This window comes from Anguilla anguilla, chromosome 5 (assembly GCF_013347855.1).
Source record: "Anguilla anguilla isolate fAngAng1 chromosome 5, fAngAng1.pri, whole genome shotgun sequence".
NCBI classification, from domain to species: domain Eukaryota; kingdom Metazoa; phylum Chordata; class Actinopteri; order Anguilliformes; family Anguillidae; genus Anguilla; species Anguilla anguilla.
Window position 1 is genome coordinate 46225360 of NC_049205.1, and position 144179 is coordinate 46369538.

The window sequence follows — 144179 nt, forward strand, 5'->3', positions numbered from 1 at the left end:
CGATTTGCAGGAAACCTGAATTATAGAATGTACTCTGAAATATTGTTTTTTAAAGTTGCTATGCTTAAAAATGCTCGTTGAAATCCAATGAATTTGAATGTGTGTGTGACTTTTTAACAAGAGGATAATAAATCCGAGACAGTTAGGCTCACATGACAAAACTTCTTAAATCTATTTACAGCTCCGTCCTGAAGACAGCCCTAAAGAATTAGCCAGATTAAACTACCAGGTGGTGCTATGCTGCTCAACAAATTTAAAAAATGGAAAAAGTTTGCCTTGCTTGGCTGACTAAGAACCTCATTAGGACTATGACTTTGCATGTTTTTTTCATTTACATACAGTATGGGCCAAAAGTATTGGGCCGCCTGTCCTTTTTAAAAACTCATATTTTGTGTTATTGTAAATAGAAATTGAAATAAAATGTTTGTACTTAGTTTTCCTATTCAATAAATGCACATAAATTAACTATATTATTATCTAAAGTTTAAAAAAAATAAAATAAAAAACACAGGTAGCTTAATAATTTTGGCCTGTACTGTATGTATTTGTGACTTGCCTCCCTTAATTGCTGCACACAGCAATATTTCATGGTTGCTTCCATTCATTTTTGATAGTGAATGGAAAAAGCACCACCTGTTCCTTTGCTGACCAATGGTCAAAATTCTAGTGGAGAGTTGGGGAAAATACCTTCACACTACACGTTTGACTAACTGGTGTTGCACACCTGCAGAGTTTTTAGAACCAACTATCTAGTCACCTGAAAGATGTATAAAGGTAGTTCAGATCTGTTGCCAATAATTGCACATTTATTGTTATTCTGAAGCAATCAACTTGATGTGTATAGGGTAAAGATTCTCTTGGGAAAAATTGATCATTAAAAGGAGGTGTTTCAATAGTCTCAGAATTATGATTGTGTCAGAGACAATGGAAAGATTGCCCATAAACTCAATGTAAACATTACTGATTCATAGAACAGAGATGTTTTGAAATCATCCTTCACAAACGCATCCTTTCATTATATACATATATATATATATATATATATATATATATATATATAGATTCTCTTAATGGTTTCTCTCAAAATATTTTAATGTACATTTGGCATTGTCATGGTTGTGTTGACCAGCTCAGTGTAGATAAAGTGCTTTTAATTCACTTTTTGAAGTTAACTTTTTTGTTGAAAAGAGGAATTGCAATAAAAAATAAAAAGCTTCAAGGGTAAATGGTGAGTTTAGTCATCAAGGTCACTTATAGAAGGGACCACTTATCATTTTTGGTTAGCATACTGTACTTATGCGCTGCATCGCATTACCTGCTTTCTGATAAGCCTGGGCAAGGTTACCATGACCAAGAGGATCCTATTTCCTACCCATCTGCTCCCAGGCATTAGGTATATGATGACAGGAGTGGACAGAGGGCACAAAAGGACTGATGCATGCTTCACAACAGCATCGTCATAGCAACCACACCAAATTATAAGCCCACTTTATTACCAGGCCAGGCCAGATGTCCAAGGAACATGCTGTTCAGTCAGATGAAATCTCCATTGTTATTTAATATTAGCATTATGCTAGAGCAACTGGATCCTAAAAGGTCTGTGATTCTGAGCAATTAATTAAAACACATGAGAAAAAAACAATCCCAACACACAACACTGCAAAATAAAGACTAAATGCTAAATAACACTTTGGCACCAATGAACAGATTGACAACAAAGAACACAGTGTCTGGAACTGGCCCTGTCTGCCTTCACTGTAGGCCTTGGATTCTTGGAAATAGGACACCCAAACTGATTTTAAATGAATTGCAGGCTTAGCAAATACATTTATTAAAGTACTTTGAAACAGTTAGGCACCCAATAAAAGATGGTGAGAAATGAAAACGGCCAGTGTGGGTCTAGGTTTTTTGCTTTTCACCCAACACTAAGTCACCTGATTCTACTTATCATTGTCTTGATTGAAGACCATCATCAGTTAATTAGTTGAATCAGATATTGTAGGGCTGCGCTGAATCAAAAACCTGCATCCACACCGGCCCTTTCTGGATAAGATTGGACACCCCTGCTCTAATATATATTTGGGGTGTTATATGTTTCATTGACAGTAGATATAGATATTTTGCTTTTATGTAGCCATAGTTGATCTACAACATGCAAAAAGTGTATTTACAAATTTGGTCTGAGACTGTGACCTACTGCTTGTTATTGTAAGATTTGGAAAAACTTAATCTGTTCATCTATTTTTTGTGTTGTGCAGCTGAACACATTGCACTCATTTTTATTACGTGAGCTTATAATAAATCATTTATATGGTGAAGACACATTTTTTTCAGTGTGTGGTTAGCATTTTTTGGCTTTATGCACCTACAGCACAAGTTCTTTAAACTTGGGCCAGCATTGACCAAAAATATGGTGCCCAAAACCATGCGTTTTTAAAATTTATTTAAAAGAAAAACAAAAACAAAACAGTCCCATTCTGCACCATACCAGTGTCCAGATCCAGGTACATCTTTGAAACAAAGAAACCAAAGGCATTTTAAGGCATCACCCATGTGGTTCAGGTGATTTCAGATCGTGAGTTGAAAGGAGCTATACTGAATAAACCCAATCCATCCAATTTTCATTTATGGTGGGCTCTGATTTTAAAAGTGTCATTGGTAACATGGCTGACAGTGGGTTTTATAATTTGGAAATATGGCTACCCCTGTTGCATCACCCCACTTTTATATAAAACAAATTCAGTTCACGTCACAGTGAATCTTATCACCACATCAACCCCAATGGCTTTTCTGTTTGCTGCTCCATGATAACCTCCTTTAACAGAGAAGTTACACAGCATACAGCCTTTTTTGTGGTGTCCCTAGTGTTGTTGTGTCCTACTTTAATTGAAGTGACAGCTAGCAGTCTGAATTCACAGGCTATCAGCTCCTGTAATAGGCCTGCACTTAAATAAGGCATAACAGGAAGACCTGAATCACACTGGAAAAAAACTGTTTCTGTTTTCAAAATCTGTTTTTAATGACAGAGGTATATGACTACCTGAGTGGTTCAATTTTCATTCTTCACTTACGCCTGAACTCCAAAGCTATAACCACAGTTTTATAGGTACAGCATATCTGAAAGGGCCAATTAATCGTTTTTTTTTCATTTGCTGAATACATCATCAAGGTTGATCCTTTGGACTTACTGTAAGAGAAAATGTGTGTATTCTTCTGGGAAGTGATATCAAAAAAATATGAAAAACTTTTTTTTTTTTTTGCTAGTTACAGGTATCTGTCCAGTATGTACACTAATTAATCTGACATGAAAGCCTGTCCTTGAAGTATATCCTCTGGCAGATGAGTGGCATTATTGTAGCCAATTCATCTGCACCACTGCGGATCAGAGGACACACTGTGTCACAGTGTTTGTCATAAATTTCCCATAATAGCTTGGTGGCTACAGTCTTAATGAATTATTCCTCTATGACTGTAATATTGATTATGTTTATTGTAAGAAAAAAGGCCTTATTACTGAATTTGAATAGCTGTGTGACCCTGAACATAAAATCACATGCTTGCACCGTATATTTGACCTATTGTAGAAGTAAATGGCATAATATAATGCTGACCATTCAAGTACACTTTGATTATTCAAACTGAACCCATTAAAATGATTTCAATATTTATTTCTGAAAAGTGAAATAGAACCTATAGTTATAAATTAAGTTTATCTACTTCACAGATTTTGATATTTTAAATGAACAAAATGTAATTCATGAAGCAGTATGTGTAGCTGAGACAAAATAATCTCACAAATAATTTGTAATAATAATAATAATAATAATAATAATAATAATAATAGTGATGATGATGATGATAAACAAGTATTTATCAGAACCTTTTCCTGGCTTATAACAAAAACGTTTACCATAAAATAGTTGAGTTGAACCAAAACACTAAAAATACAATTAAGCCAACCCACTTTTTTCTTTTTTATAATTACTGCATTTCCCAGAATTACTTTGGATAACAATTTAAAGATTTTTTTGACACAAATGAATTGGAGCCATTTGCTTCAGTAGATAATGGACATGTCACATGAGCCTGGTTACCAAATAATTGGCTCACTAATCATAGTTCCATTTGTATAACCAGAGAGGCCACATGCTCAAATGAAGGTACAGATGAACAGAAAAGTGTGTTATTTGTTGATTCCAAGATATCATAAAGGTTACCATTTTTTAGCATTATAATGATATGGTTTCTCTACAGGTTTGTGTGTTTGCTATAATTAAGTTCTTTTTTTCCATTTGAAAGAGTAATGAATACTGGGGACCCAGTAACAGTTGATAGAAACATTTGTCCTCATTGAACTGAGAAGAAAAACATGACTCATGAATTCATTCACTTCCATTCTCTCTTTACTGGAAACTGAATATTTGTTTTTGTGCAGACATCGTTTTACCATGGCAATACACACTGGTATACCAATGGCAACAGCTGCCACTGCACCTGCAGATTTTTATCCTGGTTTTTTCCACTTTCACAATATCATGATGGCATTGTGTGACCATTGTAGGGGTAATCTGGTTTGTTTTCCCTCAAACAGTACGGCTTTGTAAAGCAGAGTCAATGTTTCACCACCACAGATACGTAAATCAGGATGCAAGAAACAAAAGGTAGCACCTGCTTAAATTAGTAATGTAATGACAGACTAATTTAATGTGTTTTCTTTATCTTTAATTCAATTGAAAGATTCCTTCCGGTCCCTTCACTTATACATTGTATTATTTCTGCTATGAATACTACAGATTTAACTCACCATTCAGGGCTTCATAAAGTAATGATTTAAAGCAGAAAGGCAGAAAATATAAATTAGGTTTGCTACCAAAACATTTCAGTATTGCTGTGCATTTCAGAGTGGCATGAATTAGTGGTGAAACTGCTACCTTCATATGATGCTTGGACATAGAGATCCATAAGATTGCTCCATGATTCTATGGCAAACAGTTCAACAGAAAACAGCCCATAATGACCACAGTGGGGGAGAAATCGATTACTGAACCAAGTCTTGGTGACTGCATATTCAAGTGTGGGGCAGTGATGTATAATGCAGACTGCTTAATGCTCCACTGAGGCATATATCCTGCCACACAGAGGCCAGTTGAACTGATTGACATGCTTCTGTTCCACAGTGAGCTTGGAAGGTCTTTCCAAAACTGGAAAGTGTGCAGTCCACGAGTTGCCTGTGTTGGCGACAGCCATTGATTTGGTGCACACTATAGCTGTATTTATGACATGCAGTAGTATTTACCAAACAACTAGCCTGGAGCTCATTACAGGTAACCCTGGAAATCATTTTAAAACCACACGAATGAATACAATAGAATAAAATCAATTGACCTGTGGATACAATATATGTCCAACAAAACTGCATGCGCTATTGCATATAATATTTAGGGCACAATATGTTTTGTAAATTACCTAATTAGTTACATATGAGGGGTTATTTGTAAAGAGCAGCTTACAAATCATTCATTCATACGAAGCATTTCCATTCTGTGTTCACAACTTAAATATCCACTACAGAACAATAGGACCGTCCATACAATAGCATCTACTGTAGGTCCCTGTTTGATGTCTTTCCAGTGAAATTAGCAGTGTGTGCTTCTGATAAGGGAGCGCAATCGTACTGTGGAGTAGTGGTTACTATGGAAAGCAAAGTGCTTCAGGCCCGTGATGACATATCTGCTCGAAACCAGCATGCTACATTTTATTTGCAAAAGCAAGCAATTTTCCAGGCAATTTGTTGAGTGAATGTCTAACAACTTGTTTGTACTGTTGTACCCTGTTCTCTGAGGGAAAACACACACTCTTAGTTTTAAATTCTGAATGAGTTTTTCCCAAGGTATAGCAGGAACAGCAATACACTTCACTGAAATTCTTTTAAATACAGCCAACATTTACTCATGTAAATTTTGACCTAATCTCTAATTTACAATATCAACATATAGTAATTGTTTTAGAGAAATAAAATGGGAAAACCTCCTTAGGGCTGTGAAATGCACAATACGATTTTCATGTTTTATCATGTGTACCATGTTAGCCTCAAACTTTTACCACCAATTCAGTTTAAATGTTAATGTTTCTTCTCTTCTCTAAACATATCTTTTGACACATGCCCTCAGATTTAAATAACAAATCTTGGAATACATACCGTACCAAATGTTTTAATGTGATGCATGATCTCCGTATAAAATAAATGAATACTGGCAATAGTTACATGAAGCACAACCAATAGCTCATTGTACTAAGTAATATAAATAGATTATTCATCTTTTAAGTGGCTAATTTACTGGTTAATTAACAGAACCTTTCAAAAGCAAACACCACAAACCCAGAGTATCCTTCATTTTCACTGGACTTTAGGGGGCAATGTCACATGTTGTATACACTCCTTGGGTACCCCTACAGCACAGTAATAACACCATGCAATCATTGCAATCTAGGAATATAACAACATTTCATGCCTTTATTCTGGTTCCCTGTAAAGAAACCCACTGTCAATGATGATTAAATGGTAATTCTGTGCATCAAAATAAGCCTTCAGCAGAACCCATAAATTATGAGGGTGTCTATTTCTTTTATCTGTCAAAACATATGCCTGCTTAGTATTTATTTTGAAAGGAAATCATTTATGTGGGCTAAATGAATCACTTTACCACTAACACCAATTAAAACAGCCCCTGTAGCAAATGTTTTGGTGGTTAATTCCAGGCTAGACTGTCAGAGTAATTCGGGGATCTTCCCGACTGTAAACTCCAAAGGTGGTTGTTGCAGGCTGAAAGGGAAAACACACTAAATTTCAGGCTCACAGCCAGGAGGAGAGGTGAAATTAAAGATTTCAGTCACTTTTTAAGTAAGAGATTCCCTATTGGCCAGGTTGTGTAAAAAACTGCATAAAAAAGATAAATACAAGAAATAAATGTGTTAAATAAATGTGTTGCAGTGAATAATACATATTTTAAATGTTTTATCACTACGGAAATGTTTGCGCTCTTCTGGTTTAGCTTATTTATTAAATGTTATACTGTGTAAACTGTTTCAGTCGAATAATCTAATAAGTCTACACATGTTGTAATATATATGTGGCCATAAATGAGCTGCATGCGAAGTGTTCCAGTGTATTCCATGATTACACTACCAAATCATTTCTCACTGAGATGTATTAGATATTTAAAAGGCAGAAGTCATAGTTTCCTCACTGGAATACCTGCCACCAGTGCTCCCTGGCTCAAAGCTTGCCAGTTCTAATTATGCTGGTGTTTTTACTCGTTATAACACTAATGTAGCAATAACAAAATTTTATTATTGAATTAGCTTTTATACATAATCTATAAATGAAATGGAACTATCAATTACTCTGTTGACACAACATGGCAAATTTGTTCGGGCAATGGATTCAAAGAGTGTACTGTACACAAATGGAATGGCTTGGGTGTATGTATTTTGGGAAAGTGATTTTTCACACATGGTGAAAGTTGGCTGTCTCTAGAATATCACACAGCAGCTAATGACTTTTCAAAATGGATGCCTGGAAAGGAAAACATCCTTCTGCTATTGATTGAAGCACACTTAGCAATTTACTGCAAAAACAATACTAGTTATTAGGCCTGTAGCAGCTGTCAGAAGAATAACAGTAGAGTTCTTCCACATTAAGAATATATACCTAAATTAATGTGTCTGCCATATTTTGGTTTAATGTTTTTATTTTTTTTTCTTCAAATTTTTAATTTTGTAAAAAGGATCTTTGAATGTTTTGGCCACTTATTTAAGACACAATGTGGCTTTTGATTCTTGTCAAAAAATTAGCCTAGCCTAAAGGTAAATATATTAGACCTATGAAAACTGCAATGTTCCCATATTATTTACGCAAACCAAAAGCAGGAAAGATATGCATGTTGTTGAACTATTCGAGTTCTGATTTTCGATAACGCTATAGGCGATAAGCAAATTGTTTATGCAGATGGGCTTCTGAAAAACAAAAGCACTGCTTGATTGATTAGAGGTACTATGTAAATATAAGACTATTTCTTCTGTTCACGTATCAAATTATAGGGTGAATACAGCAACATGCTCACCGGTCGAATTGCAATTACGAATTATGCGTATAGGTACAAAGGAATTCTTCAACAGTTTGAATTAAGACGCGCTGCTTTTGAGGGCGTCGACTCGGCTGGCGTATCATAAGAGAGTAACCTCATTATTTATTGAAAAGAAGATGGCGGAGTTTTCCCCAGTCTTGTCACTGCGGGATGGAGGCCGGTTCGGGCAACCAATCTTTCCCAGATCACGGTCCGGATCAGAGTCTGAAAGTGAACTGTCACAGAGCTTGGCCCGAACCAAGACTCGGTCATATGGAAGTACAGCCAGCGTTACAGCACCTTTGGGAGAAAAATATATCGTCCATCGGGTTGCGGACAGTGACACGCTGCAAGGGATAGCTCTCAAATACGGCGTTACGGTAAGGATAAGATCAACTGTGGAATGTTGGAATGACTGATGAGCAGCGGTGTACTTACGAAAACAATGCATGCGCAAATCAGAAGTAAATGCAAAGCTCTACAGTACCATATTGTGAAGTAAACATTCGAGGCATGCACATCATCTAGATGACCAGGCTGTGATAGCATGGATGTGGTGGGCTAGCCAGTCCGCTATCTACGCATTGTATCAAAATGGGGTTGCTAAATGATAAAATAAACCATCAACTTAGGAGTTAGCCTTAATGAAATCACGTAATTTAAAATTATGGTCAGTACAGTATGACATGACAAGGATGCACAAAAGTACGCTACACAAGATCAAGCGGTTCTAGAATGGGCTGCTTCCACCGGGATAGGTTTACAACCAGGAAGTACGTAGTTGAGCGCATTTTTTGCCCGGCTGTTGTGATTCGGGATCTTCCTCTGTGATGGGAACAAAAAACTACCTAGACTCGCTGATATGCGTTCAATTGCAACAAAAAATTATTACGACACCCTTCTCTGGTATGTGTTCTCTACACTGTTTCTTATATATATATATAAACTCCACTCAAACCAAATATAACAATAGACTAGCTGCAATAATACCAGTAATCACTGAAATGTAACTGGTGCAATAAAAGATACTTAAGTCCCCAAATGCTTCACTAGCCCACAGTGTAAAATATCTTCCCTGTTTTTAAAAGCATGCATGATATTGCTGTAATGTACACATTTACTGTTAGCTACAACTGTCATTTCAAATTTAAAAGTATAAGAGATTAGCATACTAAATATGGTTTATTAAATTTATTTATTAAATATTTATTTGCCTGACTCATTTAATTGAATACACTGTCTCGTAATTGAGAGTGTTTGCCAATGACATCATGTAGCCAAATCTTTATAAGCTGAATCTTTGTGAAAATGGTACTTTAAAAAAAAAGAAAAAAAAAAAGTTCACTGTTTGTTTGCCTGGTCAGATTTAGTAGTAGCTCTTTAGTCTTTTTCTCTACCATATTTCCCCTTCATTTTCTTTTTTTTTTCCATTTTGTCAAATGTAGATGGAACAAATAAAAAGGGCAAACAAGCTTTTTGGGAACGATTGTATATTTTTACGGAACAGTCTGAACATTCCAGTGCGCTCGGTGAAATCTGAGCTCTTCAACGGACTCACAACTTTAGAGTCTCCTGAGAGCGAGGCTGGGGATGGCTGTACAGTACCGGAAGGGTCCAGTATGATTCTGGACACAGAGGGAGATTCTTCATCCTCCACTTCACCCACCCTCAGTACCCAGGAGCTCGATAGCCGACCCTCCCAGCCAGAGGAGCTGTCAGCCAAGGACTACTTGCACAGACTGGACTTGCAGATTAAAATATCAAAACAAGCTGCTAGGAAACTGAAAGAGGAGGATGTCAGGTAAGGCATAATCAAGATGACAAATGCACATGTACATTGTAGTTTTTATAAAATGAAATGAAACTCTGCCCCTAATTATTTGCATGTTAAATACATTTTTTGTATGTGTTCTTTTGGGAAGGTCTTTTTTATCTAGTGGGAATTTTAGTGTAGCTGGTCTGAAACTCTCTCCAGTATGGAACTGTGAAAAACCCAGTCCATGACCCAGCTGGCATGTAGATGACCGTGGTTCTGCTGTTATGCAGTGGAAGGCTCCAGCGCACCACAAGGGCTGACTGAGTTGTGTTGTACAGTATGCCATTTAACACTCTGCAATAACGAAAAGCATCTGTCTTGTTGTCAGTGCACATCAGCTGTTTTTTTGTGCGGTAAAAACAGTCATGCGAAGTTGGCGTGTGACATACATGCTACGGCATTGCAGGTGATGAATGGGCCTGAATCCATGTCAGACTCTGCGTTTTTGACTGGCTCCCCTTTCCAGCAGTGAGACTGGATCCTTGTTGAGGTCAGAAATAAGTCAGTGTAAATACCAGGCCATTAATATTGAGACTGGAGAGATGGTGTTTTTGTAAGAGCAGTGCGTGCGTGCGTGCGTGCATACATGCGCATACTTAACCCCACGTTTCATTGGCCATCCTTTCACAGAACAAAGCTAAAAGAAGGCAAATGACACTTGATAACAGTTCTCTTTATTGGAAACCCTGTGTGTGCTGTGCAGCAAAAGTTTGCAGATCTATGACTGAACTGTGCATTTGAGAGGAAGAAGCTTTTTTCATTGCTGGAAGGTTGAAACGAAACATCTAGCCAGTGGTGTCTTTTCCCTGTTACTGGTTGCCGTGCACAGTAGGGGCTCTGTACAGGACTTTTTTTTAAACCAGTGCCCACTCCACCAACACACAGCATATCAGACCACTCCTGCACTCCACTCAAACCAATTTCCTGTACAACATTCCTCCTCAATTTAATTTTGCTGTCTGCTGCTTTGTATGCAGTAGATTTTTTGGGTCCTGCCCTCATTCAGAAATCCAATTGTAAACATAGTCGCATGCTTTTGCAATGTAAACATCAAAGAAATAGAACATCAAACAAGCAAATTGAATTTGGCTGTCAGCCTATACAATCATACAAACCCCTTTTGGCTTGTAAACAGATGACTGCTGTAACACCATAACAAATATCTGCTCATCTATTTTGTTTGGGACGTAATCATGTTGCCATATTTTTTGTACGTAAGCCTGCATTTCTATTGTAATTTCAGTCTCTATATAAAGGAGTAGCTATTTCAATAGTGGAACTCTATCTTGCAATCTTCTGATAGCCCAGCCTCAACTATAGTAGGGCGAAGGTGTCCCATTTCTGCAAATAATTCTAATCTATTTCAGAGATTAACCATTTGATGGAGCAATACATCTCTAATCACATCAAAAAGATGCTGTGGTGATGTTCATGTCCAAAGGAATTAACAAAGTTAATGAACAACATCAATTTTTTGGGTGAACTACGCCTTCAAGTACGGAGGTGAATATAGAAAATCCTAACCTAGGATGTTACAGTACATAGCGTGAATTGATTTTATCACCTGCAACATATTTAAGCAAAATGAAAAGCAGGTATCTATGTATTTAGAAATTCATACCTCATCAATGATTCTAATCATAAGAGGAAGAGGTGGCGCGCTCACAGCCTTTCAGTGTAAAATGGAACATATAGGCTATGTTGCAATTGAATCTTTTCTGTTTTCGGTATTTATTTTAAATGGATAGCCAGACTGCTATATTTGTTTCTATACCAGCCTGATCAGGTTCTGGTTAATGAATGATGAACTGAATGGAGCATGTGAATGTGTGGCTTGGCTGGTATCTGCTTATAGGCCATTCGGGAGATATCTCAGCTCTCAGTGTCCTGAGCATCAGGCTAATTATAAACCAGGGAAGAGAGCGGGGACCTCAGAAGATTTTTCTTTGCATGTTTCAATATAGGCATGAAAAACCATAGAAGAAATAGAATATGGTCTGTTTGAGTTTCAGGATTTACGGTGCTGTTGTAAAGCAAATCTGAGCGATAATGTAAATGTTTGTTTTGCTCGCTGTGCTAGCAGTAAAGTGTGCAGCACTTGGCCAGAGGCGGTCCTCTGCAAACACACATCAGCTTCTGGCCATGTGCCAGCTGCTCTGCCACGTGCGTTTCTGAGGTCCGGCTCCTCTGTCAGCTGCACACAACGGCAGGATGGATAGAACTGAGTAGGAGGAAAGTCAGATCACCAAATGCAGAGAAATCCTCATCCAGCAGGTCATTGTAGGAAGTCATGGGTAGTTAAGACTGCAAGAACCTTTGACAATGGGTCCAGGTCTTTCTGCCCAGCTAGACTACCTATCTAGCTCTGTGTCTAGCATGGTCTCAAACACCTTTAGGGTCTATGCTTGTGTTGCCGTACATGACCCGACATGTTCTGTATATCTTATGGACTATAGTCCAAAAAGGACAGGATCGGTCTTGGCTGGGGCTCGACCAGGCACTGCCCAGTAGGTAGGGTCTGGCTGAGCTCTGTAAACTAGTCACGGTGCAGCTAAACTTCTTTACAGGTTAATCTGCGACTAACCGGGGTTGTTTCTCACACCAGATCCTGTTTTTCATGTGTAGGATGTCAGATACTTCAATTTCCAATCCACAAAAATGATGTACATAAACTAAAATGTTAGACTTGGATATTTTACACATTATTACAAGAGAGTTGATTAAATTTTGTTTGTATTGTAATCTTTTAATTGTGTCTATGTGTGTTTCCAGGGATGTTGAAGATGATGCCTCAGTCACAAAGTCATCGTACCAGGAAATATGATAAAAGGAACTAGGAAGCAGACTTTTATTTCATTGAGGCATTTTTTGAGGAGTGACAGTTATGCTGTGTTTGACAACATCCATTTTTCATCCCTTTAAGATTATTTTTTAATGCTTTACCAGACCATGAAATGGGATTTTGTCTGTGCATTTCTACTGAGGTGTTTTGCCTTTTTACTATTGTTTTTTTTTTTTTTTTTTTACTATTGCTTATTTCATCAGTGTGTCATTTTAGTTTTTGGGAGAAAATGTTTGGAGCAATGGGTAATCATAGCTTTACACCCATATTGCCTGTTTCACATACTGTGGTACCAATGATGTCTGAATTCTTGTTATTTCTTTGGGAAATGCTGAACTCAGTGTCAGCAGGAGGATATGCAATAGAATGTCTGTGAACATGTAGGCCTATACTATTTAAACTCCTTACTGAAACGCTGTAGCAGTAATGCATATATAATTATATGTATCTATATTCCAATATTTTTTACTGAAAACAATTCATTTGGAAATGTTGCCATTTGGATTCTGAGATTGTGTTTTGTTTGCAGATAACGAGCTGTTTTAAGAAAGGGAGAAATATATTTGAAGTGTGAATGTGTTGTTTCGGGTGGGTGTGATGTGTATAGTTTGTGCTGAATACAATTTAAGCAGTGGCTTTGATTGTTTTATTGTGCTTTTCTGTTTGTCCATTTTGAGGGAAAATAAAAGTAACTATAAATCAAACTCCTCTGTATCTGATTTCAATGCTAATCCAAGTTTTGGATCAGTGTTATCCTCCGAAAGAGCAGTTGCGTCATTTCTGTTACTGCCTTTGGCCACATTCAGTATGGCCTTGCGCTGTCTACAGTCATCTTTTCATTTCAGTGTGCTCATTTACACACAACCTCATTTATGTGCAGAAAAAAAACAACTGCCCTCTCCCACCTCATCTCCACAGGGATGTGAGCCTGCACTGCCTCTAATTGGTGTCATTATGCCTTTAATTGACTGGATGGTCTGATGTCTGTACTCTACAGGCACCGCTGAGATTGGTCATTATGAACTCTGAAAAGTATTGCATTGACTCTGTCCATTTAGGAAAAGTGTCAATACGAGCCTATTCAGTAGTATTTTATGCTGGTATTTCATTTAACCGATATATTCACTTAGATTCTCATTGGTGATACGAAGTCATTTGTTGGGAATGAAAGCAGAAGCCTTCAAACATAATCTTGTCAACCACATTTTTTTTATTATGATGTAGATAATTATGCTATTATCTTTTTTTGAATATTTAATGGAAAGAAAAAAGTGTGTGACTATTGTGTTCCTTGTGTTTTGTAGATCTCTACACCGTGCTATAGCCTATATAATGGGCACAATTTTGGTTGTATTTCATATCGTTCAAGATCATGGTACGCTGATCTCCTAAAGGGTCTGTCTACTGGTTTGGAAGCATCAAGGTGTTTTTGTTTAGCAATTCTGTGCCAAATCTGGTTGTGCCAGTATAAAAGTACCTGAATGAAATCAGAGGTGGTGTTAAAGAAAGGAAATGCTTTTAATTGCTTTTACATTCTGAAAAAGTTGGCATTTACATTTAAAAATACTTCATTGGACTCCCAACATTCAGGTGCACAGTTTAAAATTTGTAACACATGCAGACAGAGTGAAAAGCAAAAGTAAGAAGCAGAAAGTAAGGAACAAGCCAGACGGCCCATTGTAATTCTGACATTCCCTGGATTTGTGAATCAAATGTAGGGATGGGCAATTTACTGTCTTAGCTGGCTAGACTCCTATGGTGTCACTATTTATAATCATTTATAAACTCATTTATACCCGATACCCTAGGCCAGGTGATTTCTAATCTGACCATTGCAGGTTATCAGAACATGGGTTATCAGCTGGGTGAAAAATAAAATAAAATAAATAAATACTGTAAATTTATAGACAATTGTAGACTGAGTGAGAAGGAAGTTGTCCATCCCTGGTTAAATGGAACTAAAACAGTAATGTTGACTGACAATGTTTTTTTGGTAGAATCAAAAGCTTTAAAACAGGTCTTGCACACAGAAAACAATTGATGTAATGATTCACAAAACAGGTTATCGTGACTACATTTCAATGTGGTTTTTAAGTAAAAGTCTATTGCGCAGTAAGAGATGCAAAAGCTAAAGCCTGTCATCTAATCAAGCAATTTACAATTCTTCTGGGTTCATCCTTTAGGTCATTGTGATGCAGTTGTTTACTTTTCCAGAGCTACACTGGAAAACCAATGGTCAGGATTTTCATTCCTTGTATATATGTAAGTAGCATAAAACTACAACATGTTTCTGGTCTTATCTAGTGTCACCTATTGCTGCCATTTACAGGCTATTGCTTTTTTAGAGGTGTCTTGCAGACTTGTATTGCAGACCTCTCTCTGAATTTTAGCCAACAGTGTGTCTTTGTTGGGGGCATTCATTGTGAATGTGAGACACGTTTTATTTATTTCGATCATTTAATTTTTTTCTCTACATACACAATTATATCTGGTTTGCTGCTTTTGGGTTAGCTGAGTCTACATGCTGCCGTAGATCCTCTTTATGATCTCGCCTTCATCTTTCTCCAGGATGCCCTTTTCAATGTAGGAGTCCACCTGCTGGTCCATGAAGTCCCTCAGTTTGGAAATGTCATAATCTGGGGGGATGAATCAAGAAAGGTCATTGTTAGTGTACTATAAGCATGTAATCGGTTTGCGCATGTTTACCTTGTAGTGAGGAACCAGAGTCAGTCAAACCATGAAACACTTTGTTCTCAACCTTGAGTTAGAATTTAATTGAGTGTAACCTTATATCCACATTCGCACAACGTCATAGATTTGAGGATTAACTGAATTTACTGAAATGGAGTAGGGACTTAGAAACAGCTTAAATTCAAGAAAGACTCAATGCTTTGTAATTTGAACAGAAAGTTCATTCAGTTCACCTTGTTTGTGCACAAAAAATTAATGTTACATATGATAAAATGTTATACAAATCTCTATGTTACCACATTCTCATAATTCTCATCTAGGACTTGCAGCATTATTCAGTTCAAACTACAGGTTAAAATGTATTTGTTAATCCATTAAGTCTTACTGATAAGAACTCCACCAATAGCTAACTGGATACCCACACCCCAGCCTCTTTCCATAGTAATGGAAGAAATGGGCAGATTAAATAAACACTCCGATTGGTCCCTTTCTCCCCATTGGAGCCAAGTTCCCTTTGTTATTAAATATCAAATTTGCTGCATATAGTGATTTTACTAAAAACAGTTCAATGAACCTAAAAGTAACACAACCATGTCACAGCCAATATTAATTTGTGTACAGAAAAATGCAAATAACAGCTAACCTTTTTGGTTTCATATTTGGTTTGCCTATGAAAGGCAACTACCATTTCTGGATTTCCTCCCAGTTGTCTGTTTTAATCAATAAGAGAATGAATGTCATCTTTTCTCAGGCACCCAGATCTCCATGATAACGTGCCTAAGGTCCCAAGAATGGATCGATGGGCAGCAAACTAGAGACCAGATTTTCAAAATGGAAGGGAGGCCTATGGTATGAGACACACACTTTTTTTCATGCAGAGAGCAGTCAATGAGTGGAATAGCCTGCCAGGTCATATAGTAGATGCAGGAACTCTGGGGATTTTCAAGACCAGGATTGATACAGTATTAGATACAGCCTAGTCTGTAGGCACTCAGAGCTCTAGGTACCATTTAGTCAGTAAAATGGCAAGCATTGTTGGTCTGAATGGCCTGTTCTTGTCATTATGTTATGTTATTCTTTGTTAAGATTTACCACCTTATCTTACAACTTTTCAGGCAGCGGAATATGTTACATGAACTGTAACAATATAATAAATTTGTGGAGTTTATTTTTCTTTTTTTTTCTTGGAACCTTACATCTTTTAAGAAAAGCACCCAACAAAACTGATGGTTGGTTACTGATTATAAAGAGTTACATGTATTTCTACTGAATTCAAATTGATAAATTTCATGAAAATATATTTCATCATGCCAACTGAATGACATCCCTTGACAACTCTTTCATTTGATAATTTATAGTTGCAGCTTACCTCTTATTAAATTAAAAGAGCACACCAATTTCACTTTATTACCACTAAATTAATTAAATGTAATGTTGTTGTAGATTCTGACTGAATGAGTCATTAATTACAGTGTGCTTTATTTATTTGAATAGCTTGAAATTAAATTAATTTCTGTTTTGCTTCATTGTCAGTCATAAGTAATCAAGGCTTTCCCACACAAGAGCAGGGACAAAGTTGGATGCAGAAATGCATAGGTAAGATTAGCACAAATTGCAGGTACAGTGTAATGAGTGAATGCGCTTTTGTTTCAAAAACAGCAGGAGGCTCGCATCTCAGTAATTAGGGCAAGCTCATCCCGTCACATAAATATTCATGAAGCTTTCTGGGTAAATGGACTTTGCTTATTTACATTGCAAATTTAAGGCTAACAAAGGGGTCTTTAATTTAGCTCTTCCTCACTGTGTGACTACGCATTGCTGTCTATGGCTCTATACTGGATATAGCTGAGTTGGAAAGCAAAGCATTTAATTCCCATCAGACTGGGACAGTAGGGCAGTTCAGAAGTGAGCAGCACCTATTCAATGCTGACTTTGTGAAGACGAGAATGAATGATACTAAGAGTTGAAAAGAAGTAGTCTAGCCAGCTGATGGAATGGATGGGGGCGGGGGGGGGGGGGGGGGGGGGGGGGGGGGAGGGGGGGGGGGGGGGGAGGGGGGGGCTGCTAAGATGTGATGGCTGTCGTACTGATCACATTGTTGATTTTGTCTGGACTGTTACGCATGTCATGCAGTGTTTGTGGTTATGGTCCATCCTCAAGGCTGTTGAATACTTACCCCCCTTGTTGCCATCCTTGTTATGGGTTTTGAGCCACTCAATATTCTTTCTGATTGCCTCCAAGTAGGTCTCGGACTTCCCAGTGTGGGCTATGAAAGTGAGAGAATAGGAGAAGATTTGTGCCTTTCAATTCTATGGTTTTACAGTAACAACATCCCGTTCTCTAATCCTTGTGTAGTCCCACAAAAGTGCTGTGGCTGCAACACAACAGAGGTGTCCAAAAAAAAAAAAAAGTAACAAAATTAGTTTCAGTCATATTCTTCTCTGGTGCAGTCAGCCTCGCTGTTCGACAGTTTAGTGGGAGGCCAACAGAATTTATATAACAGATTTTTTCGATCCTGGATGCTGAATGGCTGAGACCTTGTTCTACAGTGATTATAAATCTGATGCAGTAACAATTATTCAAACAGCCATTTTGTAAAGAGTATCGCTCTGTGCATGAACAGTTACTTACAAAATAAAATTACAAAGGAAACAATATTGTGTCATCTCACGTTTGAAAAACAAATGAGAGATGGGATGGAAAGCTGACAAAACACAGGACTACAGTAAGTTACTTGAACAAATGCAGGAAAACATGAGCAGCACTGCTTCGGAATGTGGCTTGTTTAGTTTCTCTGAAACATATTGATTTAAGTTTAGCATTTTGATACCATTTCAGTTTGGTAAACAGATCTTCAGGAATTTTAACAGTATTGAAGACTTCTCTCTGAATCTTAGCCAACAGTGTGCCTTGCCTGTGTTGGAAACACCCACTGGGAACTGTGAGATTGTGTATTTTATTTATGTAGAACATTTTCATTTTTTTCTGTTCTACCTACGCAATTTATTATTCAATATCTGGTTTGGTAAGGAAGGCAGCTCTCAAAGTAGTGTTTTTACTACTGATGTATTGAGAGTGTATGCTTTGTGTTTGGTTTTAGAGTACCTTGAAGGTTTTTGTTGAAAATGTTTTTACTGAAATATGTATGTACAACATGCACTTATGCATATATTACATGCCTTTACAGTCCCTATAGCTTAGTTACAAATCTTGAAATGACTGATTATAAATTGATGTTCTCTGCTAGTTGTGACCTTTATTTTATATGGAAATGCAACAGTGCACATATAGCTTGTTCTCTTCTGATAGAAATGCATGGATTATTTTCTTTAATGGAGGGCGCTAAGGTCAGTGATGGAGTAGTGGCCCTCATCATTGGCTTTCCTCTGAGTGTTATTGAAATGCCCTAGGCCTAGATTTGTGATGATGAGGCTGCAGATAGATTTAGTTTGCTGATTTCCTCCCTTTGGGATAGAATCCACACCGCAGAGGCGGTGTGTTAGAATGAGTTTCCTCCAGCTGTGTCAGAATTAGCAATCCTCTGTGCATTTGGGCTCTTCAAGTAAGATGACGACATACGAATGAGAATAATCTAGGCAAAGAGCCAATCTGCAGGTGAAAAGAAACAGCAAAGTGAAGCTGAATTTTCAGGGGAAACATACTGACCAGGCTCAACGACGGTCTGGTCATCCTTGGTGGAGTCCTTCTGCGATTCGTACTCCCTCTGCATCTTGGCTGCCTCCTCCTTTGTGTTGTCCTCCTCATCGGTCACCTTCTCTATAGTGGAAACACAGTGATGCTGTGGCTAACAACCTCTACTCTAGCCTGAGACACTTCCCGGACATTATACATTAACACAGTTTGCAACTCATGACCTCATCGTCAATTTACATTGGGTTTTTGGATTGTTGGGGTTGAGGTAGTAGCTCCATTCTTACCTGTGGGCGGCTTGCTGTCTGGCGTCAGTGTCTTTCCCAGTTTGTTCTTTGTCTGAAGGGCAATCATGGCATCCAGGTTTTCTGTAAGTACATTGTAAAATTCTGCCATTTTAGGAATTAGGTGCCTTGTACATATGCCATGGTCTGAAAGGGTTTGCTTTAGGCTTGACCACACTCTTAAGGAAATTGATAATATATGCTTTTCTTACTCTGATCAGCAAATATATGAAATAATTACAACAATGGCAAGACCCAGAATGACAATATATTAGATGATATATAGCCAGTCTGATTTATTTTCCAGAAAAAGGAGCAGGTAAGCAAATAGGCTCTTACGTGTTTTGCTTGAAAGTGATTTGTCTATGTCACATATCACAGATATCTAATTATGCTTCACTGCTGTTGTCTCCCAGTTTCTTGAAGGTGACCATTATCTCCATGAAGCAGATTAAGGCTAAGTGACAGGTGAGTCATCACAGTACAAACTGTCATTGTAAACAAAAGGGTGCAGGCAATCAGCTGTTACCAGGAAACAATGGATACCATTCATTCTTTCCACAGGCCCTGAATTTTATGTCGTCAGAGTTATTGTAGAAACCTGCATTTACCACATTTTGCCATTTTTTAATCTATGACCTTTATTTAATCTGTGCACCAAAACAAAAGCTTAGTGAATTTAAAAATCAATATGGAAAGTTTACTTTTGTAATTTATTTTAGTAATTAGCCCACATTTTGATCGGTTTGTAGGTAACTAAAAATAATCAGATGTATAAGTCGTGGGCTTTTCTGTGAAGCTGTGTCCATTATGCTTCACTGCTGAATGACAAACAATGGCATGCTTCCCTGTGGGTGGGGGATACATCCGGAAACATCTAATGGGTTTATTTTTTCTTTATAATGGCTGCATTCACTATTTGTCTGATTCTTAGATTGGCCTTAGCTCTCTAGAAATATGAAAAAGCAGCTATGACTACTGGCCCGCTTACAGGAGATGAAGGTTTCCTGGTATTTATGCTAAGTGAGAATACAATTTGTATTCTAAGCTAAGAGTTTTTCTCTCTTTTAAGTACTATACAGTGATAATTAATGCAGGCACTTGAAGGCCAGGTCAAGAATAGCCTAAATAGGCCATTATTGCAGAACGTATGGTGAATGATTCATTAATTACTTCCTAACTGAAATTCATTGTAGTGTCTGTTGCCTTTTGACAGTAAATAACTACAAGTAAAAGTGCTGCAATCAAAAATATTTCCTATGCGAAAGGAGAAAAAGAAAGGAAGGGCAATGCACTTACATGAAATAGCATAATTATTATGGCTGAGTGATAAAAAAAAACATTCCTTTAACATAAATTTAGCTTGAACTATTAAACTCATATGTGCCCTGCTTATTACATGTATTAATTTCTAAATATTTCTGTATAATTATAAGACAGCAAATCTGACCTCAGAAATAATATTTCTGCAGATTTATATAAATTGAATGAAAGGCTATCCCACCCACTCATTGAGTCGTTTAATCCCAAAATGCCAAAGGTCACAGATGTCATTTCTGAAATGTCACCTAAAGGTCACCTGGAGCAAAGCGGCATTCCCTGAGCTCAAGAGCTGTTTTCACCAAAGAACTGTAAACATCAGTTCTACTTTCACAGTTTTCAATCACTTGGCTAGCATGCCTATGAGAGAGCAGGTGGCTTCATCAGATCTTTCACAGTGAAAGTTGGCTGCACTCTGATTCTGCTTATTCTGTACAACATACTGCATACTTCTGTGTGAGATGTGATGTATCTGATGTTCACAGAATAATTCAGTTTGGGTGCCTATAGCTCTACAGCTAGTACAGATACATTTGAAATTGAAATTTGAAATCCCTGAATGCCAGCATAACTTTTCTAATTTCATTTAACTTAACCATCAGTCTAAGATACAGTATGATGCATGATTTGGCTCTCAGTGCTTGCAATAAGAAGTGAGGTGTGGGCTTACCCAGGTAGGACACTCCTTCCTCTGGTGTGATGGTGCCATATTTGACCATCATCTTCACAAAGTCGATAAGGGTCTTCATGATAGTGATTAGAGTTTCTCTTTCTTCAGCATCTTGCTCTGCTCAACACACAGTTATTTGACATATTGACACATTATGTAAATACACATCCTGAATGGCATAATGAAATATAAACAACAGTATCTATGGTGTGTAGTGTGTAGTCTGTTGTGTGTGTGTGTGTGTATGTGTGTGTGTACCATACTGATGAGCGTAGTGATTGGTATACCCCTCACCTGAATCAAGGCTCTTGAGGAGGTTGTAGAAGTTGGGGAAGTACTCCAGGTCCTCCATATCCTCATCGGGTCTCAGGTCATTTCTATGGTCCACCTCATTAGGGGTATCCCATGCATTGTTCACAGTGTCATCATTATCCTCATCAACCTCCTCTTCCTCATACCTCTTCCTTGGCTTTTCTGACACTTCCTGAAGTCATAAAGGGGCAAAAGACCAGGAATGTAGGTGTCATCTCCACCTAATCATATCAACCCTTGGTGGATACATCACAGCATAAGGGCACTACCACAAAATTCTGTATCTTGATTTATTACAAGCAAGGAAATGACACAGAATACAGACAGACATACTGTACCAAGTTCATGTCTGGGTTCTGCTCGACGTCATCGGCTCTGGAGATGGGGTAGTCCATGCTGAGGTCCTCGATCTCGTTATTCCTGGCATTCTTGCTAATTAAGTCCTGCAGGGCTTCAGCTACCTCATACTCAAGAGTGTCAGCCTGGCTATCTGTAATCTGAGGAGGAAAGAGGAGAGAGCGTATTTGTGGCAGATGACAAGTCATTCCAGCAATATGTTTGTGTTGCATATTAAGTTCTACCACTGAATTCCTGCGTGGTTTACTATTGTACTTCATGATTTTTCTTTTTTACACTAAACGCCCAAAACATTGTTTAGACATTTCATTATTCAAGACGATTTGTAATATTTCCACTCTGGGATTGTTCTATTATTTTACATCCTGTTATTTAAGCTATTCAAGCCTTTGACATAAAAGTCCTCCATTCATACCAGCCCGAGCTTAAGCAGTTTTGACACAATCCTGTCAAACACCCGTCTGTCATCCTCTTCGTATATTTTGGTGGCGATCTTCTGGACAATGTCCTCTGCTGTCAGAGGAGTACCATCCAGCTGGTGGAAACTATCTGGTTCATCTGAAACACACACATACACACATTTTCAAATGAGAGGCTCTACCAGTCAGCCTTAATAGCTAGAACCTCACTTTCAAAGTCATGTATCTGTTTCCATTTTCGATTGCTGTTTGCTCTAGAAACAGCTTCTCTAAGTGGTGTGAAAATGTAGATTTTTTACTGAAATGTATACAATGCTTTTTAAACTGAATTCCTAATGGGATAAGTGCTTGCCCTGTACAGGTGTTTGAAGGCAAATGTAGCTTGCTGCTTTAGATGTGATCCAATCTACAGAGATCTTTGGACTGAGCTAGCGGAGATAAGACACTGATAATCAGTGGAGACTTAGCTAGCCTAGAACAACTTAACAGCAGAAGGTCAGTGCTCTTTGAATTATGGGGGAAAAAAGATCCAGCAGGATAGTCACAATAGCTCGAGAAAAAAAATCAGAAATCAGCTTGCAGTGCTTATTACGATATAACAGCAGTGACTTCGTCCATGAAAACATATAAACTCTAAATACTGGAAATATTTACTGTCCAGTATATTTTAGGCTTGCCTGAACCAATCAAAACATTTTGTGCTGGATTCCACTGTAACACTGTAGTTTTTAATGTGACACTGTTGCAAATTGTGAGATATCAAAAGTGTGATGTTTAAAAACTGTGATTAAACTATGATTAAAATGAATTAAACAGCTTTTGGCTATATCATACTCTTCCTTAATAAGAAATAAGAAAACAATAGAAGAAAAATGAGAAAATTTACTAAATGTCTGTTAAACAATTACTTGTGCTTGGGAATAGTTTTAATGCAATCACAATCTCCACCATCCACCCCAATCTTCCCAATCTTCCCAGTCATTGTGATCCACAACACCCCCCTCCCCAATCTTTTCATCTCAATCTTCCCATCTCAACCTACTCATCTCAATCTTCCAATCTGCCAGTTACCTCATTTTTCGATCCGTCCCCATCTATATTACAGCTGTTGGTCACTTACAGTAAAATGTTGTGAAACGTGTGAACCCTGCCAGAACTTACAAATCTCAGTAATAAGTCAAACTGGTTCACACATTCTGCACTGTAAACATGTATGCCCCAAAAATATTACAGAGATTTAATCTTGGATTGAAATGTGCTCTCAGTCTTTATCAACCAGAGGAAAACAGACTCGAAGCAGAGCAGGAAATAAAGCCAAATTTTTCAAGTGACAGACGGTGGGCAGATAATCCCCTCTCCTCTCTGCAAACAAAATGACTTCCTGCTGACCTGTCAGCAGAGGGATATCCGCTTCTGTATGAAAGATCAAACAGGCAACCTGACTCAGAATCAACAGGTTTTGCAAGCACCACATTGGCTGATGAACTGCCAGGTGTTATTGTTCTTGATGATACACCAAAATAAGTGACTACACATTAAATCACAGCAATTGTGACAACACAATTATTGAGTGATTTTCCTTTTTTTAAATTTCAGTTACCTTGGTACCTGTAGTCCATGCCATTCTTTGTGGAGTCATAGTCCTCTGCCAGCCGTCTGTTCTTGGTTGAATCGGCGTCGTCAGGGAAATACTGAACATCAAGTGCTTCTGCATTGGGCGTCTCATTGTCTGAGTCCTTTGATCTCTCTGCTAAGGACTTGAGCATGCTGAAATCGTCATTGTCCCGGTCTATTTCTGCCTCTGTTGGTTTATTTTCTTGCTTTTCTTCTGTAAAAATAATACACAATTAAAAAAAAAAAAATGCCACTGTATGTATGTTTTCTTTGAGACCTTGGAGACATAAAATGTACATGAATACAAGCGATTAAACTTACTTGTGGATCCAGCTTTGTTGATTCTGTCTGCTACTGCAATCTGTTGTAATGATAACAAAAGTTGCACACATTACACTTGATGACAGCTAAGCATATTTTTACTATTCAGATAAATCATACTGGAAGACTTGCGTAGCAATAGGTGTTAGTATTTTATGTATCATGTGCATCTTCAATCTCTTCGATAAATTTTAATTACAATAATGTATTCATAAAAAAATGATTTGATCCAAATAAACGGGGATGCATCACTAATGCAGAAGCCACTGGCATGACTACACTCCATTTCTAGTTTTTGGAACATGGCCAGAATTTAGAAGCAAATGTGATAATCCAGAAAAGACCATGCAACCTGAGCTGAAGCTTTTATTTTCAACCTCTGTTCTGGAAATGAGCAGCAATTAATTATTCATAGAATCTAAGAACACATGTATGCTTGGATTTACTTTACATGGATTGACAGAGTTTACATATTTTGTAGCCCCTGTTTCATTAATTACCTACAACAGGTAACGCTGTTATTTAGTTAACATATGGGTTGTGTTTAATATCCATCCATCATAAACAAGCATCAGTCTTCACATTTTCTCCTTATTTACCCCTGGAAAGGCACAATGTTATTATAAATTCAAATGATCTATGTATAAATAGATTACCTGCTCTTGCAGTGGTCTTTCCTCGCTCAGTTGTCTATTGTAGATTGTTTCATCTAGACAAAAAATCACTTTGTGTCGTTTAATGTATCACCATAACATAACAAGTTTAGCATACGTCATTACAGTCCTTCTGTAAAAAGAAACAGTCTTGTTCAAAAGCTCTATCTATAGTTGGGCTATAGCAAATTACAACCTAAACGGAATAATTGAATGCAGTTGGACACGAACACACATTTATTGATGCACTGTCACTTTGTAAACTCTGGGAACAACAGTTGTGTAATCGGATTCACAATAAAAAGATTAAACTGGCATGGGAATAGAACACAGCTGAGACACACACTGGAAGTTTATGTTTATACATTATTGTTGGTTATCACTATACTGTACTTCATTCCCACTCTAAATTCTGCGGGACGTTTCCTCAACTATTGTCATTTTAAGAAGGACTAGGAAGCCGAATGTAGGTCTATTTCGAGAATATCATTTCAGTTTTATTATTCAGTTAAAACAGTAGCTGCTGGAGTTTTATTATTAGGACTGCCTATGTGTAGATATAAGGAATTGGCTACATCAAGGAATATGTCACTTACCGTCGGTCACGGAAGGTTTGGGGAAAGCAATACTGTGGTTTATAGTTAGAGCGAAAATCTGGATGAAGAAGAAAATTCCCAAGCACTTTGACGCCATCCTTAAATAAACTGTAGTTTCTGTTTTTTCTTATTCCCAGGAGATAAACTCCTGTTTTTTTTCTTCAAGATAAATTGAAACTACGCTGTTTAAGAGCGACGTATATATTTTTTGTGGACAGCTCCGTTTTGATAGCTTGTGTTTGGTCTGCTACTCTAACGTCGTCCTGTTCGAGGCAGCGCCTGTTACTCTAGTGGCGCTAAAGGAGGTTTAAAATGTACTGTGCTGGAACTGTTAAGTCGCTGCGGTGCTGAAATCAGGTCGCTTTCTATAATTAAAACGCCATAAGCTGGTAGGCTCGCAGGTTCAAGCCTCATGTGAGCTTCTACCTGCCCTATGCTATCCAAGTGAAGACTCGACTCTGAGACAACCCAGTGGAGATGGACGAACCAGAAAATCCGCCCATGTGCGTCAGCTCCCTCTCAACCTGCGTCAGTCTTTCTGTTTAAATGCATTTTCTATTGGTAGGACAGGAACCGCTGTTTGGACATCGATTAATTGAATAACCTCTTGACTAATGTTTTTAATTAGACAAGCAGAAGCTATTTTGTTTGTCATGTATGAGTTTGTATTTTGCATTTAGTTTTAATCCATGCACATATTTTTACATTTTGCTAAACAATTTTACATGGACCCTGTTATCATGCCAACGCTGATTTTCCAATTTCTTTTGAATATTTATAGTAAAAGCTTTTTTTTATAGCTTTCATTTAAAAAAATTAAGTTATAGAACATTTGAACCGAAGCCCGCTTTCTTTAGCACTATGGCATGAGTTTATACAATATAAAGAACTAACTCAAGTTGAAGCTTTAAAATATTAAATGTAATCTAAATTAAAGTATCATATAAGTCTAGTGGAAGAGAAAGAAGGAATCTGACAATATCAATGGAAATCCCAGTTAACAACCAAGTATGTTCCAGTTAGCAACACAGAATGCAGTATGAACAATGTTATATGGAGAAACCAGGTGACAGATCAAGTATTCCTACAGGTACAAACTTGATATAACATATTCCACTGAGCACACATTCCACTGAGTAGGATCTTGGCAGTTCCCCAAGTAGGACTGCAAATATTTCATGCAGTTTATACATTTTTGTGAGGACACAGGAATGGCAGAGATAATTATTTTTGCAAAATTGAGAATGAGAAGTGCATACCTGTTCTTGGATAAACATTTTTGGCAAGGAGTCGATTTAATGATCAGAGCAGGGTTGAGTCCCCATTTCACTTCTGTAATTTTGGTAAATTAATTGGAATTTGACTAAAAAAGACCTTAGTGTTCCATGGGAATTGTTCAGTTAATAAACTGAAATTCAATTCATTTCCCTTAATTATTTTCAAAGGACAGCACATCCATTGCAACCTTTTATGGTAATACATGATATAATATCAGGAGTTTTACTGTCCCTTTGAACGTACAGCAAATGTGCTAGATTTGTAAAGTTGTGTGATCCAAGTTTCTTCATTACATACAGTATTCATTATTCAATATCATGTTACCCATTAGACTAGAACTAGATGAACAAGAATGCATTTCAAACCTGGAATGACAAACAGTTTCTACAACTGAAGTCTGCAACTGGCAGTACTTCACTAATAAAATCTTTGACATTACAGTTAAAGTTTCTCTAGAGGATATTATCTGACTTCTGTGCTGAACATGAGGGAGTATATTTGTAGTATTCTGATAACTATAGCTGGAGTCTGGCCGCCATATGATAGAAGAATAAAGAGAGCTGGATATTTCAATAATTATGATAGATGTACCATGTTAGGGTCATATTTGTCAGTATTTCATTTAGTTATATTCAATACATTTTCAGTCTTTATAAATGAGGTTCTGATAATAGGTGTTCTGGTGACATCTCTGCTTCTGCATTTTAAAACTCTGCATGATGGTTGGAATTGACTGCTTTGACAGCAGGCTTTCAGGCAAAAAAAGACATACATACCACCATGCTGGACAAGGTTTCCTGCTGGGTTTTTTGTTTTATTATGGTGCATTGGCACTGCGCCTCGTTCTTCCTAGTTGTCCTGTTCTCCTGATTGCTGTTTTATTTTTGGTTTATCGCTAAACGTGTCATTTATCATTGCCTGGCACCTGGTCCTGCATGGACATCTGTCTGCTATTGTCCCACATGCTTTGTGAGTGTGGAGGATGGGCATTGCTGTTGCTGTAGACTGCTGCGTGATGCTAATATTCTCTGTGTCTTCTGCTGATCTGTTATGAAATCAAGACTTGTATAATTAACCTCTGTTGTTAAGGGCAGTTGCTCTGAAAATCATCATTTGAGGTGCTGTTTCTACCCTTTCAATATAGCTTCAATATGTTTGAATGCACGACTTTGTAAATTTGATGTCATGTCGCTAACTTCCAAATTCTTAACCAAAAATGTGAGAAGATACCAAGTTACTCAGAGACATATAAATTAAAATAAATGGGGATTTACCTTGTTGGATTTGTATCATTATATCATGGGATTTTGGTAGGGTCCCATGGGTAAAAAACTCAAGAATTCCATTAGAATTGCTGCATGAATGTGCAGTTTGTCCATGAACATGTTTTACTTTGGTTTGACATGCAGTAAAACATGTTTCATCGGTTTGAGTTGTTCCATGTTTTGGTATTAAGCATTTTAACCATTACACAGTTTTAATCCACTGCTGCAGCATTTTTTTCAAACATTCGCTCATTGTTTGTCTCTTAAATTAAATTTTTCTCTTCAATTAGCCAGATGCAAATGGGGTGTAATGCTATTACTGACCTCAGGCATAAATTGTCCACATTATATAGCATTCAAATTGCCTGTTTGTGAAATTCTTCTGTTTTTAATCAGCATTGACTGGCTTTTTGTTTTTCAATCAGCTCAATCTCCAACAGCTGTTTTGATCTAAGTAAGCCAATTACATGCCTTCATTCTTTTGAAATAACAGCATTTAAAAAAATTGAATAACTGCAATTTACATTGCCTGATTTGTCGAGTGAAGGTGCTGTGTATGTCTTTAAGCCTAAACTCTATCACACAAAATTAATTTGCTATTTTGGTTTAGTTTGTGACATTATTGAGTTAGCTGCCAATTTGTGATTTTGGCTTCTTGTCTGTCTTTGGCAGTATGATTTCTGCCGGGTTTTTGTCCAATGCTTATTTATAGTGTTGCCACAAAAAAAAAAGAAAAAAAAAAACCCAGAGAAGAAATATATAATGTGGACAGCTGGCTTTCACTAGTGGAACATTGATGCAAAACCACTGCCATATGGTTCTCACTGCTCTCTGCCATGCCAACAGAACCAGTTAGAGCAGGCCTCTAATCTTTTTGCTGTTTGTCATTATGATATTTGTCATTGTCTGCAGAAAGGTTTTTAATCCAGTATTTCAGTGTTGTTGCTCTACCCTTTTATTGTCTACACGCCATCCAGAAGAAGTTACAGCCGGGACAGCAATGAGCTTTGATGTTTTTCATATCTTAGGAATGCCATAGAAGAAGAATTAAATCTGGAATTAAACATGAGTTCACACACGCAAATCATGTTTAAAAATATCATAGCAACCAGAAATGTTAAAATGACAGTCAAAGCTAACAAATGTCACTGTCAACATGCAAATGTCATGTTTTCTTTTGGGAAAAAAAAAAAAAAAATCAAAAAACAGTATTTGTAATTTGCAAAGGGCTTTCAAAGAATAAACAAGCCAAATTCTAAAACCGCATCTACTGTATATTCTACATATATATACAGGCATATATTCGTAAATAACTAATATACAACTCTCAGGGCATTGAATTGCTGTTCCTATCCTGTTCTCCTGTTCTTGGTACAATTTAACTGGCCAGCTAGATGATTTCTTCATTCAAAAGTTTTACAGAAACATTTTGAAATTGTTTAATTTACATTCTTCCCTTTGAAAGGATAAAACACACACTTTTTTATCCCTTTAAAAATGTACTTATTCTTTTTATACAACTAAGTTGAAAATAATTTCTATTGTTTCGTTTTGGTTTGTTGGTGAATTGTTGGTTAATGTGCAAGTGCCTAAAACTGAATAAGAGGACCCTTTCTTGGCAGTTTCGCAAGTCCCTAAGTAAAGGCGACAGCACCATCTTGTGGATATTGAGTGTAGGTGGTAGCTCTCTTTTATCTGTACTTTCTTGCCATGCTGTGCAATGTAAGAGGATGTGCTCAGTTCTGGGCAGATTAAGTAAGTAAGTAAGAAATCCTTGGGATGAATGCCTGCCAGAATCCTGAGTTTATTCTTCCCTTGTGTACTCTAGTACAGAGTATATAGTGCATGCCAGTTGATGACAGACACCACTACCTCCAGCAAAGCCACATACATGTACTACACCAGACCCCTATACTATTAGTATAAATACATATATAATTGTGTATAAACATATATAATTACTAAAGTGACTACTTTATGCCATATCCACAGTACAACAAGGGAGGACTTGTGCCAATAATAGGTGAGGTATATGCTGACGACCATAGGATGCCTGCCATTACATTGGGAGAAACTAATGTCTCTATAACCCTAGAAACCCCTGTGGAATGAGACCATTGTGTCCTGCCATTGAGGACTTTCCATCCTTTCAGTAACAATAGTAGATTATTTGGCCTCATATTCAGCATTCCACCTAATGAATAATTCATTAGTAATGCATATGTTTTTTGTGTCAAGGTATTTTTTGATTGCAGATTGTTGTGTAGTATGTAGCAATGCGAATACCTTTCTTGTTGACAGCTGGTGCATTTTCTTTGTAGTGGTCAATGAGTATGATTTTCATACACTATCTTCTATGAATGTAGCTTTTTAAATTTGGATTAGTTACAGAGAGGAAAATAGTGACACTAATAAGACATCAGAGTTAAATTCCTTAGAGAAAGAGTGCCACATGAGAATTAAGGGACTTGCCTGCTGCAGTCTCCTCATGACAAATTGTATCAAACACGCACTGGCTCAGTGAATAATTATAGAACCAGAAAATAGTTCAGATGGAACACAAAGGAACAGATGCCTTGGAAATTACAGAAAATAAACAGAGAAATCCTAAACACTGCTTTTACAGAATATACCTTTCATGACTCTCATTTCAATAATGAACCATTGGCTGTTTAATGACACGTATAAACATTTTGCTATTATGCTACTCAATACATCTCATATTATTACAACAAATGCAAAGCTGTTTAACACCAACAATATTTTCTAGGATGAGTTTTGCTCATTAGCTTTATTATTAAAGCATATTATTATTAGTATTTTATTAAGAATCCAGTAAACAAAATATAATAATAACCATGCATTTTAATGCCCTTTACCATAGTTAGCAGGCAAGAAGAAAGAAAAAGCTGTAGATAAAATTAATACAGCCTGCAGCACACAGACATGCTGCACAATTGCATCTAAGATGAAATAGAGTGTTCACTACCTTTCTCTCTGGCCTTCCTATAGACTTAATGAGCAATTATTAATCCTTGACTTAATAATGCATGTTTTTACTATATATTAAATTTTTATCATATATAAAGTTCAACACTGGTGTGGCACAGTGGAGAAGAAGGTGGTTTTGTGTTCAAGTCCTGGCCAGCCCATGGGTATCTTAAAAATACATAACATTTTGTCTGTGAAATAAATGTGAATATTTTATAGGAAAAAGTTTAGGGTGCCTCTGCATCATATGATTGTAAATCACATTTGTAAGATTTTCTTGTAAAACCCAATGCCAAGAGTCATTCAACTCTTGAATGGCTGAACAAACTGCCACTCAAAGGTGCTCTTAAGATCAGTTATTGTAGCTTTTAAACACCTGATACACTAATTTATTTAACAAAACTGATCTGTGTATTTTGTTGATGTCACAATGCCCAAAAGTCAAATCAAATCTTATAAATTTTATTTTTATATTTTTTTAATTTTATTTATTTATTTATTTATTTATTTATTTTACGGAGAACTGTCACTAAAACTAAAACCAGGTTTTTAACGGTGGCAATAACTCCATGATGGGAAGAAATCTTGGGAAGAACCTGTAGAAGAATGATAATAATTTTAATACTACGTATACTATGCTACATTTAACATGTCTAGTGTGCCCATTGTCTTGGTGTTACTCATAGACATGGATGTTTTGAAGCCAAACAAGCAAAATATTGATCCATTATTCATAGCATTGTTCTACTGGAATTATGAGTTTTGAATGTGTAGCACTATTTTTCCACAAGGAGGTGCTAGTGACATCTTCTAGAACAGTGCGAACACGGTTTGTTTTTCTGTTGCAACTGGAAGAGGGTTTAAGAATCGCATAATTTGTGATTATGTTTAATACATGAGCAGTCTCACACCAGGGATTTTTTTTTTACACCAGAACCACCTGCCGGTGCCGACAGTACAGAACCAGGGACACAGGCTTAATCAGATGACATTTCAATGTCTGTCACATGTTTAGGGTTTAGTGAAGTCAGACGCAAGCATTCAGGCACAAGCATTTAGAAATTTCAGCTGGCAATTAGTGAAATTTGGGATACCTTCAGTGTTGACTCAAAAGCATGTTATGCCTGATGTTTTTCAAACATCCCTTAGCGCTTTCTCACCCAAAACACATAAGCAATGTGTAAGTTCATCGGTGGAATAATTCATGTTCATATAACTTTCAACCATGATCAGGCAAATCTTTGCATTTAAATATTCCCCTCTGTACATTTTGTGGGCTTTTATGGAAAAAGAAAACTTTGGCACTTGTTAAAGTTGCATTGCCCTTGACTCAATCCTGCCCTTTCACTTCAACATTCGGTAGAAAAGGAGGTGTGGGAGCTGTATATGTGATATTTGGTTAATAAATCTGGAAGAAACCCATAAATCTGTCACTGTCCTATCATCTGTTTTTGTGCAAATAAAACATACAGACACATCATAACGTGTGTAACCAGAGGGAGGAGCAGGAGGCCAAAGCATGGTCTTTTCTGAAGGCTAAGATTTATGTGAAAAGAACAGGCAGCATACCGTGGGCCCATTTCCTGGGGGAGAGTGGGAGCTTTTTTAGTGTTCCTTTGTCAGTATGTGATCCACCAAGGAACACCTTCCTAACCTTTTTCATGACTAACAGTCCCAGCTCAGTTTTAAGTGTTGAAAGTGAACTCTACAACGGGAGAAAAGCATTTGATTAACACCATGCAACTTGGAAGCGATCCCCATTGAACAGAGAAGAGAGAACAGGGATTTGGTTCTTTCCCATTGTGGCTTTGCCATAATCATATTTTTTAAGTTTTTCCTCAAATGCTTGCTCTTGCAACACACACTTTTTTATGTGGTATACATTTTCTGTGAGGAAAAAAAAAGTTCCAAAATGTAATAGTTAAAACATGTTTGTTAAAGCTCAAGCAAGAAAATAATTACTACTAACCCTCCACCCTACCCCCCTCAGATAAATATTATATCCTCCTCAACTAATGTTTTGACACATTATGGACATCAACAATTATTCAGAGAAGATAGCATTCAAAACATAAATATCAAAACAACTGGCCTAAATGTGGGCTGCTAAGTGCACAGGGAAAAAATGCATTGTAATTAATTTTCAAACATTTGCTATGTGTTAATGTTGTCGTGCCTGAGTTTTATAGTCAACAGGGAAATATAAAAGGTAAGATGAGTTGCAATGTACTTTCATTCTGATGGTTTAGTCCTCATCTCCAGTGAAGGTTTTTCCACTCATCATGTCATAGATAATAGCATTATGGCCCACAAATCTACTTAAAGGCCATATAAAGTGATTTAAACCAGGAATATGTTGAGCAGTGAATAGGTCTAACTACCTTTTCAGGGGGTTGGATGTTTTCTTATAGCACCTAAGAAAAATGATGAATCTGAGCTGATTCACAGAGATGGTTTGCTCCGATGTCCCAGCATTGAAAGTTCCATTCCTGTTGTTGAAACTCTTCTGCATTCATTGCACCTCACCCTTCATAGGTTTTTTGGAGTAAGTGTCCACCAATCGCCATAAATTTTGTTCTAATTGATGTTACCAGTGTTCTTTGAGATTACACTAAGTTCTGTCGACTTTGCTGTCCTAAAGCTCACTAGTCTATGAATATTTATACAGTGTACGGTTAACTTGTTTTGCCTTAGTGGTTATTTTCTGTGGACTGATGTACTCTGGCACATTCGCTAGCCTGCAAGTGAATATCTAGCTAGGTAGTGAGGCAGTTAGCATGAAGGCACTAACTAGGCTCACTAATAAGTTAGCTACGTGGCCTAAGATGAACCTAGTTCACTTCACAATGATCTGATGTTCAAGACTACTGCTGAAATGCATTTACCTGCTCTGCTAATGAGGTGCTTTTGTGAATATTCATGAATGTAACTTTTTGCTTAAGTGCCTCATGAAACTTATAAATAGCAATCCCGCCAAAGGAAAGCACACATTTCTTTCCGGTAGGCCAGTGTCTGTTGTGATCGATAAAAATCATGAGCATAATCATTCCGGAACAATTCAAGGATTCATATTAAACCTAAGAGTAATGGGAACCAGCCAGGCAAGTGCTGTGAATTTAAGCAGCCAATTGTTCTCAGTCCATGGCCCAGTTACTGGCAAGTGTGCTCGTTAATGTGCTGTATAACATCGGCTCCAAAAGGGAATATCACTTGGTTGCAATGCAATGCTTTGCAGTGCCGTTAACAACCTCGGAGAGTGAAGTGAAGTTAGGTTAATTTTATTGTTGTACAGTATCTACCTCCTTCTTTCTTGATGCAAAATAGAGCATTAAATCTTAAACAGAATACAGTGGGTGATCATATATAAGAGCACTATGGATATGAATTGTTGTAGTATATGACTTGCGATGCAATGTATTAAAAATGAGGTGCTAGGAAAAAAGAACAGCAGCAATCTAAATCAAGTATGTGAGGAATCTTTAATAAAAGACAATACACTCTGGCATAAAGGGGGATACTGAAACAGTCACATCCAAACACTCACAACAGTCTGGGGGTTGTGGATGGTATAGATTGCTGATTCATTTGGTATGATCACAAGACATTGGCATGAGGAAGACTCTTACAGTGCTGCAACACGATTCATGTAAAATCTGGCAAGGAATTTGTGATTCAGGGTAGATGCTACATATCAGACTTCATCACACCCAGCAGTACAACAGAGATAAAAGCAAATTTACATTTCATTGTTAATTTGTTTTGTATTTTGCTCTGTACAGTAAAGATTGTAGCCACCATGATTCAAATATATCCCATTAATTGTTTCAGTGGATGAGCTCCAACTGATAAAGCTATACCTCCGTTCACTTACATTTCAAATGAAAATTGATGCAAGGATTAAGTAATGTACTATAACCATAATTTCTTGGCACAAAATAATGAGCAGAAAGACAATGTGTACAAAATGCTGTTCAGGAACATTTACAATAAGGCTTTTCCCAGTAGCACGCATGGGCTAATTCTGAAACATGACAAAATTTCAAATTTACACTGGGTAGTGACAAATGAAAAACACACTTGTCCCTTTAAAAAAAAATAGAGGTCCATTAAATGCATGGGAATGTAACAGAAAACAATGTTGAGCACACACATATAAACACTAAATGTGTGAACAGAAGAATATGTTGGTTAAAGCACACCCTCATCCAGAAGTTTGTTGATACCTTCACAGATCTTCCTGAGGTAGAGTCTGTACTCCTCGGAGGGGCTGTAAAGCACGGTGAGGAACTCCACGTCGGCAAAGTGGTTGAAGACATGATCAATGCGACTGTGGGAGCGGGCGGTGAGGTGGTGCTCCACCAGCTCATGGAGAAGGTCCTTGCACTCCAGTAGCAGCTCGGAGAGAAGGTTTCGGTCAAAGGTGTAGTCCACCTCGTGGAAACTGACAACTGTCATGGCCGCTTGGTTCATCTTCTTCTTGAAGCGATCCACAGTCTCCAGCTCCTCCGGACTGAACTGGTGGTTGCGGTAAAGGATGCCGATCTTGAGTGCGATCTTGATGACGTCCTTGACGATCTTGTGTGCTTCCTTCTTGCTTTTGGTGTACTCACGGCTCACCTTGTACAGCTCATCCAGGATCTCACTGCTGGTGTCATCTGTCAGCAGGTTGGCCACCACCATGGTTGCCATTTTGCTCAGGATCTTCTTTTGGGCCTGCAGGGCCAGGCTCTTGGAGTTAAAGCTTTCCTGGCCTGGGTTTTAGAAAGAGCAGAGTAGAAAGAGTAGAGCAGTTGAGTTAGCAGTGAACACACACACGCACACACATTCACACACAACCACATTTCATTTTTTTTTGCTTCCAATCTCTGTTACGGTTGGAGGATGATTTAGCTTTTGAAGCATGAGGCTAAAGCAGATTAATTGCTGGTGAGATTGAAAGATATGATTATTATGTCTATGAAGTAGTATGAAAGAAGGCCTCAATTCTTTGTAGTGTCATGGGGGATTCAAAAAATGTAAATAATAATTTGATTCAAGACAAGCAGCAGAATCTAGAAAAGCCAGAGGATGAGCATGTTTCATGATATGTAGATAGGAAAACAGATATAAATATGGGAAACATATAAAGTACTATTTTTCTGCTCTGATAACACTGATAAAAAAATTTTTTCTTACCACTGCAGTATGCGCAAGGGTTAATCCTTTTTTAGATATTGAAAACATGTATTGTTTAACATATAAATATGCCTTAATCACTATTATTAATCACTACCGGATTTTTTTGTTTGTTGAGAAAAGTCTTTATAGTATAGTATAGTATAGTATAGTATAGTATAGCATAGTATAGCAAGTTTTTACTTATAAAGACTTTTTTCTGATCTCTTTAAGATTCTTAACTATGCATAATTTGACCTTTCATTTTATTTCATGCAAATAAAGTAGCATTCCATGATATTGTATATTTAGCAATTTTGACATTTCAATGAATGATTCCAATTCAGTAAGCTGTCCTTTGTAGACATAGTACACATTACATGGCTAATATAATTAGCAGATTATAAAAATGTGAAGAACACATTTTGTGAGAAATGAAACCAGGCATCTGGTTGTGGCTTCATCTGTGTTGTAGGAGGAGTGGGTGAGAGTAATAATGGACTTTTATTTAGATACCACCCAGCTGTAAATTACACACTAAATAACACCAATTATGATTAAAACCACAGAGCATGAAACATTTTTAACTCTGGCAGAAATTCATGCTTTCCTCTCCCCCACAAAGCGAGTCATAATCACTTCATTGCCATATTGGTTATTTAAACCAAATCTTTCCAAACGCCAAGCACACTCAATACAAGATATAAAAAGCAAATGTATTGAATCTAGAGTTGGAACCAAATAACTCAATTCAGGTGCTCTGGTTTCTTGGGATGCTGGGGATTTAACTAAGACTCATGATTTGGCCGTCAGCACAGAGCTGTTGTGAACTGAAGGTAGACCACTGAGAACCACAAGAGAACTTAAAAGAGAGAGATTTGGAACAATCTTTGACTTTCATTTGATCCCCTTAAGCCTATGACTAGCCTCCAAAATGAATCATGGAGATGATCTGAGGTCAGGATGCTGACATGGTCAAGATATGCAACTACATAGCACATGGCTAAAACATTTAGGCTAAAGCTGCCAAACTGTGGTACACACAATGTGTTTGCTTCTGCTGAGCGACATTTGTTTTTTTTGGCATGACTGTTTCTCTGCCCCTCAGCATTTCTCTGTGGCTCCTTTTCATAATTTAACCTTTCCTAAGACTCCAATAGCAGGAAGAATGGTGTCCAACTGCTCTCATTGTTTGCGGCTGCTAGCATTGTGGTTAACCATCATTTTGTGATGGTCCTTGGATTAGGACCAGATGAAGGCTACTAGTACATTGCAGGGATACAAGACACATGCAGATGTATGGGTTGTAATAACAAGAACGTTTTTGTCTTCCTAAAAGTTTGATGGACTCAAGAACCCATCTGTAGTTGGACTTCTGCCGACTATCTCAGTTCTCCACAGACCTCAGGCCTAGGTCGCTGTCGTATGATCATGATTCTACATGCAATAATGCAGCTTTTTGAATGAACATGTGTTCTCATTTACAGTCATCCAGGTGTCTTTATCCAGTGTACAAGAAAAATATATTCTTACCAGAATCAGCAATGATGCACTATATTGTCTAGCTTATTGAGTACCAATACACAAAATCTATTCTATCTGTTCACTGAAATGTCACTGGTGCCAGCATACTTTGGTTTACTCTCTGTTTTGTAATGCAGTGTAAAATAACAATGAGATAATTCATTTCTTCTGCACAAAATTTCTTTAGTGGTTAGAATTTAAATACTGATGGTTAACCATAGTTGAAGATGATTAAGTGAATTGCTAGTTGCCAAATCTGACAAGAATTTGACCTGCCTTCCAATGTTTAATTTAGTCAGGTAACCAAATCGCACTGACCACATCACGTCCCAATACCTCCCTTCCTGCAGTAACTTGACCCCTAAAATGTCAGAATTCTGTTCATTTTCAGTAGGAGGGGATTGACAACACTTTTTTAAGTATGTTTCTTTCCCCATACTTCTGCTATCAGTGATGTTCTGAAAGCTATAACTAGAACTTTAGAATAACTAGGCCTAGAATTCTGATTTATCATACCTATATCACAGCTGCAAGCCATTGCCTTCACAAGTGACTTGATTGGACTGAGTTGTACAAGGGTAGTTTCATACTGCTATGGCTTCTTACAATGAATCCACCACGTTGACTACAGGTTTTGCTCCTTGCCCGTATTGAAAGGTCTGTCAGCTCACTAAAACACTGAAAAGGGGGTCGGTACAAAGGTAGACATACCCAATTCATAGCAATTGTTAATGAGTAAAAATAAGTCAATATTGAATTAATAGTATTTTTAATGAAGATTGTTTTGACTCATTATACTTCCAGTTCACTGTGTCACTTTCCGTAAAATAATTTCCCTATTAAACCCTTTTACTATTTCAAAATACTGTATAACCATAACAATGCATTTCATATTCATCATGCATACTGAAAAAAATACTGCAACCACACAGTAAAATGTTCAGTGTTAATTAAACTCTAACATCGTACACATGAGTCCAATATGGCCCATATGTATTCTGTTAGAGTTGATTTAACGGGGCCAAAACAACAAAGATGCCTTGCCATCTGTATAGGCTTAAGCAAACACTTGCTTAATACGAGAGACAAGCCTCCTAAATTCAGAACATTAGAGACTTCACATAAATAGGAATGATTAGATTAATTCATGCTCCTATAAACAAAGTGAACTACTACTTAGTTCTATCAACAGAATAAGGGAATAACTGGAAATCAATTAACGGTAAATTCCACAGAGAGCCATGAATGCATGGACTAGTTTGGCAGGTCACGTAATAGATGGGAAGTTCCAATCCAGTCTTGAAACAGTGATGGATACTCTCTAGACAGAGGTACATGAAAGCGTTGATGGGCTGAGTATTTCATCAGGCATTTTCATGTTCTAACAAATAAACAAATCTGTCATTGCAATCTGATTCAAAAGTATGCTTTCATTTATTACGTATTTTCAAATAGTTTTTCCTTGGTGCCTGGTTGTCTGACCTTATCCTGAAGATAACATCATTACATAAAATAAAATCAGAAATGAGTATATATGTCAATATTTGAAATGTGAAACCAACAAAGGATAAAATATGTAATTGAATTTGACAATTGATCAGAGATACAGCCCAAACACAGACAAACATTTGGGGTCAATTTGGATCAATTTTAAGTGACCCAAACTTAAATTCTCCCAACCTAATGTACACTCAAATTGTAAACCGTCACAACCTACAGAAATATTAAAATGAAAAATGTACAATTCTACACCAAGCAAATGTATGGCACATACTATACATCCTTCAAGCGGATACCCATGCTGCTAGCTCCCCAGTTTTATTTGATGTTCCCCACTTTTGTAAGTTACCCTACATTAAGACCATCTGCTAAGTGATTGTAGTGTAGTGTCATGATGTAACTTTTAAAATACCATAAAGATCCTGCTTAGACACATTTTTTACTAGATATCTGCACTTTTTCTTCAGTCCCAAATAGAATCAAATCAAATCAATCTTGCTACTGCTCCTACTAATGATCTGTCTCAGGGACAACAAAAATGGTAACCCCTCTTTTTTATAGAGAGTGTTTTGACATTTCCCCACTTTAAGAATGTAATTGAGAATAGAATGACTTCAGAAACTGAAACTGAAATTGTTTTAAACAATAGAGCAAAAAAAACAAAAAAACAATAAAAACAAAAAGAGCTTAGTCACAAAGACAAAGGCAAAATCAAATTTCTCTCTCACCACTGTATCATGAATATATCAGTCAATGCATGTATGCTTTAAAAGATAATTGCAGGAACACATCACATGCCAACGTATGTATGCAAGATAATGAAAATGAAGCCACACGTCAGCAACATGATGTAGCTAAACACTTACTCAAATAGATGAAGACATAAGCATTGACAAGACCAAATTATAATTTCCTGAGCAATCTATTATAACCATCTATAGTAACAGTATCCCAAAACAGGACAGCACTATGGACTGCAGTTATACTACATGAGATGTAATCTCATCCAGCGTCAATAAACCTAAATATAATCCACAGAAGTCTATCTTTGCAAAGTGCTCAGTGTCTCTTCTTTTGATGTAATAGTTAAACTTGTAATCAGAAAACTAGTTTTGACTCCCAGTTGGGATATTGTTGTGCCTTGCGAAATATATTTACATGTCATCAATTCACTGAGCCTCCAGGTTTATAAATGGCTAATATATTTGCTATTGTATATAATTCAATAAATAACGATCAGCCTTGACCCCCTCCTCCGTTTTGCATGGACATACAATATATTCTTTAAAAATAAAACAAAGTGAAAAACGAACAATAACAAAATAACAGCGACATCAGAAGTCGCCTGAAGTTTTCATGACACAATTTGTTGCGGCCTGTGATCAGCCAAACCACAGCCAGAAGCTTACAGACTCATAAACGTAACTTGAACTTCCTTGACTTCACACCAACACAGCGATGAAGAAAAGAATGCAGCTGAGGCCATATGAAAGAGCGGTGACATGCTGTGATTTAGTTAGAGGCAATCATGAGTCCTGATACAGCAGCGGTCATCTACATCCTTGAGCCTTCAATGTAAGGAAATAAAGTGCACTGACTGAAGGCCAATGTACTGACTGAGAGTTAACCTTCTTTCACACTACAAACAGGATAATTCTGAGCTTGGACAGATGGACAAGACTGTGGTATGTCCTGATTTTACACCTTTGTGCCATTTTACTATACAGGAGTTTAGCATAATAATACTAGAACACTGAGTCATTTATTTATGTTACTTTGCAGAACAAATCTTTGCATACATGCAATATCTACGTTATAGCCCCTACATTCTAATAATTTATGATTTGAACTTTAATAAATTATGTTAACTATTTTACTTTCCTGATTTTTTTAAATTATCTTAACTATATTACTTTCCTGACTGCAGTATATTTTGTCTCTCTTGACTAATACATAAGACTTTTTAACCTGTATTTTCCTCCTGTATTGTTTTATTGTATTCAACCCATTTGCTATTTTCACTGTAGATGGACTGCTGTATCCACTCTGTATGCTCATGGCCTTTCTCAAGTATTTCACCAGTCTTTGAATTATTGTCTGATCTCAGAAGAGAGATTAGCCTGTAAATTGGCCCTGAGGTTATTTTCCTCTTTGGTGGCATTCTTCACTGCCTAGTCCAGCTGATAAATGGCTGCTTCTGTCTTTTAATGATTCTTTACACCTGATTGCTGCTCAGCTTTGCAATTATTTGGACATAAAGTGACTTGGATTGCTTTCCATGACCACAGTCTCCACTACCGGACTGCTCTGACCTGATCCTGTGTTACTGTTGGATGTAGGTAGACTCGTTTTCTTCAGGCATCTTGTGTGTATGTATCCAGCCAAAGGCATGTTAAGAAATGGCTGTGGCCAAAGGTGTGTTCACTAAATGCCAATGGCCATTCTCAAAGCTTAGGCTCCCTCTCAAAAACAGGAAACCAGTTTATTCTTTTGATTTTTTTCACATTAGTATTTATTTAACAAAGTTGACACACTGAGATTCGCCTTTCAAAACAAATCAGGTACAAAATAGAACAGCAGTGATAATTAAATACATCGTACCATATGATAAAACAACAGCTTCTAATATAAGGGTTATGAACAAAAAATAGGATCTGGGATATTTTTTGAGCAGACATTACAATAAAACTAATGTGCAGTCAGCAGAAACTCAAGCACTTATCAGACTAAAAGGACAAGTCAGTATTACATTCTCTTGAAGCTTCAACAGATGTAATTATTATTATAATGTACCCCACTAGAAAAATGATTGGCTCTTGATGAGGTAAAAAAAAGTAATTGTTGACAAAAAAATGCTATACTTGAAGAGTGGGATTTTCGATACGCTGTCACTGCAATTTAAATGTATTTTTACACTGTCATTAATGCTGCTAATCAAAGTTACTGAGAGGTTTAGAAGGAGAACTGAAGGCTCCTAAAATGCAGTTCCTCTGAAGTGAGATTAGTAGAGGGAAGCTTTATTTAGTTAGCTGAAGTGATACTTGCTGATGTTAGTGTTATGTCCATACAATCATCCGCTGATGGGAAAAAAGAGCAAGCTGTCACGTAGAAAAATGATCCAAGCCTTTAAGGAGATTGTGTAGAAGACGAGCATTAGTCAACCAAGCTGAAAATCAGTGTCCAGTGATGATGCTAATTTTGACGTAGATATGTCTTAACACACCTTGATCTCAGACTATATCCTTGCTTTTCCTGCTCTCCATAGCAAAACCGGGCAAGGTCATTTGGACCAGGTAAAGAAATGAGCCCTGGATACAGCCACAGAGCATAGTCACCAGCTCCAGGGTCAGACCTGAATGCTAGGTGTTGTCACTGAAATAGTGGCTGTTCTGGGATCGCCTCTGTGTCCTGGGTACAGTCACAGAGCACAGCCAGCCGGTCCAGGCTGAGAGAAAAGTCATTTCTTTCTGATAGGGAGAGTTTTAACATTATGGTTAAATACTTTTGTTGGTGAAACCAGGCGGGCTGCCACCTCAGGGGAAGAGGACCACCATCTAACACTAGATCTGGAATAAATGACATCGGCTGTCAGTCCTGTCATTTGCTATTAACAGAGAGGGCATAAATATGAGAGCCTTTCAATCCATGACAAATTCACACTCTTTACACTCATCCACTCATCAGCCTGCTGTCTGGAAATCCATCTGACGTCTGCAATGAAACTGACAGGATATCAGACCGCGATATCCTGCGGACACTGCCTTTTGCTCGATGCCATGAGGATGACTTTTTATGGATGATGTTTGTCCCTTTAGATTTGTAGGGGATGGTGTCTCGGGGCTTCCTAAAATATCAACAATCACGGCCAAATTCTACAAAATAACAGCATCTTGATTGTCAGGTGTCAGTCTCTTTTTGCTTTAAAGCACTTTCAAGTAAAATGTGTACTCTGTTAAGAGTGTTCAAGTAAACAAACCAGGCCGATCTCCAAAATACGAAATGATAATGTTTCAGAAAGCATTGTGCACATTGTGGATCTTAAATTCCAGTTTTAATGATTACTTCCCCAATTTGGAATGCTCAGTCATTTGTGAGTTTATCTTTCTGTAATGAGCCCAGAGTTCTGTAATCAGTACATTCGAGTACACTCAATATGCAGTTGGCACAGAAAGACTGCGAGCACCCGTTCCAGGAGCTTCTCTTATCAGAGAGGCAGAGAGACTTTACCACCGACTGAAATCCTCTCTGGGGTGACCCTATGGTCAATTATGTGCTTCACTGATCTGTTCTGTTAGGCCTTGGTTTCATACCAGACTGAGGAGCTTGTCACCACACTGAAACTCTGTGCGTAAGCAGCACGAGCCACCAGCAGCTCTGAACTGTCGTGCGTTCACCAAAATCCAGGTCGTGCATAGTTTAAAATAACATTCCTGCATTCAGTGTTCTGCTAAGTGGTGCACAATTAAATTGTATCAATTACATTTACTATGTTCAACATCCTGAATAGATTCTACTGGCATACTGAATATAGATGTAGATGCTAATTGCTGTATATAGAGCCAGCCAAAGTGCAGTGTAACGTTCACAATGAGAATTACTTTGGATCAGATACACATGTATCAAAGGATTTAGCACAAAAGCAACTGCCACATGCACACACACACACACACACACACACACACACACGCACACCAAAATGCCTTATGGGAACTGTTTTCTTAATTAGCCCCAAAACTTACTGCAACCCCCAGGGCCTATTGATTAGAGGAAGAATTGCTTGGTCAAATAGAGACACTGTCAATGTGACTCTCTAGGGAATGTCTGACTGACAGCCCACGTTTATCCATCTCAGAAAATGTTTCTGTGCAGTACAGTAGTGAATTATTGGCATCTTGGGGCTTGTCTATCAGAGTGATGAGTGTCAGATTGGCATTTGTGTGGGTGGAGCCAATTTTCATTCTGTGAGACCATATGCTTGATGAATTGATCCACAGTGGCACTAAAATTTAGGGTGTGTGTAGATGCAAGGTAAGAGATCAGTTTTATTTAGCCATGCACTAATGCAAAATGCTAAATACATCATATGTGTATAATTATACAATAGGAATTCATAACATGCATATCTGTATGTGTACATATTTTACATGTGACATGATGATATCAAGCAATATATCTATGGGTCATTACAATTCGCTCAAGGGAACAGTACAAATACTCATTGTGCACTCGTACACACACACTCTCTCTCTATCTCTCTCAAAATAGATTTGCATTTGATTTAAATGCTTGTTTACTGCAAAAATATAATACATTGAAGAAAACGTGAACCAAATGTCCCAAATAAGTCTTGAAACAAGGAGTTTTGTAGTTTCAATACATCTGATAATGTCTCTAGGATATGTGTATAGACACGTGTGAATATTAAAGATTATTTGTCACTATGCCTTCACTGTAGCAAGACAATCTTAATCCATCTAAAGATATATTCTCTAAGACATATTGCAAAGAAATATCTAAATATGATGATATATGGTTTTACTACAGTAAATATTTATAGAAGATGCATGCATTGCATTACGCGCTTCCAGAGAACAACAGCTTTTAGTGTTCTGCCGTCCCATCCTCAACTCCTCCCCATGCATCTCCTGATGCTCTATCCTCATTTCACTTGTGTGCGTTCCCCAAAAGCAACTGAGAGTGACTGAGGGCATTGGTACGCTGTCTATGCCTCACATCACAAATGTTGCTTGGTATTGTGTAAACTCAGGGATCATGGCTATATCATGTTCAGGTCATAGGTTTAATAGTCATAATGAAAATAACTATGATATATGATGAAATGCCGAAACAGGAACTCTTAAAACCTATAAATACATGCATGTTTGTTGTACAAACAAAATGTTCAGCCAAATATGGCCTGGAGTTATAAATTACAAAAAATGCTTCTAACATCCTGAATAAAATTGTACTGTGCCTTATTTATGGATGTTGTATGGATAAACAAATAGATTGCAGGATGATAATGTTAGTATATTTTCTTTAAAGTCACATAAAGACATATAAAATATGATCTCAGCAGCCTCTGAAACATGGCTTACTGAAGGTTACTACATTCCTCTCTGCCATTTCATAAGCCAGCTGCAGAAGAGCTGTCTGCTTGCATAACGCCAACCCCCCCCCCCCCATATTTCTGCATAAGCCCAGGCCCATACTTACGGCTTCACACCCTGCTTTTTACTTGTCAAATTTCACCCCTTAAAATATTATTACTGCAATTAATTGAAAAGACAAAATGGATGGCATCTGTGTACATTTCATGTACTGCACAAGAGACGTTTTTCAGCATTGAGTCATTCTTATTTATGCATGCTCTTATATGAGAGAGAGAAAGAGTGATAGAGAAAGAGAGAGAGAGAGTGTATGTGTGTGTGTGTGTGTGAGTGTGTGTGTAAGAGACCAGAATGTTTTAGACCGGTGTGGTTGTGTCAAAGGTGTCATACATGGACTGTTGATTTTGTTTCATATTCTTACTTTAAATGCATCCCCATTTCCAGAGGTCTGGCATCAAAAGTCTGTTTCCTCTCAACCAATTAATTATTTGCTGTTGTCCTGACAGAAACTATATTACAGCTTTGTATGTGATTTTAAAGCATTAAAGCATTAGTCTTTAATTAGTATTAGCCGCCCAGGAAGGCAGTTTTATTTTCTATTAATGAAGCGAGAGTCAAAGATTAAGTAAAATTATAACAATTAACTTGTGTACCTCTGGGTGTACAAACAGGCAAGGAAAAGAATACAGTATGTCATTTAATTCATTCCCTGATGAGAAAAAGAGAGATCTGTTGTTCTCTGCTGTTTGCTGTGAAACTGGTTAGCAACAACAATCCTCTTCTATATTCTGAGCATTTTATCAAATGTGGCAGCTAATTAACAATATTATCCAGTTATAGTGTTGTAAAATTATTATACCATACCACAATATTTATAAGATAAGACTTATAAGTATAAGACTTATAACTATTTATAAGTATAAGACTTGCAATACTCATTGCACTCTATGAATGAGCATCCAAATAGAAAGACATTCATATTCGAGTGAGGTGAAGTGAACAATCTTATCTGACAAGGTTTGCAATTCTTATTCTTTGCAAATGTTTTGCCTGAAATTATAGAAGACCATGTCTGGATTTCAGTTTTGACTATATACAATATATGTGTGTGATACATTTTTAATTTGTCACAGTTGATGTTGTTGAAGTAATTAACATAGTTGAATGCAAAATTCCATAATGTTAGTGGAAGGCTATCACTTCTGTGAAAATGGCTTCCTGAGATCTCTGTGAGCAAAACTGTGGCTCACGTCTGCAGCGTCTCCTCCTCACACCGAACAGCTGCAGTAACATGTGCCTCGGCTGTGGTATAAAGGAAGCCATTGTCACACCATGTCACTTTTCAACTGCAATCGCTCTTTTCTCACTTGGCAAGACCCCGCGCTGCAGCATTTCAGGCTACCAATTCTGAAATCACCCAATGACTAAGCTCCCTCTGAGTGATTCTTCAGGCTCTGCGTGGCTGTGTGTGTATGTGTGTGTGTGTGTGTGTGTGTGTGGGGGGGGGGGGGGGGGGGGGGGGGGGGGGGCTGGGGGGGGTGTCAGGATCGAGGGACAGAGATAGAGTGAGGAGGAAGATAGCACTGTTAAGTACCCTATTAATAAACTATTATCAGGGAATCAGAACATGAGTTTGAATGTCTCTGTGAAGATTAAGACACTATTTCAGTACCTAACGAGCCATTGAATCATTTATCAATTAGCACATTTTTTATGTTACATGTACCTAGCGGATGACATATGAGTAGATGCTGTTTTGCGTCACACTCATCCCAAGACCTTTCTGGAGAAACGGGGGTAATGTATTTTGAAAATTTCCAACGTGGAATGTAAAACCTACAATTGTGTTCTTGCCCATACATGGTGTTTACGGAGAAGCTACAGTACCTTCAGTTATTTCTGATGACGGTCAACAAACAAATATGCTGATGCCGTTCACGAATAAGCTTGTGTCTGGCAGGAATGTTACCCACCAGGACCATGTTGCACAGCTTTAGGGTCATTTAGCTTCTCTTCATATGTCACAGAATACCTTATTAGACCACTAAACCTATGTGCATTCTACCATCACCCTTTTTAAGTGAAAAAAACTACAGTGAGACTGACAACAATATATGCGAATAATCCCTTTTATTCTTATCTCAGGGAATATACTAATATACTATGATATAATATATCTGGTTTAAAGGTAGTGCACTGTATTTGTTATTTAACCTCAATGTCTATTTTTACAACTACAATGGCAATTTGGTATGTGTTTTCAAGAGAAATTAATTCAGTTAAAACATTTAACCTCTATGTACCATATGGATGGGGACATCATTTGTAGGAATTGTAATCACAGTCTGTTGGACACGTACACTAATTTTAACTCAGAGAATTCACTTGTATTACATGAACACTTTGGAGAATGGATGCCCGATAGTTTCTCACTGTGTAAGGGAATGCTTTACCCTGAATCTATCAACCTTGCTCATGCAGGGATACGGTAAATCACACTGCCCAAGGTGATAGCTTGGCATTGATAAAAATGGGAAGTAAAGCCTTTCTTCTACCAAGACTTACTGTGAGTCTGTACCATCGGTGCCATTGGTTTTTCTTCATCCACATTATTTAATGTCAGAAGGATTTTTATGTGAAGCACAATAACCCTCTCAATGACATCCATGATGTCTAAATATAAATGCACTGTTTCTGACTGGCTGAGCTCAAAGATTGCAGTGTTTGGAAAAAGAGCACAATTTGCCAAAAACATTGTAACACATGATTGTGCACATCAAGGTCCTCAACTATTTTGTCTTTGAAAAATCTATACTCCAGTGCTTCTCAACTAGGTTCACAATAATTTTGTATAACCTTATACTATGATGTGGAATGTTAGTAGTCACTGTCTTATGTTCCTGTATTTTCCTTGTCGTTTTTTTATTAAGGTCCATACCTTTTCTTATGGGTACAGTGTTAAGAGGTATAATAACTATGTTTTAAACATATAAGGGTGCAATTTAGTTTCATGCTGGCAATATCAGCTGCACTGTACAGGTTTAAATACATTACCCTGACACAATGTAACCTTAAACTCAAAAAAAAAAATGAAACAGCATTGAACAGCACTGCTATTTCATTATAATGCATGATCGAAAGTATGCTAATTGTAGTGCCATGAATTTCCAGCAACTACTTAATTTACATAAATTCAAAATGCTGATGCATAGAGAATGTGTTCCAAACACAAACACAGTTGACACCATGTACCACATTTGTGGCAAAAACATTTTGACAGTCTACACTTTTTTTGACAACAAGGTAACAGGGCACCATCAGGAGTGCCCTAGTGTGTTTCTTTTGCACCTCTGCACCTTGAACTAATGCACTTGTTGTACGTCGCTCTGGATAAGAGCGTCTGCTAAATGCCTGTAATGTAATGTAATGTAATCAGGAAGTCAATTAATCACAGGAGTGCTTTGGGCAGGTGGTTGTTAAAGGGGTTGGGTGCCTCCTGCATGTTTCACCTCTCCATTCTAGCTTAGAGACCTAAGGTTTCTGGAGGGAGTAGAGGGGAGCCAAAGTGTCACCCCCAAATTCTCCAGATCATCAAGGCTGGTCTTTAGCTCCCTTCAACATCAAACTTTCATGTCTGAGCAGATGACGGCCCCGCCCGGCTCCGCCTCGGTTTCCTGCCCTCATCCCTGACCACCGCTGAGCTTGCTGTCTGCCATCTGACAACAGATCCTGGCCCCCATGCAGCAGACATCTCCCCTCTGCGTGTGGGCAGACACGCCCCACGCCTGCCCCACGGGCTGAAGTCTGTCTTCAGCTTTGTGTGCGTCAGCCACCTGCTCCCAGAGCTGGCCTGTCTTCTTGTGTCGCTTTACCATTGTCAGCCATTGTTCCTGCAGTTGTAGAGAGGCGAACGGCCTTTGTGTCATGTGACAAGCATGGCGACGGGTCTGTGTAGTATGACAAATGTAAAATGTCCAGTAATGTATTTGCTCTCTTCCAGATTTCCTCTATTACTGCATATTTGTCCCACTGAATGGTTTCTGATCTTTAGTCAAAATGTATTATTAGACGAAGAGAACCTGTGTAAACACAAAACTTATTTTTCCCCCCTTAAACTTAACAACTGGTTGCCCCACCATTAGCAGCAATGACAGCAACCAAACACTTCCTATAATTTGAGATCAGTCTTCCTCATATCACTATGGAGGAATTTTAGCCCACTTTTCGTATTTCTCTGTGACAATTGGTTATAGTGATGAAGGTTATTTTCTGAAACTGCTTGGTTAATCTGGTCTCTGAGCACATGTAGCAAAGAGGAACTGAACCAGAGAGCTGCCCTAGTCAACATTTCTCTGGTCTGACTGTGAATTTAGAACCCCATGACCAGACAATGCATGTAGGGACAGTTCTCTTTGGACATGTGTAGTGGGAGACACCTGAGCTTTAGAATCTCTAGTCACCCTTTTGCTAAAAAACAACAACTCCCTATTCCATTGTGTCCAAAGGGATATTGAAAAGATTTTAGTGAGGTTCCAGGGTCTGATTTTGCATGGGTGCAGTTGCAGTAGGACCCTGGCTATGTTTACTACAGGGTCCTAGCTGTGTGTATTGTTGGGTCCTAGCTTTGTTTACTGTATGGCTCTGGAAGTGTTATATATACTTCTGCAGCATATAGTATGAGGTTTTGTACTAGGTTTCTGTCCCTGAAATGGAAGACCGTTTTCTTCCTGTAACAATAGAGTGTAATCGTATTGCCTCCTAAAGTGAGCAGCGATGTCTGATGCTTTATTCATGTGGGGTGGGGGCAGGGTTTGGGTGGGGGCTCCGAGGAGTGTTGTGTTTCCCAGCCCACACCCCCCCCCACCCCACCCCCGGGATTTTCCGTGGAACACAGGAAGTCATTTTTCTGCCTCTCTACTTTTAAACATTTTGCCACTCCTTAGCATCTGAATAAAAACAGTTTTAACAGCCTTCCTTTCCATTCAATTCAGAGAATTTGATGCTGGTTGGTAGAAAGGAGCTGAGCTGATCAAGAAGCCCACGCTCGTACTTGAAAGCTTCAGCTTTTACGATAAGTTTAGGGTTGGCTTTAATGATAAGTTTAGGGTTAGGGTTCTTTTGCTGCCATGGTATTTATTCTAGCGCCGAATGTCCTTGGCTAACCTGAATATTTCCACTAATAAAGCAGTTAAGAACAAAACAGTACATCTACTGTATACTTTTAATGAAAACAAAAATGATAGCCCTAACAGTCATTCATTACTGCATATCTGTTTGTTAGTATGAACTTCAGTGTAAGCCCTAGTGGTCCCTCTGAATAGACACTAAGTATTATAGAATAGTGCGTTTTTTCCTGCTCCAGGCTTGGCAGAGCTACATTGTGTTTCACTTTTTCCAGCTGAGAGATGTGGCTGCTCACCCAAAGACATAGCAAGAGACGCCAGTCTGCCTGCACATGCAGATCTGCAGGAGGGCCTGGCTCTCCCTGAGTGACGTACTGCACACCTACTGTGCGTGCACACTATTATAATCATCTGCTGTGCTCAGGATTTGTATAAATGCTGATATTTGGATACCTGTCTGCGTTGCCGCTGGGGTTTCTGTTTGTGCCGTGCTCGCTATTTCAGTCTGTGCTGTGTTTGGGAATTCTGCCTTTGCTGTGATTGTGTTTCCGTCCATGCTCTTTTTTTGTTCATGTCATGCTGTAAGCAATGTCTGGGCAACCCTAACTGGATTTAACAAGCACCTTTTATCTATTATCAAGCATAAGGCTTCTGTCCTGACTGCTCACAATCTGTTGAATGATCTGACCTTCTGCTGAACTTCCTTGAATTGGTGGAATGTGGAACTAAGGTAACTTTTTATTGTTACTCCCATGTGACTTCTCTTGAACTCCAAGGTCAGGTTTAATGAATATACATGAAGACCTACCATGCCAAGCACAGAATGTGCTTTTGCAATTGGAGTTGTATGATCTCCCCAAATTATTCTGCCAAGAATGAGGAATGATTATTCCCCCAAATACAACACTCCTACGGCTCTATTTATAACTTTGTTTCTATGTATAGTAAATTCAAGCTGAACCTTTTATCATCTATTCCTTACAGATCCGTGGGAGTATTACCATGCTTATTTGTTGTTCTCCTCTAAAACTATTTATATGATGCCTTGTCAAGTGGAATAAATATTAGATTTGTCCTGATTAATCCTGTGACCTGGGTTTGTGAGCTATACTTCATCCCTAGGCGAGCCTGCTGTAGTGTATGTCTGTATGATGTCTTCCTCCAAGCAGACATATCTTTTCTCTTAGTGATCATGCGGGTCAGAAATGCCTCAGCTTTCAGGGAGGCCGAGTTCCCTTCCATGCAGCCTGAGTGTCTTCATTTATTGCCCCCTTACATCCCTCTCACCCTGGATCTCTGGGGGGACAGGCTAGCCTGCGGTCATTTTTCTGGGGGTGGGGGTGGGGGTGATCTGCGACCTGCGTTTAAATTCAGGATGTTACGTGGAGGACTCAGGCTCCTCCGGTTCCCAGGGAATCATTCAGAGCTATCGCACCGTGGCCCCGAACGGGGGAACGGAGTCTGACGGGAGCTGTGATGTAACAGTGAGGGATGAATGAATCTCAGGCCTCAGTGCCATTTCAGGCCCAGCGAGAGACACGGAGATGTAGGCCTCCGCCAAGTCTCAGCATGGAACATCATTTCCCAAAAAGCTTTCAGTTCTGCCGTTGCAGCTCATCTCATAACTCATGCCTGTTTTTGGTTTTTTGACCGTTCATTTAGATAATGCTGTCAATGGCTGCAGTCGTGATTATAAAAGCAGTAAATTTCAAAAGTACTTTCAAAACCTGCTAGCTCAGTACAAAAAAGGCCAACAAAATTAAATTAAAACCGATATATTTTAGGCGTGTGTGTGTGTTTCTGTTTGTGTGTGTCTGTGTGTGTGTGTGCATGTGAGTATGTGTGTGTGGGCAAGAGAGAGAGAGGGAGAATATGTGCGCATGTGTGTGTGTATGTGGGAGAGAGAGAGTATGTGTGTGTGTATGTGTGTGTTGGAGAGAGAGAGTGTGGTGCATGTGTGTGTGTGTGTGTGTATAGGAGAGAGAGAGAGAGAAAGAGAGTGCACTTGTGTGTGTGTGTGTAGGAGAGAGAGAGAGAGAGAGAGAGAGAGAGTGCGTGTGGATGTGTTGGTCAGTCCCTCTCTGTCTATCTCTCTGTTGGTCACAGTAAGTACAGTGGAGTTCTCTCCTCCTGGGGCTCCCAGCAGCCCTGGGGAGACACAGGCTTTCAAAGTGCCAAGTCACACTGCCGACCCAGCCATGCATTGCTGATACAATAAAGGCAGACGCAAACGCATAGAAATAATATGCTTTTCTCAGAAGGACTTCGCCTCTGTGACAAAAAGAGCTGGCTTCAGTTGCATTTATTTCATTTGTTTGCCTGATATATTCTTCTCACTGATGGCCTGAGCTGTCGAGCTGTTGCACGCTTCGCCCTGCGTCATTCCCACTTCCAAATGAGCCTGTGCCTATATAGGAAATGACTGTGGTCACATTACCCAATGCCAGTACAAAAATAGACTCAATAAAATACCGGTTTATTGGTGCCCCGTAGGATGAAGACGGTGCTGTGTTCCTGTGTCACCTGTAGTCCAATGAATCTGAAATGTATTTTGTAAGTTTCAGTAATGCCCAGCCTCCCTCTATGAAGCTTAAATGGTTTTTCTTATTTTTTCTCAAATAGTTCAATAAATGGCAGAAAATATTCCTGGCAGAGTCAGGGATTGCCAAAAGCTACCAGCAGAGTGACTTGTTAAGCCTGCAGAAAAGCGTGCTGGGCTTCATGGCTAAAACTCTGCATTTAATATATCGGCAGAGAAATAGCCGCTTTCTCCTGCCTCATCTTTTCCAGTTGGATGCTCCTTTTCTAGGGTTTGACAGATTTTCCAGTTCCAGTTTCTGGCAGCATATGCTTTCAATTGCCTGGCACATGGCAAAACTACATCTGTGAAGCAGATTAAAAGACCAAGCGGAGACACATTGCGAGTATACCGTACCAGACTTTCAACCCGCTGACATTCGCCATAAAAGTGTCACCAATATGGTGCTTATTTCATGTGTTATGATTAGTAATTTATTTAAGCACTTGATTGGGGTGTCTCAGTAGCTCGGTGCCAGGTGCTTGCAGTGAAATAAGACTCCTGAGAGGTCTTCGGCAACCTGGCGCCCGATTAAAACTCACCTCCCTCAAACGCGTCACGTGGTGCGCGAGGGGACCTGTCATCACATTACGGGGCAAACGGCGGTTTGTTTTAGCTAGACTTCTGGAATGTGACCATTCCGTTTCACCACATGACTGACTCTCTGAGGCCTCCAGTGCTACTATTCTCAAAGGGGGAAAAGTCATCTTTTCATTGGAAAGAAATACTTAGCAAATTATCGGAAAGACTGTGTTTCAGTGCGCCATTTCGGTTTTAACAGCAACCTCAGTTTTATTTTTAATTTCTGTTCAACATTAGACAGAAAGACCAACATATATCCAGTTCAAGACACAGCTCAATATAGTAATAAACTATGTTAACTCGATATTCCCACTGGTAATGGCCCCAGCTCCCTGTATAGCCTAAAATGCAGAATCCCCTGATATGATAAATTATACTTAATAACTATAACATACATGTATAGGAACATGCAGAGACAAGATATACCCTATTTCCTGTAAAATAGAGTACAGACCATGTTAATCAAAACAGATTTTACTTTGTACCTTATGTATCCATCACAATTATATCAAGCTTCATTAAACACCATGTTTATGTTTTCAACTTCACATAAAGAATTCAGAATATGATTTTTAATCTAAATCTTTATCATGAATTTTGCAGTCACTATTATAGATGAAAAGGTGCTGCACAATTTTCCATTTTAGGACACAAGCCACTATTTTTGCTGTCTGTAGTGGTTAGATTGAATTCTTGCAGTAGTATTAACTGAGCATGCAAGTACGTTCTGTGTATTTAAAATCATTTTAAGCCATTTTATCAAGTTATACAAATAAAGGTTTTTCAGCAGTCTTGATAAACCAATTCATTTGAAGTTACTGTCCTTATTTCTGTACAAGGCCACATTAACAATGTCAAATGGACTCATTTTTAAGGGCATAGGTAAACCTTTCAGTGTTTACTCAGAATGAAGAATGTATCTTCAGCAGTGCTTCATATTGAAGCCTCATATTAAAGCATATCTGCCTGGTTATTTTTGTTGCATATTTATGTCATTGCTAATATGCTGTAGACGCTCGCCAGAATAGCCTGTGGTGTCTCTGTGGATAGTCAGCATCCTAACACCTAGTCTGAGAATGAAAAGGAGTGAGGTGGTAAATGTGAGATGCAGACACACAACAGCCCCTCGGAGTTCATGCTTAAATGGCAGAGAGAGTCAATCATATACTGTACTCAAGCAGTCTAATAAGAAAGGAGTTTGATATGACCCCTCTTGCATCTTTTGAATAAGGCACCCAATAGATAACCCTCACCAAGTATGGCAACAATTGGTTTATAGTTAGTAACCACACCTAATGCATCTGTACAGCCATAACATCTGAAGGGGACTTTTTTTTTTACACAAAGACCAGCATTCAGCTGAAAGATCACAGCTCTTGAGCTCAGCCAGAGCTTTGAAGGGGATTAAGATGCCGGAGTAAGAGCTGAAGGTATGGGGTGTAATGATATCACGCTGCTTACCATGCTGTAATTCAATGCTGCTGCCTTGCTTAGTCAAAATGTAGATTAACTAACATATTTTAACTATAAACTCTGTCTCACTTTCAGTAGAATGGCTAAGCACTTAGGAAGGTTGCTTACAAGCTAAAATGCAGTAATGAAGCCCTTCTTTGATGTGATTTTTTATTGGGGGAGTGGGGGCACACAGCCCTATTAAGCTTAGTTCCCCCCTCCCAATAACATGATTCTCTGGACCTGACTTCATTTTAGGGAATTTAGATTTTTAGGAATTTGGGGAATTTTGAAGCGACTGATGTTGATAGAAATGTTCATAATGTAGAGGTCCAGTGGTGAATCTTTCCTGCTGTTTGCGATCACCTGTGAATACTGATCCACAGCCATCTGTGTTTATGCACTGCCTCTTTGCAGATGATTACAGCCAAAGGACTGGTCTTCTGGAATTCCCCCAAGCATTCCTGTATTTTCTCCTCAATAAGATAAGCAGTAACATTATGACGTCTTCTACTAGATATCCGCAAGGTTTCAAAGGCTTTAACTTTATGGTCTCCATTCTGATCAATTAAAAAAAATCTGTATTATGCTTCACAGTGCTAATGGGATTTTACACATGAGAGGTCTGACTATCCAATCTGTCTATTTCAGTAGACCAAACGTTTACTATGACATTCCACCAGTCTGATCAATTACTGCATTTTGTAAATTGTTCCAAATCCTCACACACATTACTGTTTTACACATGACTAACACTTTTTGTGTCTGGAGATTTCTTGCCATTCAAGAATTCTTGCTGGACATACACAACACCACAAAAATATCTCGCAAACTCCGCTGGTAAATCTCTGACGAAAAACCCGTAAACCTTGGGAATATCATCTTCACCTTTCACCGAGGTTATAAATCTTTACTGCTTGGCTCAACCCTTTTCAGTTCCAATTATAAATCTCACAGGAGCACGTTATCACTGAAATAGCTTTGTCTTCCACAAATTAGAAGGCATTCGCAAATGCAGCATGTACCCACCACAGTGTGGTGTGCAGCTAAATAAAGCAAATTAAAATCCCAGGAAACCTAATGTGCTGCTACAGAGCTTGACAGCATGTGCCCGAGCTTGCCAAATCCATTCCCTAATGTTGTGCTTATAGTCAGCACGGATCAGGACGGCAGTGGCCTGCCAGTGAAGATCTGGATATGTGAAGTTTTGATTTGAAAGCCCCCTTACCTGGAGAGAGTTCTCCTTCACTCAGCTCTCCGGAATCAGAATCCATCTTCCCCCCGAGGACCTCTCTTCCAGGAGACGTGCTTCTCGACTGGGATGTTGAAACTGTTTTTTTTTTTTTGTGTCTAAGGAGAAGCAGCTGTGGTTAGAATGGAACTGGCAGGGAGGCTGCCTGCTACTTAGTAGGCTCCCTTTCCACTCACCACTCGCTCTCTGTCCCTCTCTCTCTCAGCTCGGACTCCCTCCCTTTAGCTTTCTCACTGCTCTGACTCTCCTCCTCCCCCCTCTCTCTCTCTTGTTCACTTCCTCATATGTTCCCCCGTTCTCTGCTTCCCCGTCTTGTTTTCTCTGCCCCACACTCTCTTTTCTAGTCTCTCTTCCTCTTTACTTTCCTGCTGTCTCTATTCCTCTTTCCTTTTCTTCTCTTCTCACTTCTTTTACTTTTCAGTTTTTCTGATTCTGTGACAAACTCCCTTTTAAAAATGATGAGAGAGGGACCGCTCTTCCACCTATCCTACAGCAGGGGGCATCTCTCCTACCTGCACAGTGCTGTTGTATATCGCTGTCAGCATTAAACAGGAATCTCACAATCACATGGTGTGAATACATCAACCTGTTATCTTATTAGATATAATGAAATAAATGAATGCTACTCAGCAGGGAAAATCATTTGGCAGTGAATGAGCTGACACCTCCCCCTGCTGCATGGCATTGTACACTGCAGCTAAGAGTTGACTGGAAAGATCTGCTGCTTGTCCTAAGATGAGGGGGTGTCAAACTGAAGGCCAGCAGGCCAGATGGCAAAGTCATGTGACTCTCAAAGTGAATTTACTCGCAATAAATTCATTTGTGCCAAAGATTTGCCCCCGAGCACTGCTTCTAGATCATGTTCCATCATTTCTCATACAATAGCTGGGATAAAGATTAAGGTTTGCCGGTTTGCCAGGGAAAAAAGTAACCAGTACTTTGTTCATGTAATGGTTGGTTTTGTGGGTGTTTGGTGATCAGATCCTGAAAAATAAACTCGGGGCAGGAAAAACTCTAAAAGCAGATAATGCCTCCAGATGGTCATTGCTTTTGTAATCAATTACAAAAGCAATTTGTAATTGATTAATTTGTAATTTGTAATTCATGTGTAATATCAATAAAACTGAAATTTCATAGCTTACCACATCATATTGTTCACCATACATCTCAGAGTTTATTTCTACTTCTACATGTCATTTGATGATTTTATTTAATTTAAAAAAACATTGTAGATGTCACAATCCTGGATACATAAAAAATACATGACATTTTATGACAAATAGTGATGTGTTAAAAATATTTGAGATCACATATTTTTATATATATTGCTTTTTGAAGACAGATGGATCAGGATATGTGTGTTCAGTGCTCAGTGACTCATTCAAATGCTGAGAAACTGACCTTTGCAGCATTTATAAGTTTATCTAATCCTGATCCAGCTAATCCAAAAACCTGCTCTGTCTCTGTGTAAGTGGTTGTCTATCTGAAAAAGAAAATCCAGTAAATACTTTAGTACAGATGTCTTTATCACACCAAGTTGCGGTATTCTCAAAAGACAATGTTTAAAAAAAGAAAAATTTTAGAAACATTTTATAGTCTCTCTTTTGAAATGCCTTTTCATATTTGTAGAGTATTTTTAGTGTCCCCTCACTGCAACATCCTTTAGGCTAATTGAGGAGAGTGCAGACCTGCATGTGTATCCTCTATATGGTACATAACTAGCCACCACCTCTATTGCGGTTCATTAGCTGAACTGTGCAACCTAACCTTTCAACTGCACATTTACTTTGGGTGACAGTACTGCAAATATGGGAGTGACATTCTCTCTGTTCAAGTTCAGATGAAGAAATAAGATATAAGAATAGTGTCTATAAGCACTGAATGAAAAAACTGAAGCTAAATTGTGAAATATGCCATTTACACCTAATGCAAATAGCATACACTGTATTTATTTATACCATTCCATTAATTTATTTAGTTATTTCCATCTGGTTCATGATGCGCACCCTCTTAGCTGATCTGAATCTAATGTTATTCAAGAATACAGAATCACAGGTCTTGTTAACATAAGATCATTTTAAAAATAAATGTGTGATATGCACTTAGTTGGATACACAAGCATGTTTACATTGTACATTTAAGCCCTGACACAATGTGAATGCAGCAAGAGTACAGGTCCGCATTGTGGGTACATTTCTTTAAAAAAAGATCAATGTGGTCCCCTTGACCTAATTTTGTCACACTGCAACATTGCCTTGCAGCTTAAGGTATTATGGCAGAACTCCAAGGAGACTGGGCAGTAGTGTCACAATTTTCTGTCACTCTCTATCATACTTTGGAAGTACATGCTCACTGCTGTGGGCCCCCATAATAGGTTTTAAATGTACTGGGTTGAGGGTCAACATCAAAAACAGAAAACCATGATACGCATGTCACCATTTTCATGTTTAATACTAAGACCCTTCTTTAATTTTAAGACATATTCTGTTTTTGAATCACATAGTTTACTGAGTTCATGTGTCCAGTACAATTGTGTTGTGTACAACTAAATTATACTATGGTCTGGGTGAATACTCAATTCTGATTGGCTTGAAGGAGTGCCATACAAATTGATAGCCACTCAGCTGTGTCAAGTAGGTCCAGTCAAAATGGTCTGATCACCATTCTAAATTAATATGATGAAGTGACCACTTCAGTCATCTCTAACAGAGTACATATGAGTCCAATAAGAACCATATGTACTCTGTAAAAGTTTATTTAACACTGCACTTTACTGTGTACAATATAAAATTGTGATTGCACAAGCTGAAATGTATGATAAAGAACATTTGTTTAACAAACAAATAACAACAAAGATTTTGCTATGACAGTATAGCTGCAGTTTTGAAGAAAATGGACTAGATGGCCTGCTAGCTTTTCATGATGGAAAACATACTGTGAGAACATTTTGACCCAAGATCAAGTTGAACTTTAATACTGAGTAGTGCAACTGACAGCAAACACAGAGCTTGCTACTTGACTAGGATGAAAGGGACTAGAGTGAGTGTTTGGTTGCTAGGTCGTATCTATGGTAGGTACATCTTTTGCCTAATAATCTTTCATTTTGAAAGCAAAATCCAACAAAAATAAAATGAATACCCTTGTTTTTTTGGTAAGTGACCTTTCGTATAAATTCAATAAATGCATCTTCCTGTATATTAACCAATTCACTTTTTTAAAGTAAACTGTCCTGACTTAATTAACTAATTCTATCTATTTTTATCAATTCATTTCTATGCATTTTTTTGTGGCAAAAAAAAAAACAAAAACACGCACAGCTTGCAATCTACCATTTAATTTTGTAATGTGGGCTGTGGGCTGTGAGCTGATGTTTTTAAAATAATATTTTGACAAAATACTGCATTCTGTAATTCTTCCAATTACACTTGATCTAATGATAATTAAAACAGGGAAATTCCAAATCAGGAATGTGGCCATTAAAACAGGAAGGTGATAATTAAATCAGCCATCCGTGTTCACAGGAGAAGCAGAGACGAAAGGTGACATGTATATAAATACACGTGGGTGGTAATTACATATTGCAAGCAGCAGTACCAGCTAAAGTGCTACAGCAGAAAGGCCACATCTGCAGTTTCATTAATGAGGAGGGGTTCAAGTAAGAGCCGAGCTGACCTCTCCTCTTGCCTTCTCAAACTTTCGGATGTGAAATTTTGGGGGTCAGCTTTTTCTCAGCAGAGCTTCTGTGGAGAAACAAGCATTATTTTCCATACAGAAGCATAGTGCAATGTTTGCTCACTTCTCCACTGGTTGTTTCCTAAAGTCCAGTCCAGTATTTATTATTAAACAGAAAAAACACAGGGTGATAAATGAAGTACTGCTACAACATGGCATGGAAATAAAAAGGAAGTTTCATAACCACTGATTCGTGGAAAATCATAATATTTGTGTGTGAATACATGGGATGATACAGAACACTGACTTATGCTGTTTAGTTTGCACTTTAAACCACAGCTGTACATGTACTTGTGCGACTTGTTTGAAAAAAAAATTATGTTTAAAAAAAATCTGCTGTAGTTTCCCATGGCTGTTTACACTTACCAAAAACAACAGGAACATGTTCCCATAATAGGACGTCCTCATTTATAATAAACCTATTAAAATGGAGAATGAAATTAGAGTTGTGGAATAACCACTTTTAACACACCATTTTCAATGTTTGTCAAACACTGAGAAAGAAGAAAGAAGATGTTCATGTAACTCAGAGGAGGAAGAGCTTTGAACATTTACTGTATTTATAATTCGCATGCAAAATATTGCCTTGGGTTCAATATTCTAAGCTTTATACCTCAGTGGAACATAAGGCCTTAATTGGAAATAGTAGTTCTGTGAGGTATAGAAAAAGTAGATTGTTTTTTAATGTCATAATACTGATCATTAGCCTCATCATCTTCATCATCATAAAATCTCAGTAGATTGCTTGCAGTTTGTCATAATTCGGCATATTTATACAAAGTAAAGTCCATGCAAACAAATATTCCATTATGTTCTCATGTTGTATTTATTTCTTCTTTTTATTCAGACTAATAGTGAAGGTGAATAGTAAAGGTGTCTTTGTTTCCCAGCTTGAACATACTAGTTTTTATTCATTCATTATTTTTACATGGACCAAGATGATCCCAAGCAAAAAGATGATCACTCAGCATCGGCTGATACTCAACGTTCTGTACTTGGTATCTATATGGGGAGTGAAAAGGCGATATTGGTATCTCTCAAGTAATTTTTCAATACCAAGCTTGGTAGGCTTAAGCCTAATAGACTATAGATCAGAATTCTCAAAATTTCTCAACGTTTGGGGAAATGAAAGTTTGTGTAGATGGTTGTGTTAATGAACAAGTTTGCTGAAATATTCCAAATCTATTGAGAAAAACTAAAACCTTTGGCATCATGCTCAGTAAAGAGCTCACTGTCTGCTTTTGTGTGGACGCAAACAATTGTAAATTACAGCAACTTCTTTTGAAGTAGGTAATTGAAATTCTGTGTGATATGCATCTGTGGTTGGTGATATGCAAGTGTCAAACCCGCTGATGTGAAAATTCTAATTGCTTATAATGCCATTCTCTTGTTTGTACAAGACTTTATTTGGGAGTGCATACTCAGGCACTTGGCACAAGTACAGTGAATCATTTAGGTACAAATGAAACCATAAATCACATTCACTCTCAATCATGTGATAATGGTGGAAATCAGCAAATAGGGAGGGTGCCCACCTGCCTATCTGAGCCAGATGGTGTTTGTAGGGGCCTGGTTGTGAACTACATTGATTACTTTAGGCTCTTGGCTTTTTTTATTTATTTATTTTTTTTACTTATTCACAAATCACTGCTTTTTCTCAGACTCCCAAATGATGGGCATGCTTGCAGTTTTAAAATGCATTCCAAGATCATCTTATGAGAATGTACCGGAATCATATCTATAGTATTTGTTTTGATGTATTCTGTTTGTTAATGGTGTGTGTATTTTATGTAAACACAATGTGGGCTGCCTGAGGTCATAATTATTATTAATTAATGTTTGTGATGAACTGTATTTGGGTCAGTATGCTGTCAATACATATACATGCTTATTTATAACTCTGTTCTGGACAATATCTAATTGCTGTATGTGGGAAACCTGTCAGATTCTATCGTCATTGCTGGTGCCCAAAGGTTTGACATTTCCTTGGGCTGCACTGCAGTGGAAGAGCAGAAGGAATTTTACCACTCTCAAACTGAGGTTTAATATGAGGTATCCCCTGGGCCTTGTGTATGTTAGGCATGGATTGTTAATGGAAATCAGCAGAAGCTTTCTGGAAATAATCACTGAGCAGAAAATGTATTTTTGAGTATACAGTAAATTTTCCAAGTCTCCTCAAGAAAACAATTCCATTAGAATGAACATGGTTAATGATTCCTGCCTCACATATGCCAATAGGTCAAAATAACTGGCAGAGAGAAAGACAAGTTTTCTTCTTCTTCTTCTTCTTCTTCTTCTTCTTCTTCTTCTCTCTCTCTCTCTCTCTCTCTCTTTCTCTCTCTCTCTCCCTCTCTCTCTCTCTCTCCCCTCGTATGAGTATATTTGGCAATTTGTCATCTATCCAATCAGTCTCCTCTCTGGTGCCAGTAGTGTGGGGGCGAACTGCAGGACCACCCTATGTACTGCGGGGGTGGGCGTTTTGAAAGCCAACTTAGCCTTAGGAAAAAATCAAAGAGTCAGTTGGCCCCTTTCCCTCTCCCTTTTTGCTTCTTGAGATTTCCAGTGAAGTAAGCAGTTAACCACCCACATACACTTTCCTCTTAATGTGGCATAATGTAAATACTTTCCACATAGGCTTTGTATTTTCCCCCCTGAGTGCACCGTTGTCAATTATAATTCTGTGCTGCAAGCCATAGTCTTTTGGCACCCACTGGTGGCTCATCTGTGTAATGAACAACCTCATGATCATAATTCACAATTCATTTAATTGTGAATTATGACTATGAGTTCTTACCAGAGTCCTTATGTAATCTTTGTTTTTGATCCATGCCTGGACGTTTTTTTCTTAAATTTTGCCTTGTAAAATAGGAATATTTAATTATAATGTCAATCCTGTTAACTTACATGCACTGTAACATGCTTGATACCAATCAATGGCAAAGGGCTAAATTTGTATGATTGAAACTGGGAAAATATGATGTGATCATAAGAGATTTTATCAAATGAATGTTTATTTTAATGTTACTTTTGAAATAATATTTAGCATTTTTTCAATATGCATATTTGTTATTATTGCAGATGAAGATCTCATCTGGAAAATCTGACCTCTTAGTCCAAGTGCTGGTCATTATTCAGGCTGGGTGACTGCTCCTCCCATCTCACTGGTCTCCTCGCCGTCAGACCTCTCCAACTTATTCAAAAGCCCCCCACCCCGGATAGAAGCATCTGAATTATTGTTAATATGATCTCCCATCCTGCCATTAGATGGCAGTGTTAAACAAGGCTTTTTGTGAAAATCCCAAGATTCTTTTTCAAAGAAATGTAATAACTTACTTATCTATTCATTTTTTGTAAATAAAAAAACAGCTGCACATCAGCTACAATACAATATCATTTTGATCATAAATGATAATACAGTACATGCATGCTGCACATCAGAATTCTGAATGAGTGCAGTGCCACTGAAGTTCAGAGGTACGTGTGTGGCATATCAGATCTATTGTATGAGTTCTTCATCTCTTCTAGTGCCCTCGGTACAACTGAGATATTCTCTCAAGCTCTACAAAAGCTCCTTTCCTCTCAACATACCTTTCTGATGGGAATTTATTAACACTGTTTTGCTACTATCGTAACAAAAAGCCTTTTATGTAATCAGAGGACCTTTACGCCATTTAATAAGAATGAAAGAACACTGTGAATTCACTTACGCCCACGTCTTCCATGGGAGAATGTGCAGAGCTCAACTGGGCATCTTTGTAGTGAACAACAGCTCGGATATTGTTGGCTGTATGACTACAAGGGGCCGGATTCTTTGGCATGAAAAAGCATACAGTGTCGGTTTCCTGGTATGCATCGATGATGAGTGAATTTAATCTGTCTACATCTCTGCTGATGCTAGTGATTGAAAACCTGAACGTTGCATAAACTAATGTTGCACTAACACAGTTCACAATTGTTCTGATGCATATTTGTCTTGCATTGCAGTTCTTTCAGTAAATTTTTTTTTATTTTGATTTGATGTGAGCCAGTGATCTTAATTCAGAATTGGAGACACAGTGCAACACTGACATTTACTTTCTGAACCTGGACTTTCCACCTCTGTGAAAAAGTAAAGTCCTCCCAAGTATTTTCTTCCAATCACCTGGATTTTCTAATTTAGCACAGTTCTTCAGCCAGGAGGTAGAAGTTATCAGTGAAATCAGCTGGCTGAGTTCATTGGTGGAAGAAACACATGACAGGACTTTCACTTTCTGACCCCGGGACTCTCTGCATAAAGTGAAGTCAGATAGTCGACAGAAGGAGGTTTCAAAGCCTATCCTTTTGTTTTCTATTTATATGTTCATCTTGAGGGTAACATGGTGGTGCAGTGGATAGAATTGTCGCCTATAGCAAGAAGGTCCCTTGTTTGAAGCATCTCCTGTTACTCCAGTTTCTTCTCACAGTCCTAAGACATTCCATAGATATGAGTGTATCCTGCAATGGATAGGTGATTGTCCAGGGTGTATTCCTGCCTCTTGCCCAATGCACGCTGAGATAGGCTCCAGCACCCTCGACTCCCCCCCCCCCCCTTTTAAGGACACCAACCTGTTAAATAGTCCTTGAAAGAGAATTAATAAAAGGGAAAAAAAATATAAAATGGCGAAATCTCCCTCCTCTCTGATCTTCCCTGAGATGGCACAAAGGATAGAGCCAGCCCTGCTCAAAAGTAAAATCAAAAGTTAGTACTTTTTAAATAAGGTGAGAGAAATTAAAAATACATACATTTTTACCAAGGATTTTCTAGTCACCCAGAGCAACCAGATATGTCCAGTTGTATACTCACCATGATGCATGACAAATGTCGGAGAAGATCTACAAGAATACACAGGTTCTTAAACTTGTAGAGAACACAGTATTCTTTGGAAATATACTACCCATGCTCTCCACCTCTGCAGTAACGATGAGATGTTTACTCGAGCTTCTGTTCTTTGCCCTGCTGGCTTCAGGGCCCTCTGTCTTCCATCTCCCTGCTACTCCCCACCCGGCCATCCCAGCCACAGCTAAATATCGTTACTGTTGGTCAGCAGTTGTCAAAATGAAAACACAGCCAGCTGGAAGTCCAAATGAATTTGCAAGTGTAGGTGGTTACGAGGTCCTTTCACACAGTTTGTGCCAATTGCTGTGATGTAGGAGAAAGCTGCCATCTAAGATGTTTCAAACAAGGGATGGCACATACATGCAAACATGTTTTCAGATGCACTTGAAGAGCTTATTTTCTATCTGGGTACTCACAACTAGAAATATGTGCTTACTATGCATAAAACAATATGTGCTTAGAATACACAATTCACATAATTAATGCAACTCACAATTTTAAGAGTGTGGGTTTGTCTTACAGACAAAATAAGACAAAAAATACTACTGTAATACAATCAGGCCTTTTCATATGTTTACTCAAAATAGCTACAACTCCAATTCAGTCAGTCTGTCCTGTTGTCTTTCAGATAATAATCTTCTGCCTCAAAGGACCTCAAGGATTTTTTATAATAATACATTTTTAAAAAATCATAAAACTGTCTGTATTCTTGATATGAATGCTGAACCTAACCCTTTCAAATGATACATTTTTCCAAACTATTGTATTGCCTCAGATTAAATAAATGAGGAAGTAAATAATGGTGTCAGAAGAATGATTTCTCTGGGGGCAGAATGATACACACGCAATTAAGATTTTTCTGTCCTTGTCTGAATCCAATTTGCATATCACACATCACAAAATCCTTCAGAAGTTCTGATAATTAAAGCTATTTTTGAATTCAGAACGGGCTGACTATTCTGTGCTGCAATTATTTTGCTTCTTTCATGCCAACAGGAGTGTATGTTATCCTTGAACTGGTTTGCATGTCCAGCAGAATGGAACCCTTGTCATAGCTAGAGGGCTAATTGCTAGATATGTAAGGACATGACCCCAAGATATGCCATACACCATGCCTCTGTAGCTAGTGTATGTGGACGATTTGAGGACTCATTCTATATAAAACTTATTAATGAGACTTCTCATCAAATTGTCTCATTTGCTTAATTGTTTAAGCACAGCTAGAAAGTCGGAAACTCTCTACTGAAAAGTACTACACTTTAGCTAAGACTCACAAACATAATTATTTCATTTAAAAGGTTACTAAGTAGATATAGTTTGAAGTTGCTTGTTTAACCAAAATCTCTCACCATCACTACTTTTTCATGAAGAACAGTAATAGAGATGCAATACACTTCCACTGACATATAGCTTTAGGGAAATAAAGTCAAGTGGGATTTTTTGGTGTCAAAGGTAACTGTACAATAGTAGAATTCCTGATGTCCTCCTGCAAAATTGAGTATTTTTCACCTCTGCCAAATTCTGGAATTGTGTGGTCTGCAATAAATGTGTTTACATCAACATGGGGAGATTGGAATATTTTCTCCAAATTTCTGTAGCATGATCCAAAATGCATGCCCTTCATAATTCCTTTTGTTTTAGATCTGTATATAATATGGATATACTGTATACTGTATACATACGGATATAATAGCAAGCTATTGGAAAAAGTATCTGAAATATAAAATCATTAAAAATCAACAAAATATTGTCTCCAAAACCAAGGGAGCATGCCTTCAGTGGCCCAGAGGTGCAATGCACAAAATGGGGTTAGGCTCAGGGTGAGGCAAGTTTGGGGTTATGTTTAGGACATGGGTTATTCTTTGATTTTGGATGAGAAAAAATGTCTCATTAGTGGGATGTCACACTACAGGCAAATATAGTACCATATTTTTTCAGTGAACTACGTTTTTCAAAATAAATCACTTCAAACACTTTATTGTGTTTCTTTTTTGAATTGAATATATTAAAATTGTTTTTCATCACTAAAAAAAATCAAACATTAAGAGAACAGCAAATGCTTGAATTAAGTAATGTGGTTTAAATTACGGTTCAGCTAGGGTTAAGTTTAGGAAAATGATAAGTATGAAGGTTGAGGCAAAAAAAAAAAATCTACATATTTTTCAGTTAAATTATTTTTAAATTAATGACTTAAGCAAAAATTCAAAGCTTTTCCCATTTAAATGGGTTAGAAATCATCTTTATTTAACTTCTATAATGATATAAATAAATTAAATATATTCGATAATAGTTATTATTGATGAACTGGCTCAATATTCAGGAGGTTATGCAGTGCTTCATTAGTCAGGCCCTGTTGAGTCCCATATCAAAAATGTGACCCATGATTTGTGGTCTGAAATCAGTGGCTATCCACTGTTCAAAGCTGTTAGTTACACTTGCACTTCGTACAATGTTAATGGTTGCATACTTACAATTTCTTCGCATAATACCATTTACGTTTGCGGCAAAAGTTAAGTATTTGATTAGTAAATGTACATTTTTTAGGGCAATGTAAATACAGCAGTAGGTTAATTGTGATATTGAAATTTAGCCTGACAGTTGAAACAGTACACAAATCCTTGTTTTTATACAAACTGTATTTATTAAATATGCAATTCAAAATCTATTTCCATAACTATAGGGTAAGATGGTTTATATATCACCAGGACAAGATTGTTGAAAACAGATGAGGTGGTGTTTTGGTGCTGTTGTGTTGGTGAGAGTGGAAGTTGAGTGTTTTTGTTGGTAAGAGACATTGTATTGGAGGCTTGCCTGAGGATGATATGCCTCTTAGCTTCTTCCACCTCAACAACTGCTCTGTGAATATGTGAATTGTGTCAAAATCAGCCCACAGCTATATTCCCAGTGCAGATATGGAGGCTTCTGCATATAAATAAGGTGGGTGCATGAATAGAGAGCTTTTTCCCTGAGGAAAGTTGGACAATGCAGAAGTCTGCTTGGTGTCTTGGAGAACGAGGGTTGCATTTACTGAAGTAGGGCATCTCACACACACAACAGCCTGGAAAGATTTCGGAGATTTTATTACGTATTAATATTGCCTGCTTTGGTGAACTTGGATTCTGTTAGCTTCCAAAGGACGCTGCGTTAAAACACTAATTTGATATAAGTGGGAGAAATACAGCATGAGGGAGACTAGCCCTAGACTGACCTGGAAGCTGCAAGTGCTGCTATTTGGGACTTGCTTGCTAACTGTGCTCAACTCTGCCGGGCTACTCGTCGTGTTCATCCGTCAGGTGCGACTGGCCTCACTTCTCTCCGAGCTGGACGACCAACTGGAGGAGCTGTCGGATACCTCGATGGTTGAGTTTGTGTCCGAGGTAGCTCGCAATCCGGACCTGCGGGCGGAGCGCTTCGAGTACTCGCGGAACAAGCGTAGCCATGAGCGTGACCACATACAGGAGCTCAATCGAGTGGAGCAGAATGACATGATGATGATGATGACCTACTCCATGGTTCCAGTTCGTAGATCTTTTTAATCTTTTACTCGACATTAATTTTGTATCCATATTGTTTTAAAGATGTGCAGCCTAAATACAGTTTTAACTAGGCTTTGCTATCACATTGATTGGCCTAACACTAATTTGATTGCATTTTTATTTTGACATTCAAGTTAATCCAAAGTCTATAATGGATTTCTGTGAGACTTCAAATTGACCATGCATTTTATTTTACATATCCTGGTATTGTTTCTGCTTTGTGTTTTACCAATGCAGTTAGGGTTAGGGTTAACTAATATATAGCCTATTTGCTTGTCTATCATACAGCATGTCTTGTATAGCTGAAGGTTGGTTTGCTTTTCATGTGTTTTGCTCATAAGTTACTTTTTTTATAGGTCAAAGTCTTAGTAGACCTCTGTAACAGCACAAAGGGCGTTTGCCTGACAGGTATGTGGCAAAGTGTTCTTATATATGAATTTATTTTCTTTCATCAATAATCATTCAGTTATAAACTTTTTTGTCAAATATGAGAGTTAACATTTTGAAAAATACAGCTTGATGTATGGATAGAAATCCCTTTCATAAAAGTATAGTGATGAGCTCTGATTGTGCTGTCTCTTGATACAGGGCCTCCTGGACCTCCTGGTAAGAACTCAACAGATAAACTTTAAAAGCATATTCACTGTTACAACTACAAAAATTAGCACAGGCTATGAATGCAAATTGACACCATGCATCGCTCATCTTATACAGTTACATTACATTACATTTATTTAGCAGACGCTTTCATCCACAGCGACGTACAAAAGTTGCACTACAACTGGAACAGTGTGGACTACAGTAAGTGCCAAGACATGTCTAAGTAGGAGCCCGTCTCCATACAAAGTAGTCTAATGCCTCTTTATTTGAACTGAAGGCTTGCCTGGCTTGGATGGAATGCCAGGGTACAATGGAACAGATGGAATTCCAGGCCTGAAGGGGGACCCTGGCACTGAAGGAAAGAGGGGGAAAAGAGGTAAGGTTTTAGTGGAGCTGCCCATTTTCTGTCTGTAAATTCAGGACATTGATTATTAAACTGTTAAATTAGGTGCCTCTGTGTAATAGGGCACATATCCCAGATTCACATTTGTGCCCTGGTGGCCTAAATCAGAACAAGCTTCTTTTCATTTTGTGAAACCAGTGTGTGGTCATGCCATTATGATTAGATAATGTACCACCATTTTGACAGACAGTGCAGGTACAGTGCAGAGAGAGATCATATTATCAAACGTGGGCAAAGCTTACAATTTGGTGCAGTCATGCAGTAGCAGTAACCAAGACGCACAGAGCCATTTTGTCCTCAAACAATGCATTTCATGAATATGTTTTAGATGGATGAATGAATGGACATTGTTTCTTGGAAAATTTTAATAAATGCCTGGCTTCTAAAAAATCTCATGATGCAAAAGCTGAAAAGTAGACAACTTGGGGGAGAAAATTTTCCAGATATCTTTAGGATTGTTTATAATTTATTCTTTTTAATCACTGTGTATCCAGGCCACCAGAAATCTAAAAAGAATTTCACAGCGACAACATTTGGATAGTGTTGCCAATAAAACAGTGTTGATGATTATTATTCCTGGATAACAGACCCAGTGTCAAAAATTTTATCCGTTAACAGTCCTACTCTTTCAAAAGTGCAATTAAATTTAATCATCCTTTTATCTGAAAGATGGCACCCACTCACCGAACAACCCTGCATAAAGAAAGCCTGCCTTTAAAGTGCTCATAATTCCAAAGGGCTATAATACATTACATGCATTGGATGAAATATATATTTTTTCTAAGGTGAGAAAGGAGATCCTGGAGAAAAAGGTGAGAGGGGAGATCATGGTCCTCCAGGACTGAAAGGAGAACCTTCCAATGATATCATTTTAGAAGGTAAGAACATCACCAGCACAGGGGAACTTTCATAAGTAGAAAAATTCCCAGAATCTATACCTTTTCTACATTTATTATTGGCATATAATCAATATATTTCTCCACTTTAGTGCCCTTAAAATCAATTCAGTTTATAAAAGTGCAAGAGGCAAATGACTGGGTGGTAATGTGTTTCATTTAAGAACTGGAGGGGTATGATTTTTGTGGAGAATCATCCTACATTTAGCAGATTTATCCTTCTGGAAAGGTCCACCAGGTTCAGAGGGTCCTCCAGGGTTAGGGTTGTTAGGGTTGTTAGGGTTGTTAGGGTTGTTAGGGTTGTTAGGGTTGTTAGGGTTAGGGTTAGGGTTAGGGTTAGGGTTAGGGTTAGGGTTAGGGTTAGGGTTAGGGTTAGGGTTAGGGTTAGGGTGCGGGTGCGGGTGCGGGTGCGGGTGCGGGTGCGGGTGCGGGTGCGGGTGCGGGTGCGGGTGCGGGTGCGGGTGCGGGTGCGGGTGCGGGTGCGGGTGCGGGTGCGGGTGCGGGTGCTATATAACATATTGCTATTTTTGTGGAGAATCATCCTACATTTAGCAGATTTATCATTCTGGAAAGGTCCACCAGGTCCAGAGGGTCCTCCAGGTCTTCCTGGTCCTGTTGGTCCCCCAGGCCCTCCAGGGCCCCCAGGGCCCCCTAGGAACAGAAGCCACAGGGCAACCCTGCACTCAGTCCGGAAGACTCTGGGTGAGTGACGTCCTACTTCCTTCAGCTGAAGGCACAGACAGGCAAATAAATGAATTAACTTTGTTTTTAAAATTTATATTCCCCAATTTTTCCTAAACTGGAAAGCCTGATCACAGCTTTCAACCTGTCCCATTGCTGTACCATGCTCCAAAAATGCAGAAGATTGCAGACTAGCACATGCATCATATAAACATATAGTGAACCAGCATTTCCTTTCACTCTATGGTCTTCTACATATGCTGGAAAACTAAACTAACACACTAAAGCTGGGGCAGGCAGACTGTAGAGACTTAATTGATCAGGAAAGACATTTGTGTATAAGGAGCCATGGATTACACTGCTAACTTTAACCCTCCTTTGATGCATGATGCTATAACCAACCATACACCACCGTGTGTGGTTGCTGGTTAACATTGACACTGGAATGATCTGGATTTGACTCTCTTCCTATGGGTTTTTAGTGCAACTGGACAATACTGTTATAGTAAAGCATCTTGTGTATATACACAACAGGCGCAAGATGTATCATATAACTGTTAAGATTCTATAGAGGTTAACTGAATTTTATTTCAATTTTATTTTCAGGGTTGTCAAACGCTGTGCCAAATGATGACACCTTAGCTGTAAAAGTTGCTGGGCACATGAGGGAGCAACATTTAAAGAAATCTGGTATGAATTATTTGCTTAATCACTTGCTCTTAGATTTCAATTATCATTTGAATAATCTTTTGAAAACTGACTATGGCATTCATTTCCACATAGAATGCATCATCAAATCTGTGACCGGTGCAAGAAATGTGACCAAAATGGAGACCACATTTGGAACATGGATGCAAGACACGGCTCGACAAAATGATGAACGCATTTGGGTGGCAGAACACTTTGCAGGTCCCCCAGAATTTAATTGAATAAACCGACTCAGTTTCCATTTTTACACACATTGCATGTCATTGCAAGTGCAGCTCTGAATAGATTAGTACTTATTCTTATGCTAATCAGTCATGACCATAATATTGAGATATATCATCCCTCTGCAGGCCGTGATATGAAGGAATACGAAAACATCGCATCGTTCCAGAATAGCAGCAGCAACCGCATCGATGTCAGGAAATACTTTCAAGGATGTGGCCACATTGTACACAATGGCTCCATCTACTACCACATTGGGGGGACTTTCAAAGTTGGAAAGTATGTGCCTTATGCTATTGACACATTTGTAAGATGAGTGAGCCCTGCTTCCCAGATCTGATTCAATTTTCATTCCATACAACAGGTTTCACCTCCAAAACAAGAAATTGCACACCCTGGCAATTGATAACGCCCTGTACCAAAACAGGAGCTATCTCCTCAACAACTCCAAGACCTACTTCAAATTAGCGGCGGACGAAAATGGACTGTGGCTTGTATTCGCTTCAAGTGTGGACGAAAACATAATGGTGGCCCATCTGGACGAGAAGACGTTTTCAGTCATTAGATACATCAACACCACCTGCCCCAGATCGAAAGCGGGAAACGCGTTCATAGCCTGTGGAGTGCTCTACGTTACAGACACGAAGGATGCTAAAGTAACGTATGCCTTCGACCTCCTGAAAGAGAAACCTGTCAGTGTGAGTTTTGACCTGAGATCACCCAGCGGTGTGCTGGCCATGCTGTCCTATATTACAAAGAGCCGGCATCTGTATGCCTGGGACAGCAGGTATGTTAAGATATATGATGTGCATTTTTGGTCAGATGAATAAATCTGGTCACCAGTTTAATACAATCTGCAATTATTTTCAAATTGTTGTTAAATTGCTTTACGGTTGCAGGTAAAAGAATTTGTTCCCCCAGTTTTTCAGTATCAGTAACAGTTTTTTGATCCGTGTACTGCCATTTTATAGAGTAATTACTGTGTAATAATTTCCCATAGCGTAGGACAGAGGCATAAAATTATGTACTTGTATACTTTGGTTAGTTAAATAAGCATTGCAGTACTCTATGGAAATGTGCACCTAGCCATTTTTCAAAACCTGGGGCCTCATTTATAAAAGTCTGATGATAAAATTGTATCGTAAATAGTAGCTTACACGGAAAACCAAGACTAAGTAGTTATCCATAAAATCCCATTTTGGCATGGATATAATTGTATCTCTATGTAAAGTGTCTACTAGATGTGAGTGAATTACCTGCTGGTTATGTGGAGGTACTGCACGTTTGAGGGCTGTGAATAAGTGGGTTGTGTTTGCGCTTTAGGAATAACATTTAATTGATAATCAATTTTAGGCATGAAGAGAGCAAGGAATGTGGAAATACAACTTTATTTATAGTAAAATGGCTGCATTCTCAAGATAGGGTCATTGTAAAGCTAGTTAATACTAGTTAAAATGAAAGTTTATTTGAGATTTATAAATCACAGGTGCACATGACAGAGAACACCCATTTAAACCAACATAAGCAGCTTTTTTTGGTCTCAGTTATTTTTATAAATCAAGCGCAGGCACAGCTTAGGAAATGATCTTAAGATTACTTTTAAGTTTAAATCCACAAACCTTTTTATTAATGAGGCCCCCGGTATCAATTATGCTGAACTTGCTGGGAAAATGAAAATCTCCAAAAATACAGCACATTTCCTGTCTACACTTCCTGTGAATGAAAAAAAAGATAGCTGTCTTTTACCATCAATGCAAAAGAAAAGCATGGAACCAAAACAACTTAATGAAATAAAAATAATTTATTCGGCTTACAAAGGTAAAACTTTGACGATGATGGAACTACCTGCTCTTCCAGAGACTTGCACACATTTTGTTCACCTGCCTCATTGACACGGCATCATATGCTATAGATAAATACACAACACAGACATTGAGAAGGACAACTCAGGCTGAACAGGTAAACACAGACAGCAGACGTGGTTCCAACCAGTTCTGACAAACACAAATCTGTTTAATGAATACAGTACATTTAACCAAAGTACAACTAATTCAGTTGGTATGATACAAACCAAAAAATAAAGAGAAAGCTTTTATGTTTGTACAAGCTGTTGTGGTACTTTATATTTATATTTATATATAGATGTATTAAAACTATTTCAAACTATTTACTACTTGGCCAAACAAAGCCAGACATTCATTTGTAACAGTTTCCTCTTTAATAGCATTTGTATATTTAAATAAAGTTTTATAGTGTCCCAAGATTTGAGTGCAAAGGTTCATTTTTATGGATAAATCATTAAAAAATAACACCAACCTCAGTAGTGCTACACTTCATCCCAGTCCACTAACACACCTTACATTCCTAATATAAAGGCAATAAGTTAAATACAACCACCTGCAAATAAATTAACAAAATAATAAGGAAAGAAAAAAGAAACGGAAGAGAACATTTTGCGCAAAACAAAAAGGAATGTTTCAAAATGTATATTTCAGTGCTTGGAAACACATAAGCCAAGACCAACAAAACATAAAGGACATTTACAGTACTGTATATCTCTGTTCTGATAGGGCATCTCATAGCCGATGTGTCACTGATACAGGCATTTCAGTGCTGACAGCAGTAATGGTGGCATGTGCAAACAAAACAGTTTTCCCCTGCAAACCCCATTTTGGCTTACAAAGGACTATGTGCCATTTACTCCAACAGGAGCAGCGAACGAAAGTGAAGTAAATAAAAATGCAAACCCAACAACTCAATTCACGCTGGAAACCACTGACTTCATACAGAACCACAGTGCTGGTAAAGGATGCTAAAGAGTTTCAGCTGTGGGCACAAAATGACGACAGATACACTTAAAAAACTTTTTGCTTTGAGTAATTTTACAGAGCACTATCAATGACCTGTGATTGCACCGCTTTTACAATAACAGTACATGCATAGCTTTCCTATGAATACACTCTATAAGAGATTCTGGAACAAATTCAGCTTTTTTAAAATGACAGTCACTTTTCTTTTAAAGTCAAGTATGACGCTTAGCTTCTGTTTTTTTTTTAGGTCAGGCTTTGGGAAAAAATATTTACGGTAAGCGTCACTTTGTTGCAATCCACAGCGAAGGACACGTGAATGCTAACTGCTGAAAGCTTTTTTAAAAACTTTTCTCCTCCACTATTCGCACGTTTACAGTTTACAGGATGTCAAATATACTGGCCGGTATATTGTAGCGGTCGGGCAGGACCCTCATTTTCAAGGTGCCGTCGGCGCCGCAGGTAAAGATGCGGTTCCCGGGGCAGGTCTCCACCTGCATGACACCAGCGCCGATGTTGCGGAAGATGGACTGCTTGGCGTGCTCGGTGCTGAACGAGTGCATCAGACCGTGGCCTGTTAGCTTCCACACCTATGGAACAACAAGAGTAAACACTGAACTGTAAACCAGAACAGAAAAACACACAGACAATGTATTTCAATGTGGATAAGCAAAAGGTATACCATTGTGATCTGTATATACCTTTAAATAACTTGAAATTCTTAGCTATATGAAATACACCCAGGGAAAATGTTTGAACACACCTTACTTTTATTGAGCAAAGGTTGTGGGTCCAATCCCAGGGGACCGCATATTGTAATGGGAATCTGACATGTGCAGGAAGAGATCTATGATATTTTTTTTAGTTTTTTTTTGTTGCTAGATTTGCAGAGTTCGTCGTGGAGAAAGGTTGGTGATTTAGCATCTGCCTTAGGTGATAACTCATGTCATAAACTCTCCATACATTTAGTAAATAGTCTAGAAATTATTATGTTAGTTTAGTGCTAAAACATTAGAGTAGGCAGTAGTGTCAGTTTGTTTGTGGCCTTCTTTTGAGCACTTTGTTTTTTTTATACAGAGAAGCAAATCTGATGCAGGAATCAGTGTTTTGTTTATTATTTTGGGCCCACCAGTCATTCTCTTTCATTTTCTGTGCACTTTTGGATGATGGCCTCTTGTCCTTTTCCCCTGATTGTTGACTTTTTCCCAGGACTGGTGGACTAATTTACAACTTTACAGCTACAACTTGTCTGATAATCAAGTAGTTTGGTTAAGGTCTATTTGCATTCGTGTTTCTCTCTGAGGTACTGAAATTAGTGCATCAATGTACAGTATAAGGCTCTGCATATCGGAATTCATTGCTAATACACACAGCTTCATACATTCATACAGTACTGTAATCCCAGTACCTACAGCACACTGGAATGACTGCTCTCTAGTAATAGTTTTGAATAGTCTTGTGCCTCTTCATGCCGTCTTTAGCGTTAGCCCCAGGACGACAACCCCAGGTGTGTAAATGCGTATCAGAATTCCGCCGTCACCTTCATGTTCCCTTCGGCGGACCCGGTGACGAAGAAGTCCTCGGTGGAGTCCAGCGCCAGGGCTTTGATGGCCGAGTCGTGGGCCTGAAAGGTGTTGAGGAGCTGCCTCTGCCGAATGTCGAAGATGCAGACGAAGCCCTTCCGGCCTCCCGAGATGATGAGCTGCTGCTTGGGGGCGTACTGCAGCACGGTGGCGCCGTTCTCGTGACAAGGGAACGCTGGAACGCGCAGAAAGCCTAACTGAATGCACGCTCAAGGAGGCTGTAGCATTGCTGCAAATGAGCCTAGCATTCTGCCAAAGAGCCCATTATAATAACATTTAAAGTGCACTCCATTTGATGGTTTACTAAAACAAAAACCCAGGAGATGTGTCGGATAGACCAAGTATTTATAGATCTGTCTTTAAAGGGGCAGAAAATAAGATATCCAACAAACCACTTTGTCTATGGTTTAGAAAAAAAAAGAAAAGCACTTCTATTCTCCAGTGAGATTTCTAAGATTAACTTCTGGTAATTCTGCAGAAAACAGTTCTAGCTGTAACATAAAATGCTTCCAGGTTTTTAAAACATCAAATAGGGTTATTTTAGGAAGATAACTTACCATGCACCAGGGTGTTATTTGGTGAAATAAGAGTGTCCCACAAGCAGACATTTCTGTAAAGTTCAAAGTAACAATAAATATTTACCTCTGACCCAACCAACCTCCACCCCCACTCCAAAGTCTAATTTACTTAACTTAAGTTAATTAGACTTACTTATACTTAACTGAATTTTTAAAATGTACTTTACTTTAAAATATTTATTTCAAACGCTAAAAATATCAGAGTGAGGGTAGCAATGTTTTGCTGGTGCAGTAGAACCTCCATACAGCTTGTGTAATCACCTGCAGTCAGTGGACTGGCCGGCTGTGGCAATCAGGCTGGAGGACGTGATGAAGGCGAAGTCGCCACAGGCCTTGCCGTGGCACTGCCAGCTCTGTGATCAGAGAAACAGGAAGGTGGAGCTGAGCCAGGTCTAGCACGTAACCCAACGAAGGCCCGGAACAGCATCAACTTGCAGCTTGAAGGAATCCAGCTTCTAAATAATGCAGCTGAGCTACACAGTCTACAGACTCAATTAGCTCCACTTCAGTTTAATTATTCTAGATTCCGGCAAATCAAATCAGGCCAGATGGGTTCTTGTTTTCATTCTTCTGTCTGCCTCCCAACTTACCAAATAAGGTTTTGGGTTTGATGAAGTTTGGTTGACTTGCCAGAGGCTTAAGAACCCTTCGCCATCTGCAACCCCACACTGCAGAGAGACAAAAATGGATAGTTGTCTGATGGCCAATAAAAGCTACAACACACACTTGAACACATAAATTGTACTATATCAATAACAGGCCAAGAGACATTATAATAGAAATTTGGTAATCATACTGGATCTTATATTTTTGATGAATAGACACCTTCAGGAAATAAAACAAGCAGTACAAATGATAATGATACCAACACCAAAAAAAAAAAAAAAAATCCAAGAGAGAAGTTGAACATTAATGAAATTCATTACATTAAAGCTTTTTGGGTATATAACAACTATGCACCATTTTTTGTTTAAATACAATTATCTTGAGCCAACATTCACTCACTTGGTTTGTTGTAAAGTCTGGATTGCATTACTTGTAATTTATAATGAAAAATAATGTGATATCACTGCCCACTACTGCTACCAATGTAATAAAACAGCCAAATGCTGGAGGCAGAGAAAGCAGGCACTGAGAATAGTACAAGGAGCAGTGAGAGTCACTTGCAAACAACACGGTGTTTTTGATTTCCAGATGAGAGTTACACTTGTTCTTACTTGATTCTTACACAAACAGGGCATGAAATCCCACAATCACACAACTTCTTATTTTTCCAACATCTAATGATGTGAGCTGAACAAAACATGTTAAAAACATTTCACTAACAAAATCAACCTGCTTTACTACTGAGGAGCTTATGAATTTCCATTCAAAGAAATCATATTGTTAATTACTGTCACTGAGTGAACAGCAGCACAGCCAGCCTCCATCCAGAATGAAAACGTAAATGCAACGGAAAGGGCTAATTAATTCCGAAGGAAAGCAGCCAAAACACTCCACTGATACGCAGGAACATCAACAGCCGTTTTAACTCCTTCCCTCATTAATTAGTCCGGAAGCCAACCGAAGTGAGATCGGCGCGTAAAAGGCGGCGTGCTAGGCAGGATCGGCCGACCTTGTTTCCTTGAGAGTTGAAGTAGAGCCGGGTGACCCTGGCGTTGCCCGCCTGGCGGAAGCAGATGAGCTGCTGGGGTCGATTCCACTCGAACATGCGCACACTGCCGTCCTGCGCCCCCGTCATGTCTGAAAACGCACCGCAAAACGCTCCATCAGCAAGGACGATGATGACAATACTAATACGACAATAACAGCCATTAACGCCATCGATGACTTATAAATGAAAATAACCACATTACTGCAAATACTGCCAAAACTACCGTTAGTAAACAATTACAGAAGAATCCTAAATACTTACAGTATTGGTAAATGGGATGAGAAGTCATTCTCTTGACATTGTTCAAGTTCCTTTTCATAATCTGCAAAACAATTTATTTATTTCTTACGGACTGGAGTTTTACACCGCTGAGTATGGCATTATAAATCAAATACGGGAATTGACAACAAATACAGACATAACATTTTTTTATATTCAGGCCACATATTATTTTTGTATTTGTCATAATTATACCACATAATAATACCATAGCAAAACAATTTGGATAGCGTCATCTATTAGTAATTTTTCAATGCAAACAATATAAAGAGTACCATGGTAATTTCTCTGAAAACATGTTCTGGCCAGACAACACTATTTTTAAATATTGTGAAAAAATAAAAATATTACTGATTCCACTACCAAGGGACAGTAGTGACATAATACTTCTGTTTGTTGTTTATAAATGTTTAATGCACCTCAAACAGACACATGAAACAAAGAGATATGTCCATAAACAATCTTCCCAAGCAAACGTGAAATAATACCACTAAATTCCATGACAAACAGCTACAAATGCTCCCATCTAAAAACTTGACATGGAATTCCATAAACAAAAAAAAACTTGGGTCCCTCTACTGGTCACACTGTGTAGTAACACCTTTGACTGACTCAGGTCAAAGGGTATATGGATTGTCTACAATTTCACCAGAGATTCTAATATGTCAAGACACGTACCACACTTCCACCCATGCTGGTTTGTCCAGTGCCAAGCCATGGCATGGACGAAGAGGCTGCCATCTGTGGGGGAGCAAAGGGCGGGGCGCTGGCCTGGGCAATGTTAGTGTGGGAGGAGCGGTAGTCCTGGTCATCAGAGCTGTGAGAAAGCATAGGAACCCAGGTTAAACCAAATTTTCTGTGATTACTACCACAGAAACACAATTTAAACCAAATGATCAGCGATGGCTATCACAGGATTCACTCTACTGGTCTATTATCATGACCATGGGAATAAAGGTTTACTGTAACGGTCAGGATTATTTTTACAGAAACACAGGTTAACCATATTGGTCTGTGATTATTATCACAGCAAAACAAGTTCTCTATTATTCTGTGATTATTACCAAGGGAAAACAAGTTAACTCTATTGGTCTGTGTCCATTACCAATGGAACACGTTAACACTAATGTTCTGTGATAACTACAAGGAAACAAAAAGGCACTGGTGCGAACCTGCGGGACTCCTTGTCAACCTCCTCACCAATCCAAGTGTAGGGCTGGGCAGCCAGGAGAGAGGTCACGTCCACTTCCTGCACGTCATGGGTGGATGCCAGAACAATCTCATTCATGTTGACCTAGTATGGCAAAAAAAAGAGGAAGTTGAAATGGCACATCTGGCACCTCCTACTACCTGGCTGGTGTCACAGAGAGGCACGGATGCCTGAACTGCACGAGTCCGGGAAGATGCATACTGTACCTTGTTAATGGCGAACGCCATTATAATGTCCGACTCCTTGTGAACGATTTTCGCTTTGCCTCCCGGATAGCCAAGGTCCGCCTCCACCTGAAATAAACCACTCACATTGTAGCGCCTGTCGCCATTTCGCTCACCCACTGGTGTAGTGGAATCGCTCAACACAGGTGGAAAACAACCCATTGCCATGCATTCTGAAACCATGTGCCGCATCTTGTCAAGACGTTATAGCCGTTCCCTAAAGGCAGAGGAATTCTCGCGCTTCTGTGCGGACAGCCAGCCTTGCTGTACAGACATTAGCAAAACTTCACTGCAATAAAATGCACTTTCCTTTCAGTGTATGGTACCAGTTTGTTATTGGTGTTACAAAAAAGCCCCACTGGTAAGCCGTTTTAGTGATAGCAAGCATTGCTAACCGTATAGAATATTGCCTTAAAAGAATATATTTGCAGGAAATTGGGATATTATGAGTGACAGGGAACAGGAACCCAGAGCCTGAAGCAGGAGGCTACTGGTGGCCGGGTCACGGCAGGTGAATACTACCTTGTTGGATTTGCGATCTCCTGCTACACGGTCCACATGGTCTTCTACAGACTACACAGCACACCACACGGTCACAACACAAAACACATGCACAAACAACAGAAACATGAAATGAAAAAATGAAAAGGGTTCGCTGTGGCAGAGAACACAGACAATGGGCCGCGGGCTTCACACAGTATGAACACCAAATCCTTCACCAGCTGATACACGTTATATGCCGAGATTGTTTTGGTATGTATACTTACCTCTCACATCCAAAAAGTCACTTTGACAGCTTTACCTTCTTCATGCTTTATGTGATTATAGCACAGTGTGCTGGTGTATGTTACTGTATAAATGCTGGTAGTGTGGTATAGCTGGGCTTGTGCTGTAACAGGTTCAAATCCCCAATGGGGTATTGTCATTGTACCCTAGAGCAAGGAGCTTAAAACCATTGTTTCAGTAAAATATAAAAAGGATACTGTATTATGTTGTAAACTATGCTAACTAACTCTAGATAATGGTGACTGTAAAGAAATAAGGTCATAATTTAATGCAATTTAAATGCACCAAACATTCAGTTAAGAAATGATATACAGGCACTGCGGAAGTGTTCTCTGACTTGTTTTCTGATGTGTTAGACTGGACTGCCCTTGCCACTTAAAAATGGGAAATAACTGAAAATAAAAAAGCTTTAAGTGTTGATAATGCTATATAGGACCCTGGATGTGAAAGTCTTTTTACTGCACAGATGTAAAACTAAGTATGATTTTATGTACTAAATTTATATATGAACAATTTAAAAAAAATTTGTTTTGTTCCTCTCCGTTGCTAGGATTTACTGTAAGTGCTTGTCGGGGTCTTTATGGTGTTGCATCCAAATGTGTCAAATAAACAGACCAGGAGCCTCATTTATAAATGGTGTGTACACACCAAAAAGATGTGTATGCCACTTTCCACAGATTTATAAACACAAACTAGACATAAAAACATCCGACTTTGAAACTGGAAACTCAAAGTAGTGAAATAGAGAGAAATGTCCTACAGACCCATTTCACTCAATACCTTATCACTTTATGTAAAACTGCACATACTTTGAATAATCATATCCCTGTCAGAGAAAATCCTAGGCCCAAAACATTTTCGTTTTTTGGTGCTAGTCTGAAAGTCTATATTTGAAAGTTCATATTTAAGCATCCACACTGTCCGAAAATGATAATATTTCCGGTGACACCCCCCATATGTTACATTCAGAGTTTCAGCTTATGGCTTCAGGGAAGCGGTACACAGTCCCGCAGTACAGACACATAAGATTATCTTTTATCCCAGAATCCACTCAAATACTGAATGCGAGGCCCAACAATGTAATTTAAATTTGATGGTGTGGGGTATAATTATTAACGTGCCTGTAATATTTGTATGTTTTGTGTGGACGTATCTGTCTTCCATCTTCACACCTTCTGTACATGAAACTGTGTCGCTTTAAGATGCAAGATAAATTTCTGTGTAGTCTGACAATAAAGTATTATCACATCATATTGTATTTTGAATAATGTCTCATCACAGACAGATAAGCGTCATTACTCAAGTAACCGCAACAATTATTATGAATTTTTGGCTATGGTAGTCTAACCGCATGAATCTTTGCATTCGCTTAAATGTCTGAGCACTTCTTCCAAGTTCCTGAAATAGTTCAGCTGCTGTGACAAGCTACTCCACAAATTTTCTTTTATTGGTTATGCCACAACTATTCCCACCAAGCAATACAGCCCGTCTGGCCTCTTCCTCTGTAACGAGCGTCTAATTTTACACTCCGTGAATTTTCTCTTTGTTGCTTTGCGGTCTGACTTCTCCACTCTCCCTCCACTGGAACGGAAAGCTGATTTATATGCATATCATATTCACAATGGGCATTAACCGTAATGGGTGTTAACCATTTATGGTTTTTAAGTTGTGGGAGTTAACGGGGCGAGATACTAGGCCCGTGCACGTACGCAAAGTTTCAAGCAGATTGCGAGTTTCAAACAGAAAAATTGTGCGCACTTAAATAAGCGTACGCACGGATCTACAAATCAGGATATCTCTGACCGTATGCCCTTTTCTTCTTTTGTGTGTATGCAGCATTTTAGTACGAGATCTATGCAGAGTTTTATAAATGTGGCCCCTGGTCTGCACAGGATAAGGTTTTATTACTACATTAAGTACTGGCTATGCCGCATGCCTCTATTAAATCTATCCAACATGCACCTTCCTAGACAGCAAGAGTAGAATTTAATGTTGTGTCGTCTCATTTTTTACAAAACATTAAACACTCAGCCATCAATGGAGTAAACAAATACATTTGCAAGGAACAAACATGCTTTAAATTCATAGATGAAATGATAAAGCACATTTCCCTGGGTTTCAAGAAAGGTTAAAGTCTCTGAACACAACCATGTCGGAACAATACAAATGAAAGCAACTGAATGGCAACCGGCGAATGCTTATTTGGGTGGGAGTCATGTGCAAAATGAGTCAGACAGGTAAGTTCAGGTTTGATTTTGCGCCTTTACCTCACTCTGCTTCCTCTTCTTGGTGAAAATGTAGCGAATCAGAGTCTCCTGCAGAATTTCCTGTTTGACCAGAAAGTGCCACAGCCGCCTCACAGGAAATGATAGGTGATTCTTTGTCCTGTGTCAGCAACGCAAACACGCTAACATTAGCACACAGCGCACAACCATTAACATGGCATGTGCTGGCTCTTGGGCCCTTTCTAGGGGAGGCGACAGTGCGACCTACTTGAAGGGCGTGTTCTCAGGCTCCAGCATGGCTTTGTGCCTCAGGATGGCTGGGCCTCCCCCTGTGCCGAGGTCAGCGGGGTAGGTGTGTATGTAGTTGGGCGGAGGGCCATCAAACTTGTTCATCTTCTCCAGCAGTATCTGCTCCCAATTTTCCATCGTCTTCACCACCGCATTCACCAATGGGGAGGTGACTGGCAAATCTGAAATTCACAGGGCAGAGGCAAATGAGAAAAAAAAAGTGTCCATACTGCAGATATACAGGATGAGAATACCCGAGAAGCCAGACAGAGGAGAAGGTGGCACACTACCAACTAATGAAGGAACAATACCTGGAAAATCCAGCCCTGTGAGAGGGAGGAAGCCCTTGACATTGTGGAGAGCCAACTTGACCATAACCAGACGTATGAGTGCCCAACTACAGGGAAGGAAAAAGAAAGAGAACGCTATGTGAAAAATCTACTTGCCAAATCCCTGTGCTCATGGCCCGCTAAATCCAAAACCTGATCTAGAGCATATCTGCTATCCCCATCACATCCTTCCTGAAACCAACCAATCATTGCACTTTCTGCAATTCCAGTCACTGTTATGTATTACAGCGCAATGCTCACCAAGGGGAAAACAAGACAGACAGAGGAGCTAGTACAGCTAGCTACATACACAACTAAAGCAGATAAAAAATGTGCTAGAGGACTGTGGGGAGGAAGAGGAGAATAACGTGCCACGGACCTGTATGAATTCGGATCGCTGTGCTCCGTGACCTGGGTGTCAGAGAAGAAGGCGTCATCATCATCCTCGTCGTCGCTAGGCCCACTCTCGTCCGAGTCGTACAGGGCTCCACTATCTGAGAGAGGCAGGAAGGGCTGTGGGAGACACAACGGCAAGCCTGGTCAGGATAACCAAAAACGATTAGACATTACGACCATTATCATTAGCATAACTGTAAATGCAGATTAACAGACTGTTTTATGAGAACGCTACATTAGAAATTGCTCTGGGCAGTAGCTAAAATGACGAGCTTACAGTATACGGGCCAAACGGCCTTCTCTTACCATCAGAAAACATGATATTGATATTATGCCGCTACCTCACAGCTAAACTAATTTAGATGGAAGAAAGACAGACCCAGTAACAGGAGCTTCAGTCACTCTTGGGGAGACATAACAGCGAAAAGATTTTAAAAGGTTTCTTTTAAAACAATATTTACATTTACACTTCCATTTCACTCAAGAGTGGCTGAAGTTCTTGTACTATGCTCCAGTAATAAATCATTCTCATGTTGCTGTTAAAGGACCAGGACCCCTCCCATACTTTGGCCACAAAGTAGTCCCACATGCTGAGCTCTGGCGGGATGAACTTCTCCCTGTACATGGGTCTCTCCGCTGGGACGGGCGGGGGCGTGGCCGGCGTCTCCTTCACGGGCCGTCCAGGAACCAGCATGCGCATGTTAAACCTGCGGCGGTGCTTGTCTACGTCCTCCGCTGGGGGTGGGGGCGCTACAGGCGGCAGGGGGGATATCATTATTATTACTTCACTGCAGGGCAGTATGGCTATGGTTAAGGATGGAGGGGGAGAGACGGAAAAATATTAAAACTAATATAGAATGAAAAATGACAAGGCAAGGAGGAAATGATAGTATTATGAGAAAGAGAGAGAGAGAGAGAGAAAGAGAGAGAGAGATAAGAGCATTATTAAGGAGACAGAGGGGGGAAGATAAGAGAATAGGACTATTACTGGGGGAGGGAAGAGGGCGGACATACCTAATAAGGGAGAGAGATAGTGAGAGAGTAAAGAGCATTGAAAAGGGAGGGGGAAAATATGTTTGTTACTAAGGTGGAAGAGAAAGAGGAGAACGATTATAACAGTATAACATAAAACAATTATCATGAAATACAGGGGGAATATAAAAATGTTATTAAAGAGTAGCAAGCTACAGAGAGGAGAGATAGAGGGAAAGTGAGTGCGTAACCAAGAGAAGTGAAGGAAGGAGTGTCCGTGAAACAGAAAGAAGGACAGATAGAGGGAAGAAGAGAATGACAATGCCCAAATTTAGTAAACAAAGGTTTGACTTCTGACACAAACAAACGTGCGCCCAAACAGAATGACTGGTTGCCTCTGGAATGGAAGCTCATTTGGAAAGCATAGTCAGAGGCCATAAACATTTAGTAGAAGCGGCATTTATAATGAGAAAGAGGAACCGCTCAGCTTTCATCATCGTCTGGGGCTTGAATGGGGGGCGGGGGGGGGGGGGGGGGGCAAGCAGGGAGGGGGTAGAAAATAAATGAGTCATACTTACAAAACAAATGAGCATGATATTCAGAGTGTTTCTTGTTAATTGCACATACTCATTCAGCCCAGGAATGCACGCTTGCCTTTGAATACTTCCTAATTTCGTCATCAACATTTTTGGACTGAATTACTTGGTGAAAGGTAACAGTGCGCCAAATCACGTCATCTTCAACGAAAGCTGTCAGTTTCTCTGCATGGTACCCCTTTCCTGAAGAACTCTTCATAATTTATGAGAAAACACCAATTAAGATTTCTTGCCCTGAAGGGTGAGTCAGAGTTTTCTCCATTGATCTTCTACAGTAGGAGCTGGCACGGCACAAAGGTGGAGACCACATGCAAACTCACACACGTATACACAAACCTTCACTGATATCCTGGGTGACTATCTCAGGAACCACTGTGGCCAACCATCACAGTCAGAGACAAAACAGAATGAAAATCCAAAGGATTACACATACACACACATGAACACACCACTGGACATGATCAGCACTTGCACAAAAGGATGATAACTGCCATACATATAAATATTGCACCGTGGAAAAAATGGTTTCTAAAATGATAACAAAATAATTTGTTGATGGATCAACTTGGCAGAGTAAATGTACTGTCGTTTTTTGCGCTAAACAGCAAATGAATCATTCAGATAAACTCCCTGTCTAAGTTGAACAGTGTCACAACCAACAATGTGATCTTCAGAACATCTAAAGCTATTGTAGGCTAAGTAAATAGTAACCATGGTAAAACGCTGCTATCAGTGCTCTATAATAGGAAGAGGGGATGTGAGGTTGTGGCAGATTGGCCAAAGGGACAGAAGCATCGAGGGTGATCATGCGCTTATGACTGGGGCTGTTGGCTCTTCAAGGGTTTATGAAACAATTTCTTAAAGCCTTTCAGCAGAGTCTCAATTCTCTACAGTGCTGAAGGGCAGAACATTAACATTTAGACGGATAATTCCCATCAACTGCTTGACATTTATATTTGGGTTCATCTGGGATCCAGCTTTAAAACACAAACACAAGGCTTCCCGGGCACAAAGAGAGCTGTGAGGGAGGCAGTGTCACAAGAACACGAAAAGGTCTTATGCAAACCGAAAATTCAAAACAACCGTGACAAAAATCATCCTTTTGTGCAGTGTGCTCATTATGCTAAAATATTCTGTGTGCACCGCCTGCAATGTCCACAGCCTTGTGAAACATTGAAAGCTCTTTGTGGTACAAACGATAGAAATCTCATGCAAGATTTCAACTGAGCCATCAGCCAAATTTGTACCAGCATCACATCCCCAGCCAGTGGCTGGAACCACAGACATTGAAATGTAATGTCTAAGGGTCCAAGCATGGGACCTTGCTAACACACAACCGTGCTATTGCATTACACTGCTAATTTTCAACTCACTGACAACCACTTGTCCACACGGAAAAGATTTTCATGAACACTGCCTCGCAATCCCGGCTGTTTTAAGCAGTGACATGACTGCAGCACTACCAAATGGCAATTTCACCTCAGATGGCTAGCAGTAAACACTGAGATGATCAATGTGAGTCAGCCCAGCATCGTGCTGCGACTATGCGCAACCATAATGGGCTGGTGATCTCATTTAAGCCACTTACTAACGGGGCTATAATCTATTTTTGTAATGCTCAGCTACAGACATGTCAAACACAGTTAAAATGACAAAATAAAGAATGACAGTGGAACGTATACCTGATTTAGACCCAGAAGGCTGCTCTCCCCGACCTTCTGAATCCACATTAAGTTTAACGGCTGCATTTCCGACAAATGAGCACAATGAAACGTAAGAGGCAAAAAAACCAAATCTCAAAACAGCGGACTTAAACACAGCAAAAACACAGCAACACAAAAGAAAAGCAAGGACAAACACAAAAGCCCTTTTCTTTTCTTAATAAAAGAAAGGGATTTTTCCCCCCTACCAACCTCAGAAAGACAGGTTCCATTTCCATGAAATACAGAGAGAACCAGAAAGTAAATTTCATGGGGCGAGAGAAAAGTGCACTGCAACCCAGTATGTCATTACTCACGACCGGGCGGAAAGTCAGTGATTTCGCTGACGCCCGTGGGGGCAATCAGAGGGGCCTGCTGCTCGCTGGGAGCAGGCGTGCTTTGCTCAGTGCCCTCTGTCTGAACTGCCTCAGCTGTGAGACGCAAAGATCGGGTTACACCGTCCCTGGAACAGACTCCTAACAAAGCACACATGAGCCAGGGCACACACAGTCGCAGTACCTGGCGCGGCCTCCGGGGGGCGCTTGGGTCTGATGATTAGCTTGGCCCCTCCCCCGAACACGGCGGCCCACATGCGGGTGTTGAGGGGGTGGGCGGCCAGTCGGAAGAGCTCGTTGCTGGAGAGCGTGCCCAGGCCGTGGATGAGCAGGCTGAGGTAGACCGCCACCACCGCCTCGCACAGCATCACATTCAGCTTGGGCTGGTCCTCTCCCTGCGCCGACGCCACCAGGCTGATGAGGGAGGACACACCTGTGGACACACACGCAGGCGCGCACACACACACACACACACACACACACACACACACACAAAACAACAAGACCAGGTTAAAACCTAGTTTATGGCTGGACCTAACACACGTGATCCGGCCGACCAATGGTCTAACTTCATAACTCGGCCGACCAATGGTGTGACTTCATCACTCACTCAGTCACTCAGTCACAGACATCCACTGTTGCGGTCCAGCCAAAAACATCTATTAAACAAAACACACCTAAAACAAACAGTAATTTCTCACATTCTGTGAACCAAGAACTATTGTTTCTCTACCTACTGCAGGCAACATAAAGCATCGCTTTCATCAAGATGTCTTAACACAGTCCAGTCTGCTCCAATCCTTTCTTCACACTAGAACATCATTTTCTTGACCCTTTTGACCCTACAATGGGACATTAACTACACTGGGGCAATATACTACATAAGGCACTCACCAAATGTGTTAAATCTCTCTGGCTTTTTCTTTCTATTATATCAATTAGATGACACAAGGGACACTACGTATATAGTTTTGGCTTAGTTTAAACCATTATTTTTTTTTACTGTTAACACTCTATGGTTCAGTTGGACACTGTACATTTATGCCTATGAATATATGTTTTCTTGACATACCTTGCAAATAACATTCAATAAAAAAATACAATTATTTGAACAGTATCCGAATAAATTCAAACATAATTTGTATGACATATTTCAGCGATGCAGGCTTTCATTTAATGTCGTGACTGCAGGCAACACTGCCCTTAATACTAAGCACCATCTGGCGCTATTTGGTTGCTTTTCACACCGCAGTAGCCAGCACGGAAAAATGGCAAGCGCTAATTCACAGTGACGTCCGTGCACACTGAGTCAGCGCGAGCTGTAACGCACGGCGATCTCAAAGGCAGAGCTGCCCCACTGGACGGAATCCGGGGGAAAAGAAGGGGTGCACGGCGGTGGGCCCCACACCTGGCCAGAGCGCGGGGGAGGAGCTGGGCGTGGCGTGCTCCTCGATGCTCTCTGTGCGCAGTCTCCGCCTCTCGCTCAGCAGCAGGCCCTGGTACACCATCCCAGTGAACTGATTGGCTTCTGCGTGGCTGCTGCAGACACAGGGGGGGAGGGGGGGGTGAAGCGCAGATGTAAGTGTGTTTGACAGATGAGCAGGGATGAGTTCAGCGTGTGTGTCTCTTTGGGGGGTACCTGTAACTGTGGCTGTCACACAGGGCCTGATAGATGCACGCAGACAGGGAGGCAGCGAGGGTGTGCAGAGAGTTGACCTGCACCAGAAAAACATTTCAGTCAGAGAAATTATTCACCGAAGCGTTGCCTGACAACTCAGCGAACGGTGTCCGTTATGACAAAGACACCCCCAAATTCCAAAATTTCACATGCGTTTCTTGGCAATACGAAACAGAAAAAGACAAGACTGTGACAATCTGAAAGAAAATGACAGCATATTCATTAGGGCTCTGGTCTTAATTAGTAAATTACCCGGTCGTCGATGATGTTGGGGTGCGGTGGCGTTTCCATCTGCACGATGGTGAAGAGGATGTCGTGGATGTGGTTGCTGAGGTGCAGGACGGGGTTGGCGATGACGGTCTTGGTGGCCGCGATGCTGGCAGAGAGCAGGGGAAGCGTGGTGGGCAGGGGGAGGGGAGACTGCAGCTGCTTCACCGTCGTCTCCTGATTTAGGGTAAAGTACGAGGGAAAAATAACTCCACAATGAAAAAAGAAAACATGAATCCAAAAGTGTAGGTCAAATCTAATTTATAGAAGCAAAGACCCATGGGACGATCAAGACCCTCTCACTTCTGACTCCTGTACTGTCTTCAGACAGTTAGTAAAATTGCCTGTTCTTGCCATCAAAGAACAGTATGCTCATTTAACATACAAAATATAGCAGTGCTAATTAAACTCAACAAAACGTGCAGCGATGGCGAAATGCTTACTGCTTGCTAGCACCGACGCTGATGTTAGACCACTGACCTGCTGGGACTCCTGCAACAGGAATATGAGCTCCATCCTGACGGAGGTGACGCCTCCACCCTTGGCCCCGTGCAGGCTGCAGTAGCTGAGGAAGACGCGGAGCAGGGCCTGGTTCTTCCTCAGCCAGGCCTTGCGCCTCTCGGCGTGCTGCTGCTTGGCCTGAAGCCGGCGGCGTTCCAGCTGGTGGCGCTCGTAGGCCCCGGCGTCCGTCCTGCTGAAGGCCTCATCCAGGTCCGCCAGGCCCTCGCCTTCCTTCCACTTCTCCAGCTCGCTGGACGCCTCCTGGCCCTCCACCTTGCACAGGGACGCGACAGACTTCTCTGAATTTCACTCATCCTCACAGACTTCTACCCAACCATGGCAACACTGACAATAGCAAAGTTACTAGTGTGTTAATGCTTTTCCTACTTTTTGTCCCCAAATTCGGAATGCTGAATCGTATGTTAATCAGTGCTCATTGCCGCAACCTCCGCTATCAATTTAGGAGAGTGCAGACAATCATGTGCTGTTGTCCGTGATGCAAACTGACATTCCGGCCAACTGAAACCCTCCTATCCCTAGATGGCTAAAGCCAACTGCACTATGCCCTGTGGGTCTGGCAAACACAGCCCAAAAGGATATGGACCGGATTTGATACCAGACCATAGTATTCCATACATATAACTGAAAAGTTCTTTAACAAGATGACCACCCAGCAGCCCCCCCCAAATTACCTGAACCGGTTTTTTTTTAAATTACAAGACAAAGATACACTAAGTTGACCAAGTCAACAGATATTACAACTGTGGACACAACTTCAAGGCTCAAACTACTCAGCCTCACCCAAAGGTCTGTACTGTGGTCATTCTGTAGATCACCATTTTACGTAATTAATCACACCATTCCAAAGTTAATTTTCTGCCTGTTAGGCACAAACTAGTACCTTGAGTCTCATACATTAGTTAATTTGTCATTTTAAATAGCTGAATGTAAATTTTAGAAGTGAGTGACCTGCCTACCTTGTAGTTGCAGATCTTGTGCATGGCTCCGATCTCCTTCTCCAGCCAGTTGTAGAGCTGGAACCTCAGCTTCCCGCCATCCACCTCATAGCCTGTCGCCAGCGTCCGAAGCTCAGTCATAAGAATCTTCAGGCAGGCCCGGAACTTGAGCTGCTCGGCGATCACGTCCACCTCCGACTCCCCGGCTGAGTCCTCCCTCTGCAGGCCGGGTGTCCCAGCGTGCGCCGGAAGATCCTTCTTCTCCTCGACCTTTGGAGTCATCATCAGCCCCCCGTCCTCTTCCTCATCTTCGTCCTCGTCCTTGTTGTCCCCCCAGTCCAGCTGCAGGCCGTCGTCTTCGGTCTTGAGCAACGGCTGACTCCAGTCCGTCCCCGCGGCGGGGGAGTCGGTGCCGCCACCGCCGCCCCAGTCCAGGTCAGCGGCCTTCCCGCCGTTCTCCTGGGGCCGCGAGGAGCCGATGTTGACCATGGAGGAGTCTTTGCTCAAGGACGACCCCGCCTTCTTCGTGACTTTGGGCAGCTTAGAGAGGACCTCCAGAGCCAGCACAGGGCAGCCCACTTTGAAGTGGGCGTTGGCAGTGGTGAAAAAGAGCTTCCGCTCGATCAGGTTGATCTCGTCGACGCCGCTCTTCTCAGAGGTCAGGCCCAGTGTGGCCAAGGTGCCTTCTGGGGAGGCGAAGTGACGGCGGATTATCAAGGGGTGTGTCCGCAGGTAGTTGTAGAAGCTGAAGACCACAGGGTTGCAGGATTTCACCATTACATCTGCAAAGAAAACCAGCTTGTTTAAGGGAAACCACTGTACATGACTACTACAGAGCATTATATGTTCATAACAATAAACAGATGCTGCATGTAAATAATCTAATTTACTGATATCAACAAATTTGAACTCACATACCCATAATATACTTAAAGATCAAAATCAGTATACAAAAAAAGCAATCTTAAAACAGTACCCAATACTAAGCGCTTAAATGGGGGACTGTTGAGAAAATACCCTGAACATTACTTATTAAATGTCAGAAATCAGATGCTGCTCACCGGGATTTTCATCATCTTCCTTTGGTATCTGTTCCAGTAGAGTATCCAGGGCCTGGGTGTAGTCCTTCATTATCCAGAATGCAATGCTGCGCAGGAAGGGGTCAGGGTGCAGCTTGGTGCAAGTGAATCCGGACCCATCCCTCTGGCAACCGAGCACTCTCTCGTACAGTATCCCCTTGCAGGTGGAGGAGCTCTCATAGTCTGACTCATAAAGGCGAGCCACTATCATGGCCAGCTGAATGTCTTCCATTTTCTCAAGGCAGACCTACAATATGCAAGGGTGCAAAGGATTATGGGGATATCTGTTTTTAATTTACGGATTTATATTTTTATGTCACGTTTTAAGGCACATTCAAATATCCTGAAAACTGACCCAGCAAAAACATGATCACAGTACCCAAACTAAACCGATAAATGTCATAACCAGACATTTGACTTCAATTCCTAAAACACATTTCTTGCCAGTTTTCCACTAGAAAAATCTTTAACCTTAAAATTTCTAAATGAATATAACAGACACGCAGGAAATATAATCTAAAAGACCTTAATCTAAAAGACCAAAGAACCAATGACTTCTGACGTGTAGAGTATTATTACATCTAAAATATATATACAGTTAAATGCAAGTATTTGGACAGTGGCTCAATTTTTGACGTTTTGTACTCCAGCACACTAGATTTGAAAAAAGAGGCCTGTCCGACATATTAGAAACACCCTTCAGGATGCAGACATGGATGTGTCGGTGACTAAGTCCGCAGAAGACTTCACGAACAGAACCAGGCCAAGGCATTCACCTGATCAGAATCAATTTGAAAATGCGTTTCATATGCTGAAGAGAAAATTTAAGTCAATTTTCCTGCCAGAACAAGCAGGAGCTGAATACAGCAGCAGTACAGGCCTGACAGAGCATCACCAGTGATGATACTCAGCGCCTGGAGATGTCTATGGGTCACAGACTTCAAGCAACCATTGCAAGCAAAGGATATGCGACAAAGTACTAAACATGACTGCTTTTATTTACATAACATTAATAATTCCCAACATTATGGTACCCTGAAATTGGGCTATGTACAAAAATGCTGTAATTTCTACATGGTGAACAAATACTCTTAAATACCCTTAAGGCTGAGAATCAGCACTTCAACCACATGTGAATTGATTGACTACATATGCAAAACTGTGGAGTAGAGCCAAATCAAGTAAAATATGTCCTTGTTCCAAACATTATGGAGCTCACTGAATACACACACACACACACACACACATATGTATATATATATATATATATATATATATATATATATATATATATATATACATATATATACATATATATATATACATATATATACCCATCACACAGCTTTTGGATGCTGTGAAAGCTTCAAAACATGATCAAATAAGCAAGAATAAGAACCTCAATGGCATCTTTGAGGGAGCCTGCCAGAAGGAAAAAGCCGGCAGACTGCTCAAATCGCTGTTTCCCCAGCAGAGAAAAGGCATTTTTCAAAGCTGCCTTCCGCCATCGATCTTCTGAGAAGTTATGACTGAAGAACTGGGTCATCTTCTCATCATGCTGGGACCTGGAAAAAGAAATGTGTAGAAACAGGGAGAAAAAGAAAAAAAAGAAGGTAATACATCCACATCAAATGTGTCAGTGAATATTTAGAGCAGCTGAAAACCTGTACAGTGTGTGTGTGGTCTGTAGTCTCAGGCTTTAACAGTAAAATGGCCATAATGACCCATCAAAAATGGATGAATGCAGTCATACCCAGTGTAGCTGGTGTGAGCAGTGTGTTTGATTAACTGAGTAGGAGAGCAGTGTGTTTGATTAACTGAGTAGGAGAGCAGTGTGTTTGATTAACTGAGTAGGAGAGCAGTGTGTTTGATTAACTGAGTAGGAGAGCAGTGTGTTTGATTAACTGAGTAGGAGAGCAGTGTGTTTGATTAACTGAGTAGGAGAGCAGTGTGTCTGATTAACTGAGTAGGAGAGCAGTGTGTTTGATTAACTGAGTAGGAGAGCAGCGTGTTTGATTAACTGAGTAGGAGAGCAGTGTGTTTGATTAACTGAGTAGGAGAGCAGTGTGTTTGATTAACTGAGTAGGAGAGCAGTGTGTTTGATTAACTGAGTAGGAGAGCAGTGTGTTTGATTAACTGAGTAGGAGAGCAGTGTGTCTGATTAACTGAGTAGGAGAGCAGTGTGTTTGATTAACTGAGTAGGAGAGCAGTGTGTCTGATTAACTGAGTAGGAGAGCAGTGTGTTTGATTAACTGAGTAGGAGAGCAGTGTGTTTGATTAACTGAGTAGGAGAGCAGTGTGTTTGATTAACTGAGTAGGAGAGCAGTGTGTTTGATTAACTGAGTAGGAGAGCAGTGTGTTTGATTAACTGAGTAGGAGAGCAGTGTGTTTGACTAACTGAGTAGGAGAGCAGTGTGTTTGACTACCTGAATAGCCCCCAGAGAACAGCTTTTTTCTTCATTGCCAGGTAGAAGAGAGCTGCGTCTAACGGATCGTTGTTCCTCTGAAACGCAGCTTTTCCAACCTACAGCAGAGCAGTGAGAGGGGTTGGTATAACACAGGGAAAGAACAGAGCCTTCCACACTACAGTCAGCGCACAGCCAGTCAGCAGCTCTATGTCATGCGTTTGGCAGACTGTCAGGCGGGTTGACAATAAAACACATTGATCTTGGGGGGTAGACGGCTCGTAAAAGAATCTGGCGCTGTGCTACGCAGCGTGGTGGTACAGATTTGGAGTAAGCGTGGGGGGGGGGGGTAAGAGCGCACCTTCTCCATCATCCTGCGCAGCGTGTTGATGTTGCGCACCCACCAGCCCACCCCCAGGGCTCGGAGCTCGGACCACTGCGGGTCACCCCTCTGCATGGCCGGGATCATGTTCAGCAGCTCCTCCTCCGCCTCGGAGTGGAAGGCCCAGGCAAAGTGGCATGTGGACAGGCCTGTGGATGCGAAGCACACACACACCAACACAATACAAAGAAACACACACACACACACACAACCACAGCCATACAAACACCCATAAGCATTGCGCACATATACCCACACAGCCATAAGCATCACATACCGAATCACTTCACATACATGGTGCTTCACCATTAGGTGAAGCATGCTTCATAAACCCTGGAATAATTTAAAAATTTCAGTTCATGGGAAGTGCACTTCACTGAATTACACTACTGCAGATGCTAATAATGGAATAATGGATTATGGACATGCCATTAGAAACTAGTAGAACTGATTATACACTATGCACATATACAGTATGTGTGTGTACTGTATATATAGCCTAAGTGCATAATATATTATTAACGCTATGCAGTAAATTAATATAGTTTCCATTTCCAGATTGTTGAGTCACTGTACCTTGGTGCAGAAGCTGCATTCTGTACAGCGGGGGTAAGGAGGTCAGCAGGCAGGTGTGCAGGCGCATGGCCAGCAAGTACCTCAGCCCACACTCATCCAGCGCTTCACCCCCTAAACACAAACACACACAGAGGAACAATCAGACCAGGGAGAGGAGACAGGGGCAGGCTGGCAACTACCCTCGACAGTACTCCCCCTCCTCCCGCACTCAAGCACACACAAATGGCCTGACTGGGTTCCCCCTAAGGACGTTTGCTCTATTTCAGCTGTCACGCAAACCTCTCCTCCCCAGGGGCCTGCCTGGCCCTGATTAAAGTATGAATGCGTCCAATCCTAGTCCTGCCATTCATGCAAATTGCAGCATGGAAACCCAACGAATGGCTCATTTACCGTTCACGTGGCGATCGATACACTTTTCCACTGACAAAGCTTAAAAGATGAGCGGAGCAGTAATACTCACAGCCATGTGAAACCAAACGCACCAAAGCGGGGCTGTGGGTGACGTGACTAATGTGTCAGATAGCTGTAATCATTTTGCTGTATGGTCAAGTGTGAAATATTAATTAAAAAAATAAAAATACATTCGAAATTCATTTACACCTAAAAATAATTGGGAATTATGGGCAGCCTTAACACCAGGGATACATCAGTATAGACTCAACTGACGCGGCCATCTCTGACCTACTCTAAACTCACATCAATGTGCTAAAAGCCTGAAGCACTTTGCTAAGGTCCGTTCTACACATCTTACTAAATAAACCTCATCTACCCTCCAGGCGACAAGAGAAAAGAGGCCTTGTTCAGTTGACCCAGTAGTTAGCGTGAGTATTGCACTGAATGAACAAGGCAAGAATGAAAATAGACTGTCGCTTCACGTCCCACGGTTCAAACAGGATTTCTCAAGCGGAATTTAACGGCGCATGCATTCTTTAACACAAACTAGAGAATTCACCATCAAACCCTTCTTTGCCTTGGCAAGAGACCGAGGCTGTTAATAACTCAGCTGTGCAGCAGCGGGACCCCACTCACCGATGTACTGCTTGTCCATGCCAGAGCTGACCTCGGCGCTGGTGGTGGCCACGGTGTCGGCCAGCGCCACCAGGAACATCTGCTCCAGACGCGTGAGGCCGGGCAGGCTGGAGTGCATCAGGTGGCTGGACAGCACCTGGGCGTGCTCGGGGCCAAAGTAGGTGGGGCCGTACTGCGACAGGTTGATGACGCGCGACCTCTTCTCCTTCTTCTCGGCGGCGAAGCTGACGAAGTCGTCGGTCGTCACCGCCGGGACCTGGAAGAGGTTGGCGTACTGGTCCTCGCCTGGCTTCTGGTCCTCGCCCTCGCCGCCCTTGGCGGCCTCCTCGCCGCCCTTGTAGGACGTGTCCAGGTCGGCGGACAGCAGGGCGTACAGGGGCAGAGGGGGGATGGAGTTGATCTCCGTGTAGTCGCGGCCGCCGTCCCGGCCGGCCAGGATGGTGTCCTTGGCCGTGCTCCCGCTTACGCTGATGGTCCTGGACAGGTGGCGCCTGGCGCCCCCTTCCCCGGCCTCCACGTCCCTCACCACCGCCACCTCCCCGGCGATGCACTTGACCAGGTGGGACAGGATGGCCTTGGCCCGCCGCACCTTCCCCAGGTCCATGAGCTCCAGCAGCTGGGTGGGGTGGTACTGGGGCAGGGTCGGGGAGAGCGAGTGCGCCGCCTCGAACAGGCCTCCGTCCTGGAGCACGGCGGGAGCCCGGAAGGCCTCGTCCATGGCCGGGCTCCCCTCGAATACGCTCTTGGACCTGACCCGGGACTCGAGGGCCGCGGAGACGCTTTGGCCCACCGCGCTTTCCGAAGGGGACTGGCCGTCTCCCTCCGGGTCGGCGGGCTTCTTGTCCTGCTTCCACTGGGCGTAGACGTGCATCTCGCAGTCCATCCCCACCACCAGGATCCCGTCTCTCACCCAGGACAGGGACACGGGCAGGGACGGGGTGCCGTCCACCGAGGAGACCAGGTCCACGGACCTCAGGAGGACCCACCTGGACCTGATCCCCTGCTTGATGCTGCCCCCCAGGGGCAGGGTGATGACGGCCATGCCGTCCTTGCTGCTGGTCTGCTCGGTCACGATGCCGGAGATGCGGCCGTACATCAGTATGTTGGAGCCCACGCCCACAGTGAGGATGTGAGACCCGTCCTCTTTGGACAGCCAGTCCAGGTGGACGAAATGCTTGATGTTGGGGCTGTCCTTGTTCGTGAACAGGTCAGACTTGCTGTAGACAAACAGGTTGCTGTCCACGCTGACCCTGGTGTCCAGCACATTGGCCACTTTGGTGAAGTCGTCCAGGTTGATGGTTTGCTCCAGCACCCACTCCGACCCTCCCGTGGACTCGCACTCGTAGATGGACACGTGCATGGAGAACTCCTTGGACGTCAAGCCGTTGCTAGGCGACAGCTGCTTGAAGGAGATGGCCAGCCGGCCCGTGTAGGAGCAGCTAACAGCCACCGGGCGGCCAGGCACACACACGGCACTGTCGTTGTCCTCCTCCTCGTTCATCAGGGCCCAGTGCTCCCAGCGATACGTCCGCCCCTCCTCGGGGTCGAAGGCGCCCAGGTCAACTTCCACGCCACATCGCCAGAATCTGACCTTACTGTCTGAGCAGGTGGTCACTATCAGGTATGGAGCCAGGCAGACTGGGTAGATTGAAGAGGAGCTAAGGTGCCCTTCAAATAATAAGAATAACATGTTCAGTTTATGCAATAAATCATTTGATTTGATTCATACCACAAAGGCAAACACATGATGAGGTTTCATTCTGATCCTTCAATAACTTGCAGACTGAACAGAGAGAACAGAAAGCCAGGACTGATAACACATCCTCTAACAGTGTCCATTAAAAAAAATGGCTGCTGAACTTCAGTCCTGTATATACTGATTGCTCATGCAGAACCACAGCGGGTAATAGCTTTGAGCAAAAATTAAATCTTGCATCTCTATTCTTTGGCTGACAAGGTGAATCTATTATGGAAGCTGACTATTATCATATTATACAGTAACCAGATTAATTAAGGCCCAAGCAAACTTGTTGTTCGAGGGTTCGGGGCATGCATGAAAACAAATGTGACCTGTGGCCTACCCGCTGAGGGCGTCGCCCGGATGACCTCCACCCCGATGGGGAGATCCAGGCGCTGGCTGTACACCAGCCTGGAGCTCAGGATGAGCTTGCTGGCCGACAGCAGGTTGGCGGTGGAAGAGGAACGGGGGAGGGGGCTGTGTCCAGGGGAGACCTCCGGGGAGGACTCGGCGTTCCCATACTGCACTGGGACCATCAGCTGGTTCTGAAAGCCCTGAGCTGGCTGAGTGTTCTCTGCATTCCCCCACAAAAAAACCCCAAAACATCTTTAAATATAAAAACGTGCATGGGACAACGTCAGAGCAGAAGTACTCTAGTAATTTATTCCGTGAAGACACGTTCATTTCTTCTGTTTGTTTCCCATTTGATAACCAGCACGGCATATGGCAGCTCATTTATCTACACAGCAAAGCCGCACATCCCAAACAATAGCGATTACAGCAGCATTGGAAATCAATAAGAATTAAAATGGGACAGCTGAACCAGAGTGGCAAGACAAAGGCAGTAGCACTAAAATCACACACACACACACACACACACACAATATACACTGCCACACATTTTATTTTATTTTTAAAGATCAGACAGTCTGTGCTCCTGATGCATAGTGCACTTTATTCAGATGGGTAAAGCAGAGAAGGCAAGTACAGATAAAGATGTGATCAAGGCACAGAAAGTTTCGTCAGGGAATCACATTTCCAACTACACAGGGATTATAATAGGGGTAGAGAATCGGCTGTCCCATGAACTGGATCACATGGTCCCCCAGCATTCAAAATGGAAAGTTTTCGTGTTTAAAATTTAAATATTAATTTATGTACGCATTCATAAATTAAAATTAATTTATGCATGCATTCATTTGCATAATAAATAGCCACACTCAAATGCATAGGTACTACAATCTTTAGCACTGACAAATATTCGCATTGGCTAGAAAACCAGAAAACCCTGTAAAACTGGCTGAGGGTATGTTTGCATTCTTGCATGCCATCAGATTGCATAAGATTTCACAGGAACGGCGCAACAGTTTCCAGTGTGTGTTCGGATGGAAGCCCATAGCTATTATACTGTACTTTTATACGGCGTCACACTTCAATAGGCCATCCAAGTTCTAGTTTTCAGTAGACAGTTTACTTTGTCTTGTGGGGTACTGTAAATTTGTTGAATAAATTTTTGGTCCCTTTTGATTGTTAGCAGCCAGTTTGCAATGTTTTAATGTGTTCTGGGACGGCAGCCCCAGCCAGTGACTCTGTCTAATACTGCAGTGCACTGATGAGACTGCGCACACCCAGCTTCATTTCCTCTTATTATGAAAAGTCAGCCGTGATTTATGTAACAGGAGAAGGGGAAATCGATCATCACCGCCCTGCTCCTTTTTAAACATAAGACGGCGGTGTGTGACACTGCTGCGGCGTGCGTCTGATATACAGTATATTCATGATTTATGCATGATATATTTGCAGTTATAACAAGTGCTAGTTTCAAATATGCCAGCTTGCATAATGTTGAATTTCGTAAATCTGAAAGACTCAATGTCATGAATTAATGATGTAAGGGACATTATTTGCACACTGCCTTTGTCCAGTCAACATGCAGACAATCTTTATCTGCTTGTTACAAGAGTTTGTCTACCTGTGTACCAGAAACCTGCACTAGCATTTTTATATAAAATAAATTGGGAAACCAGATTTCAGTAGCTATATTCCAGAGAAATTAGAAATAAAGCAGAGTCATTGGATGATATGAGGTTACCGTGGTTACTAGAGAAGAAGCATGTGATACATACCCACACAGGCTTGAACGGATTTTAAGTGCAGGTGCCACATTTGCAGAACAGAGTTTCTGTTTTCATCCTTCTCAATAACCACCAGAAAGAACTTTTCAGAGAAGGGTGGAGCATTATACTCTGAAGAAACACAAAATAAATATGAATGCATCTGCAACTACTGGATGACAATAAAACTGACAATAAAATAGCTCGATATTGCGTATAGATGATACAGTGCATATATTAATTGGTCATTCTTCAGCTATAGTACCCAGAGTCTATAAGAAAACAAAAATGCATTAAAAATGCAAAAACAAAAATGCACTGAAATGCACTCAAATGTGAGCATGTAGCTCAGTAACTCTACAACATTAATTTTAAATGAATTGAAAAACATCTGCACAAATCCCTCCTACCCTCAGAGGAGGGGAGTTGGTGCATTTCAGGGAAGTCGTCATGCGGCTTGTAGCCCAGGATGAAGTCCTCCTGGAACACGTGGAGCAGCTGTGTGTTGGACCCACACTGCGCAGAGAGAAGGGGGGATAAATCTTTGGGCCCCGGTGTTTATTCAATGCAAAGGATAAACCATTCATTCTAAATTCTAAGTATTCCAGACCAAGATCAAGGCTCCCCCTCACCTGGTTTGTAATAACGTCAAGTTCGATGATGCACCCTGGTCGGGCAGTGGACTGCTGACTCACGATGTTGAAAACTTCGCCGACGAGTTTCTGTTGCCAAAGACGGATGCGTCATTACAGGCCAGCTTAGCTTTTTACATTAAGTAGATTGAGACAGAAAATGAGCAGCCTGCTGGCAGAACGCTTTGACTTACAGAGGTCTCTGGGTCGGACAACTCATCCAGCAGCTTCCGGGCGTCCACCACAGCCTGGTACAGCCTCAGGTTTTTCCCGTCGGAGGCCACGAAGCACGCACTCGCTGAATTACAGTACGTACCTGGCAGAGGCGATTTTTGCATATTATTAAAATGCAAATCTACATCAAAAAATGAGTCTCCCTGCTGCTGTGCCTCAGAAGATTTGCAAAGATTTTCAATCCAGTCATACATTAGGCTGACAGCCTGTATTATGCCACCCCATAACCCCACCAAATCTATTTAAAGCTATAATTAAAACCATTTATAAATGAAGGGTAGAGTACAAGTGACAGGCCGTATTAAGTCAGTAATGGTCTATTTAATACAGATGAAGCAAAGCAAAGAGAAACAAAGTAGCTTCATACGGACGGTCTCCATTTTAAACACAGAGAGCTCTCTCACCGAGGACGTAGCTGGGGATGAGCGTGGGCAGCCAGGCCACGTTGGAGAAGGCGGAGGTGTGGAGCGAGTTGATCCGGGCCAGCTCCGACACGCCCCCGGTGCAGGACAGCGGCCCGATGTGGTCCACGCGCCACAGGATGAGCTCGCTGTAGATGGCGTTGGGGTCGTGGAAGGTGCGCGTGGCGGCGTTCTTCAGCTGCTTCCTGGGGAAGCTCTTCTGGTGCTGGACGGCCCTCAGGACGCTCTTCTCCTGCTCCGAGTCCCAGCCGCTGTCGGCCTGGGGCGTGTGCAGGGCGTTGTGGTGCGAGGAGGTCAGCAGGAGGGGCAGCACCGTGTGGCACGCCAGGTCGTTCAGGTGGAAGCGGTGGCCGCAGTAGCGGAACTTGTGGGAGACGGTGAGCACCGAGGAGAAGGCCGACTTCTCGGCGAAGGTGACGGCCCACTGGTTGAGGGAGCCATCGATGTGCTTGGACACCATCATGACGGCCGGGCCGATGATGGCGGCCAGAGAGTGGGCGGCGGAGCCGGAGCCCAGGCCCGCGGAGGCCGAGGCGCTCAGGGGAACGCCCGGGGCTTTGGCCTTCTGGTCCGGAGCGCCGGCGGACTGGCGCTCGGCGAACGTGCAGGCGTACATCATGATGTTCTTGCTCAGGGAGTTGGCATCTCCAGTCGGGAAAGCCACAGGAATCTGGGAGGAAAAGGACACCTGGAGAGAAATTAAAAAAAACATTCCCGGTGAACCACTGCGATTGGGATTAGTTGCCAATTGGCGGCCTATTATCACTCAGCTGGGTGCTAAACACTGGTGATGTGTGGTATGAGTCAATCTCTCACTCCCTCACGTTGTTTTGATATTCTTGATATTTGTGAAAATGCTTTGTGCAGCCACTCATTACCATTAGCACTGTCATTTTCTCAACAAACAAATATCAAATTTTGTGAAACTGCTACACAAATTACTTAAGAATAAACATATGAACTCAAATTTACACCACTTCAAAATGTCGTTTTTGCTGGCAGAGGGCCTAACCTGGACTTGTCGGAATATCCCCGGGATGAATTCGTCGAGGTACTTCACGTGCCACACCAGAAAGGACCCGTCGGCAGGGTGGATGGTGAACAGCATGTCGGGGCTCTTGTTCCACTCGAGAGTGAGGGTCTCCATCTTGCGGTCCAGCAGCATGGAGGGCAGAGGGACGCTGCTGCTGGAGCCGGGCGAGGAGGCCTTGGTGCTCCCCTCCTGCTCTCCCTCCTCGTGCTCCGATGACCCCTTGTCCGACATCTCGTCCAGATCTGCAACCGTGAAAATACCCGTCGCTTGACAAATGCACGTTGTTGCAATACGTTGATGTCAACAGGGAGCTAACAATTGCAAAATGTCAATGCTTGCATAAATTTGACTCAAAGATAATGTGCCATAGGATTCAGTTTAAATAATCACAAATTAAAATTAGTAATGGTTATATCTGTTGATTGATTTAATTGCCATCAGTTTGAAATCAGGTTCAAATTATACACTGTGAGAACTCCTGGTGGGGGTGTTACCAAAGTCGAACTTCATGGGCGATCCCTCCTGGTCGAACTCCTCCGGGCCGTGCTCCAGGTGCTGCTCGGAGATCTTCCGCAGCTGCTGCATGAACAGGTCCATGGAGGTGGTGAAGCTCAGGTCTTTGTTGTTGAGCCAGTGAACAACGAACCCCCCGCTGGCCTCATCCACGGAGAACGCCGCCCCAGCCAGCGCAGATGGAATATCTGGAGGGGCGCAAAAGGCTGTGATGTCATCGCGCTATTATGAGCACTAATAACCTCGAATGAAGACGAGATAAAGGGAACCTCCAGTGGAGAAAAACAGGCTCCAATCACATATCATTTGTATTTAGGCCACAGAAAGAGTTACTTGGCATGGAGGGCTAGAATCTATTTATTTGGATCCAACTAGCACAGCAGCTGCCTTTTGAAAAGCAAAATCCTCGAAATGAATTTGCTAGAACAAACCACACAGATGGTGACTTGTCTATCCTGACGGAAGGGGTAAATTTCCATCGTGGACGCAGATATAGAGCGGCTCCCCGTTACCTGTGCTGGGGTTGATGCTGGCGGAGATGTGGAAGTGACAGAGGGCACTAGCGTGGTGAGAGATGTGCCTGTGGACCTCCTGTGAGCCCAGCTGGCTGGGAAGCAGCTCGGTCTGAGACGCCAGGGCCGAGGACCTCCTCCTGCCTCGCCGCAGGTGCTTCAGGTGGTGGATCGACTGGGAAAGTCAAAACAATGCAACTTATATGACGAGGCTAAATAACAAGTTCAAGACCATGGAATCCTTCATTTAAAACTGCACGAGTGATCATATTATATAAAATACAACAAGTTATAGACATAAAACAGTATAAATCACCACATTCAAAATGTACTGCATTTTTATACGATTGTGTGGATAAATACTCAATTCTGATTGGTTGACAGCTGTGCATTGCATTTGTGCCCTATATGTAGCGGCTCAGCTTTCAGATGTGATCACCACCCTGTCATGCCATATATTCTTTTATATGCACAGCATGTCATGGTTTATATCATATATATATATATATATATATATATATATATATATATATATATATATATATATATAAAACACACAGACACAGACACACAGACTTTTACATTAAATTTAATATTTGAATATTTGAAACCCAGAAAATTCTACACTTGTTCACTTGTCTTAGCCCTTTGGTCTTTGCCAATTCATGGCAGAGGTTGGCTTTACCTCCAGGGCATGCTGGATCTTATCCTTCTGGCCCCCCATGTTGGGCAGACTGCTGCTGAAGCTGGTGCTGTTCTCTGAGATCTGGCCCCCCAGGAGGCTGTCCTCAGGGAGCAGCGTCTCTGACCACACCCGGCAGATCCCGTCCTGACACGAGGTGAGCAGCGCGTTGCACACCGAGCCCCTGTTTGCGTGTGCACAGCCATGAACATATGGATGCACACAAGCACGCATAGACATGAACGCACACACAGACACACGGGCACGCACGGATTCACACATGCACACACGCACACAAACAGGCACATACATACCCACAGACATACCAAGTAGAACATGGAAACAAAACTAGCTTACCACATATATATTTAAAAAAAAAAAATATATATATATATAATGTATCATATAGTATTTTAACAATACAAATTAACAAATGCAACACAATGAGAATGACATAATCGCAGTCTAGGAGATCCCTTACAATTGACTTAAAGACTGGAAAACTAAAGCAAAGCTGTACTTACTTGGGCATGTACTTGCTGGTCTTCCTCCAGGAAAACCCTGTGACAGCACGGGGATGTGCCAGATACACAAACGAGAAGTGGACCGGAGGGGCCTTCTTGTCCGGAAGGTCCGGGATCACCACAGCAGACTTCCAGCCCGTGGTGGGATACCACACCTTCAGCAGGCAGTCATCCTGTGTGAAAACAAACAAGGAGCTTAGGTTAGGCCTGTGGTGAAAACATCTCTATGTACCGCTGGCCTGCATCCAATTAAATTAAATAGGATACTGGTTTAAAGCTTCAACAGTAGATAGTTTTAAAAATAAGGTAAGGGTAAGCAACAGATTCAAATACTAAAAAAGTTACAAAATGTTTTCTAAACTTCCCTTCCTGGTGTGTTCATTGCTCTGTGGTTTAACTGTATTGCATTGGCAATTTCAACAAGACATACTTCTATATTTAAACCATAATACAGTTTTGAAGTTCAGTATTAAAACTAATGCCATTGAATCACTAAACAAATACCTATATTGTCCAAAATGAGGAAATAAGGGCTTTTCAGAAGCCAAGGTTGAGGTTGTAACTGCATAGAAAAGACATGATGAGTTGCTAAATATCCTACACAGGAAATGGCACACAGTCAGTTAAGAATACGCAGGACTGTCATACCTTCCCTGCTGTTGCAAAATATTCCCCATCAGGTGACCACTCCATTATATGCACAGACACAGCAGTCCTGTAAGAAATGGAACAAAACAGGAATAGTGAGATGTCCAGGTGTGCACTGTGTTCAAAATATTCCTTACAAATACTCATTTGATGTTTCTGCACAAGCCTTTCTCTCCCCTCTCACATCTTAATGAAAGGTGAGACAAAAAAAGAAATACTAAAATATGATTATGGAAGTCAATATTTTTCAGAAACTGAAAATGGCTGTTTCCAAAGAGGGTTGAGGTTACACAACTACCAAATTACTGTTCCCCTTTCTCACAAATGAAAAACGCCGCGGGTAGTGGCCGTCAGAGCTGAACAGGTGCAGTAAATTTTTAGAAGCATAAAGACCCTGTAGTTCTTATTGCAATGCAGTTACCGCAGACGAGGCCAATGTACCATGTCGGTGAATGCCATCTCCGTCCCTTCGTTTTGCTGAAATGAGCTCAAGCAAGGCAAAGGACACTCACTTGCACTGCCACACACACTTCCAATCATTCAAGACCGGGTGCAATTTATCATCCGCCATCTGACTGTCTTCCTCCTCCACAAGCGTGTCGCTGGCGGGCGGGGCCCACAGCTGCAGTTGCTCCGTAGCGGCGAGTATCCGTTTACCTGGGCCAAAACACAGCACCCATCGTTTTAATAAAATACACATTTCACCGAAATTGCATCCACAGAATCCTGTTTTAAAACGCACTGAGAACAGTAAAAGGCTGGGATTAAATAAACACTTGTTCTTGAAGGTGCAGTATGTAAATTTGGAGAAACAATCAAGTGAGAGCAAGATTTTGAAAAAACGTTACACCCCCTCCTTTCTGCTCTCCCTCCAAACATATGCATGCACGCTGTCTGACATCCGAGTACAGAAGAGAGAGGACAAGAGTGTTGAAAAGTAGGGAGAGGAACGCAGTGCATCATGTCTCATTCACAGGTAGATAAGAAAACACATAACATCATCATAATGAACATAGCAATGAACATAACTACATTTTTTATTTACAGCTATGGGCCATAGCAAGCATGATATTATTGCCCAAAATGATTGAATTTGATGCAGAGAGCTGTCCTGATTGGTTGTTAAGATTCGGGCATGGAAAAATTAGGAGGGCCTTATACTCAGAGCACGGGGCAGGCAGAGTCTGAAGTTTCTTCTTAGGGCTTTTAATTTATTGATATCTGTCAGGTTGTGAAGGAAATTTAACCAAATATGAACAAAAGTGTTCTAAAACAAAATTACATACTGCACCTTTAACACTGCCAAACAAATAAGCCATTATGAATTATGTATTTTCCTTCACAAATTGAGTTTGCAAAGGAAAAGCTACTGCTTACTTGGGAGTAAAGAAATAAAATTCACATCATACTAGACTTAGGCATATACTCTGACCTGCAATGTGCTTTGTTCTTCCAACTGAGTAACAAACTTGAAGTAGAATACCTTCTTTGTATTTTGATAACACTTGAGTTTGGTGATCAATACAAAAAATAGTGTTAAAGAAAGAAACAACGACATTGGTTGAATTAATCGATTCAGGAATAAGAAAAAAGTTCACAAGAAGCTGAACTTTAACTAAATTTTATCCCCAGTGTTTTTTTCTCCCCAAACTAGGATTGCCTAATAGTGTTATTGTAGGTCTATAGCTGCAACAGCCTCCATCACACTGGGAGACTGCAAGCCAGAATTCTATGCACATGGCAATCCGCACACTGAGCTGTGCAGTCACAGTGCCGGAGGACAGCACGACCGACGCAGCTGAGGCATGCAGCACTCACACATCTGAGTGAGCAGATGAGTTCATATTGTGCGATGGGGCAGTTAATGCCCTTCTGACTGAAACCCTTCGGAAATCCTCCCTCCCCTGGATGAGATTATGGCCTATAATGTGCTGCCTTGCAAGGCTTCTTCCCAGACAGCACAATGGGATGCAGTGGGGCACGTCACTGTAAAAACAGCCGGTCCATAGCTGTACCACTGCCTTCCAACCTCCAATACAGTCAAATGTTCAGCATTAACTGAACTGATTCAGTAGAAAGTACTTTATTCTGATAAAACCATCTTTGACTAGATTTAATCTATACACTGAGCCTATTGCTGTATGTAATTAATATACTAAAAGCATGCCATAACACAGTTTTTTAAATGGACAGAAGAAGTGATAGATGCAGTCTTCATTACCTTGTGGGTCCCATGCCAAATTGTAGGCCATGGCATTGAGGAAAAACTGTCCTGTCTTTTGCCACTGATAATTAAGCTGCTGTTCATGAAAAAACGTGAGCAGAAACACAATAAATGTATGCAAACAGACATCGTGCTGTATGTTAATGTTAGAACAAGCAAACAATAACCAATTAAATTATACCAGGAATATTATGCACATGAAGAGCTTAATTAGATTAAATAAGGCTATAGAAGTCTTAGTTTTACCACATGCAAACAATACTAATTTCTTCCACATCAAAGAACTGAGGAAGGAACCTAATTTTAATGCTTAAGAATACAGGAATAGCAGTTTTTCCTTATAAAAGAGTTGTTAATTAATTTGTTCTTGGGAAGACAGCCAGAATTCAAGAGTCTAAGAGATACTCAAAAGCCTTGAGAAGCACACACAGAAGCAGACAGCACAGTCCATTGGCTGTGGTTGAGTAAATAATTAAGTGCAGATAAGATCGGCCTGTCTCTGACTATCCGGTAAGTGCAATGAGAAAAGCATTACTTACATTGTGTCGTTTGTTTGGGTTAGTAGCGATTGGCTCAAAAATGCAGACAGTGTTCCCATAGGATGCCGCAATCTAAAAATAAATGCGTTACTGTAGTGACAACAGGGTACCAGTCATGTCCAACGCCATGTCCAACACAGAGCCGGAGGAGGCAAAGGGGACTAATCCCGGGACACTTACTCTTCCTAGCTGATGGGAACACTCCACGCAACCCACTTGGATGTTGCCATGGTGCGCGCCGGGGACAATCTGAACGCACTCGAAGTCGCTCGCCAGGACGACGATGTCGCAGCCCGATCCATAGGCCTGCGAGCGGGGAGGAGAGAGGGGACGGATTAGCAGCTCTGTCATTAAGCAGGACTGCGTGCCGTGCTCTGGCCGGCGGCTCATGGGTACCGCGGCGCGCGGCACCGCTGACCAGCCGAGCCATCGATCGACAGCCCCGGCCCGGTCCGCTCTGCCTTAACACGAGCACGGCGGAGCCGAGGCTCAGGCGTCGGATTGGTCGATGGCCACACTCCACAAACATACTGTACGCTGAATCGGGTCTCCATTTGTCGTGACCGGCTGTATGCTTATGATGCGGCGTGGGTTCTGTTTAGACCACGACTGAGAAAAACAATGCATGTCAGCTCAGCAACCCCCCCCACCCACCCCCAGGCAACTTCTGCTTTTTTAGAAATGTGCATATTATTTTACACAGGGGTTAGATCTGTCACAGGGCTTAATGACACACCTGCAGCCAGGCCCTGCCCAGAGGTACTAACGAGCCTGGACTGAGCACAATGCAGCACCTGTTGTTACCCAAGCCCCAGGATAGCACACCCGGTGCCGTCCTCATGCTTTATTTATGGGAACATAAGAAGCAGAGAGCCTCAGCGACATACGGAATGAGTGCAAACCGATGCATTTTCAGCATACCGCAACGACTGAAAAAAACAAACAAAAAACAAAACGCACACACGTACGTGTGCACACATGCATACAGAGACCGTGGGTGCGCTTTTGTGCGAGGTGGTGTCGTTTTTCTGCAGAGTGGGAAGTGGAAACAGCGAAGTGGGATACCGTGGCGATCAGACAGAATGCTCAGGAGCCCCTGCAGAGCCTCAGCACGTAGAGGGAGAGAGGAGAGGGGAGAACACGAGAGAGAGAGAGAGAGAGAGAGAACATGAGAAAGGGAGACAGAAAGAACACAAGAGAGGGAGAGAAAGAGAAAGACAGAAAGAACACAAGAGAGGGAGAGAAAGAGAAAGACAGAACATGAGAGTGAGAGAGAGAGCACATGAGAGAGAGAAAACATGAGAGAGACAGAGAGAGGGTGAAAGAACATGTGAGAGGGAGACAGAAAGAGAGAGAGCAAGAGAGAGAGAAGAAAGAGGGTGAAAGAAGAGACAGAGAGAACATGTGAGAGAGAGAGTAAGAGAGAGAGAGAGAGCTGCTGCAGATCTCAGGGCATTACAGCCAGCGCACGCGTTACAGCAGGAATTAAGAGCAGTCACCGTCACGCACAAGGCAGCCATGTCCTGCAATACCTTACAAATCACACCCACCACAGGAGCAGAAATGAGGAGAAAATAAACACGCAGACATATAAGACAGATTCTCTCTCTCACACACACACACACACACACACACGCACACAAAATACATTGTTTTGCTTTTTACATTACCATTTCTATGCACCACTACACTCAGTCTACCCTCTGGACTATGGTACAGTGCATGACACAGGCGAGCGCACCTAAAAGAGCTGGAATTCAGACAGAAATTTTGCTACTTTGCTTTTTTTTTCCCATTCCTTTCATTGGCTTTCTGAGTTATATGACTGTCTCTGTCTGACCCCCTGAGCTTCACACTGACAACAGGAAAGCTTAATTGACATACCAGGGACCGAGAGGAGGCAAAGCGGCTTGCTGCTTAGCAGCTGTGTACCCTAATGCACTTTTTAACCGCTCAACATTGAGTCTTATGTCCCTCATCGATCTCGAGAAACCTGATACAGATGACAGCCAGACTCGGCTTTGCTTCTAGCTTGCACCTCCGGCACGTTCAATCATATGCTGTTTGCATTAGTATCTCAATAAGAGCGTTCGTTTAAATGGCTTAAAACCACCGCAAATACTCAGGGACATCATGTCCGATGGCAGTACTAATGGCTGTTCACGCTAGCCTATGACTGGGTTGCATAAAGGACAAAAGATGAACCATCCAGGGTAAAACGGTAAGCTGCATGTAAATAAGAACCACGAGATCTGCAAGAATTTGCAAGTACATCTTCAAGGTTTGTATGCAAAAAAAGATGTTACTCAACCCAAAGACATGTGCTTAAAGCATGATAAACCACAGCTCTGAAAAGAGCTCTTGTTCATTGCGAATGTACTTGGGTTACTTGTGTCTTACACAGAGATTAGTTATTTCCATCAACGATTCATTGATGCTAATATAATTTAACACCACCTCAACCATTTTAAACTTCCCTTTAGTCCTCACACTTTTCCAAAATATAAAAATTTGCTTCAGTTCTTTCCCATAATACAAAGCATGTGAACAAAGCATATGACTAAGTCCCCCTAGATCTCCAGGCTGGTATACAGTGTATACAGTAGCTGCACAAAGTGAACATCTGTGAGCCTCCAGCAATTAAGTGGGACGTGAAACCTTGGGTTTACCTGGAGTCTTAGGAGGCAATTTGTGCAGGGACCCCTTTCCTGCGTATTGATAACCACAGTGTATGCTCATCAGAAAGCTTACTGCTAAAGGTCTAATCAACCATAACGCTGTTTTCTGGAACTCAGAACATCGCTGAAACAAACTGAGCACAGGACGCAGACACAGACACAGACACAGACACAGACACACACACACACACACACACGACCATGCACAAGCACGATGATGTACAACCCAGGAGTCTCTCTCTGTCGATGCAAGCAGATGCGACTGAATTCTGCGCCATGCTTCAGGGCAGCTGGAGATTTCTCTTTCTCGACTGCACCTGAGCCACAAAGCCGGAGCCAGCACCACGGCTGCAGTCACCCTCATTTCCAGCTATAGTGCAGGAAGCAGAGCTTCCTGGGAGCAGCCATGGTTAGAATAACAAAGGAAAGGCATGCCAGCAAACACCACTCACTATGACCCATATACTGTACCTCTGGACAAACTGTCAATATGGACCTATTACCATGGTTTATGTAACTTGCGCTTCTCAATAGTTCCCATCATGCCACACACACAACTCACGTAATATTCAATTCCATTCATTTAGATGGACGGAACAATTACCCCAGAGACATGGCATTTAGGATTTCATTACTAATAATTTGCCAAGTGGATGTCCTTTTCCAGGACATAACATAACATTTTCCCTCATTTCAATTTTGTTTTGGCATAATTTCAAACCCTCCATGCTAGATCTTTACTGAAGCTGCTTATGTTATGTGTCGGGTTTTAAAGACAGAACCAGTCCTTGTGCTAATACCCATTTATCAAGATATAACCCCTGCGGCTTCTACCAAGACATAACAAAGGCCTATATGTTGGCCGTTATATTGTATTGTGATTATATATGTGCAGTCATTCGCTTACGTATATAATTTACCACTCCTTGTAACACACTATCACATGTTTAATTCTTTTTTTTTTTTGTAGACAGTGAATTGTAGAACACAAACACTGCATAGCCTAATTGTCTAGAGCATGATCTCTGAAGATATGACTGAAAGTACAATGATGACAGTAAAGCCAGCGGTTCCTTTAAACCGTCATAACGTAACAAAACCAAAATGATCCCTCTGCTCATACGTCTCAAGTGAAATAACTGAATAGTTTTGTTAAGAGTTGCATTCAGCAAGCTGATTACCGACGGTCGCCAACATCTTTCTCTTCCTAAGTCCCAGGACAGGTTATTTCAGACAGAGGAAATGGCGTGAGTGGCATTAATTGTTAATTTGTGAAGAAACAGACCGGATATTAGCAATAGTCTGTCATATTATCAATGTATTATTGTGAGCTAAATTACAACAAAATACCGTTAACAGCAAGGATTAAAAGGCTGAAAATGACTAGGATTTGCGCATTATATCTTCATTCAAGTGCAGATTTTAGGTGCATTGCAATGCAGAAACTCGATAGTTAAAATGGTATTGAGCTTAATTGCTACGCTGATAAACAAACTGTCCTCGCACTGCTGAACAATGCACTATTGATCGTGACAAAATAAAACACATCATGACTGCCACCAGCCAGAAATTCAAGCAAAATTGTAGTGTACTCCACTCCCTCAGGTTGCATCTGACGTTTTCACAATGTCGCCCGGCTACATCACTACTTTGATGTTTAAATGCACTTTGCGTGGCTATGGAACATTATTATGTTTATGTGCGTAGTACAGTGGTCGTATTAATTTAAATAATGCAACCATCAGGCGTAGTTCTACGTCATAGTCTGTCCAGCTGATGGTCACGATGACAGCCATTCTGGTGGTTAGGGGAGCGCATTGACGCCAAATGTTAATACAATTCCAGCTTTGCAATACTGATTGAGGTGTGCCGTTACACATTGAACTGAACCCACAAGCTCGCCCTCTGAAATGTAAATGAGAAAAATTTCTACACGTACATAATTGTTCATTATTAATGATTTGTGCAGCTCGTCATGGGATTTCCCTCAGACCACATTATCTTGTAAAGGTCATTGCTCAAACGTGCCGTCTTAACCAGTTGGATAATGCGATATTCTACACAACAGAAGCAAGAACTTATAACCTTGAGCTCATCCAGCGCAAAACGCACAATGTCATACTAAACGAATGATGCTAAACACACGACGGGCGCCCTAAGAGTTCCGAAATAATTGTGGTTAGTAAGCTATCTAGTATCTGCTCGTGCAGTTTGCGCCGCTGAATCTGTGGCTACCGATCCCCTAACCAGGATTATAAAATAATACTAGTAGGCTACTCACCGTAAAAGGTATGTCATTGACGCTTCCCACCGAATAACAGCTATCGCCGGGATTAACCGCTCCAGTCAACACTTGATGTAGATGCATCTTGCTTTCTATAACAGTAGATTGATATTTAATTATTTACAACACCGACACTCTTCCACCGTCTCGGTCTCTCCATCCATCTAGCCAGCTACACTACTGAGAATCCCATCCGTTTGTCTCCGGCCTGTCAGTGAAGGCTATTTAATTTTTTTCAGAACACTGCTTTGCATTAGCAGTGTTATATTTTAAGAAGTGTGCTAACTATCTTTACGGTTTTCTTAAAATATATCTTGGAAATTCTCGTATTGGTTCGGCGTCAACACAAACGCCCGGATTAATACACCCCTTAGTAAACGGATGGATCTCCGCAGCGGCGCTAGTATGCGCGTTCTCGATATTCCCAGGCACGGCTGCGTGACCATAGATACAGAAATCCTAGATCGGTTGAAACCCGTGAACGTGTTATAAAGTATTCTTGTCGCGGTTGTTTGTGACAGGCGCTGAGTTTTAAACCTAAGACTGGAGCTACTTTAATTTCATGTGGGAACTATCAACATGTTTATTTGCATCAATTTAAAATTAGGATAGTTGTGTCTGAGCTAGCTGCGCTATATCCATTTTCATGCTAGTGTTTCAGGTTGGAGGAGCGCGCACCGCTGTGATGACGGCGCAGCGTTCATTGATTATTAAAAAGAGTGGGGTGTTGCGAAAAACTGTAGGTTATTATAAACCTAAATTTAATAAAGGAGCTTAATGAACAACTATACAATTTATACAACGAGTATGTTTAAATGTAGGGGAACATACAATATATGCATATAATGCGATGTGTTGTCACATTCGCCTACAGCCATGTAAAAAGACAGGCAAAGGGAATCCCCACCCCCTATAGGAAAAGCAGTTTGGTGCATTCTGGTAGAAAGGTCTGACACTGAAATCAGCTGCTCAATGACTGCCTAGAATAACTGTTAGCATGAACGCACTTTCATTAACTTTTAATGATAAAATAATTCACTGAAAAATAATAAAATATAAAAAATACCGATAAACATATTTGCTGCATACTGTGATAAATCCCATGCGTAAGCGGTGCTTCTGTTTTAAGAACCTTTTAAATACACGTAGTAGTAGGCTAATAATAATATAGGTTATAGTTTGGTGGTACTGATGTATTTGCTGAATGTGAGTCACTGAGTGCTGCCAGTGAGGTAAAATACGAAAGGGAAGTTCTGGCTGGCCAATAAGCATGGATGACCGAGGGTATTGAATGTCATGGAGCCAAGACACTCTCGCTTAGAGACAGCATGTCGAGGAGAGGCAGAGCTCCAAATATCAAGGGTGTTTAATAATAGTAGCATCAAAACGACGCACAGGCCTATGTACTGGCCATTTATGTTCTTGAATTCTAAATAAGCTCTAAAGTTTATTCCACAAAATGCAATGGCGCTCTTGCTATTTCTAATTAACTTTATGCCATATTCTACAAAATGCCATTATTGCATTGCATGCAAGGGTAATTTTCTATTATATATATTACATATAGATTTGTTATACATAGATTGCATCATTGTGTTCAAGATCAGGTACTTTTTAAGGGAATGTCGCATTTTAACAACGTAATGACTAATGTGCAATTTCCCAATGCACTTCTTGGCAAGAGGAAATAGACAGCTTTATTTAATTAGAGAACCCAGTGATTCAGTCAAATCAGGATTTTTTTACACACGAGGCAACATAAAGCAATTCAATCCAAAATAATAATAATAACAACAACAACAACAATAATAATAATAATAATAATAATAATAATAATAATTGCCTTCATGATGCACATCTCCTTTAATGTCCTTTAATCAATGTAAAGGACCAAAACTGTAACTGAAGATTTGACACAATGAAAATTCACATTGAATAAATCAGTGCAGCAAAGTTACAACTTATTTCAAATTTATCTGAGTAGCATGCAACACCCATATAAAGTAAATGATTCTTTCTTTTTATTGTGGAAATTGAGACCTAGAAGTTTGTATGTACCTATTAGTCACTGGGTTGTTCTTGTTATATGTTCATGTTCATGCTTGTTATGGAAGCAGTGTCTGCAGATAATATATTGTCTTACAATTTCTGTAATTATTTTAGCCAGTAGTGTTTTTCTCAGGGAGTTAATGTTCTGAAGCTTCAGTTTTGATTATCTAAATATCTAAAGTCATAGAGATATGACTGAAATAAACAGCAGCGACTACATTAACATAAACGAACATAATGAAACATGATTAGATGAGTGCACAAAGTGCATAATGAATTAATGAATGATGATGGTGATGATGATGATGAAGTTAGCCAACACTAACTATCTATTGCGTGGTTTGCAAGAATTATCTCTTGTTAGCTAAATTCCACCCACCACCTGAGTATGCATGACTTTTCCTGAGTCTGTCCTACAGAGGGACTGTGGGAAGGGACATCTACAGGTACTTACTGCCCTGAATAATGACTTCCTTTGCAAACACTAGATTCAATTACAATGTGTCCTTGAAATATACCTAGAATAAAAGGAAAGTCTTACTTTTCCTTTGACTCCTGCAAACACAATGCTAACAAGTCAATCTGTGTCCAGTAAAAAAACCAAAACATTAAAAAAAAACAATATTTGCATTCATTTGTCAGATTTAAAGACAAATGTTAATAAAATCCAGAAATCCTGAATCCAGGCTACTGTCTGATATCATGTAAATAAAGTACCTCCTCTAAGTATTTCCTATAATATTTTTTTTAGCTTCCATTTGAAATATGTCCAACCTGTGCACATCGCACATTGCTGTGACCCAGGTATATGAACCGTTGCATTCTGCGGTAGCTATGCTACACTGCCACAGGCACAAAGACAAGCAGCCACTGTCTATTCACTTCAAAGTCACTGTATGCCTGTGAAAACACCTGTAGGAATGCAGTGCAACACATGATTTTAACATCAGTCTATCTAAAGATATTCTGCATGCAGGTATAATCAAATATGACCTCAGCTTCATAATAAAACCATTAAGCTTGTTGAAAGTTGGTTATGGTGGAAACGTAATGAAATATAACAAATAAATGCAAATAAAAATGTTTTTACAAATAATACATTTTTGTTGAGTGACTGGTACTGTTATTGACTTCTCGACATTTCCCCTATCTCAGTCAATGAACTACTGTAGTTCTACAAAAATCACTGTAGCTCTGTTGAAGAGTTTTCCCAAACCACCCTTGACCCTGCCTGGCAACTCAGTTCTAAAAAACCAGCCTTTCAAAGATGAGAGGAGGTGATTTGGATCTTGGGCAGATCCTATTGGCCTCCATACTTTGCTCTTGCCATCACTCTGATACAAGTGAATCTTGGTCTCATTTATCCACAAGACCTTTTCCCAGAACTCTGCAGGCTCTTTTAGGTACTTCTTATTGCTTCTTAGCAAACTGTAACCTGGCCATCCTGTTTTTGCAAGAAACTAATGGTTTGTATCTGGCAGTGTAGCCTCTGTTTTTCTGTTCATAAAGTCTTTTGTGGACAGTGACCACTGAAACATCCACGCCTGCCTCCTGAAGAGTGTTTCTGACTGGTTGGATGTGTTCGAGGCTGGGCTTGAAAACTGAATTTCTTTTCTATCTGATCGCTCAAAGCAGAACTGGAATTTTTGCATTTCTGTTCCTTTGTTCCTCCTATCTCATAATGTTCCTGAATCAGTTACAATGAAATTTAAAAAACGGTTAATTTTGTTCTTTTTCTCCAACCTCACAGATATAGCAGCCTGTTTCAAAACCTATTTGTGACCATGTTTCAAAAAATAATAATAAACGCTGGTAAAGTGAAGAGTTATTTTTTAGTCAATATTTTATGAGAAGCAAGTGAATTTGACTGCTGTATTAATCACAGCTGCCAACATGGAGCCCCCCAACACATCACCACCTGCCCCGCTTTAGAAAAATAAACCTATGGATTTCAGAGATGCTCTTCTGCATACCTCGGTTGTAACGAGTGGTTATTTGAGTTACTGTTGCCTTTCTATCAGCTCGAACCAGTCTGGCCATTCTCCTCTGACCTCTGCCATCAACAAGGCATGGTTGTGCATGAAAATCCCAGTAGGTCAGCAGTTTCTGAAATACTCAAACCGGCCTGTCTGGCACCAACAACCATGTCACGTTCAAAGTCACTTAAATCACCTTTCTTCCCCATTCTGATGCTTGGTTTGAACTTCAGCAGATCGTCTTGACCATGTCTACATGCCTAAATGCATTGAGTTGCTGCCACGTGATTGGCTGATTAGATATTTGCGTTAATGGGTGCAGTTTGCATTGAACAGGTGTACCTAATGAAGTGGCCGGTGAGTGTATATGTTAGTATAGTATAGTATAATGTAGTATACTATGTATGTACTTTATTTGTTAATTTCTTTTTGATAAGGGGAAAAAGCTTTGCCCAGAACAGCTATTATGGATTCTGAATATGCCTTGTGGGTGCACTTGGTTTTATTTGCTTGTAATTAGGAAATTATATTTTGTTTACACTGTGCCTCCCCCTCTTTTCCTGTGAGAATAGCATCTTAATTAGAGACATCAACATGTATTTTTTAATTTCACAAAGCATAACTATCTCAATATTCTAGAATATCAATGTATGTTTTCAGATGAATAGTTTACAGCATATTTGATGTCAAGCGTTCAACATCAGAATCTATTTCTGCATGCATGGACAAACTCTTCCCTGAAATCATTCCTGGGCAAAAAAGCATTTGGATTGTTTCATAGTCACTTTGTAAAAGCCTGTAGTGACTTGTGGACTTGCTTTGAGAAGAGAGATGACTATCAGAAGGAAGGGAAGCTTTCATTATAATTCATGAAAGAAAATTAACTGTCAATGAGAATATATTTGTCAGGAACCTCTAATTCACCATTTGCCATTGTGGGCCTTTGGAAACTTCAAAGACAGGAGATTAAAAGCAGGAACTGGGGGGGGGGGGGTCTGCCACAATTGTTGTTCTTTTATGGTAGTTGAGCTTCATCTTTAGATTAGATGTGAAAATTTGTAGTGACTTCCTAAAAATCTTAAATTTTATCTGGTTGTCAGTTTGGATAAAGGTTGATCCAACAGTTTGCTGCCTATCAAAAACATTTGACAATTTAATTGATAATTGATATCTTTGATAATAATCACCAAATTTAATCAAATAAATATATGTTACATGTTGGATAAGGGAGGTGTTTTAACTGTTGATGCAGCTGTGTTCAGTATTCAGAGTGCCGGACTTCAAACAAGGGTATTAACAGTTAAAACAGCAGGGTTTGAAAATTTTAACATACAGTATTTCCCATAATCCTCACCTTGATGACATATTCATGGTCTTTACAAGATCTACACTTATTTAAAATACATTTCTTTATTCGGTCATTACTGCTCACTGTGTTTTTGTATTAGACCCAAAGATCCGTCTTCTATTATTCTTTTTCATTAGGATGGGCATCTTTCTTTTGTGTCATCCCACACCCCTCTTATTCCTGTGGCTCAGATTCATGCTTAATTCATTTCACATTCACAGTGATCTGCGTGTTCCTTGCACAATGGAAAGATTGATGACACCAATTTCAGCAAATCTTTCCCCATCTCTATGTTTTGTTTTTCTCTCTCACTGCTGAAACCACCAGCCTCCTATGCAAGTGCATCTGTTAAAAGCCATGGGCCTGTAAATCCTTACAGAGGTTCATGACTCAGAAATTTCATTTATTTATCTGTTCTTAAAATTGTGTGGATTTCTGCCTTTGTTTCATTTTGTGCTTATTTACAGCCTGCTAGGTACTGTAGGCACTAAACTGGGTCCTTTTTGAGTTTTATCGCTGCTGTGTTCCCTGTCTTTATGTCCCCTCATTTCAAGGATTCACAAAATGGTCTTTCAATTCCACTGCATTTCACCCCCATAAAACACATTATTGAACTCTCTGGCTAGTCATTACGCCAGAGCTTGTTTGCACAGCATTACAATTTGATTAGCTGAGGATGTCCTGAGAGAAGTCAACATGACCGATGTGCGTAACCTTTGCATTTATGCAATTATTATGAAATTAGGAGACTGATAAATCAGATAAAAGACAATGGCAATAATGCAGAACACAGATCTCCAAAGCCATCTCTCCATGGAGAAAAAGCAATAAAGTAAAACAGATGCCCTGCTTACTGAGATCGGCCCTTTCTGGTACAAGCTCAGGGTGATACAACAATTCAACTTGACACTGATTATGTTACAGGGATTTCTAATGCATATTTGCTTGGGGGGGGGGGGGGGGGGGGGGGAGGGGGTCAGCACAATGTGAAAAAAGCCCACAATATTTTTTTTCAGTTTCAGCTATAAATCAGACCGTTCCACAATAAACTCATTGCATTGTTCTTGTCATCAAGGAGGCATTCTATATCACAGCATGAACAAATACCCAAATGCCCAAGGCAGTGCCTCTCTTCATCCATCCAAATAATTATTGGATTATTTTTCATACATCCCTGTTTGAAAAAGATTATTTTTTCAACTGGCAAATTAAAGGTCAGTATTTCCACCCCCCTCTGTATCTCTGTTGTGTCTTCAAATAAATCCTCGGGTTTTTCACAAAGAGCGAGGGACTAAATTCAGCTCATCCATTGAGAATCCGCGTGGATGAGAACAGATGGTAAGGGAAAGCAGATTCTCTGAATTGTGCCGATGGGGCGGAATGAAGGGCTTGGCTTTGTGCCATGCTGTGACCGAAAAACTGCCGGGATCTCATAGCCCCCGACCTTCCTCCGCAGGTCACGGGGTTGCAGCAGCAGAGCATGAGTGTGGTTGCCCATCGCCCCCAGCATTGGAAAGGATTTTTTTTTACCACTTTGTGCACACAAAAGCCCTAGTTGCCACAGTCACACACTGCTTTCCAGAGAGGGAGATGATAGCAATGCTGATTTATCCATGTGACCAATCTAATGCAACTGGTGCACATGCTAAAACATCACAGGCCTTGTTGCAGCACATCTTCATGAAGATGCTGACATATACAGGTTATTGGCATCAATACAGTATCACAGAATGAAGGGCTAGAGGTCTGAGGATCAACACAGTATGACAGAATGTAGGGCTAGAAGTCTGAACATCAACATAGTATCATGGAACTACTGTAAGAAATTGTTATTATTATTTTTTGTCTCCAGTTGTTTCTTTTTAACCAAAAGCACAGACCCAGCTAACAGGGAACATTCCCATAACATTACATAGCATTCGCTATAACGTTACAGCGGAATGTTTTGATGGCAACTTTGTTAGAACGTTTGAGGAGGTTGTTGATGGCAGGTTACAAAAATAGTTTTCTCAAGAATCCAAAGTGATCTAGTGTGGAATCTACTGACAGCAACAGGACTGAAGGGTTCAGAATCTCAGCAAGATTTATCAGTTTTTGGTTCCATTATCTCGGCACTATTGAACATGTGTAACAGGTAGGGGCTTGCTGTCACCTCTGAAACCATGATAAGTCATGTAGCTATCACCTCTGAAACCATAATAAGTCATGTAGCTGCCACCTCTGAGACAATGATAAGTCCTATAGCTACCACCTCTGAAACCATGATAAGTCATGTAGCTGTCAGCTCTGAGACCATAATAAGTCATATAGCTGCCACCTCTGAGACCATGATAAGTCATATAGCTGTCATCTCTGAGACCACAGTAAGTCATAGCAGCCACCTCTGAGACAATGATAAGTCACATAGCTGTCAGCTCTCAAAGCATGGCCATGACCTCAGAAAAAGATGCTGCAATGCACATGCCTGGTTAAATAACAAAACAAGAACCAAAAATAAATAAATAAATAAAACAAAACAGTATTTGTGCTTCTGAAAATGTAGTATTGCCTCCGTCTATCCTCGCCCACCTGATGAGCCTTACTCTCTCCTGCCAGCGCCACCTCTGCCTTTGCCTGCCCCATTAACTGAGCAACTCTCGCTAACAATCTGCACTGTCGCTGTTTTTTCTTAATTTTTTCTTATCATCTTTCTTTAGAAAGCTGCAAGAAAAATCAAAACAAATGAATGGCAGTTGATGATGAGTATAGATAACTGACCTCGGGGACAGTCAAATGCAAATTTGAAAGGAAGATGCTGTTACATATTCAATGAAAGATGTCCATAATATTATGACACATGATTTATTTTCTTTTTGTTATTTTTATATTGCCCTATTCTCGATTTAGGATGATGGGTAATGTTTGCTGTTACTTACAACAGACAGTAGGTGGTGCACATGTTTCACAAATCACACAGATACTCCGCCAGCAATCCTGAGATTAAGATGCTCAACTGTCAAAAATGGATGCAGCCCTTTAATTCCTGTGAGTGGTTTAGAAGAAACCGGAAATCAAATTGAAGAAAAAAACAAATATTGGTCCCTCGACACAGGTTGTCTGATTAACCTGTTGAGATACATTACATGGCCAAAAGTATGAGAACACCTGACATCCAACATCTCATCCAAAATTATGGGCATTAATATGGAATTGGTCTACTCTTTGCTGTTATAACAACCTCCACTCTTCTGGAGCATTGCTGCAGGGATTTGCTTAAATTCAACCAGAAGGCCATTAGTGAGTTCAGGCACTGATTGGACGATTAGGCCTGGCTCGCAGTTGGCTTTCCAATTGATCCCAAAGGTGTTGGATGGGGTTGAGGTCAGGGCTCTGTGCAGGCCAGTCAATTCCTTCCACATTATTCTCGACGAAATCATTTATACTGTATATGAACCATGCTGTATGCCCAGAGGCATTGTCATTCTGAAACAGGAAAAGGCCTTCCGCAAACTGTTGCCAAAAAAGTTGGAAGCACAGAATTGTCTAGAATGTCATTGCATTAAGATTTGCCTTCACTGGAACAAAGGAGCCTAGCCCAAATCTTGAAAAACAGCCCTAGACCAAGGGGTGTCCAGATATTTTTGGTCATGTAATGTGAATGTTTCATTTGTTTGGATGCTGTACAAGACATTGATGTAAAATTATTATTCAGGATGAGATCACAAGCTTTATCCTGTATGGGAAGGAAAATGCCTGTATGTTGCCTCATATCATTTCCCAAAAGAAATTGCAAGAATAGCTCATTTTATTTTATGAAGTTCTACATTTATCGCCTGTAAATAACAATCTTACAACCTTCCTCTTAGCTCTCACTACTGATCCTAATGAGCTTAAATGCTAATCGACACCAGAGATCCATGATTATCTGAAACAGGCCGCTTTTTTATTAAAAAAAAGAAAAACAACAACTTTTGATGGATGGTTTTCCAGGTTGGAGTGATCCTGATCTCATCACGAGTGCCTGCAGTGGGCTCATCACGGCTTCTTGGCCTTTCTACAAATTACATTCCAGTTAGTTTCTTGTGTGCGAGACCCTCCACAGCTTGGAGTAGGCAAAGAGCCATATGAATGTTTCAAGGAGTGAACTTTCACCTCCAGTCCTCACTGGGTGAATGATAGCCATTCCTGGAGGCCATGATTTATCTTTGCTACATGTGACTACATTCACCAGAAGACACTGCATTAATTGTTAGCAATAATTACATACTCACATATTTATGAAAGAGCAGGGGTAGCGGTCTCTTTGTTAGCATCTTGTTGGTATGGACATGTAGGGGGAAATGGCTCTGTGGCAGACTGGCGAACGGTAGGACTTCGGGGCCCACAACAGGAGAGGAGCTAATCCTGCCATATGTTCTGTACAACTAAGGACCTTTCATTCTCGCCTAAGAGGGTGTGATACTGTACACTTCCCCTTTAATCTGGGAAAAATGACAAGGGGCACCATAATAAAGAGGGAGAGTTATGTGGGTGAAAGCCTGTTTGCATGCTGTGCCAGTGAAACAGTATCCTTTGAGAGCTCAGCAGACAGTCTTAAACCACTGTGCCACAGCCTCCATAAATCAGCCAGCATTTAAATCTTTAACTAGCCCTCGGGTCCCGTCAATAATGGGGTGAGCGTGAAGGCCACTATATTTCAGTTTCAGAGGAAAGAGGCATTTTAAAGGAGATGGCACTGCTGATACTACATTCAGGGCTTTCTGTACTTATTTATCTTTTGCCAAGCGCATTAAACCACACTTTATGTGCTGGCATGACGATCGGAGGGAAACACTGCTCTCCAATGCAAGGCACTACACGCTGCATGCTGATTATTTCTGCGACTGCTAAATAGGCCAGGCTGAGGGATAGAAGCACTATAGTTTCTAAATAGCTTAATTACATGCTGTAAAGGAAGCAGAGGGAAAATGAATTTCAATCCTGTAAAAAATTTGCAATAAAAACAGCAAAATATGTTATGCCTCCCATACATTAGATAACTTCTAGACAACTAAAGTCTAACACACTCTTACAATGAACAACAATCTGTCCTAAGTTATGGATTTCTAGCCTTAGAAGTACACACATCTTAAGATTCCGCAAACATAAAAAAATCTCCACATCTTAAGATTTTTTATCTTAGCCCACCTCGTCCTATCGGATACTTTATTACCGGAGTCCTGATGTCAGACAAAGACAGCACACCTATTGTCTGTTGGCAGTGTAGGATTATAAGACACATTAACCATCACAAACCTTTTGAGCCAAGACTAAAGACTTACAATAATATTAAACAAATTAAACAATGGCCAAGATGAAGATAAGACTGCCATAAACCCAGTCAAAGGCATCTTGATACAACCTCACAATAATTGTGAGTCGTGACAGGGCACACACCAACTGAGCTAAGACTGGCAAGGTTTTACTATGACTTTTAAGACTGTGAAATCACTCAAGATATCGCCAAGTATAAGGCCAGCAATATCTGAAATGGGTAAAACAGGCCTTCATTAGATAAAATGAGAGGAGTCTAACATCTGAGTCACATGACACTTTAGAAACTCCTTTTTGTCCAAAAAGATTCATTATACAATACTTTGCACAATGTTGGACAATATATTAGTCAAAAACACTTAAAGTAAAAGGAAATTAAGTAGAAACTGGCACAGGGAGTTATAGGTGCATTTGCTGTGATTTGTTCTGGCATCAAAACTCTATTTCAAGTCCAAATTCAATACAGTGACAGTGTCCACAGTAAATAGTGGACTGACTCTGAACCATATATAATTATATTTTACTTTGGTCTAACACATACAAATTCAAATACACAGCATGGCATATACATATTCAAGTTATACAGAGTAATGGCAGAAAATATCAAAGCCAGTTCTGAGGTGAAGTAGGTGGGGAGGGTGCATGGCCAGCTTTCCATGAGACCTTAGTGTTAAATAATTACAACACAAATAAATGTATGTAAACTCATCCTATTCCAATTTCAAAAGGTATTCATTTTCAGCAACTATCATTTTGTAATGTAGTACACCTCAGTGGCCATAAGGGAGAGGTAAAGGACCAGTTAAAATTTAATATGCAACATACTAAAAATCACAAACAATTGTATTGAGGTTGTACTGTCTCAATTTATTGTTTCTCATTTTAGAATGCATGAAAATAGGGTAAACAGATTTTTTTTAGCTTTAATTGTCATTTTTTCTTTGTGTTATTCACCAAACTTCATGTCCCACAAAAGTTTTAATCCGGTATATTATAATGTTACCTCAAATGAGCTTTGGGAAGCATTTTTCAATACAGCAGAGAGGGCTAACACTGACCAAATGATTTAGCTGTAGAAACGTGCCAGAAATTAAACTCTGGGCATAAATTATTTCAAGTACTTTGAAATGCAATCTCACAACTGTTGTGATTACTCTCCAAATGAAATGCATTTTAAAAACTGCACAGCAGCCAAGCTGTTCGATTTCTTGCCAGAAACCTTTCACATCCCCACTAAATGGTTTGGTGTCGCATAAAGAGTCTTTGGCTGGGGAGTTGGCATACAACAGCATATTCCACCAATGGCCACTGACACAAGGCTTCTCCTTTTGTCTTACACGGCAATTCTTTTCCAAGATTAGATTCCGTTGTTGCGCCTCTCCCAGCACTAATCAGCTCGTAAATCGAAACCCATTTCAGGTCTGGAGCGTTCGCTCCGCGCTCGTTTGCCTCTTCATCAAGCAGCGCACAGCTGCCACACAAAATACGGCGAGGACGCCCCAGATTTATGAAAAGTGAACGATGAGAAATGGTGAACGCCCCTGTGAAACACCGAATGCTGGCCACAGGGTCTGTGCCATAACTAGCCACGACAGATTTATGCCGCCATACCACAAAATGAGGGTCGCTGTAAGAGGCACTCCAACTGCAACTTGCGCGACTGCGAGTTGTGGATTTATTAGGTCTCCCGTCAACTGACTGTACTGGCCCTTCACCTTGACCTATGTGAGGTGGTGCCAGTGATGTCACACAGCCCCTACTCTGTCATTACAGGCAGAGGGCAAATCTCAAGTTCAAAAAGCACGGTCATTCTACATTCTACAAGTAACCAGTATGCAATATGTAATAAGAAATATAAGCAATATGGTTCTATATAGCCAACATACTGTATGAAAACCAAACAAAATGCATTTTCTCTTTGCAGGGAGCCTGCATTTTCACTTACATTGACATTCAGCTCTCTGAGCCAGAGATGAAGTAGTTCAGCTAAAAGGGAAACTGAATAATGTCCCTATGTTCTTCCCAAATCGTTGTAAATAAAGTGAATAAAATATTTTTGGTTCACAGTGCAGAAACACTGGTTTTGATTGACAATCAACAGTCAATATGCAATACCATTTGCTTGATTTTAACATGGTGAATATTCAAAACCCGTTTTAAAAACGTTTCCATTTGCGCGGAGCAGAAAATCTACAGAATAAAAATTGTTTAGCGGATGGACTATACACTGAAAAGAAACTGCAGCTCTTTGGTCTTTAATTGACTTAAGAGGTTTCAGTAATGAGATTGGCCTGAGAATACAATTGGACATTCACAAAATTTATTCCAAAAAGAAAAATTGTATCCTCAGAGTACATTTAAATGATGACCATGTTGGCTATTGATGTATAACACAGGCATGAATCATAAATTAGATTTTTGCATTGCCATTTTGCTGTGAGTCCTCCAATACCAGGTTTCTTGATTAAAGGAGGGTTCCTTCTGCTCTCCCATCCTGGCTTGAACTCATTCCAAAAGACTATATCATTCTACTTTACCTTGAGCGGGCATCTTTTTGGATGGCCGTGAGATACTGGCAGAACTTCTGCACCCCAGCGACATCAGAAGTCTCTTTTGTTTCCTTCAAAAGTTTTAGTGCCTTGGGGCTGCCAGGTTACTCTTCCAGCGAAATCACTAGGTTTCAGGATTGTGCCATGGTCTATTATTGAATCCTGACCATGCCTGTGCTGACTATTGGTAGCTGTCCCACAGGACAGGAGCGTAAATTGGTCACCAACAGAGGGTGGGTTTCCAGTTGGCTAGGTTGCCCCTGTTTAACTTATGCAAGATCACAGGCTGCTGGGTGGCTCATTCGGTTAAGGCGCCATGCTGTGGTGCAAGGATGAACAAACACGGTTTCGGTTCTAAAACTATACTGTGTCATTACCAACTGTGGCTGTCAGCTCCAGAGAGCAATGCGCAATTGGTGGTTGCATCACCCAGGGTATGGGAGGATTCAGTCAATTAGGGGTCCGTATTTCAATGCTATTTAGCAATCCCCGCTGGTCGATCAAGCGCCTGTGGACTGCATGTTAAAGCTGCATATGAAAAGTCTTCCTCCGACTCCAGACTGTGTGAGCTAAGATGTAGTCTGCAATGTGAAAAGAATCAGCTGGTGACACCACGTGTTTCCTTGGAGAGCTGCAGATATTTACACTCCCCCGAATCGATGGTGGGTTCGCGCATGTACGTGCCTATGGTTGCAGATAACTGGACATTCCAAATTACGGTGGGAATTGGATATTTGCTGCCCCATGTTGAGTGAATTCATAGGAAAAAAAAACAAATGCAAGAGCAACTGGTCTTTGGGTTCTTATTTTCGACCTATGCCAACTATGCGTGGATTGCACCACTGTGATGCAAAGATTCTGCAGCTCAGCTGGTACACTGTGGAGTGAAATATGCAGTAACAACTGAACAGTTGACTTACAGTCCCGGCTAGACTGCTCCCACTGTCATGAATGCAATTGCATTACCTAATGCACAATTTATTGTCTGGCACATGCCAATTAAAATCAAGCCAGCAATAAATCTTCTGCCACAATTTCATCATTACCTTTCTCTATGGGTAATGATGATGCAATACATTAGCATTATTATAGCATGTGTTATGCTTTATTTCATTGACTTACATCATTATGGGCATGCTTTTAGATTTGAAGACATGGTTAATTAACATTTCGTACATAAAATAAACCAATAAAAAACACTTCTCTCAGAAAGGTTAGATATTATTCAGAGCTGGAAAGACTGTGTCTTTGGAACATTGTAATGTGAGACTTAGTGTGTGAGCTGTGTGTATTGAGGGTCAATATTATGGAATTGTGTGTGTTACGAGTTACTGTAAGAGATGTGCGTGGATAGAGTGTGAGCTGTGAGTGTTGAGGGTCAGTGTATGAGCTGTGAGTGTTGAGGGTCAGTGTATGAGCTGTGTGTGTTGAGGGTCAGTGTATGAGCTGTGTTGTTGAGGATCAGAGTGTGAGCTGTGTGTGTTGAGGGTCAGTGTATGAGCTGTGTGTGTTGAGCATCAGAGTGCGAGCTGTGTGTGTTGAGGGTCAGTGTACGAGCTGTGTGTGTTGAGGGTCAGAGTGCGAGCTGTGTGTGTTGAGGGTCAGTGTGTGAGCTGTGTGTGTTGAGGGTCAGTGTACGAGCTGTGTGTGTTGAGGGTCAGAGTGCGAGCTGTGTGTGTTGAGGGTCAGTGTACGAGCTGTGTGTGTTGAGGGTCAGTGTACGAGCTGTGTGTGTTGAGGGTCAGAGTGCGAGTTGTGTGTGTTGAGGGTCAGTGTACGAGCTGTGTGTGTTGAGGGTCAGAGTGCGAGCTGTGTGTGTTGAGGGTCAGTGTGTGAGCTGTGTGTGTTGATGGTCAGTGTATGAGCTGTGTGTGTTTAGGGTCAGAGTGTGAGCTGTGTGTGTTGAGGGTCAGTGTGTGAGCTGTGTGTGGTGAGGGCCAGACTGTGAGCTGTGTGTGGTGAGGGTAGTGGTGTGATATGGATGTCAGGTTTTGGACAGGACCTTTTATAGACCAGCTCTGTGGCAGTGCTTCTGGCAGTGGTGAAGAGCACAGATTAATGTTAAAAGGCTTTAAAGTATTACGCCAATTTTTATTGGATGGCCAACACAGATGCCTGGAAAGAAAGCATACTTCTAATAAATGAGTCAGAATTTCTTTTGTTTTTCTACATTGCATTTTGATGACATAAAGATTTGGCTTATATTAATCTATGCATATTTATATATGTATTTATTTTGTTGTTTACTTTGTCAGTTTATTGGGTGATTATTGATGTAAAATTTGAAATTCATTGCAGCATTAAGCTATGAAAATATTCAAGCTTCATCTCTCATCAAAAAAAACAGGTTATATTCCCCCATTAAATAAATATTAGAACCTGTCAAGCTGAAGTAGGCCAAAATTGAGTTTTCAGCCAATATAAAGTCATTGTTATTTTTCAGTACTAGCACCCACAATGTAATTCCCAAAGATTTCAGATCATAAGAACAACATGGCATTTAGAACTGCAGTTTCCAAGGAAATCAAAGTGGTCTCCAGTGACCCGAAACAACCCAAACTCCCCCATACAATCTGAACAGAAATGACGCCAAGTGCATTTCCTTTGTGTTGCTCATCACCATCGTCTTGGCACACTGATCCAATCTCCAGAGTCTGCGCTGTGGTATGCATTCTCTCTAGGTTCATTAAATCGTGAACAAATGAAGGACATCTGATAATGTGGAACATCCGTTCATTTATTACCGTATTAATAAACAAATTACTTCGCTCTCTCAGGTTCCCTGCAATTACATGGAGCGCGGAAGCTTTGTGGCACAAATTTGTTTTGAAAAGGCACATTGTCTTTCCACGCAATTCCGCAATGTTCCCTAATGTAGGCGATGAAAAAAACACATTGATTTTATGCTTCCCCGTTTTGCCCTGTCCGTATTACTGAACTTCACACGGAGAGGCAAATCCAACGACGAGTGCCTCTGACCAGGATTCTGAGAGTCAATCACTCCCATGAGCCCACAGCGATATGGAAAGCCACTGTGGTTTGAACAGCACTGCTGGCTTCGATTCAGGGTGCATCGCTGCCAGAGAAGCCCGTTTCCGTGGCCTCAGTTCAGCTGCCTAGTAGGAAATCCTATGCAGACAAATCGACAATAACAGTACATTGATGTTTCCCAGCCTGAAGAAAACTCACGGTTTGGGGAGGAAATGGGGTTATGGATTTATTTGCATGTAGAAATTGAATATATTTTATTTGCAAAAATGAATAGGAAGAATTTGTCTGCACCATAGAACATTCTGGAGCAGGTGATGGGAATAAACAAGAAGAGAGAATTCTGAAAATGCGTGATCTGACCATAAAGTCATGATGTTTTGTAAATCGGTTTGGGGAAGGGCTCTTCATACAAAATACATCACAGAACCTTATCCTGGAGAGTCACAGGATCTGCTGGTTTTCATTTTCACCTTAAAATCAGCAATAGTTTCAGCCAAGGAACCACGAGAGGAAAGTTATCCATGTAATTAAGTAGTAAATTTAGACACTGCCCATCTCCAAGACAATGGTTTATGGCTGACCCCTGATTGTCCAAAATGTCAGGCCATAGGAATTGGCACAATATTAAGGAAAATGAAGATACACTTGTGTCACACCGTGCTCACCTTTAGAATTTGAAATATGCAAAAAAAGCGGCAATTTAACAACCTCCCAAAATAATTATGCATTCATAAATAGATGTTTTATTGGCCTTTCCCATTATGATATAAACAATACTCTCTCATTATTGAAATGTGACATAATTACAGGATCTCCATACTTGACCATAAAGCCCTTTCATTAAAAATGACCTCAAACAGTAAAATTATTTAAAAAGTCAAGCCACACTGAAAGTTCATTGGTAATTGGAGTATTCTAAAATACACATACAGTACACACACTGTGCACATAAAAACAAGAAATCAGTATATTTTTTGATGGAGGAAATAGTATACCATTTTAATACTTCAGACATTCTGTAAAAACCTATAAACGCTCTAGCCACATGGTAGTGCAACGCAATCAATTTTATCAGCTGTGGAAGCAATCCTGCTGGCATGATTACAGAGATCAAGGCTTTGAGTTAAAATTTCAGTTTGGTCAGCAAGGCCTCTCAAATGAAGGCCTGACCCATCTGCCTTTTTGCAATGGGTACATGGCGAGATTCTCTGACTAAACAGCATATTCAATTAATAATCACCTCCAGGCTAGTCCTCCAGGCCAGGCACATGGATAAACACACACCCCAGTCAGGCTCAGGAAGCATACTTCTAGCTTTGACCCTGTAAACCCTGGCAAATACACTGGCCTCAATCTAAAACCATTAACCTTCTCCATTTCCTTTAAGAGTGTTACATTTTTCCAGTTCTAACACATTTTCTTTTCATAATTGAACCATAGTTTTCATTCACAACAGTCCTTGAAAGATTACATTTCTAAACCTGAAAAGTAACAATGTTTTGAATTTGTTATATTTTCCAAAAAATAATATTTTTATGTATTTCCAAACACAGAAGTCTGAGGTGAATTGGGAAATTGCTGAGCTAAAGAATTTGCATGAAATGTCAATAGGAATTACTTCTGCTGTCAGATTAGAGATGACATGTGCTAGCTGACATGAATTATGAGGGTGAGTTCCATAATGTTTGGGACAAAGACATATTTCTTCTTCATTTGACTCTGTACTCCACAGTTTTAAATTTGTGATGAAACAATTCAATGTGGTTAAAGTGCAGATTCTAAGCTTTTAGTTAAGGGTATTTTTTAAAATACAATTTGGTTTCACCATTTAGAAATTCCAACATTTCTTATACGTTCCCCATGTCAGGGCTTCATTGATTCAAGTTTTATGATTGGCTTTGGAGTCTGTTATTGGCATTTGTCAATGAGGACCAGAACTGTGCCAATAAAAGTCAAATCCATTATACGGCTAAGAAAAACAGTCAGAAACATAGGCAAAACTTTAGTCTTAGCAAAATCAACTGTTTGGAACATCATATAGAGGAAAGAAAGCTCTGAAATCACAAAGGGCCCGATGGGGCAAGGAAAACCAATGCAATCTCATCATAATGGAGAGAAAAAATCAACAAACAGCAACCCCCCCCCCCCCCCCATCTGTGAAACATGGTGGTAAGGGGTCTTATGGTTTGGACATGTATGGCTACCACAGATACTGGCTCACTTGTCTTCATTGATAATGCTCAAACATAGCAAACAGTTCTGTGTGAACTTTCTGTTCAGACGGATAACCTGAGGCTTACTCAAGAGAATGGATCAAACTCACTATCACAATGACCCAACATACTTACTACAGAGACCCCATGTTGTAATGGAAAACCAGTCCGAAACCTGAAATTTCTTCATGAGCACATAAAGGAATTATACCACATCATCTGTACCCTGTTACACAGAATGTTGTGAAGAGCTAATCAGACTACTTAATAAGGCATATGGGAAAGATGGTGCTCTTATATGGCCACTCATAATGATGGAGCATTTGGAAGATGCCAGCCAGTCACTTTTGGAAATTGCACAATGCTGAGAGAGCAGGATTAGGTCATAAAAGTCTGAATCAGTCATGCATCGGCTTAGATTTGGAAAACAAACGAGAGGGCTGCAGCAGGGGTACCCAGCCATCCCCTGAATGAAATTTAACGTCTGTGAAGAATCGGCTTGCCTGTGGCATATAGGATAAAGCCTCGTTTTTTGCAACCACAATTTCCCCAAGATTAGTCTGACTGAACTCGTTCCACCAATCAACCTCCTCCTCATCGTCTGCTCAGAGCCTGGAACATAAACTTCTCATGGGGAAGTGAGAAGGAAGTTGTACATACTAAACAAAATTAGCCCTGATAGCTAGCAGATGAGGGTTGCTGGTGCTGTGGGTCTGCAAAACCATGACATGCGAAGAGCTGCAGACGCACAGAGCTGCCTGGAACACACGGGCATGTCCTGGGCTGTGACTTCGCTCTGTCAGCATCAATAGCTATTTCCTCTTCTCCATGCAGTTTTGGAACTAGAGAGATCACAGCATGGCGCTCCATTGTCTCCCTTCCCTTTTACTTTACCCTACAGTAATAGGCAGGAGAGGGCCATAATGTCCCTCATCTGATGTAATTGAAACCTTTTTCAGGTACACTTCCTGTCCCTGAAAGTGCAGAATTATGCCTTTGCTTCATTAGAAAAGTCTACTGAAATGAAAACTTTAAAGGGGCCATTGTTAGCATACTTGTAATGCAGCATTTCTGTCAGAAAGTCTTGTGGGGAAGGCCGCTAAATAAAGTATTGGGAAAGAATAACAGCATCAGGTAAATGGAATATTTCTCATTATTTATTGCATTTGTACTGTAAATCAATAGCACAAGTAAAGAAATCCATTTGCAGAGAGCAGTAGCATTCAAGACAAAAAAGAAAATACCAACCGAGCTCTTTCTACTCCCTGAATAGAGAAACCCCTCCAAACAGAGAACACTACACAAGACTCTCCCTGTAAGAAACTCTCATCCCAAGCCATGTATTGTATTTTCTTCCCTAATTGAAACCATGTGTGAGTGTCAAATGCAGTTTGAAGCAAAGTAATGCAAGCTGGATGGAATTTTTGTGCATTTAGAAACAATGGGGGAAAAATGGACTCTCATTTCTGATCACCAGTGTTTTGGCTATAATAATTTTTATACTTTTGTTGAGGAGTTTAGATTAGCTCATGCATTCGGCTAAAACGTTTTAATACCAAGGAGTATAATTTATGTTTTGCATTAAGGTTGAATCTGCAAGGTAACATAACCTCATACCAAAGCTGAATACTCCAAATACTCATGGCTATTTGTCATTCCAAATAAATACTGATCTTTATTATGATTTAAATAAGTAAATCATAAAATGAAGTCAGCACAGTTTGTAATCATATTCATTGTTTAGCTCGGCATAGGTGAGAATTATTGTTTTACTTTGCATCAAGATTACTTTGACTTGTTTGTCTATTGTCTTGTGTAACTTTATGTTTTATGTCAGGTCCCCATTGCAAAAGATATTTCTATTTCAATGTAGTTTTTCCTGGTTAAATAAAATAAAATAAAATAAAAACTACTATCAAATCAGTCCTTTACCAAGTCCATTACTTTGGCAACGTCATTGGTAGTATCTCATATGATAGACTCGAACCAGTATGAGTACAGGTCACAACATCTTCTTTACTTGCTCCTTTATATTTGCATGTGCGTGAATTTGTCAATCATAACCAACTGTAAATGAGGGTCCACATCTGAAGGGGAATGGGACTAGAGTGCCTTTAGGTGAGCCAATCAGAAGAGGGAACAGGGAGAAAATGAAGGCAGCTGAAAGGACGAACACTGAATCAATCAATCCAGACAGACCTCTGTGGAAATGGACAAATGTTTGTATGGTAAGTGCACATTTCCTTTTCCAGCATCATCCAGGACACCAAACATTAATCAAATATAGAGGACTGCTTTTCATCAATGTTGATTGAACCTTGTACTAGGGCAGAACATTATTTGGCATAGTACAGAGAGAAAAGAAGGGGAAAAAGCCAGAGACATGCTATACTTAGCCAACATTTCCATAACAGGTAGAAAGCACAAGCTAATGGGAAGTTTACAAAGAAATGCAGGGATATTTTGTCTCAATTAATGGCGTGTCTGGTGACAAATAGCAGCTCCAACTTTAGGTCTTACCTCGTACTCACTCTGTCCCCCCCTCCCCCTTCCCCAAACCCACACTCATCTATTACTTCCATTAGCAAGTTTCCCAGTGCCACAATTTGACCCTCAGCTCTCTGCTAGTAAAATTTTGAGGCTCAGAGGAGCCCCAAAAATCTGTTAAAGTCTATCGCCAGGAGGGGGGAAAAAGCACAGCAAGGATTTAACAATACCGTAAACAGCTGGAACCATTTAAATGACTCTGAGAATATTCTTAAGGGCCCTGATGCAGTGAAGAATAGAACCTACCTCTGGGTCAAAGTTCCAACCATCACTCAAATCACTGCAGGGGCCAGGACACTAAAAGAAACAAAAGAGCCACCAGGACTCATTTGCTAGTAATGGACAATGATGTATCAAAAGCTGATTTCATAAATTAGGCAGCTGTCTTTATTTTTTAATTCACAAGATCTATAAGTAAACATAGGGAGGAAACTGTGACAGGGAAGATGTTATGTTTAGAAGGTTGATTGACCTATATCCACTGGAAGTTCCAGTTTCACTAGAAGCCGGAATGATACGTGTTTATAGACATGTTGGATAATTAAACTGGAAACACAGATGTGAGAGCAAGAGAAAGCAGTCGATCTTTCCCTAGCATGGAAATCAATCAAGCAGCCTAAAACAGCTTTTTTTTTCCATTTTGTGAGTGTGTTTGGCAAAGGATAGAGAAAAATGCTCATATGAATTATTGATTTGAAACCATTTATAGACTCACGTGAGGTTACTTCCACTTACCACACTGTGAGGAGAATTGGGAGAAAGAGTGGTCTTTCATGCTTTTACAACGTCATGTTGGTACATTCAAAACGAACATGTAAGAGAATAAATGTTGTACAGAAATGCTGTACAACATGGATCCCGGATTGTAGAGCTGGATATACGCATGGTAACCAGCAAATGAAGAATCAAATTAGGACTGTAATTTTGTCTCATAAATAAGAGATGTCATGGGCAGAAGAACACTCAATTATTTATTAGACTGTATCTCCTTAAAATGAGGCTGGCGAGTTTTAATTTTAGCTTGTGTTAATTTGCTGCGTGAATGGACCTTCCCAGTGCATTAAAATGTGAAATAAAACTCTGTGACTCACTCCCCCTCTATTCGACAAAGAAGCAGAGGCCACATTGCACTCACATAAATTAAAATTTCATTAATATTTTTTCTGTGAAAAAAAATGCTATTCAGGAGGCACAATCAAACTTTGACATTTTGCAAGATTTCGGTTTCAAAATGGGAATTCTCACATTGATCATCCAGCATTGCGTGTTCTGCCTTCTACATTATGGATTAAATAAGGTGAAATGAGGATAAACACAAGGCAATCATGAGGCAATGCTTTGTAATTCAGTTCAGTATCTACATCTAGTCAATACCACAGCATTCGAAACATCAGCAGTATGTAAATGTGTCTCTAACAAAGGAATTTCAAGGAGTGATTGTCACTATGGTATAAACACTGACTTGAAAGACTCCATGATGACCAACTCCATGCACAACGATACTTGCAAAATCAATACGGCAACACTTCAGTTCAGTATATGGGCACATAATGACTAAAATCCAGGGTGAAGTATTAACACTTGTCCTCTCATTCAACTCTTTAGGTACAATTGCTGCAATGCTCATGCTTTGATATCCAAATCATAACATCCATTCATTGAATTAACATTGATCAGAATGGCACTCATAGTTAATCCATGTTTGTTTTTTAGCTATCTGATCATAAAATCTTTACATTTCAGGATGTAAGAGTAGACAGCTTCTTTTGCTGTTACTTTTTTAAGGAAACATGACGTATTGCTGGGGCAGAGGGGAGGCAAACCTGCTGAGATCAGCACTGATAGAGGTAATCTATCCCATGCAAATGAATACGCAAATGAAAGAATGGTCAAGCGCTGACACTACAAATCTACCTATGTGCAGCACACTTTGCCAGAGGGCATAGCGTTCTGTGGCGAAGGGGGGCCATTCATGTTCTCAGACAGCAGCCATTTAATCAATTGTCTTGAGAGTGAAGGCCAGCATGGCAGCCATTTCAGGGCTCGAGAAAAAGGATGGCCTAGGGCCAGTACTGGACTGGTCCGAGCCAGTTGATTGATCAGTAACTTGCCCAATTGGGCCAGTATTGCAAATGAGCTGTCTGCTCAACCATTGGCCCCCTCGTCTTTGCACGCACCTTGCACGTAATTAGAAGATCACACAAGGAGGTTTGGCGGGCAGTCGAGATGATGGCAAATTATGAAGCTAAACAGAGGAGACTGTTTTTGCTCTTGTGGAAACACAAATTTCGATGGGTCGAAAATGATGGCAATGCTCTCAGATGTAATGTCCAGATGACAGACAACATTGAGGGCTAGAAACGTGTGTGGGGGCAATTCTGAATTGGGGTGTCAAGCATCTCTGGGATTCCAGGTAGAGCATTTCTCATTTCTCGCTGTCCCATCACAATAAGCGCTCAGCCAGTCGGCATCACTCTTCAGTGGGAGGTCTTGCAGTACATACCCTGCCTTCTGCTGTGATCGCTGATCCCTCTTATACATCAGCTGCACCTTCAAAAGGACTGCGCTTTTGTCAGGACTTGATCCAACAATAACCATGCCTAATTTGATAAGTCAGTGTACTGCATTCCACACAGGAGTCAAACAAGGAGCCACAAAACCTGGAATTACCTCCCCAACATGAAATATGCGACTTGCTACCCTTGCAATGAGGCCATTTCTTTTTGGAAAAATAAGAATGTTAAAACAAAGGTGAAAAACATTAATAGAATAACAGGGGAGACCTTGTTTGGACATCTTGGCAAATAATAGGCTAAAGAAATATAAGATGGACTGCTGAGTAGCTCACTTGGTAAAAGGTCCACTTGCAGTGCATGAGTAAGCACAATGATCTCACATGAAACTCAGCCCAGGCCACTGCCCTCTGTGGCTGACAGCCCTGCAGGGGCAGCGCACAATTGGCTTCATGTCGCCCAAGGGATATATGAGAGGGATTCGGTCACCATGGATAGGAGTGTTCATTGCTCAAGTGACCCCTGTTGGCCATCTGAGGGCCCATGGTTTGCTCTCTGTGCACGCTTATGATCAGGTCTCCTCTGCCCCCGTTCCATGTGAGAGCAGCTTGTGGCCGCCATGTGAAAAGAAGCAGCTGGCTGGCACCTCATGTTTAGGAGGGGAATCACAATTTATGTTCAATCTCCTGAGCCTGCAGCAGGGGGCGTAGAAATTTGATTTCAATTGAAATTTGATTTAATCTCCCAAGTCAGCAGCAGCATACATATATGAGCACGGTTGTATGTAGAGATGCCAAATTTATTATAAAAAAGATAAGATACTTTATGTATCTGCAATAAAATTATAGTTGGTACAGTATGTTTAGCATAGGAAAAAGATATTCCCACAAATCATTCCGACTAAAATGAGCCAGAATTTCCACCCTCACGTTTTGTAAACATTTTGTGACAGACTACTTCTATATCCCATATTGTCCTTCTCAAGTAAATGACTGCAAAATGTTGAAAAATGCAATGAAGTAATATCATCCGAGCAGAACAAAAGTATGAAACTCGCATGCATATGCATGCAATAATGATCATATTATGGAAGATTAATGAGAGTAACCTTTTACCAACCCTTGGGCAAGAGGAAAAAACAAGACATTGGTAAAAGTTTTGAAATGAAGCGATTTGTCTGCACTCCTTTCATGTGTGTTTAATGGCCAGCACACAGCTTGGCTCACCCTTCAATATGACAAAAATGGTAGGCACTGTAGCTGAAAGATAAACCCAAAGAGGTTTAGAAGTTGTGAAGATTCATATCAGTGGAAAAGGAATTACAGTCTGCATTCTGGAGCACCTCGCAAAAACACACACATACACACACACACGCACACGCACACACACACACACTGCATAATGTGCCAGCATTACACAGGTTTTATGGTTCTCAGAGGTGAAATAATCCCCACTACATGTTGCATTGAAATTCCGGGCACGCACAGACATGTTGAACCCTCCTTCCGCCTCTCGTGCTTCCTTTACATATGTGATTAGATATGGATTTATTTCCATCACAGTTGTACTCTGAGGGGACGCCACTAAAGCTGAAAAGGACGGCCCAGCGAGGACAAGGAAGACTTTAATGTTTACGGCGCATCTTTTTCCGCCCTCCTGCTGACAGCGCTCAATACCAAGACGATAGGGGCCCAAAGGAGTTGCCGCAGGAAGCTAAAGCGCTTCATGTCCAATATACGCCATCGCCCCCCTTCGCCCCCCACCCCCACAATGACCCTCTCTCACCTTAGGGGATTATTCGCTTTCATGTCCAGTTAAAACCTTATCCTTACTTTGAAGCATCTCATTTAATTGCTTTGTAGCTCATATATGCATCATATTATGTAATGACTGAGGGGAATAACATGCACACAAAACAAAACCTTCATGTATTAGCGAACAATACTCGCACGTACGCATGCATATGCACAGTGTTTAATCACCATGTGTTAAATTGCAACATAATTCTTTAGGCAATTTCAGTCAGTCTCAGGTTATCAGGGCTTCACAAAGCTTCTTTTGATTGAGCAATGACAAGGGCATGGGATCTAATTCTACAACACTGCATTATTATTTCATTTCAGAGTACTGCTGATGAAAACCTACATTGAGTTTCAGTAGGATGAAGGTGAAAGATACGTTTCAGATGAGGATTATAAATTACTGCCTTGAAACGTTTCCAACTGGGTCCCAAATTGACACATCCTTGCCAGAGCTGTCATTAGGAATAAATGGCAGAGATAAAACGTATAAAAGACACCGTGTGTACCCTTGATATAGGGGAACGTAGGTGACAAAAAAATAAACCAGATGTCTTTGATGGCACGTGAACTGAAGACCGTGGCACATAGCAGGCACCGCGGCAGACTCGAGGCAGAGATAAACGATAAGACGTCAGCAGGCAGCTGCTGGTCTGCAAGGTACGCCATTTATTTACTTTGAAATTTAATTAGTGTTGCATCTATTAATCCAGACTGAGCGTTGCTCTAACTCTGCCAGACTGATTTTAACAGCCATCCTCCATGGATAGCCATTCTGTGTTTAGGGAAGCATAAAGTCACGATATTATATAGCTATGATTTTTCAAATGCTCATAAAGGTCATGTTTTTAATTATCTCCTGGCAATTATGCGTGGAATTCACAGGAATAATTAACAGCCGTGGGCAAAAGCTGACAACAATGGTGGTAACAAATAACTGGCAAATGTTTTATCTTCCACCCTTTTTTTTGAAAAAGGAAATAATGCAATTCAGTCATTAGAATATGAGCGCACTAGTCAGTTATATCTAACCGCTTCTGAAACTAGCCTAAGCTAAAGCCTTCAACGACACTGATACAATAAAGACAAAAAGAGGCAGAACAAATGCCTGCTCCTATGCTCAATCAGTCCCCTAATGTAACAGACCTCAATCTGTCTTCAGATCAATAGGCAGTTCCTGTTTTGAATGTCGAGTAGCTGACAGAGGGCACGCTACTGAGTCACCGGCTCCACTGGGACTGAATGTCCCCGATATCAGCGCTGTGATGCCGGGCCTCCCTGCGCGGACAGCAGCTCCGGCGAAGACGTCGCGGGGAACGGCGATTGATTACGGTCGCTCACTCTTCCGATCCGAATTAGCGCAGACCGCGGCAGGTAAAAGGGCACCGCGGAGCGGCGCGGTCATCAACGTCCACCCGGCGTCTGACGTGCGAGCGCTTTTCAAAAGCCGGACTGGAACAGTAATTGATCTCATTACCCTTTTCTGATTGTTCAAGGTGGAGTACGTGCTGAGGCTGCATCCCGAGCTCACGTCCCCATCCATACGCCTCTGCCCCCCCTCGGGAGTCCAGGCACCCAGGGTTCTCCCCCTCCCCCCACCCCCCCACGCCTGACTATAATTAAACCCCAGCATCAAACGCCAATCAAGTTCCAAATTGCAAATAATGAGCGTGTGCGTCAGAAATAAGAGCAGCTTTCAAATTGCGGGGGTGCTCCTATACATCAACAACACTCAATGCATTTCGATTTTGGGACGCCAATTACGTGCTTTGCTGAATGAAAAATGGGCCCGAGCTATTACTGGAGCTTACATGTAATTATGAGACTAATCTGTCATCCGTGTCTGCTTGACCTTTCACGTTTCCCACTGAAAGACAGGACAGAAGCCTCCAGGATGCCATACTACCAGTGGCAGCTACAAGTGTGTGGGCATTCTGTTTCTGTGCACACATATTTCAGTCTGTTCCCCCTTATCTCTGTTGCTTGTTGGTATTGCAGAACTGCTAAAATTATTAGCAGAGGCTAAAATAGCAGGAAACTCCTTGTAATGCTGGGTCAATCTTTTATTTTGTTGTAGCTACATAATTTCTCTTTCGTGGATGATAAGGGTTCAAACCACAGCACCTGATAAGTCTTCACTGGACAAGTGCAAAGAAATGCTGACAAAGCAAGATGAGACACCACACATAAAAAGGACATAACCTGTCAATCATCTCAGACGGGAAGTTGTAAATAATGCTCCCAAACATGTTCACAAATTAAAAATATATTTTTAAAAAACAACAATAAAAAAATTAATTTAATGAAGAAAGCAGAATAAATGAAAAAATTACACTACACTATTAGTATAGGGTTTTGAGATAAGGACATCTCTGCTCCCTCCAGATCAATTTATCCCATTATCCTTTGCTGGATTCCCATCACTCAGCAAAGACAGGTGCTCAATGAAAATGATCTAAAGGAAGTCAGAACAACCATGCAGATCTCAAAATGGGCCAGGTTTGCAAATGTAAAATGAATTATTCATTTTAAATGTGTTTTCAAAAGTGGGAATTGGCATTCTTGGCGGCTGACTGAAAAAGAAAAAAAAACGGTACTATTCAGTTTCAAGCGTGTCTGAGTTTTCTCTGAACTTACATCTATTTCCAGTTGCCTGACATTTTCTGTGGATCAGCTCTGTGTTTAAGCACCTGATGAATATTAGAAGATAGAGGCCCACTTGATGTGACAGAAGGCCCATGGATCTGCTACCTAAGCCAAGCATCAAGAGCCTTTATTTCAAAACCAATTAGGCCGTCGTCTGCTTGAGCACAATCTTAATTAAGTGAATTATAAAGGGGCATCAGAGGTGACGTCGAGAGTCCGCTTTCTGCAGAGAGGGATTTGATGGATGATAGGGGAGCGGCACCGCCACGTTGACCTTGTTCTCCCACACCTAGTAAAAGATTACACCTGTAGGCAGTGACATTAACTAAGAGATTTGAAACCGAGGAAGGAGCTCTTTTAATGGAATGAGTGAAATGTAGCCTTTCTCTTGTTGGGTAGCAGTGACATTTATCTATGGTTTTTCATCTTATCTGTCCACAGCTGCGGTTCAGCAAATGCCACCAAGAACAATACTTCCACTTTGGGCGTGAGGCTTGCAGCTTTCACAAAGCCATTCACCAGCTTGTCTGAGGCATTACCCGAAATGAGTTGCACCTGCCGTGTTAATTTAGTTTGCTTGTTCTTGATATTTCCTCTCCTTATGTATCAAATAGACCAATGTTCTCACATTATTATGTGATGCACACATCTTCATTCAGACTAATATAAATACTGACATGAAGTCAAACGGAAATATCTCTACCACTAATGATGACAAGGAAGTTGTTAAAAACAGCAACAGTGGTGATTATATCTCATTGAAAGAAAGAAAAAAAGGAATTGAACAAATTTACATTTTTCACAGCATTACAGCTCCACATATGGATATGATAATGTGAAGTAATTTCCTTTTGAACAGTGATATATGAAGCCTTTCCTGCTATGTGGAGATCACTGTCTTTCAGAACAGCACTGTAGTCTAATTTTCACATTGGCACACAACAGAATGAAGGTCAGACACTTTATTTGCACTGCATTGGCAACCAATGGGCCACATTTAGTCTCATTTTCTCTGGTTTCTGTGGGGCCAGTTTTGTGTTCAGCAGTTTCGCATGACTCTCTAATGCTTCATAGAACATGTTAGCAGAGATCTATAGCACATTTTAGATCTGTGGTTACGATCAATCACTTCATTCTAGGACTTAAAACCATCAAGAGAACAAAAGAACAAGTGAGTTTTAATGTAGCATTCAGAAAACATTCAACATATTTTTAATGACCTACGTATACACTTTAGTCTCTGTTTTTCTTTTTCTTTAAAAAATAAAAATAAAAATATGCACACAGTAAACTGTTCTTAGATAATATGGCTGATCACCCTAAAAAGAACTACATACATACGGTGCAGTACATAAGTATTTGACACATTTTTCATTTTCATTTTTTTGGCTCTCTACTTCAGCACACTAGATTTGAAATAAAACAATGGATATGAGATTAAGATACACACTGCTAGCTTTAATTTGAGGGTATTTACATCCATATCTAGGGGTCCTTGTAGGAATTACAGCTACAGTCTACCCTTTTTCAAGTGGATGCTTCAAGAGGATAATGCGCCATCTTAAAAAGCACACATCATCTCAAGCTGGTCCCCAGATCTCAATCCAATACAGCATCTTTGGAATGAGGTGGAATGGGAGGCTCTCAGCATGAATGTGTCACCGAAGCGTGTTGGAACTGAGTGATGCGATGGAGACAGGATACATTTTAACATAGAGCCCCCATTTCAGGGCACCATAATGTTTGGGGCATATTAATGTTATCTAAATGAAAGTACTCATGTTTTAATGTATATACTTTGCATGTAACGACTGCTTGAAGTCAATAACCCATAGACATCACCAGGTGCTGAGTATTTTCACGTAAGTTTGTGTTTAAATTTGTCTCTGCTGCATGTGTGTTTTATCTTTCCGGTTCGTCATCTGATTGGCTGTTTCCATTGCTGGTTGCTCGGCTTGAAAAAGCCACTGTTTGACATGCACCTACCAGTGGAGAGTAGCTCTTCGAACTTGTGCTTGGTGTGTTGTGTATAGTGATTGCTTCATTTGACTTCATGTATTCGACCCTATTTTTGTTTGATTCTGATTCCTGTCTAGACCTTCTGATTTGTTTGCTGATTAGATCTTGTGTATGACCACTGACTCGTTCTCTTCCACTCCGATTCTTTCCTTAGCCCTTCTAGTTTCTTTGCCCTGTGGCCAAACGTGACATTTTGGGTGTCTGACCATTCGCTCGCGTATTCCATTCCAGCTCTTGCCTGGCCCCTTTGCTTTGTTTGCCGATTGGATTTTATGTTTGACCATTTTCTCGTTCTTGACCTTGACTCTCGTTTTGCCCTCTGCTCGCCGTATAGTGCTCCGGTTAGTTAGTGTGTTCCCAGCTGGTCTGCAATTCCTTCCATCAGGACACAACTTTGATATTTTGCTTTGTTATTTTTCTTTTATCATTTTTGAAATGTGGAGTTTTAACTCTCCGTTGGGGGTACGCTATTTGGACGTTTGGTTTCAGAATACCGACTAATTGTCTGAAG

The 144179-nt window shown here is 40.5% G+C and overlaps 5 protein-coding genes across 8 annotated transcripts; 2 read left to right on the forward strand and 3 right to left on the reverse strand.

Moving 5' to 3' along the window:
- Window positions 1–8235: 8235 nt before the first annotated feature.
- On the forward strand, window positions 8236–13488 carry LOC118227740 (lysM and putative peptidoglycan-binding domain-containing protein 2-like). Its single transcript, XM_035418569.1, has 3 exons — window positions 8236–8506; window positions 9572–9927; window positions 12715–13488. The coding sequence occupies exons 1-3, from the start codon at window positions 8264–8266 to the stop codon at window positions 12764–12766; spliced, it is 651 nt and encodes a 216-aa protein (XP_035274460.1). The 5' UTR covers window positions 8236–8263; the 3' UTR covers window positions 12767–13488.
- A 790-nt stretch (window positions 13489–14278) lies between these two features.
- On the reverse strand, window positions 14279–26175 carry scg3 (secretogranin III). Its single transcript, XM_035418568.1, has 12 exons — window positions 25673–26175; window positions 25080–25132; window positions 24424–24463; window positions 24089–24316; window positions 22485–22627; window positions 22051–22209; window positions 21695–21884; window positions 21401–21517; window positions 19414–19494; window positions 19142–19252; window positions 17652–17741; window positions 14279–15420 (listed from the first exon to the last, which is right to left on the reverse strand). The coding sequence occupies exons 1-12, from the start codon at window positions 25767–25769 to the stop codon at window positions 15302–15304; spliced, it is 1428 nt and encodes a 475-aa protein (XP_035274459.1). The 5' UTR covers window positions 25770–26175; the 3' UTR covers window positions 14279–15301.
- Window positions 26176–34666: 8491 nt separating this feature from the next.
- LOC118227741 (tumor necrosis factor alpha-induced protein 8-like protein 3) lies at window positions 34667–56726 on the reverse strand. Its single transcript, XM_035418570.1, has 2 exons — window positions 56458–56726; window positions 34667–35957 (listed from the first exon to the last, which is right to left on the reverse strand). Exons 1-2 carry the CDS (start codon window positions 56501–56503, stop codon window positions 35395–35397), a joined length of 609 nt encoding a protein of 202 aa, XP_035274461.1. The 5' UTR covers window positions 56504–56726; the 3' UTR covers window positions 34667–35394.
- An 11009-nt stretch (window positions 56727–67735) lies between these two features.
- LOC118227402 (gliomedin-like) lies at window positions 67736–74377 on the forward strand. 2 transcript variants are annotated; one of them, XM_035417813.1, is made up of 10 exons: window positions 67736–68586; window positions 68961–69012; window positions 69193–69210; window positions 69482–69580; window positions 70393–70485; window positions 71077–71205; window positions 71791–71874; window positions 71968–72093; window positions 72243–72393; window positions 72479–74377. In XM_035417813.1, exons 1-10 carry the CDS (start codon window positions 68251–68253, stop codon window positions 72942–72944), a joined length of 1554 nt encoding a protein of 517 aa, XP_035273704.1. In that variant the 5' UTR covers window positions 67736–68250; the 3' UTR covers window positions 72945–74377. The 2 variants fall into 2 exon arrangements, with proteins under 2 accessions (XP_035273704.1, XP_035273705.1); XM_035417814.1 differs by having other exon boundaries at window positions 71086–71205.
- LOC118227401 (dmX-like protein 2) lies at window positions 73908–114393 on the reverse strand. Of its 3 annotated transcripts, none has more exons than XM_035417811.1 (45): window positions 113724–114393; window positions 108945–109070; window positions 108765–108836; window positions 108223–108298; window positions 106514–106658; window positions 106002–106068; window positions 105354–105526; window positions 104833–105013; window positions 104148–104322; window positions 103617–103823; window positions 103102–103364; window positions 102072–102777; window positions 101628–101749; window positions 101434–101523; window positions 101212–101317; window positions 100814–100933; window positions 99031–99261; window positions 96950–98617; window positions 95921–96031; window positions 95324–95493; window positions 94984–95081; window positions 93957–94122; window positions 92540–92804; window positions 91500–92260; window positions 90502–90795; window positions 90007–90198; window positions 89716–89792; window positions 89485–89615; window positions 88261–88509; window positions 85039–85223; window positions 84457–84590; window positions 84060–84145; window positions 83729–83930; window positions 83503–83620; window positions 80972–81022; window positions 80432–80518; window positions 80188–80309; window positions 79694–79832; window positions 78998–79058; window positions 78698–78825; window positions 77673–77750; window positions 77344–77435; window positions 77062–77114; window positions 76462–76679; window positions 73908–75511 (listed from the first exon to the last, which is right to left on the reverse strand). In XM_035417811.1, the coding sequence occupies exons 1-45, from the start codon at window positions 113808–113810 to the stop codon at window positions 75302–75304; spliced, it is 9093 nt and encodes a 3030-aa protein (XP_035273702.1). In that variant the 5' UTR covers window positions 113811–114393; the 3' UTR covers window positions 73908–75301. The 3 variants fall into 3 exon arrangements, with proteins under 3 accessions (XP_035273702.1, XP_035273700.1, XP_035273703.1); XM_035417809.1 differs by having other exon boundaries at window positions 108223–108301; XM_035417812.1 differs by lacking the exon at window positions 80972–81022 and having other exon boundaries at window positions 108223–108301; window positions 113724–114392.
- Between the last annotated feature and the right edge of the window lie 29786 nt (window positions 114394–144179).

Bases quoted from the DNA above. Each gene is read 5' to 3' on its own strand.
- LOC118227402 (XM_035417813.1), top strand. From the start codon at position 68,251: ATGAGGGAGACTAGCCCTAGACTGACCTGGAAGCTGCAAGTGCTGCTA. The intron at 70,486-71,076 runs GTAAGAACATCA...CATTCTGGAAAG, and splicing joins CAATGATATCATTTTAGAAG to GTCCACCAGGTCCAGAGGGT. The intron at 72,394-72,478 runs GTATGTGCCTTA...TCCATACAACAG, and splicing joins GGGACTTTCAAAGTTGGAAA to GTTTCACCTCCAAAACAAGA.
- LOC118227401 (XM_035417809.1), bottom strand. From the start codon at position 113,810: ATGCATCTACATCAAGTGTTGACTGGAGCGGTTAATCCCGGCGATAGC. The intron at 95,082-95,323 runs GTGCGCTCTTAC...GCTCTGCTGTAG, and splicing joins TGCGCAGGATGATGGAGAAG to GTTGGAAAAGCTGCGTTTCA. The intron at 76,680-77,061 runs GTAAGTTATCTT...TGCGCGTTCCAG, and splicing joins AAATAACACCCTGGTGCATG to CGTTCCCTTGTCACGAGAAC.
- LOC118227741 (XM_035418570.1), bottom strand. From the start codon at position 56,503: ATGGATTCTGATTCCGGAGAGCTGAGTGAAGGAGAACTCTCTCCAG. The intron at 35,958-56,457 runs GTAAGGGGGCTT...TCTAAAACCCAG, and splicing joins TGAAGGAGAACTCTCTCCAG to GCCAGGAAAGCTTTAACTCC.
- LOC118227740 (XM_035418569.1), top strand. From the start codon at position 8,264: ATGGCGGAGTTTTCCCCAGTCTTGTCACTGCGGGATGGAGGCCGGTTC. The intron at 8,507-9,571 runs GTAAGGATAAGA...TGTCAAATGTAG, and splicing joins CTCTCAAATACGGCGTTACG to ATGGAACAAATAAAAAGGGC. The intron at 9,928-12,714 runs GTAAGGCATAAT...GTGTGTTTCCAG, and splicing joins CTGAAAGAGGAGGATGTCAG to GGATGTTGAAGATGATGCCT.
- scg3 (XM_035418568.1), bottom strand. From the start codon at position 25,769: ATGGCGTCAAAGTGCTTGGGAATTTTCTTCTTCATCCAGATTTTCGCT. The intron at 21,885-22,050 runs GTACAGTATGTC...TTATGACTTCAG, and splicing joins AGAACCCAGACATGAACTTG to GAAGTGTCAGAAAAGCCAAG. The intron at 15,421-17,651 runs GTAAGTATTCAA...TCATCCCCCCAG, and splicing joins CAAGGATGGCAACAAGGGGG to ATTATGACATTTCCAAACTG.